This window comes from Solea solea, chromosome 20, assembly GCF_958295425.1.
Source record: "Solea solea chromosome 20, fSolSol10.1, whole genome shotgun sequence".
NCBI classification, from domain to species: Eukaryota; Metazoa; Chordata; class Actinopteri; order Pleuronectiformes; family Soleidae; genus Solea; species Solea solea.
Window position 1 is genome coordinate 8605934 of NC_081153.1, and position 144179 is coordinate 8750112.

Sequence of the window (144179 nt, forward strand, 5' to 3'; positions counted from 1 at the left end):
ATAACCAGTTATATAATGAAGGAATACACTGTAATATATTCCAGTTAAGTGTAGAATTATTTGTATAACTGCAGTTATAGAGACAATAAGAAATAAAACATTAGAATGGTTTAGTTTGTTCAGGTTCATTGAGAAGTCATTATTCTGTAAACTGTGAGTAAACATCAGACACAAACAAACAAAAATCCTTGATAAATCTTTACTCTTCTGCCGTTGAACAACAAACTGTTTGTGGACAAAATAAAGTTCAGTGTGTATGTAATTTAAAGTCTGAGTATGTCACATCTGTGACCTAAATTAAAATATTCCTCACACCTGCGGCCAAAACACGTGCGAATGATGGTGGTTTGTTTTCGCCTGAAATGCCACAGTTAGAACTGCACCAATCACAGGACTCGCTTGTCCTATCCGTCATATTCAACCACAAACAAAGATGACAGCAAAAAAAGAAACTATGACATATTTGTTTTCGCCAATTCCTTTAATCATCGATGTAAAAGCTGTGATTTGTAAATGAAGTGTGAGAGCAGCTTTTGGAGATGCAAATGTAAACATTTCCTCCGCAGCGCTACACCACTGTTTGTGTGTGTGTGTGTGTGTGTGTGTGTGTGTGTGTGTCTCAAAAGCAGATGAATGATTAATCATCACATCAGAACGAGGACAGTTTGCAGCGTCTCTGTCATAGGCATCAAACACTGGTCTCCCAAACAGAAACTGTGCTCTTTTACCTTTCTTAAATTATACATTTGTATCACAGACTGTTTATGAAAACAAAAATGTGTTCTTACTAAGTGAATTAGTAATAAATGTGTAGCTACTACTTCACACTTTATATTCCAGATTTTTTTTTTTTTTCACTAGTTTCAGCTCAACAAATTTACATTTTTAGAAAACAAATTTGAAAAACAAAACTGAAACTAATTTAAAGTGACACAGAAAATGTTTCCTGGGTGAATGTCACCAGCAGTGACATGATCAAACTTCTGCTTTTCAGGTCCATGCCACAAAAAGAACAACGTTCTACTTTATGGCAGACGTCCGAAGCTGTTACAGTTGGACTTGTAAGTGTGAACCGTTTGTCATCTACTGTATATCTAATGTGTTTGAGCCCCAATCAGATTTAGAATTATATACGATCAGAATCTGAACTTCCAGATCTAGTCTAGACTTCCATATAGATTGCTATAGTAACAGGCTACACCCCCGGGAAAAACAAGTCACGTAAACAAAATAAACAAAATGGACGACAGAGAAATCTGTGTCTGTTTCTGTCCCACATGTTTATGTGCAGCTGTTTTTGAAGTTTTAAACTAGTGTCCCCCATCGTTTAACTCGTAGTCTCCCTGGATCTACATCGTTGTTGTCGTTCGAGTCGCACTGCAGGTCACAACCACTAAAAATCAGATCAGAGTTGCATTCAAAACCACTTCCATAGGTGGTCTGATTCCACTTTGGAAAAAATGGGATCTCATGCATTCAGATGACATTTGTTAGTTTTTGGCTCCTCGTCAATTGCACGTGTTACGACGGTAACAAACAATACTGTTTACCAGCTGTTGGGGGAGCCAGAGAGCAAATACACCACATTATGTTAGTTTAACACTTGTGTTTAATTGTTTCCTTCTTCCTGCATCTTAAATCATGCTTCAATCTGTATCTGAACATCGTCATTTTTGCTTAGAGACATTAACTCACACCCATCTTTGTTCTGCAGAAATGATCCTGGCGAGTGGGTTGGACAACATCATCATCATCATCATCATCATCATTGTTCTCTCTACAGACAGAGGTGTGATTTTAATTTGAAGCTTCTCTGTCTACGTGTTTGTTTCCTCATCAGTCACAGAAGCTGCTGCTGCTGCCAGTTTTTCCTCCACATAAATTTCCCTCCTCTTCTCTGACAGCTCCTCTCAAACGTCATCATCAGTGTGAACAAAAACACACACACACGACTGAACGCAAGTACAAAATCCCTTTGATGACTTTTCTTTTGTTTTTATGTCTGTCTCAGATTGTTGTCGTTGTTTCTCGCTGCAGCTCTGAACAAACAGGACTCTGCGTCTTCTTAATCTAATTTATCACGACTGGCAATTGTTGATGCAATCACTTAAAATCGCCGAGCAATTCCATTAGAAAAAAAGAAAAGAAGCCTGGCACCTGGTCCGTCTCTCTTTAGAGATTAGCAGCCAGGCAGCGAGGATTTGGTAATGAGTTGGAGAGGATTTACCAGTGGGAATATAATATGTGTCCCAGAGCTGCTGTGTTTTTTCCCCATTTTAAATCCTCTCAGAGGCCGAGCGGCCACAGGTTTGGTGATCCTGCAGGTTCTCCAGCGTGGCTCCGTCATCACGGGCCGAGCAGAGGTCACATGCTGCAGATTACAGTAACATGAGGGGGCAGATTGGTTTTTGCTCTGAATCAACATGCCATCAGTCTGAACGTTGACTAATCAGGGGGTTTAATTTTCATCCACGTCACCATGTGAACCTAGCGTTCGCACACGTTAGGTCTGCAAAAAACTGTGACAGGAAAATACACTGAGACACTTCTGTGTCCTCTGAATATAAAGCTGCAGCCTGCAGACAGCTTAGATTAACGCAGCATAGCAAACACAGAGGGAAGCAGCTATAACAACTGAATTGGCTCCACAGGAAACCAAATTAAAAAAAAATTGTGTCACGATTTATGCCACATTTTGCAGAAAAGCAATTGATTTTCAGGTGTTTTGTCGCCAAATATATCACTTGTTTCTTTTTCAAATTTGTAACATTTGCCTGGAGGTTAATTTAATTCTCATTAGGATTAAAATGAACATTTTGAACTTTATACAAATGAATGTTTTCACATCACTGGTCATGAGCCGGCGAATTTCCACTGGGATTCCAGTAATGCCTTATGAAGTGATTTAACAGCTCATATCTTCTGTTTTTACGACATGAAAAACTCCGTCTGTGAGTAGCACAAGTTGTGGCGGAATGGCTAAATTTTTCCCCTTGATTCCAGTATTTATTCTTAGCTAATTCCTCCATAATCCAGCATCATGTTTAACATAAGGACACGAGAGTAGTGTCATCTTTCTCTTTTAAAAAAAAGTCTGAATTTCCAGGATGGCTGGCACTCGTATTAATAGTAAAGAAACACGTTCAAAGATTTTATTCTCTTGTTAAGAAGCTAAAATCTTGGGCTTTAATGTCACAGCTGGTCACGCAACAGTTAATTCTCCCCGCTTTTACACTCAAATATACACCAAAACCTGATATTTTATGTAATTTATCTCGGTTTTTTTTTTGGTCTTTAAAATGTTATTGAAGTTGAAACTCAAAAAACACGCGAAACAAAGACGACGTCGTCAGTGTTGCTACGACATTGTTGTTTTCCCAAAGTCGCAATTTGTTCATAAATATGAAAACACCAGAGATTTCTTCTACTCTGGCAAAAATAACCTCTTCCATGTGGAGAAATACCATGAAAATCTTTTGCAGAACTCACCCTAGTGTGGACAAACCCTTCGGTGATGTCCACACAAAAACCAGTCAAATCGTATTGGAGTTTCAGTCGTACAGAAACTGCCTTATTTTGGGACCTGGAACTGAAAAGCTAAAAAAATCTTAAAGCGACACCTTTGTGTTTTTGCGTAGACGACCGGAACACAACTTTGGGAAAACGATGACGTCATAATCACACGTCTCGTTTGCACTTGTTGTCGTCGTTGTCTTCTTGTGTTTGTGTCTTTTTCCTTTATGATAACTTTTATTTTCTTTATTCGGTTTCTGTGATTTTATACACTGTAATGTAAAAAAAGGCGGTTTTGGCGTAGCTACAGCACCACATACAGGTCTGGCATATGTACTACAGCGTTGAGGATTTTTTGAAATTATTTTTAATGAGTTTACGTAGAACGTTTTAAAGACGACAAAGAAAAATATGGTTTACCCTTCGTTCCCTAACTTTCCTTCTGTATTAGCTGGCACTAATTTGACCTCTCTGTTGTTATGAAAAGCTTTGATGGGACGTCTGGTTGCTCTTCTCTGACTCTAACGTCCCCGCAGTATTTGTGGAGTTCCCTCTGGCGTTGCCCTTCACCAACACTTCTTCTGGGTGCATGACTGAGTGAACCATCTGTTCACTCAGTCACGATTTGCCAGCGACTCTCTGCTCCCCAAACTCCACACAGATCTGTGGGAAATAAACTGATATTATTCTTTTTGAAGCTCAGCTGCAGTTTAAAGTCTTTATTTTTGTCACCAGGGTAAAAAAAAGAAAAAAGAGAGAATATTTTTATTCTGACAGCAGAAGCAGAGTTTATGTTTCACACACATGCAGATGTAGGTCACAAAGCCGGTCACTGTATTTTATGAAGTGACTGTTCACACAGATTCAGATTTAGTAGCTTTTCGTTGTCATTTTAAAGCAGCGTGTGTTTGTTTGTTTTTTTCAGCTCCTTGTTTTTCATCCAGAAATGCTGACGACATGAAAATAAATACTGGAGATATAGCAGTTTCTTCTCCACTTGATCTATTTAGGACTAAAGTAACGGCACTGCTCTCATTTTGCGGCAGAGAGATAGTTTTTTACAAAATGTGAGACACGTTTAAGGCTGTTATTTTGTTCCTGTTTAGCCGCTGTAGCTTCCAGCATAAGTTAAAGTAAGACTGGTCAAAATGTCAACAAACCTTACCACAGTAACTCAAATTAGTCAAGTTAGTCAGAAAGAAAATGACAAACACACATCTATATACTGTATTTTATTGTTTTATTGTCCCTATTGTGACATTATAAGGTAATTGGCTAAATATTTCCACACCAGTGATTTCAGAGATCGGGAGGGGGTTCGAGTTCGTTTGATGTGTTGCCTAAATCAGCAGTTGCCATGGTTACTATAAGTTGGTAGCAGGTTCAGGTTAGTGAGAGGAGGAGGTGACATTTACTGGCACATCTGCAGGACGTTGCACGGTTAAATCCTCGATTCCATGTTTGCTTTTGAGCGATATCGATATTCGATACACAATCAATTTAAGTTACTTTTAAACACGTTTGCTCTCCAGAAACTGCTTTGAAATCTGTGTTAAATAATGTTTAATATCTAAATAATCCCTGTTCATTATTTTAAAGCATTTTTGTTGACATACGCAGTAGTTTGTGATGATCGTGACCTACTAAATTGTTGAACTAATACACAGGATTGTGACAGAGTGTGTGTGTGTGGGGGGGGGGGGGGGTCGGGAGCGTGTTGATCCCAGAGGAACCACAAAAGCCAGTGAAGAGCAGCCGATGCTTTTAGGGCCAGTGGGAAAAACGCAGCGTTGCTATAGAAGTGTGACACTAGGAGGCAGAGAGCTGGGTGATTTGTGTCCTCAGAGAAGAGGAGGACGCTTCTGTGGCAGCCATCTGCACTGATTCTTCTCCATCTCACTTCTTCTGTCCTCTTCTTTTTAAAAATCTAAGTATCCTGGCCTCACCTCTGTCCTCTCTCTGTCCACTGACCTCGTCTCTGACCAGTAGCATATGCCCCCCCCCCCCACTGCACTCTGGATCCAACCCTGTGAACCGATTATAAATGGCATTTAAATAATCATTATCCAGTAACATTCGCAGAGACGCAGAGAGCAGACGAACGCAGTGAGACTCCACCAGTAAGCTGCTTTCACTGCAAAGCCATTTTTGAGTCTTAGTAGGTTTTTTTTATGGCCAAACATCTGTCCCAGGATGAAAGCTGAAGTCGAAACGTTGTGTTTCTGCTACATTTACTGTTGTTTTTCACACATTCAGTATCACTTTAAAGAAATTAGCTTCGCAAAAAAGGACAGAATATCAGTTAAGCACAAAATCTGAATCTATAAACCTGTCATGATATGCAACGTGTGAGTGTGTTTAAGTGTGGGCTCAATGATCTACGTCAGTGTTGAACAGTAAAAAGCACAATTGTTGGGGGCCCTGAGGGGACATTGGGCCTCAGACCATGACTGATTACATTTGTCCGGTTTTATGGGAGTTTCCTTAAATTCTGTGATCACTGATGTAGCTTCACTCAAAGCTGCTCTCCCAGAAAAACATCGCTATTATACTTTTCTACAAAGCGTGGACATCTGTACGTCTCTTCTGTCCATGTTGCTGACAGAATCAAGTGTGTGACACTTTGTGCAAATTGTATTTGAAGCGTAACTCTCACCTGGAGGTGGAGATGTTGGTAGTAGTGCTACTCAGTGTGAGAAGTTGGAAGATTTGTTGTGAGGAAAGTTTCTATAATCCTAACACAAGCTGCAACATATAAACATATGGCAAGAAAAATGGTCACAAAGCAAACTTTGCAGTTTTACCAGTGTCATAACTCCCATTGGATGGTGTCCACTCATATGTGCTGTACAGAGGTCTCAAACCTGTGACCCATGGGCCACGTGTGGCCCACCACTTGAATGTTTGTTTTTGAAATTTATAGATTCATTTTACATCATAAATGTATCAGAACAAACACTTTTATTTTTAAATGATGTGAATTATCATCGCGAGCATCGTTACTGCTATGTTTTAAAGATTTAAACTCATATTGGCCACTCCCATGGATTATATACCCGGAACGTTACTTACAAGTTCTGATGGAATATAATCCAGCTCCTTGACTTCTGGTCGTTAAGGGGAAACTTGGACATTAGTGACAGGGTTCCCGCGGATCCTTAAAAAGTCTTAAAAAGTCTTGAATTTAACTTGCGTTGAGCTATAGGAACCCTGTGTAATTACGTTGTCTTTTAGTAGTTCTTGGGCAATTCTTAACTTAGCCTCACCTTTCAAACCAGAAGACTTTTTCCATTTTTATACACAGTCTATGAATATTAACCATGAAATGCGCTTAAGCTCAGTCAGGATTAGTTTGACATGTAGAGGTGAAGGTAAAGTAATTATTATCAGAGCTGTTACCAGAGATTATGGTGACGTTTACCTCGGTTAAAAAGGTACGGAAAAATTTGCCCAGGTTCCGTCATATCCTGTTTACAAGTCGTTTTACGCGGAATTTCAAGCAAGGTGGGGCTTAGAGAAGCATTGGCCCCTCCCACTTTTACTGAGATTTCTTAACCCCTGCGAAATAGCTATGAATATTCCAGATGTCCTGTGGTAAAATGACATTACTCCACCGACCCATGTCAAACTAATCCTGTCTGAATCGTGCTTTAGTCAGTTATACAGTTCATTTCCTGACAGTTTTTGCACCTGTGGCGGCAGCAGAGAGCGCGCTGACGGACTGCACTCAGTGACAAACTCAGATGGGGAACAGCTCCTGCTGCCAGGAAGCCAAAAGGCCATCTGCAGCACAGGGCCATTGTGTCGCTGTGCATTAAGCCTTTTTTATGTGCAACATAAATTTACAGCCAGCCTTAAGTTAGCCGGCACTGTGGGCGGGAGAATATATCACATGTAATGTGAGGGAGAATAAAGGCGACGGTGGTTAAAGTGTGTGAGCAGCTCTGCAGAAAAAAGACAGAGAGGTTTGGATTTCAGCTCAATACTTTATTAAATAATCCACATAGTAAACATCGTCATCATGAAAAAGAAAGAAAAAAATGAAACAATCACATTTATTTTTCTTCAAGTTTTTTTCCCCCCAATCAACAGTAAATTGTACTTTTAGAGCGACGCACATTGAAGTGGCTTTACAAAAGTCACCCGAGGTCATGTGCCGTAACCACGGAAACTAGACTGTTTAATCTCAGTGTTAACGCCTGCCTTGTGATGTCACACAAGACAAGGAAAAAAAAAAAAGTGTGCTGACATCACTAGAATGTGAAGTCATTGGATTTTTTTGAAAATCTCTCTTCAGATGAAACTGCTACAGCGAGTGCGGACGCAGCCGGAGTCGGAGCAGCCTGCGACAAACGCCGCCGTGCACAATGGCCACCTTTGTGTTGCCAGCTGCCGCGCTCATGAAAACAGCTACTGATCCGGGTCTAACTCGATCATTTCTGTACATGAACTGTGTGAATCTGAGGGAGACATTTTCTTTACACATTTAGCTCCAAAAGACAACTGGACTGAAACATCAAAGCGGCCACGTGTAACTGAGCACAGTGAGTTTAACGCAAATGACGTGACGTCGTCATAACAAATGCACATGCTCTGCTACAGTGTCTCAGGAGCAAACCTGAGGAACATGAGAGTTGATAATTGTTCTACACATGGACAGAACCACCGTGATTAAATACTGTTGACAACGTCACCATGTTTTCCAACCGAGAAACACTCCAATGAGACCAGGTTTTAAGTTAGTTTTCATTTACAACGTCACATATAAAATTCAAAACACGACTCGGTGTAAAAAAAACCAAAACAACATACACAAACAAACAAAAACATACAAAAAAAGTATCTAAACTACACTGCTGGCAGGCATGCTACTGCACAGCAAGACTGTTTTTATTTATTTTTTTTAATTCTCAATGGCTCTTTTTTGTTGCACACTCACATATTTTCTGTACATCATCATCATCATCGTCATCGTTGTCAGGCTCAGGCTTCACACTGACCGACAGCAGCAGCAGCAGCAAAGTGAAATAACACAACTCACAGAGCTATGGTGAATTTAACGAGAAGCAGGAGGCGTCTTTATGTTTCTATTACCGTCAAACAAATCCCATAAAAAACAAAAAACATCTATCTATTATCAATAGCTATATGAGAAACTGTATTAAGCTTGGATTTTGGTTCATTATGATGCACGTTGGCAATATGTTTTGTTTATCATCGATTATTAATCCATTTCTAAATGAATCGTCACTCATTTTGATCTCTGACCTTTTTTCAGCTTCTTGAATGTGAATATTGTCTGGTTTCTTTGCTTGCTCCATATAACAAAGAAATCATTTCCAGTCACTGAGATCGTTCATGTTTGCATTTAAGGCTGCAATGATTATTTTATTAGTTGTTTGTTGCATAATATGTCGGAAAATGGTGAAAATTAGGTGTTCCCCAAACCTCAAAATCACTGTCTTTTAAAATATTTACATTTATGAGGCTGAAATCTTAGAATAAATTCACTTAAACCAGTGGTTTTCAAACGAGAAAATACTGAGCTCTTGAAGTAAGAGAGATAAGGTGATTTTCCTCCAAGTACCACCACAGGAAGCTTGAGTACCACTGGTACAGGCACCACAGTTTGAGAACCATGGGATTCTGAGTATAAAAGAGTGTAGTTCTGCTACAATGATTTGTTGACGGTAAGAAAAGCACAAAAAAACACCCGACCCTTAAATCCACATCACATTTTTCACACAAACTCAAAAACGTCTCTAAGACATAACCAGTCGAAGGCCCATCTGAAATCTCATCCACAGAATGATGAAGTCCAGTTTGCACTCAAAGTCACATTTCAATCTCCCAAGTCTCAAAAATGGCCACAGGCATCATCATCATCATGTGTCCGTCTGCCATCACTCACGTATAAGACCTCGGGGATGAAGCTGAGGGCTTTTGATTGGATGAACAGAATTAAAGCTCCAGCTGAGACGCAAGTTAATTGGCTTTGTTCTGTAAAACGATTGGAGGAGCAGCAGCTCAATGACAGATCAAACAGATGCTACAGGCAGAGGAGGACAGTTGCTGTTTTTTCATCAACGCATATTTGACAAATTGTGTAAAAGCTTGATTGGACTTAAATGACCGCAGCTCCTTGCTGTCTGCGTCACCGAATGAGAACCTGCAGCCGCACTGTAACGTCTGATTTGATTAGGGTGCTGGGCCGCGGTGGACGGACTGGTGGAAGCAGATGTTGCCCTTAACTTTGACCCACATTCACGACCAACAGCGATGCCAACAAACAGCCCCATTCTGCCCTTCCTCGTCCTGACAATGGCTGGCGGGTGTGGGGCGTCAAATCAAATGAAATAGTCAGGGAACAACAGCTGAGTGTGTGTGTGTGTGTGTGTGTGTGTGTAAGAGAGAGGGAGGGAGGGAGGGACGGGTAGAGTTGGAGTTGAGTCAAGAGACAAGTGTCCTTTTTAAAGCCCGTGTCAGGAGAGACAGCGAAAAAAAAGAGAGAGAGAGGTCCAGTCCCATTTCTGATTTTTACCCCAAGAAAATTAGTTTGTTTGCAAAGATGTCCGAAAATGTCCTCCAAGCCTGGGAAAACTGACTGACCAGCTTAATTACATTAGCTAATCAGTGTTAGCTTTAATTATGACAGTTACATTAGCTTAGCTATAAAACATGCTAAACAATGTCAGCCTCATGATGCTAGCTAATCAATATAAGCTAACCGGCTTCACGGCAGTAACATTAGCTTCCTTGGATTTGGTTAATCTGGGACTTATCGCATTGCCCTCTCTAGTTTAGAATGCTAATTAGCACCATTTCAACAAGAAGTGGGACATTTTACGTTGACATGTTAACACACAAAGATTGAGGAGTCGGGCTAAGTGGTAGCGGCAAGGGCTGGAATAGGACTGAGCCTGATATAGCGATTTCCCCTTATACAGTTCTAGCACGACTTGACTCGGCTCTACACATTGAGGAGGTACTATTAAGTAAAGAGAGCTGGAGCTTGAACTGTTTACCGTATAAGCCACAACAAGAAGAAGCACAAAATGGCTGCCAGTTGAAACTCAAGACACAGAGACAGCAGCAATGTTTCACTTCACTCTGAGCCTGAATCACTGCCTCTGCTTTTCGCTCATCGACTGGTGGAGATTCTCTGAGTGAGCACAAAGGCAGGTTTGACTCTAACAGGCCTGGATCGGCTCTAACAGGCCTCTGCTTTGTCAGAGCCGAGCCACAACTGTAACAAGAAGTGCGACACCGTTGAATCTCCTCAGCTTTTGAACCATTTTCTCATTCTGCGCTCCCTCTTTCTGTTTGATTGGGTGGTGGGATTAGGACTAGATTTCCCCAAGGAGAAAGTATTTATATGCATGTGTGCGTAAATGTCACTTCTTATAGGATTTTTGTTTAATATAAGCTATGACCTTGTGGGTAAATGTACTGAACACTGTTGTGACACAGAGCCGAGCGCCTGCCACGTGAAGGAGGGGAAAAAAAACCTCCAGATGCCAAAAGACAATGAGATTAAAGCTTTGCCACATGCTATTGTGGGCATCATCACATGGTGGTGGAAGTCAGCCACTGCATTCATAATCTGTGGTTCCCATCATGGGTGTTAGTGTCCTAGATTAAGTTGCAAGGAATTTTTTGTCAAATTCCCAAAGGAAGGCCAGCTCGTAGACATGTGCTACTTGTTTGAAATGTGTGGTTAAATCTGAAGTAACAAAGGTTCAGAATCAATGAGATTTCTGGGACTTTCTGGGAAGAAAATGCAAAAATCCACTAAAAATCTCAACTCAACCATGTAATCTGCAGCAATAAATATGTACTTGCTTTGTTTATTCATCCTTTTATGCACCAAGAGCCTCTGCTATGACCTGCTTTTAAAAGTACACTTTTCTTTTCTCAATGTAATATTGGGTTCGACCTCTGACATAAATAAAAAAACATAGGAAATGGAGATTAAATCTACCGAAGCAGGGACTAATTAAGCAAAATATGTAGATTTGAGGGAGGGGCAAACAACTTCCTGTCCCTGTAAGTGTCTTGATGTTCAAGACAAATGGTTGCCATCACTTGTTTAATCCATAGAAATACGTATTTAATGAAAATATTAGTCTCTGCTACAACTTCTCGGACAAACATCAAACAGTACTAGCCAATTATGGATCACGACTACTCATTGCGATCTTTCGCCAAATCTTTCCCCTTAAAGCACAAACACTTCCCACTTCCTCTGCTTCCCAACATCATCAAACTAGGTCTTTTTTTGATTGTGAGTGAGACCCCTTGAGGCAGAAATGACATACTGTGTATATAAATGTGTTTCAAGTGCACACGTGTGTTTGGGTCTCTGGATAAGAGTGCGGTGAAGCTGCTGAGTGGACGAGAGGAGGGGGGCAGAAGGTGAGAGCGGGGGCGGGGAGGGGAGGGTAATCTGTTAATCTCATTAATACCACGGCTGTGGGCGCTCTGTCAACAAAACGCAGGGATACAAAGGACGGGGTAAACAGCTGATGACCCCGGCTGCCGTCCACCACACTACACACAAACTCGTCAAGAATTCTGTAATTCTGTATCCCCCAAGAAACTCTCCTCAGATTAGATACGATGTAAACACAGAAAAGTTTGGCGGCAGGTTTGAACGAGTAAAGATAAAAACCAGCAACTGTCCCCTTGACCCCCAAAAGGCTCCACAAAACAAAAAGCCTGTTCTCTTTGCATTGCTGATTACACATTGCACAGCAGGACCAGTGGGACCAAGCGTGGACTTCTCAGCTGTTCCCGTCAGTCTGAGTCACTCTTCACCGCAGGGACGAAACTCGCAGTGGATGCCAACATGTGTCCATGTATCGTCCAGGAAAATAACTGCGGCATGTGAGGACCAGTCTGAATCCACGTGGATGTTTTAGAGAAAGATCCTTAATGGTGGTGATGACGGAGAAGATTCAGGTTCTGGGAGTGTGGATTCACAGAGGCAGCTGGGATCACTGGGAGCAGCCGCATGGGGTCAGATGGTGGGACAGGTGGACCAAATGGTTCCTCGTGTTGTGCAAACGCAAGTGGATATTCCAGGAGTAAAGCTTGTGTTTATGAGATGGTAATCAAATAATCTTCAGTGGGAAAGTTTCTATCTGGGGATGGAATGAATAAATAAGGTCTGCTGTCAAGATCCCTTTGCTTCTGCATCAGCAGAGAAAAGGAACGGAGATGTGTACTTGGACAAAAGTGTGTGCAAGTATTTCTGTGCGTGAGACACAAGAAGGCATGAGGTCAGCGGAGATGGCTCGTCTCACCGATCCAGAACCCGACTATAATCCTGAGGGCCACAGCCGCCTTCACTCTTCAGTTCGGCAAATACTTGCGTGAAAAAGTGTGGGTCGGCGTTGATTCGCAGCATCTTCGCGCTGGTGGCGTCGATGATGGCGAGGCATCGGTCCCAGAAGGCCTCCTTACCCGCCTCCACCAGGAAGGGCTTGAGCGGGTACGAGATCTCGTTGCCCATGTAGGAGTAGGACAGGTAGAGGCAGGTGAGCAGGATGGCCTGCAGCTCGTGCTCTGACGCCACCAGGTCGCCGTCCACGACGTCCCGACACAGCATGTAGACGAAGACCACATTGGCAGGCGTGACGAAGGCCTGGTCCTGCCAGCCCTGCAGCAGCAGCGAGCGGTCCACGGCCCGCAGCCACAGCACCGGGTCGGCCGGGGACAGATGTTTCAGGCGGTAGCAGCGACAGCACAGGAACTCTCCCAGGCAGCGCAGGAGCTCGCTGGTGGAAGCCTGGACAATGACACGCTTAGGAGACGACGTCAACACGTTCTGAGGAGCTTTTTTCACAGACGAGAGCTGCTGGGGTTTGCTGTAGGCGTATCCGTGCCCCTGACCCATCCCCAGCCCATACCCAAGCCCCAGACCTAGTCCTGCTGGGCCCTCGTAGCTGGAGAGGTTGGCACACGACAGCGACTTCTTCACATTCTCGCGGTTGAGGTGCAGCACAGAGTCCTTCTGGTAGATGTTGATGTTGTTGTTGTTGTTAAGTGGCTCCCCGAGGGCCGTCGGAACACCGCAGCCTTTCTTGGTGTTGCCTTTCTTCTTCGTCGAGGCCACCAGTCGCTTCCATGTCAGTGCTGGGAGGAAGATGGACTGGCCCCTCTTTAGCCCGCGGTCTTTCTGGCTGTTGAGAGAGCGGCTGCTGATGCTCGGGTAGTGGCTGAGCGAGCCAGGACGGTTGTCATAGTAGCCTGATTTGCGAGAGTCAGGTGACAGAGACAGTACAGTGCCCATGGTGAGTCACAACTCCAGATGTGAGACAGTCGTACTGAGTTGTGCAGAGAAATAACCCCTGGTTTTTTTTTCTCTCCTCTCTTTTATATCTGTGTTTGCAGGAGACGGGACGAGGCGAGTGGTGCAGACATGTCAGGATGAGGAGAATGTCAGCATCTACACCGCTTTAATTTCCTACAACAATCAAACACACAGAGAGAGGTTATTGTCACAAATATACAGTTTTCTACTCAATTCAATATCTATACTGAAGTATATTTAAATTATGTCACAGTTATATTTTGTAGTTACGTCAGTTACGTCACATTTCGCGGCACATATTTATATTTTACAAACCGCATATAAGCAAAAATGCATCACTTTAAATACGGTTATTGAGTAATTTAAAGGTTTAATTTAGAAATTTGTGAAGGAAGCATTTATGGTTATGGTTTTTCATTGCATTTTCACGTGCTGCTGTGGATCAGTGGGCAGCTACTAACTGGGAAGTCAGGGTCTGATCCCCGACTGTGCTGGTCTACATGCTTATGTGTTTGAATCACGCCTGGCTGCTGAGAGATGGCGTGAGTGTCGTGTTAACGTGCTTTGATTGATGACCAAGACTAGAAAAGTGCTACGTTAATACAAACCATTTACCATTTAATCTCAATGGAACTTTTGGGTTAAATAAAAAGATTAAGATCCTTAATTCTGAATTCTAAACTGTTCCATGTTTCTCCTGATACACAAATATTTTTAAACATTAAAGAGTATATATATGCAAAAATAAGCAGCGAGCGTTTAAAACAGATGCTCCCTCTCTCACACACATTCACTCACATCCATTGTGAGCTGAACTCATTTACCACAACATAAACATAAACATAAACAAACACCATGTGAAGGCTGTAATTTCAATTAGAAATTGTAAATAAACTGAACAATTATCAGTAGGACTGCAACAATTCAATAATAATTCAACACTTATTAGTAAAGTTTCTCTGATTTTTCAGCTTCTTTGATGTGAATATTTCCTGTTTTCTTTTTCAAGAAATTGATCAAACTTTATCATTTTCTGACATTTTACGGACCAAACAATTACTCAGTTAATCTAGAAAATATAACCTAATTATGAGAGATATTAGTATTTCAGTGTAACGTCCAGTTTCTTTCATCTCTGTTTACATTTAATTTGCAATTCAGTGAATTAATTACATACAGATGCTTTATTTTTTGAAATAAAAACTCACCTGTGTTGATGCTCTCGCCCCTTTTTTATTTTAACCGCAGTCCTTGATGCAAAATAAGCGCAACAAATGCGCCGTTTGTGCAGCTGCAGCGTGTGAGTGGACACGCGGAGCAGAGTGATGGTCAGTGATGGTCAGTGTGGAGACTCGGAGCGTGCAGGTGTCATCCTCCGCTGCTCCTCACACCCTCACCACAGCGGTGAAGAAGATGATGACGGTGAGAGGCTTCATTGTGTTTAATAGTCTCTCCATGTCTGAGGTCACAAACAACAAACGCAACTTTTTCACAGAGTATTTTCAGTCAAATCCATGATTTCACCGGAGCAGATGATCCGTGCGTAAAAGTCTCAGCGCGCACCGCGAACCTGCGCACAGCGAGAGCTGCTGAAGCTCATTGACCGACGATCAGCGTCTGCAGCCCGGACCCACTGAGCCTGTGCCCTCCCTCTCTCTCTCTCTCTCTCTCTCTCTCTCTCCCCCCACCCCTGCTGTTAAAATACTGAGAGAGAGAGAGAGAGAGACTCCTCACTTCACCTCCCACTGACAAAGACTCCTCCTAACACGCACACACTTGATTTTATACCGTAGTGAGGACACTTCATAGACATAATGTATTCCCTAGTCCCCTTACCCTTAACCTTAACCTAACCCTAAAACCAGGTCCTAACTCCTGAAAAAGCACTTTAAAGATGTGAGGACCAGACAAAATGTCCTTACAAAGATAGGTTTTTTATGGGGTTTTTTTGGACCTCACAAATATATAAACACAAGAACACACACATACAGTATTTATTGCTGCTGATGTCCTGAACCAGTTCGATTTAGATTCACAAGGTCCCGATTTGATTCAGTTTTAGATTTGATTTGACAAGATATTTACGCAAAAGTTTCCCTGGTCACGCAAGACTATCATTTAAGTAAATAAATCCTTAACCTAAATCCATTACTAACCCTAAAACCAAGTTTTAACCCTGGAAAAGCTTTTTAAAGTTGTGAAGACCAGACAAAATGTTCTCACTCTCTGTGGTTTATACTTAACAATAACCAGTTAACGCCTAACCCTAACCTAATCTTAGCCCTCAACCTAACCAGTTCCTCAGAAATTAGGTTCTTCCTCATTAGGACCAGGTTTTTGGTCTCCATGAGGACAACTGGTACTGACAAGGTCAATGTTTATAACATAAAATGGTCCTAAAGAGATAACAAACACACACAGAGAGAATTGAGCCTTACCATGAAATTATCTAAAGACTTAAAGGTCCAGTGTGCACACATTGGAAACATCTAGTGGTGAAAGTGCAGATTGCAGCGACACTAACTGTTTTAGTGGCAGAAATAACACAGTGTAGCTTTAAAAGACACCTGCGTCTCCAGTGAACGTCTCTGCTCTCACTCCACCTCTGAAAACAGAAACAAACGCAGCAGAAGAATATTGTGATAATAAAATAACGTGCTAATGTTGCAGAAAGTGCACAAGGACCAATAAAGACATAATGACTTGAAAGAATAAAAGTCCCTGAGAAGCCGAGTGCAGACAGGTGAAATTATACAGGAACATTAATGCACAAATGTTACATATTCATTTTCTCTCTGTCGTTTTTTACGAGACTCAGAACAGCTCATATATAAATATATATAAACACATTTATTCTTGACTTTTATTTATTAATCTGCCTATTTTCTCCGATTTTATTCCGTTTTATTCTAGATTATGTCTCTCAGTGTCCTACCTTTTTTCGAGAACAAGATTATAATATTATTTTTCATTTTTGTACATTTTGAACTGATATTTTGGAGCCATAATAAGCTTGTTTTCCCGTTTTTAGTGTATTTCTGTGTGTGGCACAGTTACAGCGCCGCACACAGGTCTGGCATGTGTACTACAGTATTTAAAGTCATTGCATTAATAGCTTGTATTCCAACAATAAAGGCATAGCAAATGATTTATTATACATTCAAACAATGCCTAATGATGAATGTATTACAATTATGAGAAAGTTGTGGATATTTTGTGATATTCATTTACACCACGTTGTTTCTTCCAGGTCAAAAGCTCCGGCGTCTTCCCTGGAATGTTGACGACGTCAAAGGAAAACCTTAAAGACGTCTCCAGGAAAAGAAGAAGATAATGTTGATTGTGGGGAATTCCCTAAAGAGAGTTAGAGGTAAACAAACAAAACCATGAGATAAGAAGGACTAGGATTACGTACGTCAGGAAACACATGACACCACGGAAACAACCGCTACTGCACCACATTTCTCTATAACTGTGTCCTAATTGTCTTTTTTTCCACAGATGGCAGAACCGAGCTTGCAGAGGAGGCTGTGCATGAAGTGTGTTTGCTGAGTTCAAACTCCAAACAAAAGAAGAAGAAGATGATAAGACAGGTTAGGCTGCTATGACATCATCATTGTACATCCACAGCGTTTTGTGGCATTTTTACATTTTCTTTGAAAAAATTATCCCCAGTCCTTTCTTATGTCAGTGAGATTACAGTTAATGTTTGGACCTAACGTCGTCCTCCGAGAATGTTCTGCAGACTCACCTGACGTCTGTGGCTGGTACAGACAACACAAGTTTACACACTGGAGCTTTAAATCCAGCCTCAAAATTAGAGCAGAAATGAGAGAAATGAGGGCAGTAACGGAGTGGTAGAAGAGGACAGAGAGAGAGATGGAGAGATGGAGAGATGAGAATGAGGTGAAAAAGGAGAAGAGGATTGGTGAGAGACGGTCGCTGCAGCTGCAGAACGAGGACAGAGAGCTGAGCTGTGGTTCACCTGACGACACATCTGTCTCTGTCTGACTCAACCAGACGCTCTAATCTTCCCTCTTTAAGAACACACGACACACCGGGGACACTGAGGGATTATGGGACATTTCGGGCCAGTTTAAGGCATTTATTAAACAGGGCACATTTAAAAGTTTTTAAGCTAAGGGTTTTCCTTAAAAAGATATATTTACGCTTGAATGGTCTCTGACAATCACATCACTGAACCTTCATGGTTTGTGTCTCATAATTATGACTTTGTGTCTCAGTGCCGTGGATGAATTTAACTGCATTTAAGGTTCTTCAATAAATAAATGATATATTTTTAATGATAATAAATGTATGTAATTATAATTCTGAGCCACAGTCTGAGGATTCACTGCATTTATATTCACTCACGTAGAAAAACCCAGACGACAAAGTATGAAAGTCTGTGTTTTTATGAATGACATCGTTCTGTTTTCAGGATTTGCTTTTTGAATGACAAAGGCCAAAAGACGGCAAACACTGCCCTCTAGTGGACAAATAGTTTTTTTTTTGTTTTTTTTTAAAGCTCTCTTAATTATTATGTGAAAGGATTTGGTCACTAATCATCACAAACTAAAACTAACCTCCTTTCTGAGGAACTGGTTAAGTTAAGAGCCACGATTTGACTTATGGTTATTGTTAAGGATGAACTGGTCATGATTAAGGTTAGTGAAAAGGCTCAGTTTAGTTTGTCAGTGTGTCTGTGGATTATGTTGTTTGGGAGTTGATTTTGTGCTGAAAATTAATCAATAAATATTATAATAATAATAATAATAATAACAATAACTAATACACTTTTAAGTTGGTATATTACTGTAACTGGTTCTTCCAAAATCTTAATATGTGACAAAAAGAGACTTCAGTGTTTATTGACCTTTACATTTTCTGGAACTCACTTTTTGGTGTTCATTCATTCATTCATTCATCGTCTACCGATTTATCCTCCACATGAGGGTGAATGGCATGGTCACATCCTGGACAGGTCACGTTCAATTTCATAATTATGACTTAGTATCTCATGATTTTTTTTGATTCTTTTTTCCCACAGACGGCAGAAACAAGCTTCTATAGGAGGATGTGCATGAAGTGTGTTTGCTGTGTTCAAACTCCAAACAAAAGAAGACGGTAAGAGAAAGTTATAAATTATAACCCATAAGAGAGGTTAGGCTATGACATTATCGTTTTCCGAAAATTGTGTATTAGTTGTACATCCAGTTAACTTAATCCCAATCTGAGTATTTTATATTTCCCCACACACACACAGTCGAAGTGGAATCCGAACCTGTGACCTTCTTGCTATGAGGCAACAAAGCTAGCCCCTGCTTCAACACATGACCCTGTCTTCCGATTAATTTTAGACAAATCACATCTTAAATTCTTGTTTGCTTGTCATGAAAAACTTTGTGAATGCAGATTTAAATTTGATTTTGTTTCTTATGCATTTTCATCCGTTTTTACTTTCACTCATTTTAATATTGTACTTTTAATCAACTTGCTTGTTTCATTTTTAACAGTTCTCTTACCTGATTATGACGATAACGCACTTTGTAACACTATTCAAAACGTTTCCATATAAATTGTTTATTATTACATCATTATTATTATTACTGTTGTTATTTAAAAAAGGAACATGTTTATTAGCACTTTCTTGTTGAAGCAGGGAGCAGTCACACAGGTCAGAGAGTTGATGCCGTGAACTCAAAGCAGTTTACACTTTGTCAGCTCTTCACACGCTGATTTATTTGTGAACATCACCACAATATCAACACTGATCAACACATAAGTCTCGTCTTTCTCTAATGGTTGAAACCTTACGGCAGTGCGTGAAATATTATGGTTCACTCAGCGCCTCTCGATTGAGTTTTATTTGTTGAAATAATGTTAAAATGTTCTCTGTCCAAACTGTGTCTCTGGCGCCGCCGTGACACACACTGATGACAAACACATCTGTACATTCAGAACCTTTAAAAACGCACAACACTGTGTGCAAAAGTCTCAGGCCACCGTTAGATTTGTTGTTTTTATCAAAAATAATAGAATGACCACACAGTGACATCACTTGAACACTTTAACAAACCGGGAACCTGAAATGTTTGCATTTGCAAGACGTGGTGATGTGTTAAGATGTCGCTGAGATTAACATCTGAACCTAAATGGGACTGAACCATGTCCAACCATAATCTGGATGAAACAGATGTAATTTCTTACATTGCTTTAGCCCATTATTACAGAGTAAATATGGGAAACATGAGTGCCGTTTTTATAATAAAGCATATTTAGTCTCACCCACTCTTACACTCCCAACAACAGCAGCACGACCCCGACTCTCTTAAACCTGGAGAGGAACCTAAATTCATAAGGATGCACCGATACCGACAGTGAGCTGAGCAGCAGTAAGCAGATGTGTCGCAATAACTCAGCAGTTTGTAAAGACTTAAGAGACTGTAAAGACACGAAAACACAGGAACATGACATCACAGGAAAGGATTTGCCACTAAATATTAAGCTTTATTCATTTAAATCAAATTCTTTTTGAAAGGGGACTGTAAATGTTTAAGCGGTAATGGTATTTTCCTAATTAATTGAGTATTGGTTTGGTCCAGAAAATGTTGAAAAATGGAAATGACGTTCTCAGATGTTTTTCAGTAATCATTTTTGACCCCACTAAAACAGAATAATCATTGATCGAAATAATTTAATTGATTAATTAAATAATCGTTGCAGCCCTGATTTTGTTCAGTCAAAATGAAGTAAATAAAATTAGTTTAACATTATTTTTTGCTGTAATTGTATTATTAAATACTAATTTAAGTAGTCGTACTTGTGGCATCAGTGCATCTCTACATGTTGACAAATATCTGCCGTGAATTACACCAGGTTTATTCATGACATACCCGTGTTGTGTGAGTTTAACTCTTTGACCAACGTTCAGTCACATTATTCCAACCCAAACGTCTATGATGACAGAATTTGTCAGACATAAAAACAACAAAGCTGCTAGTGACCTCAGACTTTAGGTCTGGTGACCTCAGACAACCTCAGACTTTCAACACAGTGCTGTAATTTTGTTCCTCCATGTGAATTAGCAAAGAGCGGTGGTGAAGTGGGTTCTGATCCAGGAAGCATTTTAATGCCACACTAACGTGGCGCTGTCCACCTGGGGTCAGATCTCTCAGGACAGACGTTCATTTAATACCAGATGGTTTAACTTCACACAAGTCTCATTTCACTTTGTTTTCCTCCTCTATCACTACTATCTGGATGCCAGACAACTGTCCGCTGGCGTCCAGCTCCAGCCCCTGAACCCCTTCAGTCTGCTCCTCCTGCATTTGGCACTGAGGCTCCTCCCCCTCGGGAGCCATTTTCACCTCCATGGCACTCTGAACGACCATGGAGGCTGCGTCTGTGCCCGAGTCTCCGCTCAGCTGCAGCTCCATCACTCCCACAGTCTGCTCCACCGGCGTCGGGTTGATCTCGATGACCGTGTGTTCCTGACCAGATTCCACCTCGCTCTGGACTAGCATGGTGCCGTCCATCACCTGACCCTCTATGGGAACCACCTCTGTGCTGCTGCCCTGCTGGCTCAGGTGCACCAGCTCTACAGGGCTCATCATTGTCCCCAGCTGGCTGGAGTCCTGCATGGCAGCGGTGGTGCCCACCAGTGTGAGCCCCGAGGACGGGTGTAAGGTGATGGTGTCTGACTTTCCGTCTCCGGCCACCATGTAGCGAGTGAAGAGCTGTGACCCGGCGGGAAGCAGCGTGACGGTGTTTGAGGACTGGGCGAGGGAGGCAATGGGCAAACCCGCCACAGTGAAGGGCTGACCGACGGAGGACAGTGAGATGGGGGACAGGACGGTGAACTGCTGCGGGTGCAGGGTGGTCTGCTGGTTGACGGGGGAGGTCAGGAGCGTGGTGGTGGAGGCGGGTCTGTGGAGGCGAGGCCGCTTGGTTTGACGTTTGGGGGTTTTGCTTTTGGCCGGTTGTGGGCAGGAGAGAAGAGCTCGAACATGCTGCTGCTTCCTCTGCTGTTCCAGCTGCACTTCCAGACCTGCACACAGAACACAGTCAACACCCAGTCAGTTCTGCCGGAGCTGTGAGTGCCCCCTGCTGACCCACTACATTAAAAACCAGCTCGTTAGCTCTGACTGAAAGCATGGCTGCCAGCGGAGATACAAGGAAAAATAGATTTGAGCCACTTAAAGGTACAGTGTGTAAAATGTAATGGTGAAGTTTCATGTTGCAGCTGAATATCCTTCACTTCACTCTTCTCTTCCAAGTGTGTTGGAGAAACAGTGTAGCCTTCAGTTAGCATCGAAGGTGGTGTTTAGTTTGTCCACTGTTGACAAGACTCGCCAAATAGAATATCTGGCAGCTTGAGTCTCCGGTTCTATGGTTGTTTTAACTGTCTTCTTGAAGAAAACAGTGAATATTTGGGGTTGAACAAGCTCCGTTCAGGCATAACGAGAGCAAGAAGAACCTCCCGGAAGGCCGTGTTTGCTGTGTACTCACTGCTGAGTGTGCTGAGGATCTGCTGCTGGCTGGGATCTGTCTGCTGCCTCCTCCTCTCCAGCACGTTCTTCACCAAGTCCAGCAGGCCGAAGACTTGAGCCAGGTTACTGAGCACCGCCACCTCTACCAGACAGGAATCTGGGATCAGTGCGGCAATCAATTAAAGGGTCATGTGATCAGTCAGAAAGGAAAGGAACAAATTCAGCCGTTGTACATTTTATTCAGTGACGACTCTGATAGAAACCAGCAGCGGCGGCGGACATTTTAAATTGTCCCGCTGTTGATTGTTTGTTTTTTTCATCCATCAGCTTAAAACCGGCTGTTGAATTTGTTCTTCCTCTCCCTTTATTCGTGCAAATGTACGACTCATTTTTATTTGCTTACCTCACAAGTTCACTGCTCATTTTCCTTGATTACACACGTGACAGAGCCAGCCCTAACACTGACAACACTTTCTAAATGGACTGCGTCTGTGATTGGCTGTTATGGCTGCGCACTGTAGCTACAGCACAGGGAAAACGGAGACCATGTTCTCTATGTTCCTTAAAACGAGGGATTGAGCTCGTTTGTCTGTCTGTTTTATTGTGTTTAGAGGATGTAGGACATATTTTTATACTTATGAGGTTAGAGTTGTGGGTTCTTGTTTACATTCTCATTCAAAAGGTTTGGTCTTTGTGAACAGAAACGATAACGTAACATCATTCCTTTGTCTGAAAACAGGCTATGTGAAGCAAAACTATCAGCCCTGACTGAGAGAGCGTTTGTGCGGTATACAGCAGCAGAGCAGGGGCGGGAGGAGACTAGAAATGTTTATCCTGTCAAACTGTTGAACGAGCAGTAGAATTCACTTCTGAATCTTTTCTGTGTCTTGCTTGCTTTTATAGCTCAATGTTATGTTGCCTCTGTCTGTCTTGACATGAAACAAATCACTTCCTGTGTGCAGGAATGTTGCCAGGCATCTCAATACTGCTTATACTGACATAAATGGAGAGAGAGTTATGTGGAGCTGATAGACTTAATCAGCACGGTGGGAACTTATGTAACAATGATTTCAATCCAACAGACATTTTTCTATATATATGCTGTAAGTCTACAAACTACAGCTTTAAAACTCACATGCTGTAAGCGAGAAAATGCACATAAAGTTAAGAATCATGCAGATCATTAGTGCTACAAAATCTACAATTGACCATAAATACACAAAGTGGACAATGGAAAGTGTTTACAATGTCTTTTCGTCGTTGTTTTAGTGGTTAACCCCGAGGGATTCAACATGGCCTAAATAGAAAAAGCATTTAAATGTAAGTGCCGTGAGGAGACAGAAATGGAACACTGCTAAATCCCTCTGAGCACAAACTCTATAATTCACTATGTGTGTTGTTAATTATTATTTAAAAAGAAGGAAAAGGTGTCAATGAAGATTTATTCACAACTTTTTTTTTTGCTGCTGTGATGTCATGGTGAGTCTCACACACACATGCTCTGTAATGATAATGATATTCCCAGCAGAACAGTGTGTGTGTGTGTGTGTGTGTGTGTGTGTTGGCATCATTGTGTACCTGTGTCCTGTAAAGCAGCCAGATTCCTGAGCTGCTGGACACCGTTCAGCAGCTCCAGCAGCTCTGTGCTGATGTTGGTCACCACTTCACCCAGCAAACCCACGTCAGCGATTCCCTTCCAGAAGTTCAATGTGTCCTCTGTGACAGACAGACGGACAGAAATGTGGCACATGTCAGTGTGTTTTTACATACGATCTTCCACAGCAGGTCTGTGCTGGCGTGCGTGTGTCTGACCTGAGATCTCGTTAGATTCCTTCTTGTCAACAGACTCCTGTGACACTGAGCTCCAGTCTGTTTTAACAGTCACAGCTTCTGCTCTGTCCTCACCCACTGTCACACCATCACCCAGAACCACCTGAGCTGCAGTTCATGAAGGAAAGAGAACATTTTCATACGTGATAACAACAAACTATAATTCAGTCTAAGTGTGAGCATTCTAACAGATATTGTTCTCCTTACAGGCTAACAAGTCGACCACCGACATGACAGTCATCATATCAGTCCTGTTGGTTGATGTAACTGGTGTGCTCTCACCTTGAGACGATGTGGGCGTGGTCAGTCCGCTGCCGTCTGGGGGAAACCGCGTGTTATTGATGAGCAAGTCAAACTTGGTGCTGCGGCACGTGTTGGTGCACAGAGTGCTGTGCTGGTAAAAGTCCAGCTGACCTGAATCCATCATTTTTCTGGAAAGGAGAAATCATACAGTCAGTGGTACATTTAAAACACACACACACACACACACACACACACAACGTGAGGCCTGGAATCATAATTATCATCTCATTTACAGCACAGATGTTACAGAGCAGCATGTTGTTAGTGCGTTGATATAAAGCTACACGGAATGTTTTGTCGTTTCAGATTTAACATTCACACTGTCTGTGTGTGATGGCCTACATGTAACCTGTGATGAAGATGACTAATAGGTGAGAAGACTGAAGTCCCCTGACCTGAGCATGACTCCGCCCATCCTGATGGCTCTCTTCCAGTCTTTCAGAGTGGCCTTTCCAGAGATGTGCACAAACTGCTTGGGGCTGATGAGCTGGTCTTCATACTGGAGCAGAGAGTGTGGGTTCAGTGACTGTGACTGAGGTCAGTAACATCAGTTTTTCCCCTTCTAAAGATGGCAAGTACAAATGTGTCCACAGTGTCTAATTTACATAATTTCCAGGACTACTACTTCCATTTTATGCATGTTTTTAAAACATATACACATAAATCTTAACTAAACGTTTGGAAAAAATTAATCTGGGGACCCAAAAAATGTCCCGTGACCCATTTGTGGGTACTGACCCAGTTTTTTGGGAAACACTGCTGTACATCAGCGTTAGATAGAGAACATGACCTCAAAGCTAAGGTCTTGAACTTCATAATGTCATAATACAATGAAGCTGATTAAGTGGTTAAGAAAAATAAAACAGGCATATAAAGCAAAAAGATAGATTAAGTGTTTTATTTTATCTTACTTCATTTTACTTGCTAGATAAAATAAGAATAGTTGTGCCGTTTTCTTTTTCCTCTAACTCATTTTGTTTGAGGTGCATTGATCAACTATTTTGAGTCTTTTTTTTCATAATTAGGACATGTTTTCTGATTTTTCAGCTTCTAATATGTGTGAATATTTTCAGTTTTTTTTGCTCCATATAACAAAGAAATCATTAAAACTGAATCATGTTGTTTTTTGGACAAAACAAGACACTTGAGAACATCATCATTTCATGGTTTGGGAAACACCGGCCAAAATTTTCAGACATTTTATGGACCAAACAACTCATCAATTATTGGAGATCAAAAAACCACTGGTGATAGGAGTGGTGTTGCACTAATTTAGTTCCTTTTTGTTTTTTAGCTTCAGCGTCTTCTTTAAAAACAATAATTAATCAACCTACCTTCACACATTTTACGTTGATTCCTGGACACACAAATTTCTTCACAAGCAGCACAGCTTTACAGTCGCCACACGTTATGGGACAACCGAGTTCTACTTCGTCTCCGTCTGCTTTGTCTGGAGAAAAAAAAGGAAAGTAAAGATACACAAATTAAACATGAAGAGACTGTACTGTAGCAATAAAAATGCTGTCCCAACAACAACAAACAACCTCTTACCTGCATGAGCTTCGACTGCTATGACAGCTGCATCTGTTTCAGCAGATTCATCTCTGAGAAAAGACAAAAAAAATAAAGGGATAGTTCAGGTGTTCAAACACAGCAAGATCCCCAGATATAACTGATAACTAAAATATTTTCATAATCAATTAATCCGACGATTCTTTTCTCGATTAATTGCGTACTTTCATAAAATTTCATAAAATGTTGAAAAAGGGTTACCAAACCTGGAAATGATGATCAAATGTCTTGTTTTGTCCAAAAACCAAAATCATTCAGTTTTAATGATTTCTTTGTCATATGGAGCAAAGAAAACAGAAAATATTCACGTTTAAGAAGCTGAAAAATCATAAAGCTTAACCACTCAAACTGATCAATCGATTATCAGAATAGTTGATAATAATCACTGCAGCCCTAGACTAAAACAGTAGGCAGAATAATCTGCTACCTCCTTGGCTTCTATGCGCCTTCTCCAACTATTATTTTTTTATGTTTACTTATTTCGCACAATAAAGAAAACGTATTTCTAAAGCTGCTGCGACACACACATTAAAAATATTGTGATAACAATAGAAGAGATTTAATGAAAAACATCGCTTATTGGCCCAAACACTCCCGATACATCTGGCAAAAGGTCCACTATTGTGCATCCCTCGTCTTTACTGCTTTATTAGGTTACCCCTCACTTAGTTTTCAAACTGGGCCCTATGTTTAAAATGTGAGCGCAGTCTCGCGTGATCTCACGTAGTCTCACGAAGAAGAACAGACTTTGAGTGACACTACTGACTCTTACGATAACAATCCGAGCCATTTATGATATAACTATTCATATTAATAGACATAGGACCCAGATCGAAAAATACCAGAATTCCCATTTGACGACATACCCAGTCGTGATTGGCTGGAGTTGGAGGATGACCTGAGTCTTATTGGGGTCATTCTCCCCGTCAGCTTTCACCATCACCACCTCCCCCATGGACACCGTGACCTCGTCTGTGGTCGCCATCATGCTAAGAGTAGTCTCGACAGAGAGGCTGCTTTCACGGGACAGCTGTCCAGGAGTGTGTTCATCTGAAAAAAAAGAGGGCAAATAATGAAAGGTGAACGTCTAAGATAAAAACCTGCCAGCGGACAACCTTTTCTTAGAATACGGAGACATTTGTCAACCACTCACTCTCCGCCCTCAGAGTCCATAGAGATAATTGATGTTTTTAGCTCGTGAAAACACAGGAGGTGCTGGTCTACTGTTCTAAATAAGCATCTAATCAGACACTACTTTTTTTATATTAAATACACCCCTAGTCAGTAATTCATGCAAATTCATTTCAAATAACCAGGATGATCCCTTTGACTAAAACTACAACTACAAACTTACAATTAATGAGTTTAGTGCCATTACACTACGTCAATGTAGTGTAATGGCAAACTATCGTGATCCATATCAGGATATAAATTGTGACAAGAACAAATTTGTGCAACATGTAAAGATTAATTTACAGCCTGTAACACCCAATTTCATTTTTTTATTTGGTTAATGAATCATTTCCAAGAGATGTTTGGTAAATGTATTATTATTAATTAAACGATTAATTAACTATAAGTAGATGTAAGTAATAGAAGTTGAGACAAATGCAAAATAGACATGTAAACATATTATTTTAAATATAAAATATGATTATTATATTAATCAACTGTTTTATGAATTGTGCATTGTTCAAGTAATTTTGTTCTTTAAAAAAAACACGATAAATTCAGTATTGATATTTCATACTTTTCTGTTTCTACATGTTTATTTTGCATTTATCTCATATCTTCTATTATTTATATCTACTATAGGGCCGAAACTATAGTATAAATTTATATTTAGAACTATTTTGATAATCGATTAATCTGTTTGCTTTTTGCATCATTAAAACGAGATTTCTCTGACCTTTCAGTTTCTTAAATGTGAATAATTTTTATGTTTCTAAATATAAAATATGAGATAAATGCAAAATAAACATGTAGCCTAAACAGAAAAATTTAAATATATTAAATGATATATATTTTTAACTCTTAAAAGAGACTTGTTTATTTCAAATAATTTGAAATTAAGGCTCCTGTGATGAGCTCTTTTATCACCAGACCACACTCGTCTTATCTCGTTTAAATTAATCCACCCGCTTTTTTTCTTTTCTTTTTTTTTTAAGGGTCAACTTTAGCGCAAAAGTGACAACGTAAGTGCGACAATTTCAAGAAATGAGAGCCGCAATTACGTGGTTTATCGAGCCACCGCTGAGTGACGCGGGATAAAAACAGCCCGCTCACATTCACGTTTAAACGCTATAGTTGAATTCACAATGAATGCGTGTATTTTAGTAAAGTTGAGCGGGGTTTTCTCAAGGCGTCCGTGGGCAGCGGAGCTCACTCGGCTCATCAGCGGCGATACAAGCAGCCATTGTGGCTCACGCACAAGGGCGTAACTCGAGAGTAGCGTGAATATGGGTGACAACGTGAACTATAGTGGCCCACGCAGGTTTGGCTCGGCACTTAGAATGTGGCGGTTACGTGCCGCTCGACTATGAACCGTACGTCCTTTCGTAACTGTGCATTTTAACTCTCCGCTCCCCCTCAAAATGACGTCTCCCTGTGCGGCGGCACGTACAGCAAACAACGGCACGGCGGCGGCGCCGCTGCTGCTCCTCCATTCCGCGCGAGCCTGTCTCGCGCTGCCCCGACTCCGCTTTTTCACCCGATACCCGCGGATTAAACAACCGCCCGCCGCGTACGACCGGCTAAAATTAACCGTGAACCACATTTGAATCGGTACATGGAGGAAATGAGCGTATCCTTACCGTTTTAAGAGGTGAAACGCATCCCTTAGATTGTGGGGAGCTGCGGCGCATGCGCACTTCCGCTCATGAAGCTTGACTTCCTGCTGATCTGTGCCCGCTCTTGTGAACCAGAACCACTTTTTTTTCCAAATTCAACTGCATTTCACTTCATTTTAAATGACTCTGGTTTTCACTGTGTGCGAAACAAGAGTGTGTTTAATATTATACACATATTTTAATACAATACACAGCGTTTTAACGAGTTTCATGAGATAATATTGGTGTTTAATTTGTGAAACAATAGTAGTACACTGGATATGAAGCACTGAGATGTACTGGCGCTTTTTCCTTATTCAAATATTGAGACTTTACACATTGCCTTTGCTAAATGTAGGAGATTAATGCACATTTCCAGGATGTTGACTGCTCTAGTTCTGATCTATATCTAGTGTGATGTGTTTTGTGTCAGTACATGACTCTTCCAGTGGTCATGAAGACAATGCCATGTTTACAGAAAACAAGGATAAAGATCCTATATAGGGTATGATCTGTTTGCAGATAGATAAGCCCCGATGTTATTAGTGTTTCAGAAGGTATTTCATGGTTCATGAATTAATTCACGTTTCATGAGATGGTTAAGTATCATGAATGCTTAAAGGTGCTTTTTTATTATACAGTTGTAGCACTACTCTGCTCGACTCCACTCTACTCGGTTTGTTATCAGACAAGTCATATTGGTCAGAGCAGGTACCAGGAACTATCACTAATGGAAAAGAAAAAAACCCAGAGTAGAGTTCTGCCAGAACAATATACCCAATAAGGTCCTTATCTTTTTTGTTTTCAAAAAGTTTTCCATAAAAACACAGCACTGTTTCAAAAAAGTGTCTCATCAGTAGAAAATCTTGGTGGAGTATGTATGTCCAGCCTGTATATGGTGCTGTAACACTGCCACAGAAATACAACACAAATAGAAAAGAAGGAGAAATGACATTTTGTGAGATTGCACTGGAAATTCAAGTTGGAAATTCCAACTACAAATAAAATGCAGTATTACACAAGTGCTGGCATTATGCACTAACTGTCATGTTTCTTTTGCAGCATGAACAGACAAGCCAGCATTTTGTGCTTTGAGTTGGAGCTTTACTGCATAATGAAGACGAACAACAACCTTTCTGGCCTGTGAAGGCCGCCGTAGCTTCCCTAAGGAGGAGGAAACTATTGAGAGGTCAAATGATGAGAGGTAAGTGAACTCTAGGATGGTATTTATTCAGAACAACCTCCAAGCTATATTCTGGGATACTACTTGTGCATAAAAAGCAGCTAACTAGCATCACCATTGAACAGATTATCGTCACAACGACAACAACGAATGGCCACACAGCACATCAGTCTACAGAAACCATTAGATATAACAACATTTTACATACTGTACCTTTAAAATGACCTAAAACATGTAATTAGTGGAACTGAAATACAATACTTGACCAATGTATTTCAAGTAAATCTACTTTACCAAGTCATCTACAATTTCTGCATTATTTCCATAATGATATTTCACTGACTACGAATTTTTTTATTGAACACTTTGTGGGGGCGCCAGGACAGTAGATCACTGGCAGCCCGGTTTGGCAAAAATTATGCTTCCGAAATCTTTTGATGGCGATTCCGCTGGATATGCAGCTTACGCCGCAACTCCAGTGCCAATCATAGCAGAAGCCCTTTTTAACCTGAGTCCTTGAATGCGTCATTATATATGGAAGCACAACATGTTGCTCAGTCAGAGGTTGAAAAACCAACAACATCAACCACAACATTATTCACGGTATTTTTGTATTCACGATGTACATGAAGACGTTTTTGCACAGAAATATATATGTATCAGTGATTTAATCCTGGTCTGAGAGCGGCTTTCTGTGTAGATTTAATATCCGAAAGGCATTATGGGCAAAGGGGCGGGGCTTCTAACTACACGGTGCTGCGTTCATGTAATGCAGGGACTTTTTAGTATCTCCAACTCCAAAAAAACATCATATATCAATGAATACAATAAAATAAAACAAAGCAACATCAAAACATTTACTATATTATATAATTGGAAGACTTCCTCTAATTGTATGAATTTAATTTTTTTTTTATTGACAGCCATAAATAAATAGATAAATAAAAAACTCCAAACTAGGTCATGATGATCCTCCTTCAACATGTCAGAAGAGGGCGCCAAACCTTGTTAAAAATGACACAGCCAGGACAAACATTATTCACTGGGCATCTATTTATTCAATTTTTTTTTAACCAATCAGTAAAATCACATCAGATAAAGGACTCCCTTATACATAATATAGAAAATAAATAACATTTATTTTAATAAAGCTGTGAAATGTGAGTGTGTGTGTGTGGGGCTGGAAGGTTCCAGGATGACCACAGTTCGACAGTGGGTTGATCTGATCTTTCCAGTGGGATGACGTAAAGCCTTCAAAATCACAGTTCGACATTTTACGGAACATGCTCATTTGCTGTCTTTCTGAGAGTGAGCAGAGCAAATAAGAATGTATATATATATATATATATATATATATATATATATATATATATATATATATATATATATGTATATATACATATATGTATATAAATGAGCTGCTCCTTTTTCGAGGTTTTACTAACAAAGAAGATTGGCTCTTCTAACTCTAAGATTACAAGTGGAGTCTAAATTTTGGATATAGAAATAAGCATAATATCGAGTCCTTCAAAAAGCGGATTTGTCCTTTAGGCTGTCAGTCAATTGTCTTGCCTGTGCAGCGTTCAGGAGATGGACAATCGTATTTATGGGCGTACAGTTTGCTATAAACAGCGTCTCGAGTACAAATTACAGTGACAGATATCATGCAGTGTAACCCTGTTTACATGAGACACGCAAGACGTGTTAAACACAGTCAGACCAGCAGGTGGCGACAAACACCGAATGTTAACATCTGATTGTCAAACTATCCAAAACAATTAAGACAAAAAAAAACAACATATTGTAAAAATTGCAGTGGTTCTCAAAGTCAGGACCATGGGTTTACTGTCATGGTAGTTGAGAACGGTCTTGGTCTACGTTCGTCTTACTCCGTTTTTGTTTAATAATGGGTGTCAAAGCGCTCGCCATCCACACTACCTCGGCATTTAAGAGCTCCAAAATGGCAACGTTTAAAACATGCCAATGGCTCTGTTTCATTTTCATTTGAAAGTTCCCCCGCATTCACTTCCTGTTTGGTTCTTGTCTGCCATGATTTGACTATCAGCTGTTCAATCCTTTGTTATTTCTCGTCAGTAAAACTCTCTGTAACTATGGAAACACCCACAGAAGAGAATTAGCTTCCTGTTCACGCCCTTAATGACACCATGATATACATTTTAAGCGCATAAGTTTGGTTAAAGCACTAATTTGGATGCAGTACTTTCTCTTTTTTTAACCTAAAAACTCAATTTTAAATGAAAACCCAGTAGAGTGGATGTAGCCTTGCTCTCCAGACCGGTCTTGAGAACCATTTGTTATACCTCTGTTATACAGTAAACTATATATAAATCTGACTATATAACATGAGGTGGAAGAATATTGTAGCAGGAAGTAAAATATACAGATAAAGGGTTGTTGCAAGTGTTTTACAATACATTCCTTGCCAAATATAAGCTGCGAGTGAGAACCGTACAGTCACCATACATACAGCATTTATTAAAGGTACAGTGTGTAAGATGTATTGGCAGAGTTGTGTGTGTGGTTCCTCCTAAATAAGAAATCATTGCAGCTGAATTTTACACACTGGACCTTTAACTCAAAGGGGAGAGAGAGAAAAAAGAAAGTGAGCTTCATCACATAAAAGAGAATCTCTTGCTGGTTGCAGTGAGTGTGTGAGAGGTCAAAGCTCAGGATCAGTGGATTAACAGCCAAAAGAGCCAAAAGAAAGACTGGAGATTTGAAAACAAACACGGTTGGTTCTCTGCGTTGAAGGTAGTTAAACAGCTGTTGTCAGACCATCACGTCACAAAACGAGGCTCAACCTACAGTTACGGAAACACGTCAATTCTTCATTTTCAGGCGATAATAAACATAATTTTTAGTATTGCATTTGATTATTATTTTTTTTTTTAATTCTACACATGGCACCTTTGAATAAAACGCGTGTCCTTCTATGATCATGAGTTTATAATGAGTCGCTGCACGTTTGTTAGCTAAAGCACGATTGAGCTTTTGAGTCAAAAAAAATCACAAAATGAAAGTGAAACTACCTTTTCTTGCACATTTTTACTAATACTGATGAGATTATTAAAACTGACAGATTAACCTCTGACATATCTGATGTCTTATTTCTGTTAATGCTATATATTACAGATACCTAAATATTCTCATTACAACTGGATAATTCAGGGTGTTTGGTGTGAGGTGCTGAAACAGTCGGCGCTGACGTCGCCATGTTCGACTCACAAAATTCTTATAGTCATAGAATCATTGTTTGGGTGATTCTGGGGCATCTTCAGAATGTGTCAGACACTTTTGCTTGACGTTAAACAGCCCTTTCCTGACAGAAAATGGAAGTTTGTGTCATTTTGTAAACCACTCACTCCCCCACACCAAATTCCATTGTGAAATTGCACAAGTTTACATCACAGCACACAGGTGTTGTCGATCCACTGCTGCCCTTATCAGTAATCTCACATGTGTTATTTTGTCAATTCGGTGTTTGAATAATTTGCCACAGATTTACCTCTGAGACACAAACTCACCAAACATGGCAGCAATAGACCAGCAGCTCCTGTGTCCCTGTGAGCTAAAATGACTGATTTTCTCTATGGGGTTTGGTGCAGGAGGCCGAGTGTCTTTCAAACTTCAATTGCCAGCCAGAAAAGGCGATGTAGCAGCGAGATAAAGCTGCAAACACATTCTTGAGATACTGCAGACCTAAGCAGGTGTAGATCTTATTAGGTGGATAAAATCTGTTTTTCCAGCAAAGTCAGCCCTGAGTGTGTGTCAGGACCTCATCAAACCTGAACTATCACTTTAACTAGAAATAATCTCTATTATAATTTTTTTTATACATAATCTTACTCATGTATTAACAGAGGTTAGAGTCAGTTTTGGCGTAAGTGCATGTACAGATTACAGTAGCAGGGGGAGCACATTGATTTCATACGGTGACGCTTATTACAGAGTGCACTGTGTCTGTTCACACTATTATATGATGGATTTGCATTGAGTGACCTTCTATGCTTTTGTCTCTACAGTGTTCACTATTATTTACAGTAGTACAGTCATTATGGGGTGGCAGGCAAAGCAAACGTGGACAGGAAGAAACCACACGGACTGGAGCGAGGCCAGACCACAGTGTCCTCAAGAGTTCTGACCACAAGCACGCTCAGCCTCCACGTGGTTTCTGTGTCCACGAGTCCAGAAACGACCGCATTCATGTGGACACAACTTGGTTTCAACGATACACGCCACGACGTTCACGAACCCCTACGTTTAACAGAATCTCAGAGGACACGAAGCACAAAGGTGAGGAAGTGACGGATGATGACATCACTGTGTGCCGACTTTGTTTTGATGGACGACGACGACGGCGAGATGAAGGTCGGCCGTCGGCGTGATGGCACAGAGAGAGTTCTCAGTCAGCAGTGGCAGCCCTTTTCGGCCGACGCAGTCGCCAGCTCCTCCTCTTCGTCAGCCGGGTAGAGGACCTTGGCGGTGAGGCCACTCTTCACGCCGTCCCACCCGTCGCGCGTGACAATCTCCCCCATCTTCATCAGCTCGTAGATGTCTCTGGTCAGCAGCTCAAAAGCGCGGTCCACGTTGCTGTTGCACTTGGCCGAGGTCTCCACGTAGCGGATGCCCAGCTCGGCCGCCAGCTGCTCCGCCTCGTCCCGCGTCACCTTGCGGTCCTTGTTCAGGTCGCTCTTGTGGCCGATGAGGATGTAGACCATGTGGTGGGGCAGGATGTGCTCGCTCACCTCCTTGTGCCACTCCCTCACGTGCTCAAAGGTTTTGTGGTTGGTGAGGTCAAAGACGAGCAGCCCGCCAACAGAGTTACGGTAGTACGAGGTCGTGATGGACCTTGAAGGAAGAGAGACAACATTAATGAAGATAATCTACCAATGCTGGATACGTAAATAAATACCTTAACACTGACTAACTGTAATGTGCCTTAAAACAAGAAAAAACAGAGCCAAAAACTAGGCACAACTGGCCAAAATTTAAGAAATATTTTCTAAAAATGGGTCTTAAAGAATTTATACCTTTAGATTTCCTTATATTTGAACACAGACCAAACCATGAAGTGAACTTTAAGTCTGTATTAAAGTTCAAAGTAAGCTGTAATGCAAAAACCTTTCTTTTCACGGAAAAGAACAAGAACATTTTCCCAGAAACAATCAGTTTTTGCAGTGTAAGAGTTGTTTTTTTTTAGATTTTGGCACAAGTCTCAACTCATCTGGACCAAGTTAATCCTCAAACCTGTCTCAAGTTAGTCCAAAATCAAGTCCTAAATCATTTAAGACAGGTCAAAGTCAAACCTCATGTATAAAACCAATCCAAGTCAAATGTGTTTTGACATGTGATTGTATGAGACACTGAGACATAGTCACATGTCTCAGCGTCTCAACATGACTACAGGTGATTTTAGCCACACATGTTTTTAAGATAATAAAAATATCTTAAGAATATGTCCCTCACTAAACAGCCTTTTCCAGAAGGAAACTGAAGAGTCCTCTCTCCCTGCACCAAGGTCCATAGAGAAAATGGGCGTTTTGAGCTCATAGAGACACATAAGTTCCTGGTCTACTGCAGCCTCATTTTGAACTTTTATGCCAGTTAATTAATACAGAACAAAGGACTTAAAATGCAGAAATAACTGAATAACCTATATAAATGTAATGATGGAGGCAGCAGTGGATCATCAACACTCCTGTCTGCTGTGGTGTAAAAACGCTGTTTTTCTCTATGGACTTTGGTGCAGGGAGTGATTGCTTTACGATATATATAATATATATATATCATATATAATATATAATTACAATCACGGTATTTGGAACAATATTTTTTACAACAATTTCACAATAAAAGTGTTGGATTTGATATGAAACAATATAGTCGGAATCGGGGATGCAAGATGAATCTATAAATAATAAAAAAACATTAGAAATACAGAAATACCTGATTATAGCTTGATATTAAGTGGGAGGCCACAGGTTTGACACCTCTGCTTTAAAGTTAAGAGCAGTTTCATTTGGTTTGACCCAGAGACCACATCATGGATACCATGACAGAGTCTGATTTGACCAAAAAGAATTTGATATCTAGCTCAAAAATTAAGATATCCTTTAATTTTTGCCTCAATGAAAGTAATTAAATCAGTGGAATTAGTTAAATTGCCCCAGACCAGGATCTTCAGGTCCCATCAGAAGAGTCCTGGACTACTTTTAGAACAGTAGACTTTTTAACACACACACGCTGGCTCTATGTGTCTGTAATGATGACAGCAAGAACAAAATGACTGCTTTATTCCACAAACACAAGGTGAACGAGTGAAGTGAAGGAAAACCCCATCAGACGCTGGAGGAGATCTGAGAGACGATCCATGAAAGAGAAGAAGCAACAGATGAAAGAAGAAGAGAAACACACATCTCTGTCTGTCTGTGTGGGTTCTTGTATTTGTTACCTCTTTAGGGGCTTTTCTGGACCAGTAGTCCTCATGGAGACCAAAACTTGGTTCTAATGAGGCAGAACCTCATTTCTGAGGAACTACATTTATGGTTAAGGTTAAGTTTAGGGATAAGGCTTTGTTTATACTGTTCAGGGGAATATAACAGGAAATGAGGACAGTTTAGATGGTCCCCCTGATTCTTTTGAGGCTCGGTTTTAGGGTTTGAAATTAGGTTTTGGTTAAATATTATGCATTTAGTTTGCTGTTCAAGTGTGTGTGTGTGTGTGTGTGTGTGTGTGTGTGTGTGTGTACGTGTGTATGTTTTGTTGCAGGTATTACTCATTTTGTCACAGTTTTCACATAATAGGGACTTGTCTTCCTTATGGGGACAAAAATCATGTCCCCATAATGTAAATGATTACATTTTAAGGTAGAAACATGTTATAGTAGTAGTTATGGTTAAAGTCTCCAGGAAATGAATGTAAATCATGGAGACCAGATTGTGTGTGTGTGTGTTGCCCTGGAGACAGTGACGAGCTGCTGTACCAGGGACTCAACCATCCATGTGTCCCAGATATGAATCTTCCCATCATCCGTGAACGGATGAAACGAGTCACCCCGTCTTCACTCACACCAACCATGTGAGTTAAATCATATTAAATGTTTTTGTTTTTCATCTCCACCTCACATTGACCTTTTTATATTTATATTATCTATATCAGGAGGCGGCCATTTTGGACCACCATTTTTTTTTTTTTTTTTTTACAGTAGCCCACAATGGACAAAGTCAACATGTTCTGATGCTGACTGAAGGCTACAAAAGTGAAGAGGTGAGGAATATTCAGCTGCAGCATGAAATTGTACACACTGTGCCTTTAAAACTATGTTAAATCTGTCCACACTCGCACTGCCTCCATCAGTAACTTAAAAATTTGTTATTTTGTGATTTTTTTTTGCTTGAAATCTTTCTTAAACGTAAAAAAGAAGCAGCTCATGAGATAAAAACACTGGACTTTGGTGCAGGAGAGTGAGCATTGTAATTAACAATCTCTGCTGCTGCCTGTATAAATGACATTGTAGTTCTATAAACATGTCATCACTGATAACTTGATACAGCTGTTACACCTCCCTCTTGTCCTTTCTCTCCCCCAAATTTCCTTTCACCCCAACCCGTCGAGGCAGATGGCTGCAAATCTTTGTGTGTGGTTCTGTCAGAGAATTCTTCCACTGATGCCTTGTGTTTGCTCATTGTGTGAACTGTTGTGTTTCTCTTCTCTCTATAATATTGAACAGGTTTCTGCCTCACTATATACAGTGTCTTGAGATAATGTAAGTTGTGATTTGGCGTTATACAAATATAATAGAAATGAATTGTGCAAAATGTTACTTTCCAGCAGGAAATGGCTCTAACAAAAAGATATTTTTTAAAAACCCAGATTTAGATATAGACACCACATCTCTCTGTATGTGTTGCCGTGGAGACTGTGGACTGTAGGCTGCTGTGTGACGGAATAAAAAAAGGGGCCTAAATATGAGGAGGCTGCTCATCATCTGTGAATGGATGCAGTGATTCACAGTCACTCAGACCAGAATCTGTGTTTAACCATTTTATTCTCAATGTTTCCACTCCGTTACACCACAATGGACACAAAAGAATCACTCCGCGCTTCGTTATTATTTCATTAAACATCTCTCTCTGATCGTTCAGATTTTTTTAAAGGTTCTTACCTGAAGCGCTCCTGGCCTGCCGTGTCCCAGAGCTGCAGCTTTATCTTCACCCCGGGTTCGATGTCGAGGGAGCGGGCGTAGAAATCCACGCCGACCGTGGGATCCGCCACATCACTGTAGATCCCGTCCGTGAAGCGCTTCAGCAGCGACGACTTCCCCACCGTGGAGTCCCCGAGCAGGATGATCCTGAACTGGTATTGCCACAAAATATCCATGGCATGACGAGAGGACAGGGTGTCAAAGAACTGTCTCCGTCTCTGTCTCCCTCTGTGTGTGTGTGTGTGTGTGTGTGTGAGAAACAAAGCCCTGTGTGGAGCTGTGTTTACATGGAGCTCAGTCTTCTTCTTCTACTGCTGCTCACGGAGCGGCCGCAGCACTGGTCATGTGACTCCCTCACCTTTAGCTCCACTCCTATAAAACCCGCTGAATGAGTCGATTGTGTGTTAAGAAATGTTTGCAGGATAATCTGGATTTAAAGTCACACGGAAACACAGCTGAGGTTTTATTGTTACTGTTCTAATTGCTGTTGATGTTGTGCACAGTCAGTCTTTTGTCTCTGTCGCGAGGCTCAGTCTGATTTGGTCATTTTTAATATAAGCACTGACGTGAAACTGCGATATTTAACAACTGTTTGCTAAAGCAGACGCACGCACGCACGCACGCACACACACACACATACACAGAGGAGGAGACAGGCTGCTGTCCGTGGTTCTGAAGTGGGACAACAGACACCCCACTTCCGGCTTTGCTCTCGCTCCATAATGTCATTATTGTGTCACTATAAACATATAATTATGTATTTTCTGTCAATATGTACTTCTATTTAAAAAGTGTTGCATTAAAAAGTAAAAAAAAAGCCCGAAATACAACGGATTCGTAAAAAAATAAAGTTAGAACACTACATCTCCCATCATGCAAGTGGTGCGCGCGTGACCTACCCGGGCCAATCAGAGAGCAGCTGCTCGGAACTAGCCTGTATAAAATGGGATGGGAACCGCCTTCCGTTCTCTTCTTCTTCATGTTCTCCGTGAGGTGGAACCCAACCTGACATTTGACAATGGTAAGACTTTAGAGAAACATCTGTTTGATTTACACACTAATATTTACTCTGCACACGTTTTTAATGCCTCATGAAACTCCATGGAATTTATGCTTTATGTTTGCTAGCTATGTGAATACTAAGTGTGCTGACATGACTAGCAAAAGCGGCCTGGTGTGGTCAGAAGGGCCCGGTCACTGCTCACCTTAGCATTTTAACAACGTTATATTACACGTATTAAATAACGTGAAACTATTTTACGTGTACATATGCGTCAGCTGAAGGCAGCGAACACCGGTCCTGGTTATTAGAAACTGGTTAGCAGTAGCTAACTTTTATATTGCTAGACGTGGGTTGACCACGTGGTAGTTTTTTTTTTTTTTTTTTTTTTTTCCTTGCACAAACTACATTGAAACATTTTTCGTACACCTGTTAGATTGAATGCCTATTTTTTGCAAACTACCTTGTAAGTGCGAAAGACCAATAAACGACCAGATTTTTATTTTTTAATGACATTATCTGGAAAGTATGCAATAAGAATTTATAGCATCACCAAGGACTCGAGTTTTGTGGAAACGTCTTGCATTGAGTTTTGATTTAGTAGTTCCAGGATTCTTTTTCCTGTTTATCCAATAGTTTCAACTTTTAACATTTTAGGTAATTCCAAGTATGGACTGTGTATATGACCTAGATTATTGGATTATTAATGTTATGGTGTCATGTTTTTCACTTTATTATAGTGAATACTGGAATGTAACATTTGTTTCTAATGAGTACTTGCTGTATTCTCTCCAGGTTAAACCAGTCATGGCTCAATCAAACCACTCCCAGTGTGGAAGACTGCATCCAAAACCGGTAAGATGACTCGATTATGGTTAATGCTGTGTAGCAACAGGCTCCGATCGAAGCCGCTCATGCTCTCATGTAGCACTGAATGGTCAATACGAAGCCGAGATGAAGACTTTCACCGACGGTCGCTGTTCAGTTTCAAAGTAACTGTTTCAGCAACATTTTGGGAAAGGACATCTGCTCTAATGTATGGTCAAAATTTGTGTTTTCGTCTACTAAATCTGCAGTAGATGCAGTGGACTAAAATCGAATGAATTTTTTTTTTTTTAAGTCGAATCATTTAACCTTTTATAAATACAATGACTGTCTCTCTGCAGGTTTTTGTTTTTGGATGACACAGAGCCCAAAGTAGAGGAACAACGTCACTTAAATGTAAGTTCTTGAGTCCTATTTTAATTGTATAATTCTGGCTGTGATGACAAACTTGCCCTCACTGAAATAGGTCTGATTGAGACACTTAATGGAACTGAGCCACAACAAAAACATGTTAATTTGAGTAGCAATGGGGTTTTAAACTGTAAAATAACCAGCTGCAGTAGATGCAGTGGACTAAAATCTAATGAGTTTTTTTCTTTTTTAAGTTGAATCATTTAACCTTTTCTAAATAAAACTGTCTCTCTGTAGGCTTTCATTTTTGGATGACACGGAACCCAAAGTAGAGGAACAACATCACTTAAATGTAAGTTCTTGAGTCCTATTTTAATTGTATAATTCTGGCTGTGATGACAAACTTGCCCTCACTGAAATAGGTCTGATTGAGACACTTAATGGAACTGAGCCACAACAAAAACATTTTAATTTGAGTAGCAATGGGGTTTTAAACTGTAAAATAACCAGCTGGTGCTCTCTTTAGGTGACCATGACTGAAAAACAAGTGGCCAGATGAGGATGACTGGTGTGAAGGTAAGATTAAACTTGACTTGGATCGTATTAACTGGAGTTATAAGTTCCAGCATGCTATCCTAAGGACCTGGGCTTGTTCCGTAGTTCAAGGTTCTCCATGTGCATGCAAGAAAACAGAGGATGGTCTTTGGCTGTTGTGGCTCTTTGTGTCATCTATAGTCACTCAACTGTCCTACATGCACATCCTGTCAAGGTTATGATTCTAATGTGTTTTACTTATTTCCAGACATTACTCAGGCTCATGAGTTGAAGTTCTTCAGGCTGTTTTGGCTCTATGGTCGTCTTCCTAGTTTAAAGGTATGTGAAAAGTTTAACGTTTGTTTATCAAATGGCTGTAAACTGCTCTGATCTATGATGATCACTAAATAATATTATGTGGACTGTTGGATGAAGCTTGCGGATATGGGACTGAGATCAGGCAAAGATTCTCCAGAATGTTGCAGGAGATTTAACTGCATAGTAATTTTTTTTTTTTTGGTTTTCACTTCAGGTGAGGATGTGTTGGACCACAGGAAGTCTGGACCTGCTGCAGGCCCTGGAAGAAACATGTAGACTGTCATGTAAATGAGTGCAGAGATGGAACTGTTTAAAGAGAAATAAAAGTTTGAAACATGAATACATTTCTTTAATCTTTACATTGGAGCTTTGAAAGGTTGTCTATCATGTAGCAGAACCAAAACATAAGGCCACAGGAGCAAATGACTCAATCTGACATGCAATTTTCATAAGTTAGTGAACATCAGTGACATAACATTTGCAGTCAAAAATTAATGCAATAGTACAGTAATCTTAATGAAGACATTTTAGCCTTCAGTGTGCAAGCTAAAGAACTTTAACGTGAGTAATTCAATTTTTATTCTGTACAAGTTAAACAAAACACATTTGAGAACATTTCATGGTTTGGAAACATCTTTACTATAGAGAAAATGTTACTGTTGCATCATGGGCTTTGGTGCAGGAGGGTGTATGGTTAACCTTAGGCTTTCAGTTGGAAAATAGTGACTCGCACAGATTTCTAAGCAGAATTACTTTAGTGGCTAAGATCCATTTGTCGCAGCTAGGAGTCTCAGTGAGTGTCCATGTCAAGAGTCAGTTCTTTCCAGCGCCTCGTACAACCGCACAGAAAGGAGTGAGTTGAGATCATTCGTTGGAGATGGAGGGTAACTTCAGTTCTGAAATCTCAGAGTCTGGGGTGCTGCTGCCACTCCGATCACTGTACGTGTCCCTGTGGGAGACGAGAGTTTTTTGTTTGTTGTTTTTAATGTTGATATGGTTTTAAAGTGAGGGGATGGTGTTGAGGTTACCGTGGAGACAGACGACAACCCTTCTGTAAGTAGCCCTGAAGCTTCCCGGCGGCAGCCAGCAGCAAACCGAGGTACGGTGGTGATGGTTTGATGGGGCGGGAGGTGAACTCGGGATGATACTGCACTCCTATGAAATATGGATGATCTGAAAAAGACAGGATGACGTTTAAAGTAACAAAACAAACCGTATCAATGATAGAAGTGAAATTCTGCGAGTTAAGACAAAAAAAATGTCAATACCATCTAATTCTATGACCTCCATTCGTTCTCCTTCCACATCTTGACCTACAAAGTGGAAGCCCTTGCCTTCAAAGTGAGACCTCAGCTCAGGATTGACCTGCACAAGGACACTCCGTTTCAAAAATGCAGACAAATAGACATCTTTCTATGACTGATTTTTGGAAATCAGGGCACCTGATGGTTGATTACTAAAACGATTAATCAATTAAATTAATTTTTGACTGTTCTGATATTCAATTCTTTAGTTTGAGTGTTATTGTTAATGATTAAAACAAGTTCTTAGATTATTCAGCTTCTAAAGTGTGAACATTTTCTGGTTTCTTTGCTCCAAATCATAAAACTGAATAATTGAAAGTTTGATGACAATGAGAACGTTAACTTTTTTTTGTTGAACAGTTTTGAAAAAAAACACCAATCAACATTTTATGGACCAAACGATTAACCGAAAACAAATAATAAAATAGCTCGACTTCAGTAACCAGTTAAGAAGAACATACCTCAAAGCGATGCCTGTGTCTTTCATCCACATATTCTACATCTCCATAAAGTTTGCCTGCAACAAAGAACAAATATGAGATTAATTGCCATGTATTCAGTTTGAGTATATTTGTTTATTAATGCTTAAAACAAATTCTCTTTCATCTTCTTAAATATGAAAATGTTCTACTTTCTTTGTTCCACAGAATATAAAAATAATTACCTAAGACCATTTCTTGTCTTATATCACGTTAAATAAATATAATATTGATATATTGCCCAGGTCTAAGCCAGGCACATGAATTATTTGTAGAGAGTAAATTTGAAGTGTCTTACGCAGTGTACTGGTGTTCTTGAACATGGTTCGCCTCTTGCCGAGTCTCATTGTGCCGCCCATTTGACCGGGGTTGTGTTCTGGCATATCGATCACCTGCAGGAGGTCGAGTCTGGACTTGAGTTCTCTCCTCAGGTGAAATGACACTGAAATTGATTGCGTATTTCTTTTTAAAAACTCACCACAGGATGCGTTGATTCTGGGTCAAACTCTGTTGAGTTGGCGTCTAAATGCAAAAAAAGCAAGGATGTCATTAGCTGCATTGTAAACAGAGACATTAACATAACATGTTTGATTTATTGGTTTGTAGTTCAATTAATTAAATGTAAATGAAAAGCACATAAAATTAATCTTAATTAATTAATGTACCTATCAACTTCCAATAATCTCAAAACATGTTTGTTTTTTTAACTTAACAGGGATGTGAAAAACACAGGACTGCACCCCTGCGTTGTAAAACAGGAGTTTTACCTTCCCAGCCGAGCTCATTTCTGGCAAATTCACATACGGCCAACTGCATCCCGAGACACACGCCTGCAGAAACAGTGTTTAAGGTTTTTGACACAGCAAATACGCACACACTGTATCACAGGAGTTACTGTGGCAGCTACCTAGAAAAGGTTTCTTCTGTTTTCTCGCCCAGTTGATGGCGTGAATCTTTCCTTCAGTTCCTCTGACGCCAAATCCTCCAGGAACCAGGATTCCACTGAGGAGAGAAGAAAAAAAAAACACAAACAGTGGATGAAACTACAACTGTCATGGTCAAGCTGGGTTTGTTAACTGTATCGATGAAGGCTCAGGACTCACTCAGCACTGCAGAGCTTCTGCCAGGCCTCGTGGTATTTCACCGGTTCATCCTGAAGAGTACTGGGCTCCAAATACGCCGAGTCTATATACTGAGGAGAGGAGACATCACAGCTTTAACCAGGCCACGTTTTTAAGATTTAAATTGGTAAGTGCTCAACCATTAATACAACGCAACAATGTGTGCGTACCTTAACCTCCAATTTGTAACTGATGCCCAAGGCAGAGTGTTCCAGTGCTTTGATAACCGATGCGTAAGAGTCTGAGAACTTGGTGTACTTCCCCACCAGAGCTATGGAGCACTGCTCCAGCAGCCGGTCTGACCTATGAGGACGACACAGACGGCACATTATTACACACCTGCCTCCCTGATGTAAAACTGTGGGAAAACAGCAGCACAGCAGATGTTTTCAGCCACATTTAGTTCAGTTTGTTCCACTTTGAGGCTTGAACTCAACTTTATCATAGTGGTATTTGTGTGCCACAGCAGCATGTTTAAGACATACACCCTTTGTTTTGTACGTGAGGATGAGACTGAGGAGGTGAGAGGATGAGAAGTGGATAAGACTCAAGAGAAAATAAAGACTGGATAGTGCAGGAGTTTTCTAATTTCAGAAGATGGCAGTAATGCAACATCATGGATGCATTAAATCCCTTTAGATGAAGAAGAAAAACAAACGTGCCAAAGTTCCAGCCAATCACTGACTGGCTGACGGCATATTATCAAATCAGAAGACATGGAACGGGCCGTACTCAAGTTGCTGGACTGGATAACAACTGTGTGCTGTTGGCAGAAGCTTTTCCTGCCAACATGGCAGAGTAAACACCTGGAGTCAAAACTGCACTTGAGAAAAGCCTCTTTAATCATTGCCGACATGTACTGCTGGCCCACCTGTCGGACATCTCCTTCCATTTGGTCAGCATCTTCCTTGGCCTGGACTCTATGGGCATGTTCAGCCTCCTGCTCAGATAAGTCACCACCCCCTGCTCCTCCAGCAGTAACGGCACTCTGTAGATGGATGACACGTCCTGCACACAGATCACCTGCGACACGACAGGACAGTGAGTGAGAGAGTCGGTGTGTGTGTATATATACTATACATATACTATATATATATGTAGTATTAGAGTATAAATGTATATACCTGTTGTGGTTCTACGTGGCAGAACATTGAGATCTTTTCTTTGACGGAGTTCTCCAGAGCGGTGGAACAGCGACACATGATCTGTTGGCAGAGAAGAAAAGAGTCATGTACGATGTTGTGGGATCTGCGGCGTGTTGATCTTAGAAAAGCAGCTTCAAATAATGCCACCTTGTGATGGGCAATTTAGCCCTTAGTAGAAAACATGTCTCAGGGTAGCAAGAAGGTTACTTTGATATTCACGATGTACAAAACGTAGCTAACAGCCACCGACTCACCAGATCAGGTGACAAGCCCAGTCCTCTCAGCTCTCTGACGCTGTTCTGGGTCGGTTTGGTCTTTTGCTCTCCTGTCGCGCTCGGCTGGACACAACAACAGACCATTAATGTACACGTTAAACTGGCTGAAAACAACCTACAGACTATAGACACACAATATTAAAAGAGTTACTCAAAAACAAGTGTAACTCACATATGATTTTTAGGCAACGTCAAACAGAGTAGTATGGACGTAGCGTCAGCCTGTGAGGTTGTGAGTGCATTTACCCTCAGATTAAAACCAGTGAGGTGTGAAATTGTCACTCTCTTACCTGTGGTACCAGACTGACGTGAATGTTACAGAAGTTCTCCCTCTTCACTTTGAACTGGAACTGCCTGAAGGCCTCGATGAAAGGCATACTCTCTATGTCTCCCACTGTGCCTCCCAACTGCAAACACACACAGACACACACATCATCAGTGACACTGTTGGCAGCCTCAGTTTCGTCTTTTTATCATCTTTTCACGCAGGACAGAAAATCTGATATATCGGCTGGACATTATTACCTCTATTACACAAACTTGTGGCTCCAAACCGTCGTCGTCCACTGGTACCGTGGCCTGTTTCACCACCCACTCCTGGATGGCATCTGTGATGTGTGGCACCACTGGAATAGCAAACACAAAAAAAACAAAACACCATATTATTCTGTTGTCCACTTCAGTGATTCCTTCTTTCAGGCATGAGCAGCAGGTGTTTACCTTGCACTGTTTTGCCCAGGTAGTCTCCTCGTCTCTCTTTGTTGATAACAGACTGATAGATCTTGCCGGTGGTCAGGTTGTTGTCTTTTGTCAGCCGGATGTCGAGGAAGCGTTCGTAGTTCCCCAGATCCAAGTCGACCTCACCCCCATCGTCCAGCACAAACACTTCACCTAGACAGGTGTGCATCACATACATGTGTACATTTAAGTGAAAGTTGAGGTTTTAAATGTGGTTTCATGGGTCATCAACAGCGTGAAAAACAAAAACTGCTTTTAGCTTCACCTGAAAGTTGAACTATCTACCTGTTCACTCTGTGAGCCTTTTCTGAGATACAGCATTTAACACATTTTTAACATTTTTAAGAAACCTGTTTTCCTTGTGTCCCCACTTGCAGCTGACAATGTGTCAGCACACTTCAGACACCCTCGACTGTCACTTTAACATATATTATAAATGTATTTGATAATTACCGTCCTTTCTGATGACATACCATGCTCGTACGGTGAAAATGTCCCCGCGTCTATGTTGATATAAGGGTCGATCTTGATAGCGGTCACGTGTAAGCCACATGACTTGAGGATTGTGCCCACGCTGCTTGCGATGATTCCTTTACCGATGCCTGAGATGACGCCTCCAGTTACAAGGATGTACTTCATCATTGTACTCTGGTATCTGGAAGATTAATGTCTTTAATCAAACAGAGGACACTAAGTAAGAGGAAAGTTAAGGGGAGAAAAACAACCAAACAGACAACATCATCACGCTCTGATAACTTTGCCCTCAAGCTGTGTTTACGTTTAAATAAAAACAGCATAATACACAGATAGTCATAGAAATCAAGTTTAAAAACTGAAAAACCAATAGGTAAGAAGGAGAAAGATTATCCTAAATAATTGCTATTGACAATATTGTCGTAATATATAAAAGACCTCACTTTAAACTACTGTTTGTTATAAGACAATATGTTAAGTAAACATTTTAAAGTTAAAACAAGTTAGACAAGATAATTATAAGCCCTTTGTGGCACATTTAAGAATTGTATATTTTGTAATTGGGTGACATTTTACTATTGTGCATTATTATTGTGTAATTATTCGTATACCGTCACCTCATCTTATGTTAAAGTTGGGGAAAAATTACAGTAAATTTCACATTTTTGCTGTAATTTCCCGAAAAACAATGGCTCCACTTACATGTCTCAGTCCTAAAATATGGACGTTAACACGTGTTGCCAAGGTAACACAGTCAAACAAACAACTTGTTTATTGCTGAAGACGGTGGCCTAGTAAACAACATTGAACGTTGTTAAATCGAATACGTATTCAAAGATGAAAGCCCAACACATTCAATTTCTGACTACAACACAGAGCACGGCACATTCACGGTGTTCGATAAATACGACGTTGCGTCCCGCAGGCCAGATTTCGCTCATGAATCTGCCAGAAAGACAAAGCCATGTTTTATATAAGAGTGTTAATCAAACATAAATAAAGAGCGGGGAATAAAAGCGTAATTCGCCATCCACCGCTAATCTTTTGGGGAGACGAAGAAGAACGCACCGCCCACCGGTGTTACCACCGTCAGCAAAGTGAACGACACCGAGAGGTAAAAACCGCGAGCGCATGTAGCATTCAGCTAACTACTAGCCGTGTCATCGTTTTCGGCCACTACTAGCCATTGTTGCCCTTTGAGTCTTTAAATATAGCCGGATAAACGTAACATACACACTATGAACGACCATGTGGCGCTTTGACGCCCCACTTTGACTCAAGCTTGTGTTGACCAGCATGTGTCTACTTTGTTTTCAAAATAAAACACAAGCGTAGCTAGCGACTAGGTTTATTGTGAAAAATCACTGCACTGTATTTTAGAAGCCGATGTGTTAACTGCAAAACATAGTCGGAATTATAACAAACAATTATTACATTGTAGTAGCGCGTGGTGTGTTCAGGTTCGATTCATAACCGGAAGTTTAATTTACTCGCAGCATTTTAGATCGTAACTTCAGTGTTCGCTAACTAGCTAAAGTATCACATTTCAAACTCACCAACAAAAATAGTATTCGAACAGAGCTGTCGCTTCAGAACAAACCACGCACGACGGAAACGACCCGCAAGGTTGTTCTTGTTTTTTTTAAACAGCTACGCTGGTCTACTGTGTTTCCCCTTAAAACACATGGATCCACGCGTTAGCTCCACACGTGTAAGAACCACGATATCGTCCATCCACTCAACACTGTGCTGCCTTCATTGACGCCTCGGACACTTGGCTTTTGTTATCGCTAATCACGTTTGGTCTATGCTTGTGAGAAGAACAATGATACACTATCTCATTCAGAGTTTTAGTTATCTCTATCACTCTACCACTCTATCATATTTGTGGTTTAATGTTATAATTTTAAATTGATACTTTAAGGTGAAACCAATTCACCGACTTGTTAAAAATCACATTACATCAACATATGTATAAACTGTATATACAGTATATGTAGTATATATGATGCACAATTACAGCATTAAATGTCACACTTTAACACTCACAACCATACTATAGAAGCCACTTCAAATACATTTATCAGTAATTTATAATTATGACTTACTAATATATTGAAATATATCATATTACTTTTAACATCTCATAATTATAATTATGAGACACTAAGTCGTAACTATGAGACACTAAGTCGTAATTTTGAGACACATACGTAATTATGAGATACTAGGTTGCAATTGCTATGTCATAATTATGAGATACTATAAGACATCATTTCAAAATAGTATCTTATTACTATGACATAGCATCTCATAATTATGGGATATTCTCTTAAAATTAGGACTTTTTCATGTGACAATTTAGTTATAACGCTGTAGAAATTTTGATGAAACACAATAGATTATTAACGGGGATTATTATTACAAATAAGAGTATAAATAATAATCATCTATCTTATATTATTTTTTTATCCTTCACATGCGCCGTTGTTTTCCTTGGTAGTAGTAGTTTATTATAAAGAGCTCCTGAAGGCAACACAGTTTACACACAAACACACACACACACACACACACATATGAAACAGCAGGGGACGCTCGTGTTTTACGTTTGAAAGCTCACGGAGACAGAAAAAAAGGCACATCTTTTCCTTATGAAGACAAACCTTTAGGCAGCTGATAAAGGACAAACCCATGTTAGTTTAGTTTTGCAGTTTGTTCAAGGTTTTGTTTTTTTCAGCAGCAGGTTATTTTTATTTAACCCCGAGTTTGTTGTTCATCTCTGACTGTCAATTCGCAGAGAATTAAAATGCACAATTTATCTGTGAGGAAAATAATACACAATAAAAACAAACCCAGAATACACTAAAAGGATAATTCTTGTTTTTGTGAATTAATTAAATTAGTTCACATTCAGTGCTGATTCTGCTGTTGTGACGGCATTATTAATCCTTTATTCAGAATTACCACAGTGACAGGAATATACTAACAGAAGCAACAATATATGTTCCTGAGAACCAAAGAAAATGTTTCTATGGGCTTTGGTGCAGGGAAATGAGCATTTAATAAACTTCAGTCTCCAGCCAGAAAAAGATAAAAACAAAGTGGTATTGCTAACAGTAGTGAACAGGGGCTGGTCTGAGATGTTTGAGTTTCCGACTTCTGTCAATGGAATGTTGTAGTCGTAAATTAGCACGTTAAGGGGGCAGTATTTCAACCAAAACACCCCCTCAAACTCGCAAAGTCAAGCCCCGGCATAAGTTTCCATAATGGCTGCCACTCGCGTCAGTTGTTAGAACACTCGGCTACTTTTGCTGTTAATTGCACTTCTGTCGTATTTGTTTCCCAATAAATCAGTGGTACACATTGTACTGTTCAGTTTTTATCTGTAGGCGTGTTGCTACACAAAATGTGTTATCAAAATACCATGTAGCGTGGTGTTATCTTCTGGTATTGCTGACAGTGGCTAGTCCAAGAGGCTTTTGAGTTTCCTAATTCTGTAATTGGAATGTTGTCGTCGGAATTTCCGTGTTATGGGGTGTGTTCCTTTAATTAAAGGAATTTCAATTTGGAAAGTCATACCAGCCTCATAAACCCAGACGTAGGATTCCAATATGGCTGCCACTCGAGTCAATGGTAAAAACACATTCTGCTACTTACTGTTAATTACACTTATGTCATATTTGTTTCACATTAAATCAATAGTACACATAGTACTGTTTGCTTTAACCGCAGACATGTTGCTACACCTTTTGTATTGGTTTGGCTTGAAATGGCTAGTCTGAGATACATTTGAGTTTCCGACTTCTGTCAATGGAATGAAATGCCACTATTGTTGCGTCCAGCACCTTCACACAAGTTCCTCTTTCTGTCTCTGGCACAACACATTCTGCCGCTCTGCTCCATATATAATAAATGGCCACAGTCCAAAGTGGTTAGTTACAGTGTACTGTGGAAAGGTCAATGGTTCCTGTGATGTGGACTGCGGTGTATAATCCTCCTTGTGCTCAGTGAGATATGGAGTGGAGGCAGGGAGGCGCTGTGGCTCGGTCAGCGTAAACGGCACAGTTTTCCACACGGCCTGCTGTTATGTGGACCATCTTCAACTGGTTTCACCGAGTTCACTGTGTGGGTGAGCACAAGCAAGCGCTGCAAATGAAAATTAAAAAAGAAAAAAAGAAAAATGAGGGAATTAGAGGCCGATGGCTGACTCACAGACAGATAACTGCAGAGCTGATTGGTGCGTCTATGTAACACCCAAATCTCTTCATGTGAGCCTGCAGCAGCCGACTTGGTTTCTGGAACACATGGGCGGGGGGGGAGGAGGGGTTTAATGAGAGTTTTAATTCATTTTTGACCGGAGCTGTGATTGAATTAAACTCCCACAGAAGAGCTGGATCCTGTCCTTACCACAAGCCATTTCCTCCTATTAGAGTTGTAACAGAAGCAGCAGACAGGGAGGCAGGTGACCCTCAGCCTTATCCACGGTTAGCATACATCTGTACGTTAGGATATATAAGGATAATAATGCACAGACTATTTGGGTCTGGAAAGTAATGCACATAGTCCAGGACTCTTCTGATGGACTTTAAAGATCCTGGTTTGTGGTGATTTGACTAATTTCACTCATTGAGTTACTAATGTCTCATATTTTTGAGCATTGACATAAAGGCTATGGCATATACATCATATCTGCATCTTAATCTGTAGGATCACTTGAGCTTCACAATGTGAAGTAAAAGTCCAGATTTTTCAAATTGTGGTTCTATAATAGTCTGACACATAGTCCAGCCTGGGACACAGTCTGTGATATCTTAAAAACATGTTTACTGCTTAATCTGGCCTTTTAAAAGGTTTTTTTTTTAACTGGGAAATTGGGACGTTTGTAAACCCTCAGTCCCTGCACCAAAGTCTATAGAGAAAATCAGTATTTTTACATCACGGCACACAGGAGTGTTGTTAATCCACTGTCGCCTCCATCAGTAAGTTCAAATGTGTTCTTTTGTTCCGTCGGCATCGTTAAATCCGTAATTCTAAATGATCTAAGCGACACAAACTTTCCAAATGAGGCAGCAGTGGACCAGTCACTCCTGTGTATCTGTGAGCTAAAAACACCAATTTTCTCTATGGACTTTGGTGTGGGAGAGTGCAGTTTCCATTAAAGTGTGGGGCATATCCTTAAGATATTTATATTCGAGCTTTTTGTGGCTAAAATCACCTGCAGTCATGTCATACCTCAACAAAAAAAACTAAAACTAACCCTTAATGGCTTGACTGGGTGTTTTTGCAACTGACTTGAGTCTTGTGTTGATTGGTCTCATGTGTGTATTGATTTTAGACTTAACCCTGATTGGTGTTATTTAAATTAAGGTTGCTTTTGTACTTGAATTGTAAGTGAGGCAGCCATAGACTAATATTTTATTAGGTGATCCTTGTGTTAAGAGGCTAAAAAGCAGTGTTTTACTCATGCTTCATGTTGTCAGTGAGTGTATGTGTCTCAGGCTGGTTCTTGGCACATGCAGACAGCACAGTCAGCTCTGACTATGTGTCACTTTCTCACACTTCAAAAAAAACCCTGACTGTCACTTTAAATCAAAACGCCTCCTGCTGCCGTCGAGTGAGACATAAAAAAAGAGAAGTAAAAGCCAAACCTTCCGCTTGTCCTCGTTTTTCACACTGCAAGGACATTTCTTCCCTCGATGTCCCCCCTTTTTCCTACAAATCTTATCATCAGACGAGAGTGTGTTTGGTTTTTCTTCTGTGTGACAGATGTTTTTTCCCCCTCATTTGATCTGTCCTGACCGTGGCCATCTGAGCTGGTCATAGCCTCATAATGCAGCTGCTGAGGGACAGTCTCCAAATACACTAATTAAGCCTGGAAGAAAATGTGGAGCTGTTATAAATAGTGTTGAAAGTACCTCCTCTTCCCCCAAATATGAGAAAAAACAAATGACCTTGGCTTATTTTTACAGCTGCAGAAAATTAACTAGATGCTCTTTTTTTTTTTTTTTTTTATCTGTTTCACAAGTGGCTGGTACATGTGAGGCAGGTGCTCCATGTTAACAGCTGGTCCGCTGACCTTCTCTGATATTGTGTCTTGCATATGACTGGAATGCAGTGAACCACAGATGTTTAATCTTGATCCCAACCTGTGGACTGGTAAACATCTGGGCGTTCGGCCTCAGGCTGTGTTACCGCGCTTGATTTTTAGCTTCAGCAAACGGCGACAAAAGTGGACTAAATCAGCCCCTCGTCAACCCCCTGAGTTAGTCTAGTTTCTAACGTTCACAGCAGTGGTGGTTGTTGTAGCTTTAGAGGGTGAGGGGCTCGAGGAGGTCACATGATCACAGGAATGTAAGGCTTTGTTGTGGGTGAACAGTGGGAAGCTTGTGGCCAACAGCAAGGAAAAGAGGAGGGGAGCTTAGGCTACGACCACACGAGTGCTGTTTCATTTAAACAGAAACTGTGTTCAGGTGAGAAACAGAATTTTCCCCTCTGTGATCCACGGGTTCCCACAGGTCCATCTTTGAAAATCACCCTAAACGGACACGGGTCATTGAAAGTGATTGAATTTTGTGCAAGAAAGAAGTTAAGTTGATATTAAGGTAAATGTCTCCCTTGTTTGTTACGACGCCACCTACTGTTTCCACCGTGGACGTGAGTGATGTCTGGGAAATGAAAATTCCAAGATCTCTGCTTCACCAAAGAAAATGACAAAGACTGACTTGGACCAAGATCCCAAGGGCAATCACTTGAATCCAAAAGTGGACGCCATGGTTGCCCTCCCATCTTATTAAGCTGTGTCAGCACATTCAGTCCTTGAATTTGAGGGAACTGGTCATGGAAAGTCCCTTGAAAAATCCTTTAATCTGATATCAACCAAGGTGTGGGAACCCCCGATCTTCTAATGTTTCATTCTTATAATTGACTCACTCCAGGAAATGTGACCTTTAAAGCTGCTGTATATATGCCAGGCCTGTAGGTGGAGCTGTAATGCACAAGAAGAATTGCACTACGACGACAATGAACGGCTTTTTGGTCAGTTGCCGCTAAACAGAAACTTGGATTATTTTTTTTTTTTTAAACTTTATTTATCATTTTTCCATATCAAAAATATTCACTCCAAACCGATCTACAATGACGATTATGCTCGTAACACCAACAATTCAGGCTTCTGGTACAAGAATAAAAAAAATTAAAATTGTCCAACATTAGAATCTGGGCATCAAGAAGACCAGGGCCACTACCTAAGCAAAAAAAGTAAAATAAATGAATAAAAAAAGAAACTTGGACTTTTTAAGGTAACGGCAGTGATTCAAAATCTGACACAGATCAAGAACTTTAACATTTCTCTTCAATGACTCTGACGCTGTTAAATTAAACTCAAAAATCCTGCATAGTTCTGCTTTAAGTCACCACAGGAAGAAAATCCTAATTGTCAGTTTTCCCGTTATTCCTAATCACCCGTCCATGAGGACACTTAACTCTATTCCAGCTCTGTATTAAAATGACATGCACATCTCCTCCTGATCACCACTACAGTGTTCACCACTGCAGCTACTGCAGCGGGTGCCCTTGTGAGACTAGTCTTTGAGAAGCACAGTGAACTGGTTGTATAATTGTGCGTTACGTAACCGAGAGAATTAGGCAGGAGATATGTTTAGAATGAGGGCACAGATTGGCGGCAGAGAAGAGGACGCGTGTTTAAGCTTTTTTGCCTTCGCAAAATGAGGGATGTTCTGACATAAACGCAGAGACCTGAACCTGGTTCTAGTGAAGCAGAACCCCATTTCTGAAGTTTAGGGCTAAAGTTTGAATTGTGGTTAGGTTGTGGTGAGGGGTTAGGCTTTGTTAAGCTGTCCAAATGGAAGTCACATGTGTGCCTGTGTTTCAATGATTAAAAAGGACATACTTGTTTGTAATCCACTCACTACCTGCACCAAACTCCATAGAGAAAATAAGTGATTTTATCTCCCGGGAACACAGGAGCTGCTGTTCTACTGCTGCCTTGCAGAGTAAGTTTGTGTCCCTGAGGTCAATCTGAATAAAGGGTTTATATCACTGAAGTCATGATAACAACACACTTAAGCCTACTGACAGAAGCAACAACTCCTGTGAGCTGGGATGTAAAATCTCCGATTTTCTCTCTAGACTTTGGAGGGAGAGAGTTTGAAGATAATTAAGCAACACACACACACACACAAAAAAGTTTCCAGTCGAAAAAGGCCGTAAAACGGGGAGATGAAGCAGGGAGTGTGTTCTTGTTGACTTAAGCTGTTGAGCTTTTTGTTTAGTGGCTTTTTTTCTCATGTCTTTGTTACGAATGAAGTCAATGAGTTTCTTCTCAGCTGTGGTGAGAGACGGGGAGAGACAATGGCAGTGAAGGTAGACAAAGAAGAGCAGAAACAGATGAGACTGACGAGCAGCTGAGGGATGGATGCATAGGCATGGTGTAACAGGCATGAGTCATCTCATCTGAGTTGACTGGCATGTGGCCTGAATTCTAAGAGGCCCTGCTGAAGGAAGAAAAAGAACTCCTCTTCAACTCTTCAAACTAGCAAAAAAGAAAAAAGGTTTCATACAGTTTCCATCCTTTGTTAGGGGCAGTGGACTTTTCTGCTTGTATCAGTTTGTCTTTGTGTAATCACTGGATTCTCCTGCGTCAACGTCCTCTGTGTGTGGTGACTGTCAGCGATCAATAGATCCTGAATAACCCTTCAGCTTAACGTAAATCAAGTCATCTGAGAGACCGTTTGCAGCCTGAGAGAAACCTGGCGTGTCACTCTGACCAATCACAGGGCAGTTCACAGAGAGAGGGCGCCTCCTACTGGCCGTTCCTACTGTTACTTAACTGGCATCGGCAACAACTGCAGAGCAACCGAAGCAATCATATCTCACATTTTACTTGGTTTTTTTAACAAAGGACACTACACTGTTTTAAAAGTGCAAAACAAATCCAACTATAGGTACAAATAAAAGTGAAAAAAACACAATAAAAACATTCAGAGAGCAGTAGTACAGAGTCGAGACTTAAAGCAGAACTTTGCAAGTCTGGTTGTTTTTTGTGGTAAAAATCCGTTTCTTTATGGCTTGTGCCGGTGAACACAAGCCATGGAGAAACGGGCAACCACCAAGCCGAGAACAAACCAGCAACAGACAACAACAACAGCAAACATGGAGGAAGTGCAAATACACATAAATACATAGAGAGCAGAGAGTTTGTCCCAAAGATATTTGTACAAGTACAAGAGCAAAAACGGCAGTTTAGCATCCGTTTTGCATGATTCTGCAGTTCTTACCATTCACAATAAGCCGCTCCGGTGTTTACTCGCCTCAGACCGTCGTTTCCTCTTCCTCTGTTCCTCCAACAATTTCTTTTCTTCAAACATCTAAAATAACACTATCGCTATAGCCGGTACCTGGTTGGAGGTGTGTGTGTGTGTGTGTGTGTGTGTGTAGTGCCATGAATTAGTGTTTCCCGCGAGTCAGCCATGATCTTTCAAGCCTGGTTTTCCGTTAACAGACAGTAGGGGGCGGCGGAGACAGCCCCCCTCATTCTCCACGGACTCTGAAGCTGTTAAATTAGGGTCAAAATCCTGCCTCGTTCTGCTTTAACAATCAACAGCTTTCAAGAGTGTTTTTTTTTTACAATCCAATAATTGTTAATTAAACACATGAAAACGTAAGTTCTTGAAACTCTAGTGCGTGACTTTTAATTATAAACAAAGGTCACTAAAATTCAAACCATTGACAAACGAATTCACACAATCCTGATGAAGTCTCTCCACTCGACTTGACTGTGTTTCCGTGTTTCATGTTTTCTGTCCCATCCAGAAATCCAACGAGAACCCCTTACAGGCCTAATATGAGTCCAGGAAGCGCTCCTAACCTTTGGCTATTCTGTGTTTTTACAGTTGAGGACTACAATGACGTCTGATGAAAGCCCTTTGGATGACATTTTGTGCTTTCGGAGGCTGAGCGCTCTCTCTGCGGCGGTGCTTAGGGTTCATGCATCTAACTGGAGGAGCTGCTGGAGATGAGTTTCCTGAATGGTAAGTAATCTGTAATTACCGGTGCAGCAGCCGCCGAGCAAGGAGCGCGACCTCTGATGTCACCGGTGACGTTACAGTTTAAAAATAAACGCAAGGGATATTTGTAGATTTTTCCTCAAGATGTGCTCATCAAAGAGGAAAAACAAAAAAAAAGGCCCACCTCATTCAATCTTCATCAGCTTGAGTCGATGTTGTCATAAGAACGTGTCATCTTCTTCGTCAGACGGCCGTTTCTGACTGAAAATGCTTTGGTGCGCAGTGTGAATGTGTCACTGTCCCACACCAAAGACCACGTAACAACACAGAAGAGGATGTTGATCCACGGCTGCCTCCTTCAAAATGATGACGTTCACAAAAACCTTTTAATCATTAATTATCAAAACAGTTGATGATTCATTTAGTTATTATTGCGACCCTAGTGCACAATGTTGGATTTTTAAACCCTAGAACGCCATTTAGGCTGTTTTTTCCCACTATTTTAATATGTAAAACTTATTTACAGAGGCTATATTGATGTGCAATATGTATAATTATATTCCTTTTTTCCCAGCACAACCTCTGCAATCTAATGAAATGATTACTTTTTATAAAAAAAATGTGCCACACAATTGACAATTTTTTAAAATTGGATTGAATTTGTTACATTTGGAAATACGTCATAGTTACAGCTCAAAGTTCGCTTGTCTCGTTCTTGTGAGCAAAAATAAAAGATTGTTTTGTGACCTATAAACACACATGCCCAGGATGTCCATATAAGGAGTTAAAGGAGTACTTCACCGATTAGCGTTTAGCTTTATATAACTAGAATAGGGGTAGTATTTTTGAAGAATTGTTTCCGATAAATATCTTCATTCTTTTTTTTGTTACGTGGTCCGAGGATTGAAACTGCAACACTAATTCCGCACGCATTAGACCCACTCGTAGGGGGACAGGACCTCATTCCCAGAATATAGACAGTGTCTATGTTATGCTAACAGGACCAAGTGTCATAGGTGGGCACATAACAAAGAAAAGAATGAAGACATTTCTCAACTGAGTTTGGGAAGCGCAATTGTTCAAAAATACTGCCCCTATTCTAGTTATACAAAGCTAAAAGCAAATCGGTGACATATTCCTTTAAGGGTTAAAGCAAAGCCATAGCTATGACCATTCCTCGGTGGGTCTCGCACCACCAGCCTCTCTGGACAGTGCTTTGACACGGCGACAGTTTCACAAACCAGCACACGAGTGATGTGAGGACGTGGGCGTTTTCAGTGGGAGAACTGCCGCTGTTTCATTCTGATCCTGCACTGATTGCAGGCCATAGGGGAAAATCAGTTAAGTGGTCTCCACAGTGTAATCAGAATCACCCGTGGGTTTCTATCAAACAATTCGGCTCAGTCGAGAGGCGCAGACTAATGAATGAAGGCAACGTGTCGACCGACTGAAATCTCTTGATTGCTTCAAACACATCTCGATGCGCAGTTAAAGGCTGGCGTGGAAGCGCTAATGCAGCTCAGCTCTGTCCGATATGTGGACTCATTGTTCTACTTGAGGGAGTACTGATGACGATGATGATGAAGCTGCTGCTGCTATGAGAGGCTGTGAATGAGCACAGGGGAGAAGGCTGTGACCTCATGAAAGTAGAGAGTGATTCATCTCCACGGCAGCACTGACGGAGACAGAGACGGAGACAAACTGCTGCTTGAGGAAGAGAAGGTGTGAGGGAACTGTTAAAGCAGCACAATTCAACCTTCAAATAATGCCTCGCAAGATTCACTGTGGAACAAGAAAAACTTCAAAGTTCTCCTGTGCGGTGTTTCTCACAGTCGTCTCGTCCGTCCTTCTTCATAAATCGAGTGACGTTATCCAAGTTGGATTTTCCAACTGGAGAAGTCGCAGCACACTCCAGAATCCAGAATTCTGTCGCTCAATCTGCTGATTTGTCTTCGGTCTAGCTCCACCCTGACCGTACCATTTTTACTCTGGTACCCCAAGGGAAGGGTGCCAAAGAATGGAATGGTTGGGGCTGGTTATAAAAGAAAAACACCGTATAGTACTGTAACAAACCGTTCAAAACCAGTATGTGCAGTGATGTTTGTAATAGAAATGCAAGGGAATCAGTATCGGTGCTGTTTTACTCGTATGTAGTTATAATATGTGTCCTGTTTTCTGGCAGTAGCACAGAGCCAAGGACAGGCGCGGCGGAGTCCTCATGTCGAGCAGGAGACGGGCGGGCTACAGCGTTTTATTTACTTTCATACATTTTGCATGTACAGACCTGTGAAGTAAGCACACGGCGCTCTGAGGCAAGCGAGCGGGGAGACATCTGAGAGAGGCAGTGTTTCTGTTTTACATAAGCATACAGTATATAGTCCAGTGAGCACAGAGCTGGGAACAAGCCTCGACAACGGCGCCGTTCGACAAACTGTCAGAGAAAAACCCCCCCTCAGATAATCCAAAATTCTGCAGCTCCAAAATAGCATAACAATCACTGGCTCTAGGGGTAAAATGTGGGATTTTATTTTTTTTAAAAACAACACCCATCTGCTGCAGGCGTATTGACGGCAAGACTCTTTAATCCTCTTCATGCACTGGATCCGTCCGGTTTGTGTATGAGAAGTGTGAGAAGTTGTTTTTCCCCGGCACGACACTGGGGAACACGGTGTCTTGCACTAACTGGGAGTGCACACACACACACACACACACACACACACACAGTTTGCTGATAAGGCTGAGGTTCTGTGTGTAAAAAAAAACACTCATTACTGCGATCTATTACTGCTGCAGCGCCAACACACACATTATACTGCAAATATAGTGTGTCATCAGAACACCACAACAAATGGAAAGTACACAGTGTGAACCCTGCGGTGCAAAAACACATGCACGTGCTTCTGCATGCGGACACCGTCATATTTGAGTCTTTTATCATGTTTTTATGTGTTTGCTTTATGGATAAATATTAACACATGCACACACACACACACACACACACACACACACCCTGGTTTCCATGACTGCAGAGGACATGACATTGACTTGCATTCTTTCCCTGGAGACTTACTCTCACCAGAACGAGTACTGGCCAAACCTTAACCTTAACCTAACCATTCATGTCTCCATCTTAAAATGTAGTGGGGGACTTCATTTTTGTCCCAGTAAGGAACACAAGTCTTCCTTATGTTAGCTTGTTTTTCTATCTTAGTGAGGACACGTCATAGACATAATTTATTCCCTAGCCCCTTACCCTAACCTTAACCATCACAATTAAGTGCCTAACCTTAACCCTTACCCTTATCCTAACCCTAACCTAAACCCAATTGTAACACTAACCTTAAAGCCAGGTCTTAACCCTGAAAAACACATTTTAATGTTGTGGGGACCTGTCAAAATGTCTTTTTATTTATTTTTTGGTCTCTCCATGAGGACTACTGGTCCTAAGGTTAGTGTTTATGACAGAATAACGTCCTAAAGAGGCAACAAATACAAGTACACATGCACAGAAGTGACATAAATTTCCTCAAAATTAGCTTTTAAAATTTGAAAATACTGTACATCATTTGTTTGAAATGAAAATTTGATAAAAATAACATTATAATATGCTTTAATAATTACCATAACATTAGTATTAGACACAATAAGGAGTAATAAGACAAAATACCATAATATGATTGTTATTAAATCATGTTTGTACGAGCTGAACTGATAATAATCTAATTGTCACTTTTGGTTTTCAGTCGGGTCCATGGAAGAACTGATCTCACACGCCGGGCTGAAGAGTGTGAGGTCCAAAGCTCTCTGATGGATTTCCTTAAAGGTTATTTCAACTATTATTATTATTTTTTAATGTATATATTACTTAAAGTGATGAGTGTAACTACGGCTGGTCACCTGATCAGGATAACCTCTGCCTGTCACTCACTGTAGGATGAATTCCGTGTAGATGAGGGATGGATGGATGGATGGATGGATGATGTTGGTTGTTCGGCAGTGGTGTTTGTCTCTCTTGTTTTAATCCAAACTTTATAAATTCATTCTTCCTCTGCAGTTGAGATAAAGTCTCAAACGCCATTATGTCGATATGTTTCCTGTAAGGTGTGACGACATTAAAAACCTCCACCAGGGAGGTTATGTTTTCCCTCTGTTAGCAACTTCCTGTCCACAATTTTTGGTGGATCAATCTGAATCTGAATCTACTCACACGATGACATCACATTTTCAAGAAATCCCCATCTCTGTCAAAACTCAATGGATTTGAACAGAATTTGGTTTGTATTTGCAGGATCAGACACTACCATCAGACTAGATCTGATCCAGATTATGGATTTGGTGGCAATTTAAAATTCAGATGTGTATATATCAGCGACGTCTTGACGGTAAAAGCGAGAAGGTCTTCTGGAGCCAGTGGATAAAAATGTAAAAAAAATCAGGTGCCGGTTTTGAAAAGCACAGGTGACAAAGTCTTAATCCAGTTGGACGTCTGCACTCTCTGAGTGTTCTTGTTTTCTCATGTGGTCTGACCTATTTTCTGTAAATAAAAAGAGAAGAAAATAAAGACGTTATGACATACCTGTGGGAAAAAAAGAGTGGGGAGTCAATAAATGCCACTAAGGCAATATAATAACTGGCTAGAGGTCATGGTTTACGCACCTTTAATTAAATGCTACATCGCCGCTTACTGCCCTAATCTAACATAATCCTGTAACATGCTCTTGTCTCCCCTCTGCAGTCACTGTCTCTGCCTCCGTCCTCTCTGTCTCCATTTGTGTTGGTGATCACACATGATTGTTTTGATCCACAGAAGGTCAGCGGCTTGAATCTGCTGCGTGGCGAGCAGCCAGATTATTTAGAATGTTGACATGGATTAAGGTGTGGTTGAGTCCAGAGCGCTGCTGTGTCGTGACATGATTAATACATACATTCATACACACACACACACACACGCTGTGGGCACTGTTTGCCTGCATCTCACTCTCTTTCCTAGAGTGTGTGTGTTTTTAGTCATAATCTGGTTCAGGAGGCGTTTACTGTGGTCATAAAAATATCGGTCAACAAAGCTGTGGGGCTACTGTCTGAGGCAGCATTAGTCATGTCTCCATGACTTCAGAGAGTCACTCAAACCTAACCCAATTATTATTTTTTACTTTATATTGTCTGTTTTTTTTTCTTAAGAAAATTGAAGTTTGTGGACCACTTACTCTCCTGCACCAAAGCCCATTGAGAAAATTAACGTTTTAATCTTGTGGAGACAGAGGAGCTGCTGGTCTACTGATGCCCTATTTAATACGTTTGTGTCACTTGGGTAAATGTGAGCAAAGAATTTGAGATGCCAAAGTCCTAATATAACACATTTGAACAACATCAACAACCTCTGTGTGCTGTGAAGTAAAAATCACAGATTTTCTCCATGGGGTTTGGTGTGGGAGAGCACACGCAGTTTTTCCAGTCAGTAAACACTGTCTAACGCTGAGATAAAGTGGCAAACATGTTCTTAAGATATCGCAGACATCAGTAAGTGTACTTTTTTATAAGGTCAGTCTTTCTTTGTGTCCCCCGAGGCAGCTTTTTGGTGATACTCGGCGTCCATCGCTGATTGGTTCCCTGGGTGCAGGTGGAGCAACAAACTGTATCTGATTTGACGTGGAATGACCTTTGCATCCGTTTCAGTGACATTTGGCACTTGAAACCTCTCCGGTGCTGTTTGGCATTTTGATAATGCTGATGTCATTAGTTGTCTTTTTAAACTCTCCTGGACGGATGCCTACAGTCTGCACTGAAAAATGTATAATGCAATAAATACATTTAAAAAGACCCAGTCGAAGGAACACATGACTACAAAATAAAACACATAATCCATAATAAACACGGGCCGAGGATAGTGCCCTGAGGCCTCCCTCTCCCGATTGCTCATCTCCCCCAGATGACCTAATTTCTCCCAGTAGCAACAGCAACATCATTAAAAGTAGTATATTGGGAAAAGAAATGAGACACCCAAAGGCAGATGAGAGGGTAGATGGAGAAATCAATTCTATCACGTTCCTCCTCTCCAGTTTTTTGCAGAAACAACCTTGGAATCGTGTTACAGCAAACGCAAATTATACTGAACATCACAGCTCATTTTTATGCCAATACATTACAATGTTTTGACGGAGACCACCGACAATAAAGAGTAATACTCTGTCAGTCTTCACTGCACAAGTACCAGCTCACACGCACACACACACACACACACTGAGAACAATGCGTACAGTAGCCTTAGGCACAGATGGTTCTGCGTCTCCACCAATGACATTGTTATATAAGTCGATTGAGCCCAGGAGCAGAGGTCTGCATGCCTGCTTTATCAAGCTTTCACGCTGCTTTCTGTGGTAAAAGGGAAAAAGAGGCGGGGGGAGGATGTATCTGGTGCTTGAACCTTGAGAGACAGACGCATACAGCTTTAAATAGCTCTAATCCCACCCCCAACCATGCACAGACATTCGGCCACTTTCCTGCCACTGGGTATCTGTCAAAGCACGGTGAGGTATCAGGCGTCCACAGCCCCTCTCCACTCCACTCGGCTCTGCTGTGGTGTGGTGGGAGTGTGGGTGGGTAGCTGTATCTTGGATGCATGCCTGTATATGGACATGCACATCGGTGGTTAGAAGGTGTATTTGTGATGTGAATGTTGATGCGATCCGAGCCGAGAGGCCCGGGATTTAAAAAGTGAGAGGCAGTTTGCGGGGTTTGGTCAGCGCGAGGACACGCTAATGACCTTGTGCTGCAACGAACGCGAGAAACCACGTAGATCCTGGCACTGATCGTGTCCCTGGCTTTGTACAAACGCTGTTTATGCAAAACTGACATTCCAAGATAAAAAAAAAAAAAAAAAAAACACACACAAGGTTACTGCTGCTTTCATGCAAGTCACCTAAAGCATATTCTGCTCTGGTGCTGCACACTAATAGTCCCTGTGCCACCACCTACACTATAAACACGAGCATGGGTCCAGTACTTAAAGGCCAGACAGATCTGCATTTGCTAATCTCTCACTCTGTGAGTCCATGTAAATACACAACTGGACACGTGAGTGTTTTTGATCATACCAGGCCACGCAAACCGTGTGAAATCTTGATCCGAGTCATACTTCCTCTGTCCACATGTGTCCTCTGTTGTCCGCGTGACATACATTTGGTCATCCGCCCATTTACTCTGTGGTTCACATGGACCCTGAGAACACACGGCAACAGTTAGAGTCTGCGTGGAACAAGCAGTGCAGGCCGTAGGCAGACATCGAACATGGAAAGCACTTCCAACATGATCCTAGATGTTTTGTCAGAAATTGAAAACTGTGAAGAAAAGGGTTGGTTAGCACTTAGCATTAGCACTAGGTGAGCAGTTGAGGTTTATGTTTACTCTTGGTACTTGCACGCATAAACCAATTTAGGGCCAAGTTAATTTGGAATTTGCGTACGTCAGCTTTTAATCCACATTGGATGAGCAGTTTAGGAGGCCTAAAACACACATTTTTGGATATAAAACCAATTGGCAACTTCGGGAAAACAATGACGCTCGCTGTATGTACATGTGCCACATCATCTTCTCTGTTTTTGGTGTATTTCTGTGGCGTTGTTACAGCTCCAACATACAGGCCTGGCATACATACTACGGCATTTAGAGTTGTTTTGTGTGTTTAAAGAACAATGCCGTGTTTACGGGAAAACTTTTTCAAGACCAAAAATAGAAAAAGGTCGCATAGGGAGGTTCTGTTTCCATGTGGATGTGACTTAATCCGGCGACCACCGTTGTGTGAGTAATGAAACACACTTGGCTTCCAGTGTGAACGCACCATTACTCCTCCCATTTTCTTTCATTCATGTCTGTCTCTGAGGACGCCGTCTCCTCCACTTGTTGCCTCACTGTCTTTTGTTGCCCTCCTCAACAAAAGGGGACACTTTGGAGTGTTTGTGTGCGCCTGCGACAATGATGCTTCATTTCCTCCAGACTGGCTGTAATAGCCGCTGTGTGTGTGTGTGTGTGTGTGTGTGAGAGTGTGTATTCGGGGTTAATGCACTGGCTCTATAAGTCATGGGTGTGAAAGCTTGCAGCAATACTCGATCCTTCGCCCCCCTACCATTACTGCAACACTGCTGTTTGCTGCCACACACACACACACACACACACACACACAGAGCATTAGCTTATGAATAATGACGCATTGTTGCACACACAAACGGCCCACCCACAAAGGTTCCTTTCAGTCATTATTGCTCTTTTGAAAATTGTTTGGCAGTTTCAAAGCTGTTGTGATGTGGTTACGTCTTCGAAATATTTAAATAATGACAAGAAAACGTCTTCAAAACCTGCCTGACAGCACTAAATATAAACAACGGATGTGAGGACGAAATGAAATAGATTTGAAAATAATCAAAATAGTTATGTAAAAATTATCGTAATTCATACGTAAAAATATTCAAATCGCCCCCTGGTGGCAAGTTAACAAAGATAAAATAGTTAAAATATTCTGCAGATGTACATTTGGCCAACTTTCCATTTACATCGGAACTGCAATTCACAGTGTGAACTTACGGAAACGTATTTTGGACTCATAATTGTTAGCAATACCTGTCAATAACAACACTGTACGTGGTATTTTTTGCACACAAACAACATGTCTACGGCACGACAGACAGTAGTTTGTGTGCCGCTGATTTACTGTGAAACAAATACGACAGAAGTGCGATTAACGGCACCAACCCCGTTAATTGGTTGGAAATCCGAGTTCTGGGGGCGTTTCTGTGCAAACAACACCCCGTGACCTCGGAAACTCAGAGTTCCGACTACAAATGGAACGCCATTATGGTTGATCTAAGTGCAGAGGAGCAACAGCATGTGAAAAAATGCTTAAAAGAACCCTTAACTATTACTGTAAGTGTTATTATAAATCCAATTGAATAGGGAGAGAAATGATTGACTTGTTCCTGGTGAGTTGACAGGTGTTTAAACATGAGCCAGAGGTGACTGATGGGGTGCGACTCCTGCTTTTTCGTGAAAAGTCATTAAGACATTTTTACTGCTCCACATTATGTGGCTAATAAGCTTTAGGGGGAATAAATGCGGCCACAAAGAGGAACGTGATCCCCGTCACTGGCTTCTATTATGCTCTTTTCGCTGTGAGACTGCAGAGATGTTCTGACCTCGTAATCTCACCCTTTCACCTTGCAATTACAGGTTTTGTGTTGGTGCGTCTGTGAATCCTCGGCCCTGGGTGTATTGAATATCACCGTCGCTGACTAAATCCGACAGTGACTGACAGCAGCTGAGACGCGATGTACTGTACTGTGAGTACACTGTTATTTCTGGGTAAAAACTCAAGTCTCAATGATGCAGTCGTGCAGCAGCTCTGGTTACTCCCTGCACCAAATTCCATAGAGAAAATCAACAATTTGACATTGTTTTACACGGGAATTGTTGCCACCAATGCTGCTTCCATCAGTACATTCATGTGTAATATTTTGTAACTTTACTGTGTGAAATCCTGAATTTGGATTTACCTGCGTGACACACACTTACCGAGCGACGCAGCAGTAAACCGGCAGCGTCTGTATCTTCCTGGGCTAAAAACACTGATTTTCTCTATGGGCTTTGGTTCAGGAGAGTTAGTGGTTTAACAAACTTCTCTTTTCAGTTGGAAAATATTGTTTAACATGAAGATAAAGTGGGAAACATTATGACTGTGACATGACAGACTTAGGCTGGTGTGGATTTTATTCTGTGAGCTATTTGTAAACGGCTAAAAATCTGTTTTCCTTGTGTCTCTTCTGTATGTGGACTCCAATCTCAATTGTGTTTTTTTCAATCGGTAAAAGAAAACCTACTTTCTTTTACCTACTACTACCTAAAACTACTACTATCTGGTTATTGACAGTAATGGGAATAAATCAAATCTGCATTCCAGATCAGGTCAAATGGTGTGGGATTTTATTGCCTGTGGCTCGTTATCAAGGTGTCGTAAACACGACAATTTCAGTAAATGGATAATAAATCCATCAGTTTTCAACCGAGAGTCTGTTTTAAAGTCTGCACCTTTTCCTGTGGAACTTTGTGATGAATAGCAATTGAATTCAAAAGAGTTTACCAGTGTCACAAGAGGGGACTTAGGAAGCAAATGGCAAAATGTGAATGTAGTAGCTGGTGTTTTACCAAAAAAAACACAGATTTTTGTCTAATTTCAATACTAAACTGTGAAGATTTGAACCTGAATCAACAAATACACTGCTACATCTGTTAAAAAAAAGTGGTTTAGGGGTTTTATTACACTTTAAACAGGTTTAGATCTTTATCAGCTGAGCCTGTTGATAAGTGGTTAAGACCATTTCCTTGTGTTTCAAGCACAAATCAGAGGTCACATCAGTTTAAAACAAGACACGTTTCAATGGTCAACATGTCTCTTGCTTTGCTTGATTTTCTGCTGATGTTAGTGTGGAAAATGTGAGTGAGCAGTGACTGGACCTTGGATGAGAACGTGCCATCAGAACGGCCACTGCCAAGGCTGAAAATGCTTAAAGGGAAACTCCACCGATTTTAATTTGAAGCTTTTACTCGTCGTGAAGCCAAGTGTAAGAGAATAAAACAAGCAAAAAAAAAGAAAAAAAGTCAGGAAACACACATCACTTCCTCTGAAGGACCGCAGTAACAGTGACAGTTAAGAGTTGCATCATTACAGAAATCCACAGTCTATTTTATGCAAATATTTGGTATTGTATAAATGGTGGACGAGAATGTTGCAGAGCAAATGTGCACTGAGCCGTGACTGGGCTTCCCCTTTCTGTGTTGTAAGCAGAATTCTCTTTCTTTTCTTTCTTTCTGATGCCTATTTTAAATCCAATATTTAAATACATACTGAATGCATCACTCTTGGTGTTAAATTAAGAGACTTGAGATTTAACGATGGAGCTGGAGCAGTGCAATCCCCTGAATACTGAATACACTGCAAATGTTGATTTTCAAAACAGTCAAATCTGCCTAATGTCTGGGAAATTGCTCCATTTTTTTATTTTATACACAAAAAGTCACATTTGTAGAAGAAATACCAAAGTTTGTCTTCATAATATTCACTTCAAGTTTAGTAGTTGTAGTATTTGCTTGCGATTGGTACAACCTTCTTAGATTTTGACCAGTTTTGTCTACTTTTAAACTACATTACAATCAGAAAGTGGCTAGAGAAATTTAGACCAATGTAAGAATATTTTGGCTTATTTCTAGTCAGGCTGTCTTTACAGTTCGCATGTTTCCCGTAGTTTCTGGACGGGTTCCAATAAAGCGATTGCGAAACAATTACCCCATCTGGCTGTTATAGAACTGCTAAAACTGCTAAAACAACAGATTTAATCGTGGCTTAAGAGGAGACGTTTGCACAGCACTGTACTTCACAGCGTGTCCACATCTGAGTGCAGGTTTTAAAAGCAGCTGCAGTCTCACATGTAGTGACTTCTACCATAAAACATCCGTATCATGTTCCACAAACAGCCTGGCCTTTCCACCATAACTGATTCCTGGGCTTCTCGGTTCTTCCTGTTCTAAGCACCACTCCCCTCACTTGTGCTATCTTCTCATCATGCTGCAGGCAACTAAACACATCCTTTGTTTTGGGTCTTAGAGATGCCGTAAAAAAAAAGCAGACTTTGTTCAGAGCTCTCTCTCTCTCTCTCTCTCTCTCTCTCGCTCTGTGTCTCTCCTCCCTCCCTCCCTCATTCATTCCACCCAGCCAGCAGATGGTTAATGATTCATGGACGGGGTGAACACGTGCTATTGTAGCTCGACTCTGTGGACTTGCAGCGAGAGCAGGGTGACACGCTGTGTTTTGTTTAGAGCTCCAGCGATAAGAGTCTGTGTGAAAGACTGACAGCAGAAGATAGTTTGTTTCAACTCTCTCTTGCTCCTTAAAGCGTTTATGTCAACTTTTCCCTTAATAAAAGAATCCCAATGAAACAGCAGCGGATTTCAACATAGCCTTAAAAATAAGTCATGTACTCTTAAGTAAGGGGTCACAAACTCAGATGACCTATGAGCCACTGAATGTCTAGTTTTAGTCAGCATGGAGCCGGTCAAGTGAAACAACGTCTAAATTCTAATATTTATAATCATATTTACCCTTAAATTCAAAATATCGTTCCATATATTGTTTTGATATGGAACAATTTAAACATATTTATGATGCAAAATGAATGTATTAATTTAAAAAACTCATTATAATGAACAGTTAGGCTTTAACTGTTCATAGTTAAAGGTTGAGTTGGAAATCTTTTTTTTTTTCGAGTGGGCTACATTTTGAATTCAAAAGTCCAAGCCCCCTTTCTTCGCTCCAAAGCTCCGCCTCCAGAGGACAGGAACGTGCAACGAGCACAGATTCACGAGCGCTGTGCAGCATCGGTGACCTTTGGTACTTTTTTTACACGTGATGCCGAAAAAACAACAAATACTCTCAAAACATCACATTCATTCATTCACTCATTCATTTTTGTGACAAAGCATTAATTAATAGGTTATAATCGGGTTGTGAAGAGGATACTAAGCAATACAATAAAACATGCTCCAGAAAATGATCTCCCACCCTACCTTTAAGGTTAGGGATAAGGCTTTTTTTTAGACTGTCCAAATAAATGGTCGTCAATGCAGAGTCCTAAGAAGACCATCTGTCTGTCTCTGTGTGTGTGTGTGTGTGTGTGGGGGTGTGTGTGTGTATGTGTGTGTGCACGCGTAGGAGAGAGAACAAGGGACGTGTTTATCTTTGTCTTTAAAAGTCAAAGCAGTAATCATTGACTTCAGCCTCAGCTTTTGTCGCGCAGCTCTTTATTTTCTGTCTTGTTTCTCGTCGTCATTAAAACACAATCAGATAATACAACAACCCTCCCCCCCCTCCAACCCCCACCACCCACCACCCTCACCCTTCCTCTGCTGCTCTATCTCAGCCCGCATCTCACCCTCTCTCCCTTCATGCTCCGCCTCCCTAAACTTAACACCCCAGGGATGCACCTCTTCTCAGGTTACACTCGTCCATCCCTCCATCTACCACCACAACCACAGCCATTCATTCGGGGGGGGGGGGGGGGTTAGAGAAAAGAGAAGAGGGGAAAAAAGGGAAAAGAGAGTGGAGCAGCTGCCTATTATAACACACTGAAAGCACTTCTGCTCAACAGAAACCCACAAGGTGACAGTTTGTTGAATGGAGACGCAATCGTTCTCCATCCACTCCTTCCTGCAGCCGACAGACAATGAAGGGAGGTGATTAAACATGGGTTTGCAGCAGGACACACACGCACACACGTTTGTGCAGCTATTCTTCTGAGGACACTTTGTTGATTTCCATTCATTTGGACAACCTAAACAAAGTGTCCTCCCTAACCATTACCTCTAACTCTAAGCCCTAAACTTAACCATCCTGAGGGTCATGGGGGACTGGGGGACCCACCAATCCCAGCTCACATAGGCTAACCCTTGACAGGTTGTTAGACCATCACAGGGCCAACAGGCAGAGATAATCAACCATTTATCCATTTATTCTGTAAGTGTTTGGACTGTGAGAGGAAACTGAAGAACTGAAGAACATGCAAACTCCACACAGACAGGTCCTCGGTCAGACCGGGTTCCCTTCTTGCTGTGAGACAACAGTGCTCGCCACTATCCCGCTGTGTGGTCCCTAAACTTCCTTCAGTTCCTCAGAAAAAAGGTCCAGGACCAGGTTTTGGTCTCAATGAGGACTACTGGTCCTGTCTCTCTCTCTCTCCCTCTCACACACAGACATGCGTTTGCACTGCTATTCTTCTAAGGACACCGACTTCCATTCATTTGACGACCAAAACACAGCGTTTATCCCTACCCTTAACCAATTCAAATCTTCCTCGGAAATGAGGTTCTGCCTCATTAGGACCAGGTTTTGGTTTCCAAGCATGAGTGTCTATAACCAAAAAAAAGGTAACAAATACAAACACACACTTTTCTCTGCTGTCTCAATCTAAAAACAGCGTAACATAAAGTGGAGTCTCTCATGTGCATTAAAAAACAACAGTAAAGCCAAGAAAAGAGGTCACATTCGAGTCTCTCAACACTTTCACTCATCCCTGAGAGCAAACGAGCCACACACACACTCTCACACACACACTCTCCTCATCCATGGGCGGCTGACATTACTCCCATTCCACGCATTTGTGAGCAGACGACTCAGTGGGAAGGAAATTCAAAGAATTCACTCTCAACCTGAACGAAATAGTGTTTTTTTGTGTGTGTATAAGAGGTGAACGACCGTCATCTCACACTAACCAGTTCATGTCAGATCAGTTCTTTTTTCATATATATATGTATATATATATATATATGTATATAAATAAAAACATGCATATGTGTGTATATATATATATACAGTATATATATACATACATATATATGTATGTATGTATATGTATATATATATATATATATATATATATATATATATATATATATATATATGTATATGTATAAATGCTTGTTTTTAAACAACTAGTCTTTGTAAAAAACAAAAAATGTAGTGGAGTAAAGGCATCACGAGCAGAGACTAGAGTCACACTTCCTGTGTGTGTGTGTGTGTGTGGCGTCGCCTGTCTTTGTTTTCGCAGCGTGACAAACACGTGTTCATGTTAGTGCACATCACTCTCCCTGTGACACCGTTGACCCCTCGCACATTCTCACAGCGAGATGAGACGATGCATGCTAAATGGAGTCGTGACGCAAAATACGATAAGATAACATTTTATGATCACAGCACTTCTCTTCTAATTTGTCGTCTCCAAAGGTGCACTTTGTGCCACATTCATGGCAACAGAAACAAAGCATGCACACAAACAACACAAGGGAAAAATAGCCTGCATGCACACACACTTATCGCATTACACATAGTATAACTGTTATTGCTGTAAACGTGACACCGGGACCATGAAAAAATACAAAAACAAGATAAGGTTTCCTCAGGTCTTATCCACACAGAAACTTTTTCTTTTGTCTTTTTTAAAAAAAACAACAACAAAAAAACAGTTTTACATTTCAAGAAATGTTTTCAAACCTCCAAAATAACCCTAAACACTGTAGTACATATGCCAGGCCTGTGTGTGGCGCTGTGAGGCTGATACAGAAATACACAAAAGATGGAGAAGAAGATGATGAGCATATACATATATATATATATATATATATATATATATATATATATATATATATGTGTATATATATATATATATATATATATATATATATATGAACATGTTAATTCATGTTTTAACACCTTCAAAGTTTTAATTCCTTTAAATACAGTATTCAAGGGTTTCTAAAGCTACTGGTAACGTCTTAAGACTGAAGTACCTAACCTTTCTTCACCTTAATTAATGCTCCTTGTTACTTGATAATAAACATTTGTGGAATATTACTCATAATAAAGAGTAATATTGGTTAATCAAAGGAAGTGTGAGTTTCAAGTTTTGTGCCAAGTTTCATAAGATTTTGCAAAGTCATGAAACACAACATGGCCGACTTCCTGTTGCGTGAGCTGGGGGCTCACAATCGGCTCATATACTCACACTTAAAAACACCTGAACTATCATGTTAAGCACAGCTGGGTGGATAGTGACGTACACTGTATATGCTGTGGGTGCAGGTTGTAGGAGGATATTATTAAACATAAAAGTGAGGTGTACAGCTGCTGAACCACTGCTGCCAGGTGCACTTGACTGTGAGTAATAGACGTTTCATTTCGTAATTGTTTGTACGCCACTCTGTTGTGTTTTTGCACAGAGCTGCACATATTGTCAATGACGTGCTGTAATGAGTCAGTGAGCTGCAGAGAAGCAAGTGCTGAAGAAACATTCCTGAAAACGTGACGAACAGGAAAAACACAACAAGCTCCTCCTGTTCGGCCACTGTGTGAGGAGCACCTGCCTTCTTTACTCTCGGGTCAGGTTTAAACGCAGGCATGTCTGCAGTAAATCCACTATAAAACACATCCGAGTCCCAAGTCTTCATTTTATTGTGTTTTCACCCAGGTCTGACCCAGGTTAACTGTCAACAGTGGAAGGGAACAGGAGCAAATCCTGTACCAGGTCATGTCAGACGTTGTGTTGTTGTGTTTGGAGCAGGGAGCAGCTCTGGAACAGGATTCAAATTACAATGAGAAAACATCTGTGGTTTATGGCAGTCTGGGATGGTGCAGTGTTTGCCACACCCTGGCTTTAGTTTCGTACAAAGCTGCGAGGTAGAACAAAAATAAAGTTCCCTCAAGTATTCTTTGTCTTTTCACACCAGCCTGTTCCATCGCAGGATTTTTCACCAGACCCTTTGGGCAACAGTTGTGCACAATTATTGTATTCTAATGTCTGACGGGGGTAAATGTGACCTGGAACAGTGAACAAGACGATCACAACAAACTCAAAGGTTAAAATCTAGTCCTGTATGAAATGAGACTAGATTTGATATGATTTGAGATGAGATAGATAGATAGATAGATAGATAGATAGATAGATAACTCAACTTTTAGCTAATGTTTTGCTAACCTGAAACTGTCCTTTAGCTCTAGATAGATAGATGGATATGTTAATCTCATCTTTTAGCTAATGTTTTGCTAACCTGAAACTGTCCTTTAGCTCTAGATAGATAGATGGATATGTTAATCTCATCTTTTAGCTAATGTTTGGCTAATTTAAAGCTATCTTTTAGCTTTATTCTAGATAGATAGATAGATAGATAGATAGATAGATAGATAGATAACTCAACTTTTAGCTAATGTTTTGCTAACCTGAAACTGTCCTTTAGCTCTAGATAGATAGATGGATATGTTAATCTCATCTTTTAGCTAATGTTTGGCTAACTTAAAGCTATCTTTTAGCTTTATTCCAGATAGATAGATAGATAGATAGATAGATAGATAACTCAACTTTAGCTAATGTTTTGCTAACTTAAAACTGTCCTTTAGCTCTAGATAGATAGATGGATATGTTAATCTCATCTTTTAGCTAATGTTAAGCTAATTTAAAGCTATCTTTTAGCTTTATTCTAGATAGATAGATAGATAGATAGATAGATAGATAGATGTTAAACTAGTCTTTTAACTAACTAACTTAAAGCTATCCTTTAGCTAGATTGTAGATACATATATGTTAATCTAATTTTAAATACATTTTAGCTGACATTTGGGTAAGTTTAAACTATATTTTAGCTGTATGTTAATCTCATCTTTTTTTTTTGCTGTAATCTAGATAGGTAGACATTCCATTAAGTACCATTTTCCAACATGTTTATGTGTATTTTAAAGGTCAGGTTTTAGTCAACTAACATTATATAAATACACTGAGACTTACAGCATACTGAGATGACACTGCCGTATAATATAACCTTTGAGTCATCATTATAAAAAAAATACTGGAGGGATTTTTTTTCCTTCTCCATCTTTGAAACAGTTGATTGCTGTTATGCCATCATCATAAGTGTATTTTACATAACAGATTCTGCGTGAACCTCTTGAGCAGTAGTTGTTTGTTTTCTTCTCTTTCACAGAATGACTCAAAGGGAGTTTTGTTTTTGCTTTAATGTGTAATTGAACTGCAGGAAATAAAAGAAAAAAAAAACCCAGTGGCTGTGTATAAGTAACATCAACAGAAGAAAGAGAACATTCTACTTTCTACTGTCACATTTGATCAGCCGCCTTTGACGTGCATTATCCACACAGGTACAGGCTCTCCTCAGTCAGACAGATTCAGGGTTTGAACCCATCAGAGGTGGAGAAGAACAGACCGACCACCTGCTGCCTCTTTGAGCTGACCTGACGTCTGCCACCGACAGATGATGAGGCAGAGGCTTCGTGGCTCGAGGGCTCTCAGAAAGCACAGAATGGCTCCAGAAGAAAGAAAGGAGGGACTGTCTGAGACCGCTGGTCTTGACAGGGCTTTCATTGAGCAGCATCTGCTCTGTCACTGCTGTCTGTGTCCAGTTTGACTCAATGGGCCGTCATACTCAAGAGACCCTCACAGGAAAACAGGCCTTTGCTTTATGATTTTGCTAATAAACGGTTTCAAAGGGTGGCGACTCTGTGTGAGTACATTCACTTAATAGACTATGACATGATTACAAGATTGAGCTACTGAGGAATTAATGGGGAGTCACAATGGGCCCGAGCGTGCACGGCCATAAAAAGCAGACCCGTGACCAAAAAAGTCATCCGCTGGAGCGAGCGAATGAGATGTGGAGGATGTGTGTCCATACGACTGAGCCTGAGGACGACGTCCACAGCGACAGTGTTTTCACTGTGCAGTAAAATGCTCATTATGCTTCAAACTTGAGTGCTTGTCGGATCATCAAGCAGTATCTGATACCACCTTCCTAATGGTGGAGTCTGGATATGCTACATCTGACACAACCGTCTAATAACACTTCAATTAGGCCGAGTACACGGTGTGATGGGCTTATGTAACATTTCACTTTTCAAGATCTATATTATTGTTGGAGCTGCTACAATCCATTGTACCCTTTCTGAGGCAATTACTGTCTTTGCTGGCAGCTGTGTCAGGTGTAATAAGGCCATGAACCTCGAGCAGGAAAGAGAATGTTCGAACAAGTAGGCAAGAATCCCTCCACATTGATTTCTTTCACACACACACACACACACAAACTTGTTTTTACATCTTAGTGAGGACACCTCATAGATATAATGCCTTCCCTAGCCCCTTACCCTAACCATAACCATCACAACTAAGTGCCTAACCCTAACCTAAACCAGGTGTTAATCCTGAACATGCCCTTTAAAGTTGTGGAGCCCAGACAAAATGTCCCCACAAGGTCATAATGTCCTCACAAAGACAGGTTTTCTGGACCTCACAAAGATACAAATACAAATACACACACTTTTTTATTATACAGGGGCAGTGGGAAACTGCTTGACCGCAGTCCCTAGCCTGTGTGACCACATCCCATTTACCCACTCCCACTCCCTGTTCACCCCCCTCTCTACACATATGGTGCATTCCAGTTGTAGTAGGAGTGCCCCCTCAATTCGGATTACATAGATAAATATATCGTTCCATTCTGTGAAATATTGTCACAACTATTATTATTGCGATATTATGATGGAATCACCCACCCTGACTACTTTTTTCCCAAAAAAGTTGGACATTTTTTCCACATGACCAGCCCCTTCCTGATCAGATTAGACGTTTAGCGCCCCCCGGTCACCTGAGTTTGAGACCCTGGCTTTACCTAATGGCCTGTGATGATCCTGTTGAAGGAATGTCCCCTCAACTCAGATTCCCAACTTAGAACCCTGACATGGGATTCTAAGATGGAGATACTTCCACTTCTGTCTTCTTTGTTTGACAGTAAATCACTCATAGTATTGTTCGATTTTTATCCGTGCACATGTCGCTACACTGTCTGTGTTAGCAAATTCCTGCATCGAGCGCTATTATCGACTGGTGATGCTAACAATGTTTCCGTGGTTTCTTCCGACTTGTCAAGGAACACAGTTAGCTCAGAGGTGCCACTCCCTGACCTCCGATATAAGTCGAATGCACCGTGAACACAACACAGCTCCAAGACTGAGAACTTAATCAGTAAATTATGGGCCTGGAGACAAATCTTAATAAAAGTATTTATATAGGATTTAGTGAGTTTGCTCTGACTTTCTGAGTTGGAAATCAGAATTCCAACTGCAACTGGAACATACCATGAGTTGAAGTTACTTTTCGCAGAGTGTCTTCACTTGCTAATGTGGTAGCGTTTGATCTTATTATTCTTATTTAACTCTACATGCATGAGAGTGAACACAAACTGGGCAGCACTCATCTGAAAGGCTCTGTGGCACTCGAGCCCTTAACCTGTCCCAGGATTTGAACCCTCTGATAATGAGCCTTATATTCCCTTCCACATGTCCACGGGCTGTCCACGATGCGCGTGTGTCTTCCCATTTCTCAATTTATCACGATCTTCACACCTCATCATATGTACCCAGCGATTTTGTAATCATTCAAATTGAGCTGAAAACACTTTTTATGGTGTGGCGAAATCAGAGCACATTTTTAAATGCTCCGTGGGGACTGTAATTAACCACATAACCTGATTCTGCTGCATTTTGGCTGGTGATGTAAGTTTATTATGATCCCATTTTTCCATCCAAAGATCATGATATATGGTTGTTTCCCTTGTGAGTTTGTGTGTGTGTGTGCATGTCCTTGAACGTCTCTACCGAGCTCAGTTTTTTAACCTCAGCATTTATGAAACCTTGTTAATGGCCATGCCCCCTTGTAGTGGGAGTGAGCGCACAGGGACAGAGGGATTTTTGGGTAGAACATGTGAGTCTAGTCTGCCTGACAACGTTAGGAGATAAACACACGCACGCGCGTGTGTGTGTGTTTATGGTGTGGAAACAGGACTGCACGCTCATTGGTTTTGTTACTTTGCTGCTAAGAAAGGTCACATCCAGTCACGTCTCTTTACTTGTACCAGTAGATAGATTTGTTCTGCAGTTTTACGACAGAAATATCCTCTACCAACATTAAACACACTGCACATGTGACAAGTGCATGATGTGGAGCTGAGTTTATGTTCTGTTCTGTGGATTGTTCTGTGCTCTCTGGTTTGCTGGTGATGCCTTGAAGATCCAGAGCTTTGTATGTTGTGTCAGTTGATTATTCTGCCGTCATTAAGTCATACCTTGGGTATCCAGTAGGGGGAACTTGCATAAATAGAACTCCTCATTTCTACTACTCTAAATTACTTATACTGTACACTGCTGTGTTGCAGAGAGTGCTAGCAGCTGACTAGGACGATGCTAAAGCTAATCGCCTACCCGCTAACTTGGGACAGCGCTAATGCTAATGACCTAGTTCTAGTGTGTGACTGTCGTTTTCTATGAAACTTTGTTGAAGAGACATTCATGTTGGTTTAGTTTAGATTAGATGAGTCTTTATTGATCCCACACTGGGGAAATTCACATGTTGCAGCAGTTAAAGGACAGAGAATACAATAGAACACAATAGAATAGAAATAGAAGACAATAGAATACATTAGAACAAAAGTGCAACAACAAAATATATTGTCATAAATAACTTCACTCTAACAGAAAATAAATAAAAAATATATAACACATTACAGGACTAAAACATCATTTTGAGCTGTAATAAATAAGTGCAATGGTTTAAAAAAAACAAAAACATTAATAATCTGTTGTAATTCATGTGTTTGTGATCATTCATTTTAAAATACTACGTGAATAATTTACAAAAGGTTAAAAAGGGACACATGAAACTGGGCTGAATGTTTCTATACCTGGTTAAATAACATTAATTCCATTACTACATTACTACATGTTTAAGGTCACAAGTGACATAAATACACGCTAAAAAGGTAAAAAGAGTGAGATAAGAGTAGCTACAGGCTCCACTAAACAAGACTTAAAATACATGATGGTGGCCAACCATTTCCTTCTCCACTGATCCACAGGAGAATTGATAAAACTGTCATCTGCAAATGTGATGATTTTGCATTTTTATTCATTCAGTGGTTTCCTGTTTTATTTTGGTATTCATTCTGTTTTCTTGTTCCTCGTGTGTTTTCTTGTGGATTTTCGAAATGTCCTGATTCAGATTTTTTTTGTACTTTCGCTCTCATTCTACAGATGAATTTTCTGTGTACCGACCTTTGTTTTGGTCCAGTAAAGAGACTTGTGTTGTGCATCTATCTTGTCAATCTATAACTGTGCGAAAATAAAAGTAGAGAATAGATCATAATTAGCACTGAAATATGTAAAATAAAGCAGCTGTTCCCAGCCGCACCTGACAGACAGCACACGACATCTGCTGAGGTGCAGTTCATTTCCCAAAAGCTCTGTGTTTAGACACGCAGAGATGTTTATCACCTTGCTTCTCTCATAATGAGTAACACGGCAACCTCCACCTTTGCTGTCCCTCCCCTCACCATTCCTCTGTGTCTCCCTTTGTCCTCTACTCCTCTTCCCCCACCTTCTCCCTTTCTTACTTTTATTCCAGGCTATATTTTTATTACACATGGCCACGGTGAAGGTGACCACACTCAAGGACTGTGCACATCAGCAAAACGTTTCAGAGCTGGTATTAACATCCACGCTGAATAATCCAGTCACGAGAAAATCACGCTAAGTTCCTAAATGTGTCCTCAGAGGCACCAAAAACACACACAATTTGAGGACACGTGGTAACTCTTCTGTGCTTGCTTGAACGCAATCCATACTACGGACGCATTAGAGACTGCGTCCTCAGTTGATGTCCTCTGATCCGCTTTTTTTAATATACACCAATCAGCGCCCAGACATTGATTTATTTGTAGCCACTGCCACTGTTTATTCACCATGTATCACCATACACTTTCTTTTTTGTAATGGTTAGCAAGGACACTCATACTCACATATTTTTTCTTGCTGCAACGTTTCAGTCCAATGTTTGAAGGTCTAGGATGAAAGTTTGACTGAGAGCAAGAGAGAAATAAAGTAGAGCGAACCATTAGATATAACAGAACAAAAACTTCACAAAACAGGTGCGTTAAGACAAAAACTGAAAGCAAAGAAGACGCTCACAAACTGTCAGAACGTGCAGGAATACTTGCATTGCTGCAACATTTGCCAGATGAAGGTCTAGCACCAAATGTCACAGCAAGAAAAGTATTCTTGCAAGTTTGGGCAGTGTGTGAGAGTCTTCTCGCTCTGATTAAAATGTTATTTCATGATGTACACCGTGATGGAAACACAGCATTGGACTCAATTGATTTGCCTTGAAATAAAACACGACTATAAGCTCACGCTCCAAAGCTGCGTAGATGTGGTAGATTTACGGGAACATTTTCATGCTTAAGTTTTCAAATCTTCAAGTCAGATCAGAGCAGGGCCTTCATCACCGTGACCTCCACTGTGACCCTACAGTATTGAGCATTAGGAGTGAGCACAGGGAGACGAGAGGAACCAGAGAAAGCGACGGGAGGAGAACAGGAACTGAAAACCAATGAGCTCTGCGATACGCCAGCCTGAGATCGCCTTATTGAATTTGATGTCAAGCCCTTTAAGAGTGGAGACCCTGTAAGACAACCAGAGGATTAGATTGGCACCATGGCCTTAACTCATATGTCTGTCTTACCTCTTCGCCTCCTGTCTCTACCCATTTTCCATTCTGTTTGTTTTCCCGTATGTGTGTGTAGCTGCCAAATGGAGCCCGGTTCATGTATCCAGAGGCAATAAAGTGGAAGAAGGAAACAGTCGGTGCAAACGAAACAATGAGGCTGGCTGGCTTCATGCTTCCATGCAGCTGCCTGGGGAGGCTGAAATTGACAGGGCAGACAAATCGCAGTAGAAATAAGGGGAGAAATCAAAGGGAAATAACAGCAGCCGTATCTGTCTCCATCATGTTTGTGGAGCCAGAATTAAGTCCCCTAAGCCTGTTTTAGTGGTTGGTGCCCAGAGACGGTGGTTTATGTTTGTCTGCACGTGGAGTGTTGGGATGTCTCTTTATTGTTGTCCTCATTTGGGAATGATGAGCTGTGCTCCATTCACAAGCCTCACCAAATATTAAACAAATTAACATGTGCACAAAGAAAGAAGTGGATGATCCTGAATCACTCTTCTGTGCATCAGCACAACTTAATAATGGACTCAAATCACCATCCAGCATCTTGATTAAAAAAGGACAACACTGTCGGCAGCCACATTGATCGTCTGCACACCAAATAGCCAGTTGTTGATGTTTAGTGATCATTATGTGCAGTTAAGTGTTGATTAGGTGGTTTGGGTTTTAAATCCGCGCTGGAGCATCTGTTGAATGGAAAGGATTCAATGTGCTCAGACTAATCTGTGCAAACAAAACCGTTTTGTTTGCAGTGACAGTTAAATTAATGCCAACACTCTTGTACATGAGATTATAGACAGTTGTTTTTCAACAACATCCATCCATCGTCAACCGTTTATCCGAGATTGCGTCGTGGGGGTAGAAGCTCTAGCAGACAGTTCTCAGACTTCCCTTTTCAGGGCCACGTTGTCCAGCTGTGACTGGGGGATCCCAGATCCCATGTGCCAGGGAACACCTCCATAAAGGCCCTGGCATACTTACGAAGTACGTCGAGGCCAGGTCGAGGCTCGGATGACTATCCTTGGCGACTACTTCTTCTGTTGTCGAAATGTTTTTCCTGCTTGGTGAGGCTTATACTCCACCTACCAAGCGACTTTCGGTTCGCGTATGTGCTGTCCATGCACACCCAACACGCTCTGTATGTGCAGTTCCAAAATCTGGACTGCATGCACAGCCTACGCGGTACACGTTGATGGCGCAATTTGCGTAGCCAATGGACACCATGCGCGGACGTATACAAGGGCCTTAAGGAGGCGCCCTGGTGACATCCTTACCAGATACCCGAACCACCTCAACTGGCTCCATTCCACACAAAGGAGCTACTCTGAGTCTTTTCCCGGATGACTGAGCTTCTCATCCTATTTCTGGGTTTTCTCAGAAGGGTGGCTGGGGTCTCCCTTCTGAGAGAACCCATTTGTACCCACAGTCTTGTTCTTTTGGTCATGACCCATCACTCATTACCAAAGGTGAGGGTAGGAATGAAGAGCCTTTGCCTTTTGCCTTTTGGCTCAGCTGCCTTTTCATCACAACAGTGCAGCAGAGCGAACGCAACACCGCTCCATTGTTCCCTCAGTCGTGAACAACACCCCGAGATACTTAAACTCCTTCACTTGAGGCAAAGACCCATTCCCCACCTGGAGTAAGCAATCGGTTTCCTACTGAGAACCATGGATTTAGACGTGCTGATCCTCATCATCGGTGCCTCACACTCAGCCGTGTGTGTTGATGCCTTCATGACCGCATCGTCTGCAGTGATGCAATCCTCAACAAAACACACATGATTAAAGCTGAAAAAAGACGGCTTTCTAGCTCATACTTGCCGTTTTGATTGACAGAAAAATGACATGTTCCACTGCGGTAGGAAATTGCATTTTGGAATAAGTTCCAAGTGAATTTTGTCGAATGTTGAGAAATGCCTTCTGTCAGGATACTGCCAGGCTTCTCCAAATCTAATTTTAGACGTTTTAAGTCCTTTTTAATATCATCAATATCACTTTAAAGAATAGAATGGAGGATCATTTCCCCGCACTGCTGGTAAAAGTCCCTTTTCTACTGCTTTTTAAATGGCTTCATGTTCTGTGAACAGATTAGCCATAGTTATCAGATTGCTGACAAACAAAGCTGTGCATGCACGTTGGAGGAAGTTGTTGGATTCTATGTGTGTGCTACGGATGCCCAGCTGGCCATTTTTGACTCAGGCTTTGCAAATTGTTAACTGTATTTTATATGGGCATGTGAATTTCACCACCAAGACCCAGCTAATTTTCAATCCTGCCTTGTTTTCACTGTTAGTTTAATAATCACTGCTGTTTTAGAAACACAGTTGTGTTCCCTTTCAATTCAGCCAATTTTGACTTAACCAAAATCCTTTAAGGCTTTTGCATGTCACATAAATAGCACAAAATAATGATAATAATTTGGTGGTGATGTGTTTAATAAAGTGCCAAAGAACACTGCTGCACAATAACATTTCATGTATCACACAGTTAGAATGTGGTTTATTAATTAATTTGGTTATTTATTTACTTCTTTCATGTTGCTAAAACACACTGTGTGTATCTCACCAATTGGAAGTGAACTGAAAAAAAACAACAATAAAAAGGTGAAATATTGCTGAGCAAAACTCTGTTGCTGATGTAAATCATTAATGTGCAAGTGAAGAAAAAACAAACAGAGTGTGTCTGGAGAGCAAAAGCCTTTACTGTGACACAGTATTCCAGAGCGGATTAGTGCCTCATCCTGTTTGTCCTTGTTCCTTAAGTAGATCGAGGAGCAAGAGTCTCCAGGCAACTCAGAGGGAGGAAGCCAGTGACAGCGGCCTCCAGTCACAAGATCCACAGCTGATAAATGGCTGATCAGTCACTGAGACAGGGGCAAAGTCTGTGGGTCAACAGTGGCTGAGTGGAATACAAAGAGCAAAGAGAAGACACTCACTGTTTTTAAACCAACTATTCACCAAAGAACACTCTATCTGCTCTGGACACACACACACACACACACCAGCTACTACATTACACTATACTATAATACTATACCATACTATACTATACTATACTTGGTGTCCCACAATAAAATCGGTATGTCCTGATTGTGTCTCTGTGGACAACTGTGTCCTACACTAAGTCAAAGTGCAGTATGCTACTGTAGAGTCAAGACTGCACTATAATGTCCAACAAGACGCTACACTGTGGAATGCGACATAAAGGCTCCACCTAATATGACACATACAGACATGATAGTAATATGATATATTACATGAATAAGAGTCTACACTATAGTGTATCGTTGCTTGCAACAGCAGTATGGCAATCAACAACACAACATGTACTGTGCTGTGCTACTTTAAGGTATACAATGGCATAAGGCAGTGTGGTATAAATAAACATGGACACCTGTGCTACCTGCTGTTTGGTCTCGGTACATAATTTCCACTGGGCATGAGCTCAAAATTATAACTTCCTGGATGCTGGATACAAGATCTTAAGCCTCTTCTCTGTTGCTGTTGTTGTGCCGATTTAGTTAAAGTTAGTACCGGCTGCCTTTTTCAACACCTGGCGAGAATACATTTACTTAGCCTACACTGTGTTTCAGTGCAGCACATATTATTTGTGCTCTCATGCTTGCAAATTTTAACTTAATGCAATTAATGCAGTGTAAGTAGCATCTGCGGGTGCATAATGACAAAACTGCTATGACCAGAAGAGTTCAGAATAGGCATTTTCATTTTCATGGCGTCACAATTCACACATGAGTGAAAAAGAAACCATCGCTGGCAATGGAAGTGATGCTTATCACCTCCTTTTTTAAGTGTGTATTTCTGCTAATTTTAGTGTGAACGAGGTTTTACAAGGTTATTGGCAGAGAGAAGGTGTGTGTCATGGACCACAACACGGGATAATGTGATAATGTCAAAATTACAAAACAGTGAACAATGTTCAACTTAAATAGATTTCTATTCCCAATAAAAGAGAACTTCCCCCAAAAGAACTGCTTTACACAGAAATGACACAAACTCAATTAACTGACCTAACAAATGAGACAAACATATAAACTGGCTGATCAGACCATTTTTAAATGAGAGGGGTAACTAAGCACACAATAACTACAACCCAATTCAAAGACAACACAAATCCCCCCTTTGGTTCGGTCCAATGACTGGGCCTCTGTATTTAGCTAGGCTCCGCCCATAGCCAAATCTTTTGGCCAAACCAGGAAGAAGGACTAAACTTCAGGAGTAAACATTAAGCAAATAGACGTATAAAGTGTGAAAATAAGTGATAATAAGTAGAAAGTGATGAGAGTTTGAACATGAAGTAGAGTTCACTATTTACAACAGGACAGTGAACGCAACACACAGGCTAATGAAGCCGAATAAACCACCATGTTTGGATTATGTTACCAGTGGTTACAGTTCAACAAGAGTTAACTAAGAAGAACTGATGGTCGTTAACGGTGAGTCTGACATTTTATCGTACTCCGAAGTGCTTGTGATAACTCGTAAGGCGTGTGACTTGTGTGTATTTGTGTGTGTTCATGGAGCTAGTAGCTGCTAGCACCCGGCTGGATGCAATTATGCTAACTTTTGTCGTTTGTCATCTTAACACATGTCTGGTTCGTGTCAGGGTTTGGTCCATGTTCTCTTAGGCTTGTTTGGGAGCTGGACTCTACTTTTTATATGCTGTTTTAAAGTGCAGAGGTGTCAGTCTTGTGACACACAGGCCACATGTGCCCCCCATACTGTTTTTGTTTTTTAAGTACAGATTAGTTTTGCATCACAAACTATACATCAAGCCATTTTAAAACAAACCTACCTGTTGCTTTTTCCCCAAAAAATTTGACTTTGTGTTTTTAAATTAGAAACTCCTGACATAGCTTTTCTAGTCTTAACAAACACTCAAAGCTGCTTTACACTGCAGTTTTTTCATTCACCCATTCACACAGCACGACAATGTGCCACATTTTGTCTACCACATACATTATGGATAAAATTACACCAGCAGGGAATGTAATGACATTCTCAAATACATATACAGTACTTTAATATAGAGTTGGTCCCTTTTGCAGCTATAACAGCTTCTTGGAAGATTTTTCTATCTGAATTTGTGTCCATTCATTCTGTAAAGCATTGATGACGTCAGACACTGAAGTTGGACGGGAAATTCTTCCACACCAAACACAAACTGTTGCCACAAAGTTGGAAGCATAGCATTGTCCAAAATGTCTTGAAGTGTTAAGATGGTCCTTTGTTGGAGATAAGAGCCCAAAGCCTGATAGAAACACCTGAATTCAAACACTTTTGTCCATATAGTGTATCTTTCATACCAATTTACATAATGTGGGGTTAAGTGTGTTGCCTACATCAGCATGTCGGCTAGCGTAGCTGGGAATCGAACCCTCAACCTTCCAGTTGAAAGACGATCCACCTTTGTAGATCTTCCGACCACATCACACACGCCCGTCACGTATCATCAGACCGGTTCTCCTCTGCCGTGTTTTCCTTGTCTTGTTTTCCGTCTCTATAAATATTCAATGCGGAGCGATGGAAAATGAATTGTGCTCAGATGCCATCAGTCATCCCATGAATGTTTGTTTGGTTTATAAATATTACCCGTGTTCCTCAACCTGAACGTGCCGGAGTCAGAGCTGCTCTCATTGAACCAAATGGCTCTTTGAAAGGCCATTTCAAATCCTATTCTACCAATACTGGCACACACAGACATGATTGACTGTCACCTCACTTCCAAATATATATTCTGACTGCAAGCAGCACAACACACGCACACACACACACACAATAAGAGCGGTGGCGGGGCGCCACTCAGCCTTGCATCCCGTTGTGTCACTGCACGCTTCTAAATTATTCAGTGTCACTCAAATATTGATATGGAAATCACAGCTGACTGAAGTGACAGAGACCAGAGAGAAAGGCAGCAAAGAGCCACCGTCCTTTTATTTCCCCCTCTGCTCCATTTGACTGATACCTTTTGATGCAGCCGCAGCTGCTCGTCCTCACTTTGTGTCCATTTCACACAGGAAACTGTGACTTTAAAAAATGATTGCTGGTCGCAGAGGAGGACGGGGCAGAAAGAAAACCAACACCTTTGGGTTTGAGCACTTGATTATGAAGCGTGGCCTCAGCAAAAGATCTTGGAGTTAGCAGAGCAGCTTTCTGCTGCCGCACGTGTCTCCACACATAATATTGATCCTTCAGTCTGTGACTGTGATAACAGAATCAGCTGTTCCTTTTCACACCTCGTGGTTAAATTAATACAGACGCTGCAATTCTAACTGGTCAGAACATTCTCTCGTCATGAACCGTGGGTCACTCCTGGAGCTTTTCGTTCATTTGACATTTATTCAGTTTGGACTTTGTTGTTTTATGGTTTTTTTTTGTTGATCTTTCTAGTGTGTGTACGTGGTTTCAGTTTTACTAAATTTCCTGTTACCCTTCTTCAATTGTATCAATCAGTCGACCAAATAATCGTTATAATAATAAAATAATAGTAATTGGCTATTATTAACTACATATTATGTCTTTGCTTGGCGTTCACATATATAGTATGCAGCAGGAGATTGTCTGGGTCAGATGTCTTGACAACATGTGGAACATTTAGGGCAGGGGTCGGCAAGTAAATGTGGCTTGGGGCCAATTTTATTTTCTAAGCAAATGAGAAGTGAACAAAACATCACATCTTTTAACATATTTTCTTCTAATCTAAACTATTCAATCTTGTACAAAACTGGCATTTAAGAGATGTGTGGTTTAAAAAAAAAAAAGTAACTTGAATTTGCCACAGGCTGTTACTCGTGTCTTAAAACTGCTCTTTGACTCTGTTCACCTTTTGTCAGAATATATGTCAGTAAAGATGAGCAATGAATAATAAAAAAATAAAAAATAATAAAGTTAGATTTTTGAATTCATCGACTGGGCCGGACATTAATGCCGGCAGTCCAGTTTTGGTCCATGGGCCGCCAGTTACTTGCTGGACATTATCCAAAAAGATGAACTAGCTGGCAACTGCCTGAAATGAAATTCTTTTTCTAGCCTTGTTGACTTTTAGTTGCACAAATGTGGTTGATAGCGAAGATTTTAATATTGAACCATAACAACTGAACAACATGCCAATCTTCTGCTTAGGTACCGCTGCTTTTTGGTGGCAAGAGAGTGAATGAATGCCTAAGAATTGGTGGGACTATGATGAGGGGTGGCGTTTTTTTATTATCTGGGACAGAAACAGGGCTCCCAAACTTGGATAAAAAAGCAGATGATCCTGAACTTGCTCTCTTGTGTGTGTGACTCTTCCAGTAATGACCAATCAGTGGCTGGCAGTCTGTTGATGTCACATTTTAGTATCAGCTCAGCTTGTTTGGAACCTCATCATCATAGGTACCAAAAAAAGCACCAGGTACCAGGTTCCCTAATGGAAAAGCCAAAAAAAGCAAGTAGAGTTGAGCCGAGTCGTGCTAGGACTGTATAATGAAAAAGCGCCATATGTCTCTCCTTGAGTATTTACATGTTTGCCAGTTGTCATGGTTCGTATCTACTTGTAAGGCGTCATTCAACATTCCTAGTGTGACCGACCGGCTCTGATGCTTCTCTGAAGGTGGGTGGACAGTATTTTCCCTGAGTGGGAACCTGCCACTCATTCTCTACCTACTCCCTGGCTTTCATCCCAGTTCGATCATCTCCACAAGTACAGGACACTCAGGCGTTCATGAAGAACAGCAGCGGGCGGTTTTCTCAATAAAGCTCAGTCAGTAACACCCACGTGGATCATTTGTATTTCCAAACCGTCACATCTGTGGCTGAGGTGTCTGTCACTTTGCAGCAGCGCTCGGTGTGTGTGAAGGTATTGTGACGACACACTGTGTGGCTTTTAGTTACATAAAGCTCTTTCAAATATCGAGGTTTTCTTTGTACTGCTCTCAGCTATATACTATGCAAACAAACAGGCACACAGAGGACTGTGCAATCCAGACAGGCTTCGATTGGATAACAGCTTACATAATCAGACTGCCTGGGAAGAGCACAGCAGAGGGCATGAGGCAAAGACAGCCTGTGTCATACCAATGAGCTGCTTAGGGAACTAGTATTTCAGGAAAGATTCAGCCCGCTACATGGTGACAGCTCATGTTACATCTTGTGTACCAAACACTGCTGTTGCAGGTTATTGTTTCTCTTAAGAACCTGCCTCCCATTGTGACAATTTCACAATGCTCTCTTTGATAAGAGACACCTCCCAACAAACATATGGATTAGACAATGATACAGAGCGTCGACAGCCAGGTTAAAATGTGCTGTCAACAGGAAAGCAACAACAGGAGTGTTGCATTTATTCAAGCTGCGACCAGTTCCTTGTTTTTAAAATCATGACCTGCATATTTGCTCCGAGCCTGTTTCCTGCTCCTGCAGCCACTTAAAAAACAATGCAAAGTGAAACCATACACAGACATAAGTCCCAGCATGCAAACTCTGATGCAAATTGTAATCCCAGACTGAAGTTTATCCAGGAGCTCAGTAAAGATAAGTAAACTGCCTCTATATATTCCAGCAACTCATAGCTTCACCTCAAATTACTAAAAGCGTTGACAATGTATTATAATTGGGTATTTTAATTATTTTTATTATTGTCAAACAATGCAGGGTCGCTGGAGCCAATCCCATCTCACATAGTGTGAAAGGCAGGGTACATCTTGGACGGGTCAACAGTCCATCGCAGGGCCAACACACAGAGACAACAACAACTATTCATTCTCATCTCCACTGTCAGTTTAGAGTTTCCCATTTACCTCTGTATGTTTATGGACTATGGGAGGTAACCGGAGAACATGCAAACCCCATGCAGAAAGGCCCCACGGTCAGACCAGGTCACGAACCCAGGTCTTTTTGCTGCAAGGCAACAGTGCTTACCACTACTTCACCATGTGGCCTTTTGTCAGGCAGCAGCATTAGTGAGTGACTGTTGGATTCCATACATTCTCTAGTCCTAGTGCCGTTTCCTGAAAACATCTCTAATAATAATCCATCTGTTCATCTTCATCCACTTTATTCTCTACATGAGGGTTGTGGGATTAATCGAGTCATCGTTTGGTCCATGAAATGTCAGAAAATGGTGAAAAACGTTGATCAGTGTTTGGCAAATAATGAAGTTCTCAAACGTCTTGTTTTGTCCATAAAACCAAAAAGATTCAAGTTTTACTGATTTATTTGTTATATGAAGCAAAGAAACCAGGAAATATTCACACTTAAGTAGCTGAAAAATATGAAAACCTTTTTTTTTAGTTCTTTTAAAAAACACTCAAACCTATTATCAAAATAGTTGACAATTAATTTAATAATCGATTTATGCAACTGTCAGTAGCGGTAACAGGAAGTAGTAGATTCTTATTAAAAAAAACATGTTTTTATACAATCTGTCATTGTATTACTTAATTCTATGAAATCAAATTTGTGTTTGATGTCATTCTACATCTACGTGATACATAAGCGGCGACAGGAAGTAGTGTGTGCAGGACACATCGGGTAATGACACTTGGATTTTGTTCCAGTTAAAAACTTGCGTATAGCATTAATCTGATAAAATACAAGTTTGTCAGACTGACTCCTGGTAAAACCATGTGGTCAAAGAGACGACACAGGAACCAGTTTTATCTCTTCACTCCAGAATATTCCGTGTGTCAAAGGTCACTGTGAGCTCCTGACAGCAGCCAACAATCATCCCTGACAGTGTTTGTATGGACTTTTGTTAGTGTGACATGTTTACAAAGGGTTTTATTACACCGGTGGAGACCGGTCTTGTGCCACTTTGCTGCTGTCAAACTACAGACCTACAGGTCCATATTCTCAAATCATAGTCAGAATCTTGTGGAAGAGGTCATCTTGAGAACAAGCAGGAGAGGAAGTGTGTCATATTAGCTCCTCTTCAACATCATCCTTCGGTCAATCAAAGCTTTGCCTGTGTCAGCAGAGAAAAGCCCTGCTGAGACATCTGTGGAGCCACTAAACCCATGCTAATGACTGAAACAATCATCTGCAGTCCCGTGGTGTTGTCTTTGTCCCCTCTGTTACACTTCTGCCTCTGTCCTCCTCCTCTCAGCCGCACCCATCATCTCAATCCCTCTTTGTGTTCTGTAAAGACTTGAAGTGTGAACTGTGTGTGTTGAAGAGACCCTCTGTCTCTGTTTGTGTGTGTGCGTGCGTGTGCGCGTGCTAATGGCGTGTTCCATTTGTAGTCGGAACTCGGAATTTCCAAGGAGTTATATATTATTATTATAGGACATGTTGCTACACTGTTTGTGTTTGAGGTTGTTAGCGACTGGTTTTGCTTACAGTGGCTAGCAAGGGACACGTTTGTGTCCATGGTTTTTTCCGACTTCTTAAACTCGGACGTGACGACACTCCAAATCTCTGACTTCCGGGTTTCGCTGCAAATGGAACGTGACATAAAAAGCTGAAATTGTACTAAATCTAATTTCTCAAAATCAGAAATAACGCACCCAGATATTGTGATTCAGAGACAAATTACTTTAGCATATATACATTTAACTGGACCCAATTTGGCTAAGACTAAGACTATCTCCAGGCTTTTACCTGGAAGTGTTTTGAAATAAATGCTAAAGAATAAACATGCAAAATACATCATTCCAGGTTTTTAGCAGTGAATGCTTAACTTAAAGCTAACAAAAGCTCCAGTAATTCCATAATAATCATGATGTACACCAATTGATGAGAGAGAAGGAGACTTCTCTTCTCCTTCATGGAAAAATAACCAATCACATGGCTGTTGAAAGAGTGAGGGTGTTTCTATTGGCTGCTTTACGAATCACCTGCCTGTAGCAAAATGTGTTTAAGAGATGACATCTTGAGTCATCTCTTAAATCACTACACAGATTCCACTTGTGTAGTGATCAACACGCTTAGTATCTTGCATATTTTATTGCAATATCTTTGCATTCTCCAGAGTACCTTGATGGCAAGTTTACCCGATACTACAGATAATGTCCACGCCGGCTGTTTCTATACTCGTCGAAATCACCCTGAGGTTATTACAAGGCTTGGATATTCAGTCTTTCAGTTTCTGCTCAATGTCTTCTTTGTCCCCATGAGATAAAAATGCTGATTTTCTCTATGGAGTTTGGTTCGGGGGAGTGAGCGGTTTACAAATTACAGTTTCCTAATAGTGTCTTGGTGTCTTCATAGACACATTGAAGGGGCATGACACCATTTCCCTTCTCTGCTCACACTTGCTGTGTGACTGGGATGGACCAGCTGGTACAGGTACCATGTTTTGAATGGCTTATATTTTCCTTGTGAAATCTGAGTTGGATTCTTCCTCGTGAATCCACAATATACAGAAATCCCCGTGCTCTCCCTCATCCTTTTGGACACTCATGCATCCTGTTATCTGTGAAACTGCCTCAGACATGTCCAGTCTTGCCGGTCATGGGAAGACAGCTTGACTCCTGTCTACACAACGGCCGGCTTTGTACAAAAAAACATTGACCACTTATGAGGAACCTTTTCCGCTGTGAATCGACTCCTGTGTCCACTACATAAGGGATTGATTCAGTGTGGCTATTCTTTCAACAAAGCCTTTGACAGTGTGGAAGACCCCTGGCTGTGGTGTGGTGGCGGCGGAACACAGCCGTACAGATCAGGGAGAGGGGAATACCGCTCGGTTTGAACGGCACAAACCAGCAGGTCTAAATATATCAGTTTGATTCAGAGCGACAAGACAGAACTGGCTCCAATGTGACAAACCTTCTGTCTTTACGCTGAATAAATAAAAAAAGAGCTTTATCTTTGAAGCGAGTTAATAAATTAAAACTACAAGCAGCAGCTGCACGGCCTGAAAACATGAAGATGATCTATAGCAGGGATTCCCAAAGACTGGGTCAGTTTGGGGTCCACGAACAAATTCGCAACCAAATTTTAGTTAAGATGTATATTTATTGTGTTAAAATAACATGGAAAACAAAGATTTATTATCAGTAGTGATATTTAGTGTATTAAGTGATGTGAAGTTAAATTACATTATGGATAAATTTGCTCTTCATTTTTATTGTGATTTGTGTCACTATAGTTTAAAAAAGACTTTTTTATATGTTTTTATTTTTGTTACGGCCAGTCGTAACAATTTTATAGAATAATCATAAGATTGGGTGTAAATACTTTTAAATCCAGTCCAATCCAACTTCATTTACATGGTTTTTTATTTACACGTGGTTCCATCCTTCTTTGTGTCATGTTATCCTGATAACATCAACATTTACACACATTTTTCATCCTTTGTACATCTATTCTAATATTACAACAGCACTCTGTAGAACCTAAGCAGACACACTAGGAATTCAAATCAGTGTGTCGACCGCCTGACGAGCCATGTCACGTGTGATGAATGTACGTACGACAGACTCATACATCTAACTGACATGCGGCAACATTAGCATTCTGCCAGAGTAGCACGTTTCACCATGTTTGTTTTGACCAAGTTTTTTGAAATTTAGTTTCACTTTAATGTGGAACCTTTCAGAAGGCTGTACAGTAACATTTATAACCATCATATATAGCCAAAAACTATTAAAAAAAAAGAAGCAACAACAGTAAAACAATACATCGTATAACATCCCACACCGTTTTACAAAGAGGTGTGTTTTAAGATGCTAATTGTAGCTCTCAGACTATATTCAGGATTATTCAGAGGTTGGAACGTCGTAATTACGATAACCTAAAGAATAAAGCACGAAATAGTTTAGTCAGAAAAAGTCTTCAGTCTTCAGAAAGTGATCAAACGAAAATGCATAATAACTACTACAAAGTAAATCAGGTCATTTAAAGCTGCAACAAATTCATTCATCAAATCAGTTTGAGAGAAAAGGATTGAAAGTTTAATCGATAAATTGAGAAAAAAAAGAACAGTTGCTCATGATATTTAGTTGCAGTCCTAACTTAGGCCTCATCCACATGAAAACAGTTCGTTTTCAATCAATCATGAAAGTTGCAATTAGTTGCAGGCATAATTTCATGTATGATAAATATTTATTGTGTGTCATAAACTGAAAATTCGCTATTTACTAGTGGTGGGTCAAAATATCAATTTGGTGATATATCGTTGTCCTTCCTCGCGTCTCTACATCATGTCTCCTCACGGGGGCGTTGCTGAAATGAATGGGGGAAAACTTGGGTGGAAGTTTCCTGACCTGTAGAAGAGGGAGTTTACAACGGGATAATGGTGGAGAAAGCTACGTTAAGAGATGCTCCATCCATGTTCAATACATAGGCTTTGTGCACTTTGTTCTCTATGTTGCGAATAAAGAGAGAAATCCTGCACTTTGAGCTTTTCACGTTAACATTTTGTTTTCTTCGGTTATACAGATATCGCGATGTATCACTAAACGATTGTCTCACAATATACCGATTATCACAGAATCGTCGTATCGTGATATTATTGGTATCGTGGACCATGTATCTCGTATCGTGCGGTACCCTGTGATTCACGCCGCCTACTACTTTCAGTGTTATCACAGTTGCAGCGTCCCAGTAAACAAACTACACTTCTCGAAGCATAAAATAGTATTCAGCCACAGCTGTTTATGGTAATTCTACAAATGCTTTAAAATTAACATGGTGATAATATTGTCAGTGTTAAGATGCTACAGACACACTGTCCCACCTGCAGTGTGTGTGTGTGGGTTGAGCACGACTGAGGGTGACAACATATGTCAGACACAATCTGCACACACACACACGCGCCGCACTTGATTAGCTCCTGTACAGTCACACGCAGGCAGATGTTTACATGTATAGTTTAATTTATTTTTTAAATTTTATCTTCCCTCCCACCACCTTTCGTTCGTCTGAATATTCACGGTGACAGATCTGGCAGAAATGGTAATATGGCTCCTCTCATGCATCTGTGGTAATGAGATGAGCTGGGATTTGCTACAGTCTGTAGCTTCTGCTGCTTCTGCTGCTGCTGCTGCTGCTGCCATGATCATTTGTGTCACCAGCTAATCCTCCCATTGATTAAGGCCTTGAACAAACCCAGCAGAGCTGCCTCACTTACTCTGACACTCTGGCATATGTCAATCCTAGTGTGACCACGTATCATAGTGTTTATGTTATTTCTCACCAGGGCACAACAACAGTAATGTCGACGAAGATCAAACGTTATCTTTCAACTGTCGAGCCATTTCGACTTCATTGCCAAAATAACACCCGAATGCTCGGAACCCTCCTTCAAAAAAAACAAGACATCTTGATTTCAGATAAACTGCCTAATTAAGGGTGGTGGTGGTGGGGTGAATAAAACATGAGCTCCAGTGAATGAATGAATGAGTTAAAACTATTCAGTGTTTGTGTGTAATCCCCGTGAATCCAACTGTTCTGTTCAACGGCTCTTCACAGCACACATTCCTCAGCTACTTCCAATTTAAAACACAAAGGCTTGACCCCTCTTCCACACACACACACACCCGCACACACACACACACACACACACACACACACACACACTGGTTGTACCTGCTTTTCTGACTGGAAACTTAAGTTTGCAAACCGTTCACACCCCTGCACCAAAGTCCATAGAGAAAAACAGCATTTTTAGCTTGTGGGGGACACAGTAGCTGCTGCTCTACTGCTGCACCTTTTGGTCATTTTCTGTCACTCTTGTTAATCCAAATAGAAGTTTTCAAACACCGAATTGAAAACAACTGATGGAGGCAACAGTGGACCAACACCTCCTATGTGCTATGATGTAAAATGACTCATTTTCTCTGTGGAATTTGGTGTGGGGAGTGAGCGTCAGTTTCCAGTTGCAAAAAGGCTGTCTAATCTGTAAATAAAGACATAAATATGTTCTTAAGATATTGTAGACTTAAGCTGATGTAGATTTTTTTGTTAGCTAAGACTTTTGTTAAGTAGCTAAAAACAGGTTTTCATTGTTTATATTGTTAATCCGTTAATTTACTTTTGTGTCTCAGGCTGGTGTCACAAAGTCACTACACTAAAAAAAAAAAACAGAACCGTCCCTTTAAGGCACAGACAGTCACTCTATCATGGTACTGAAAATAGACTTATATAAAAAATAAATAAAAATAAAGGCAACAACAACAAAAGCTCTTCGACTAAACCGTTAATCAAACTGAATAATGTTCTTTTTTTTCATTCCGGCTCGCGATCTTTCTCACCTCCACACCGACAAACACCGTTCTGCTACTTCCACACCAACTGATCTCCATCTGTTTCAGTCCCCGCAGGCTCAGTACCTGCTGGAACAAATGATCCTGCTTTGATAGAGCAGTGCCCGACTACATAATGTAACCGCGTGTCATTGTTTGGCTGGCTGAGTGGTTTGGAGCAGCAGATCTGTTGCCCTACATTCCCTAAGTGCTTTGAAATTGTAGGTAGAAGTGGGTCATAACACAAACGGTGAGCAGAGACTTTGCCTGTGGATAATGAAGACAGCCCGACGCTGCGCTAATCAATTATAACAGCAAGCTTCTCATTCTTAATAATCTGCTGTTTAACCCTGGCGGAGGTTTGTTCCACTTAAGTGCGTGATGAAAGACTGTCCAAGATCATTTGTTACCTTTGTACATTTCTGCAAAAGCAAAAGTACGCGTGAGCTCATATTTCTGAACCAAAACAACATATTGTAATGTGATAGTGTTCTAGCTTTTGTCATAGAAGTATCATTGTGTATCTAAAAGGGTCCAAATGCTTGTTTACACACAATTTATTTGTGAAATTTCTTCTTTTTTTATTACCATGGTTCTCAAACTATGCTACATGTATTTCATTTTCTACGCACTCTGGTCAAAATTCCTCAGCTCCACTTCGATCACATACCCTGGTATAAAGAGTAGAGTATTTTTGATTGTCTTCCAGGTACCACCAAAAGAAGCTTGCGTAGCACTGGTGGTACATGTACCACAGTTTGAGAATCTCCAAGCACAATATGTGAGGGACCTCCCTTGTATCTTGTAATAACCTTTAACTTAATAATCATCTGGATAAAGCTAGAACAAGGCTGGTACATGGCAAAAAAACAACAACCCTCGATCCATCCTTTTAAATGGTGTAAATGAACTGACCTGAGGCGTCATTTATAAAAATGTAGCCAATAATCCTTCATAAAACGTTTATAAAAATAGTACACATCTTTCGGTTTGCTCAGCAAGGCCAATTAGAAAGTAAGACTATCCTAATATGGCCTACAGGGGGCCTTTACTGGTTGTAAAAAATAACTTTGAATGGAAGTCAATGGTACAATGTACTTCTACTTTTCACTTGATTTATAAGTAAGAAAATGTTATTTGTATAGCACCTGCTTCACAGGTAAAACAAGTAAAATACATAAAAATACTGAAAACACGTAAACAGGAAAAGCACAATAAAAAATAAAACAATAAGGACTCTAGTCTAAATTTTAAAACTGAAGAGTTATTGGTCTCAATCACTAGTTTCAGTTTTGTTATCTATCTTATAAAAGATAATCATGTTATAAAAGAGAATTTTAATCTCAAAGAGGCTTTCCTGGTTAGATAAAGGTTAACGTAAACAAAACAAAAAACCCATATAAAAATAGAAGAAACTGTGTTAGTACACGCGAGAACACGTTTAAACACATTCCTTTCAATTCTCTAACATCATGATTTCCCCCCCCCCGAATACCTGCTTCCCTCAGACTAGATCTAACACAGTCAGATTGTCTTTAAGTGTAAGCGTGGACGTGTGCCTTTGACGCACACTGTCTGGACACAATGATGTGTTCAGAGTAACATGTAGTCTCCGTAAGTGCAGCGGCTGATTCACAGTCTCGAGTGACTCAGCTCCATTGTGAGAAACACTCGGCCACAGTTTGGCGGTGAAGCGGCTGACGACCGGACTCCTCCTCTGCCTCGGCTTGTTTGTTTGTCCTCCCACAATGCAACGGGAAATAGAAAAGGGGGTGGGGGGGGTTGTTTGGGAGAACAGCATGGATCCTTCAGCCAAATGGACATGTGTTTACTTTGGGATGTTTCCTTATCAGTCACAGTAACGAGGACAACATGAAACATATAAATAGCTTTTCTTCAGTGGCTTCTGTGGAGCCAACGAATGAAACCCTGCCAGGATAATTTAACAAATGATTCTAAACTCTTAATGTGTGTGGGGGGGACAACAGATGTTTACCAAGGATGAAGTACAAATCATTCATGGTTTAAATGATGTTTTAAACAACACTCTACATAAGGTTACAAACATTTATCCTCAACAGTGAGTGAGCAACGTCAAAGCAATCGTGGGCAGCTTGAGTTGAAAATACAAAAAAACACAAAAAAAATCTAACAGCTCTGTCAAGTTCCGTTTCAACAGTGTGAGACTGAGTACCCCCCCCCCCCCCCCCACCCCCCAAAGGAAATGTGTGTATTAATAACTCCTGTTCCTCATGATTATCACCACAGCGAAAACAAGAGCAGCAACAGCGTCATAAAAATAAGTCCTTCAGGATGATTCACTCGCACACTAATTGGGGAACAAAGCCAGTGAACAAAGAGAACAAGGGGAATTTTCTCAGCACTGTTGTCGTGTTTAAGGCAAGGTGCGAGAACACACGTGTACAGAGCGAGCCATGTTCTCTGACACGCACGCATATACAGTATATACACTATATGGACAGAAGCAGTGGGACGCCTGACCATAATGACATATTCAAATTCATATACAGTACTTTAATATGGAGTCGGTCCCTTTTGCAGCTATAACTGCTTCTTGGAAGACTTTCCTCAAGACTTTTGAAGTGTTTCTATGTGACACACGGCAAGAATCCGAGCCACTGCGATTAATAATCTGACATGATGACCGCTGGGAAAGATCCCGACATAATAAGGAACAAGAATGAGGAAGTAACCTATGCTAACTGCTGTACAATCAAAGCTACATTATTGTGATGCATCAAAGGAAACGAAATGATGATGGAGGCAAAACATCACATTTGCATGCTAGGTTACCTCGATGACAATAGTATACTGTAACACCCTAGTTTAAAGGAGCTATTCATTAATAACATTATGACGGATAATAAAACAGAAAGCGCAAGTTCCTCAAAGGTCAATGAGGTGAATTTAGCTAAATTTTTGGCCCTGACCGAATATGAACAGCTAGCACACTTGCACAACGGGCTTTCCGGTGTCTTGCAAAATATAGAAGTGCAAAACGATTCTTATAAAGTTAAATCGTTCGATGCCGACGAGGAAGAAATCATTTATCTCAGGAAAGAACTGCTTGAGCTGAGGAGAATGCGACAGAAAACGCACGACACCGCTAACGGCTGGAAACAAACGCAGGATTTCCTCAACCAGTTTGAGGAGCAGCTGCGGCAGTTGTATATAAAGCAAGACCCGCTGACGAAGAATATGCCAAACTATAATCATAAATACTCCGAGTTGAGACGGAAGAGTGAGGACCTTGAGACAAATCTGAGGTGGCTGATTAAATTCATGTACGATAAAACCCTTTTCATCGAGGACAGGATAGAGAAATTTCAGAAGAGACAAATGGCGAAAAAAGAGAAAAAGAAACAGAAAGACAACTTGGCGATGATGAAGACGGTGGAGTTGAGGAACACAACGGACAAGCAGTTGACCTGCACTGCCAGGCAACTGGAGAAGAAGGATCCCATAATACGCGACAAGGAGAAGCAGTGCAAGGAGATGAAGCAGCGTTTGTCGCAGAACTCTGAGATCATGTGGACCGTCAGAGAGCAAGGACAAGAAATGAAGTCTTTGAAAGCGTTTATTGTCATGTACCAAGAAACCGCTGAGAAGTACAAGCAGCACAACGAGAAACTGGCTGACCAAATAAGAGACACCAACGCGTTGTACTTGGAAGAGAAACTGAGGAACATGGATTTGACGAAGGTCTTGCAGGAGAACAGTAAGAAGTAGAAGACTGGAGGCAAAGACCTGGGCAAAAATAATCTCAAACACCTACCACCCATCTAGATTTGTTCGAAGCATCTTATAAACTCTGGACCTCCACTGTTTTGTCTTCAACAGCTTCTTCAGCACAGTCCGCCTTTACTTCTTCTTCATCATGCAGGAATCTCCAGCAAGCCCTGAACCAAAGCTTGAAGTTCTTTAACACAGTTCCTCTCATCCTTTCATCTCCTCAGTCCCATCCTCTTATCCGCCTTCATCGTTACTCAAAGCTCCCTCGCACAGTTCAAAACTGTCCATCAACTAAAAGGTTGTTAAAGTCTCATTCTCCCACATGTCTCCAGTATTTCTCAGGTGCAAAACTGGGCCAGATTTTTGTTGAGGTTTCTCAGTCTAGATGATGGTATTTACAGAAACAGTCTACTGGACTTGCAGTAGCTGTTTTTTTGAGTAATGATTAATGAGGTCATCATGCTCTTAATTGCTTCAGTTCATTGTTCTCCAATTCCCTCTGTTCTATAAAGTTCCTTTTATTGAATATTTGGGGAAATACAAGCATATTCTATGAATAACAGATACATTAAAACAGATGATCCCTCCCATGATCCAAAGACTGGATCATGTTTTGGGTTCCCAAACAAGTTTGCAGAGCTTTTCCAACCTTTTATAGTTAAAATGTGTATGTGTATGTGTATATGTTGTAATAATTTATTTACCAAACATCTCTTGGAAAGGATTCATTGGCTAATTAAAAATTATATTAGGTTTTCACAGATATGGGTGGAAATGACTTTTTTGACAACTCGCAATTGTCTGCCATCTTTAAAAAGTGGTTCCCCAGATGGAACGTTTGGTAAACACCGTAGGGTACAAATCAGCTAAACACGTACACACTTCCTGCCAATAAGCCCTCCTAAATGTTACGCAACAAACTGTCCTAAATGTAGTTTATTGCCAAGATGTGAATATTCTAATCCAGATGACATTGCATTTCCAGCAGTTGGCATCCGTAATGTTGCTTTTCCTCTTTTGCCCTTTTCTCATGGCCAGAGTTTCTAACCATGTTTTAACTGTTCAACCTTCACTGAAACGAAAAATGTTTTGGGAGTGTGCAGAGGAACTCTTTGAAACAACATTCTTAAGAACTACTGGTTCTTTCCTTTTGTAGTCGGAAATTGGAATTTCATGGTCATGGGGTGTTCCTGTGTTAGGATTTCCAACTTAGAAACTTGGCGCAACCTCACCAACTCCAGCAATGGATTCCAAGTTGGCTGCCACCATACAAACACTGCTACATTTGCAGTTAATAGCATGTGTTTCACAGTCATACACGTAGTACCCACCCCAGAGATTAGGAGTGAGTCAAAATATTGATTCAGTGACATATCGTCATACCTTCCTCGTGCAATACAATAATCGATACACCAATGTAGATATTATAATGAACAAATTAAGACGCTCTCAAGTCAGTTTCACCTACTGGGCGTCACTACTTCATGTCTCCTCCCTTTTAACTTTTCACAGGCGTTTTTTGTTTTCTTCAGTGAGACAGATATCGTGTGCTATATGATTGTCACTGTCATTGTCATTGTATTGTGCTATTATTGGTATTGTGGACCATGTATCGCATATCGTATCGTGAGGAACCCTGTGATTCACACCCCTACCTGAGATATGTTTGCGTTTACAAATTTGCCACTGGAACACGGGGAACTCATACCCAAGATGTCATCGCTGGTATGCATGATCATTTTCCCAGAGTTGTGTATTGGTTAAATACGCAAAAACGGAACGGTGGCGTTTTTCCAAAAATAATGCTTAAGGGCTCCCAAAAGGCTGTTTTTGTGGACTGATTCTCATGTGTACGTGCCCCAAATGTCCCGTTGTTGCCTCCTGTTTGAGGTGCTTGTTTTTCCCTTGAACAGCCTCCCTCCCTCCCTCCACCCAGGCTTCTCTTCACTCCCTCCTCCCTTGTCCACGTGCTCTCGCTCATCTGGATGGATACGAGCAGGGCCACTTCAAACACGTGCTCTCTGCCACCCTGCCCCCCTCCCTCCACCGTCTCTCTCTCTCTTTTTTATCCCTCTCTCTCTCTCTGTCTCTCCCTCCCTCTCTCCCACTATCAGCCTGTTTCCCCTTTGTCCTGACCATCTTGCTCTGAGCTGTGTGATTTACTCAGGCCTGAGAGACATGTGATCACTCTGCTGGATACCAAGAACTCTAGGCAGCCAATGTTTTTGAAGGAGGAGGACGAGAAGGAACAAGGAAAACAGTCTGACACAACCAGCCGACTATCAGGACATTCTGTTCGACCTGACGACTTGTAGATTCCTACTAAAACACAGTGATAACGTTTTAAAAAGTGAATAAAGTAACTAACCCTAGCCCTAACCCAGTTTAGTTTGCATTTAAATCTAGAACTTATTACATAGATATAGATCACACAACTAGCTGCCAGCTAAACCAGAGAGTTCCTAATACTAACAAGCTGAATGGGGGGTAGACGGAGTTAGACACACCTCATTCAGTAAATCAATTCCCCACTGGGGCTGGAAACACAGGGACAAGCACAGTGCAGTTGAACGGTGTATTCTGGAGTGGAATGGTTCAGTTCAGGTAACAGTACAGTATGTATTTTGTTTTTGCATTTCTATTAGGAATAGTACTAAAATAAACAGCCCTAACCATTCCGTTCTTTAGCACCCTTCCCTTGGTCTACCAGAGTTAATGGTATGGTACAACGTCACTTGCGACCAGTGTTTCTTCGTCACATACAAAGCTTGATGTCTTGTTGAAACAAACCGAGCAGGAAAAAAAGTGCTGCTGGATGTCCTCCATTGTTGTCTGTTGTGTCGTTGTCCGCCTACCGTGTAAAGGTAGTGTTCTCAGTCGAAATGCAAGCCTGATCCAGGGCTTTACCATTCCAAACCACACCGTATTGTACCAAACCGAACCGTACCATGATTGAAACTCCTGAAATGGCGGCACGCTTCCTAAAGAAGGCATTTCTGGAGCGAAAATATTTGTTAGAAAAAAATTTAATTGAGTTTTATTCTGAGAACTAACTATTTAAACACTTCACCTGTTCACAAATTCTAATTAAAAGTGACAACTACAAGAAGAGCACGTTATTATTTTTCTCACAACCTTCATCTATCCAGGGAAAATGAACTCTAATTCAGCTGCGAATATTCACTCCTAACAGCTTCCTGACATAAAACACTCTTCTACTGAATAACTCTGAGGTTAAAAGTGTTTTGCTTCGGGCCACGTCAAGTGTGTTACTCATTCTCTTTCCCACACACCTTTTTCTCCAAACTCTATATTTGAACACGTAACGACCTGCTCGCACATACTGTTTCTCCTAATTTCTGAGCATCACAGCAGCTTTTTAACTGCACCTGCGTTTTTACCTTTTGTAATCATTTGTGGACCTTTCAAACAGGACTTATTTGTGTGTCAATGTTTGAATAATGTCACAATCCAATGTACAGTCTTCACAGTGTCCAGGGATTTCCTTTAAAAGTCAGCACCAGGCTGCTTGTTATTCACCCTATCATGACTCTTCCTCCGCACAGCAGTTCCACAGCACGTCACAGGCCTCGGGGGTTGGTTGTTATCCCGACTAAGGGCAGCCAGGCCAAACACAAGTTTCCTAACACGACTGAAAGTGAAGAGAGCGCAAACAAAATAACAGGGCGGAGAAACAGCATTCCAAGAGTGCTAAGAATAGCAAAGTGGACCCTGTGCTCCCTGCACTAAGTTCATCACTAGTCTTAGGCAACGGGCAGCGTGGACTGGCAAAACTTTGCCAGGTTGATATGAGAGTTCATTTAAAAAGACAAATAACGCCTGGAGCCAGATTTGAATAGTGGCTTCACAGTAAAACGCATTACTGATCAGAGCCGTTTCCATTCATCCACACATAACAAGGTTTTTGTAGCAGTAGTGGTGCTGTCATTTTGAAAATGAATTGTTAAAATAACTATTTATTTAGTTTGCATGTTCCCCCCCGTGATGAGTGAGTGAGCAGGATGGACAGGATTAGAAATGAGCACGTCTGAGGAGATACAGTGGAGTTATTACATTGGAAAAAGGAGGTTGAAGATGTAGCAGGAGGAAAAGAGGAAGACCACAGAGAAGGATTCATGGATGTGGTGAAGAAGGGCATGAGGACAGTTCGTGCAACAGAAGAGGACACAAGGACACGAGGGAGGCAGGTCATCTGACAAAGAAGAAGAACCTCTAAATGAATAAAAATGGTACGATGGACTCGCACCTGTGATGTGGTCGCTTCCGCTTGGAGAGTTAAACAAGCATCAGCTGATGCACCAGACACTGTGGGTGTTATTATGTGGCTTTGCAGTAACATAATGACTCTACACTTGTGGCTGTGAACGCCGACAACAGGCGTTGAACCTGTGACAGCAGCAGCCATATTAGCAGGTCATGAGCCGCACCAGTGTTTGTGAGACGTGCGTCACACGTTGTGCCCGTCTCGCGTTACAAAAAACATCATACAAGTGTGCGCTTCGTCCTCATTATTTGTGCGTCTCTCATGGACACAAGTATGTCCACAAAGGGGAACATGCAGCGATGACTCACAGGGTATGAGCACAACCTTGTAGGCACAGACAGTCTTGATAGTTATGTACAAACAGGCTCATTATGTAGCCATTACTCATTACACTCAGCCATGATGTATTTCCATAAAAACATCTCAAGTCAAGGCTGGTTATTCCAGCATTAAATAAAGCCACATTTCTATTCTTACCAAAGGAACGGCTGCAATTACTGGACTTGCTTAAAGGTGCAACGTAAAACTGTCCAATTTCTTGTGAAGACTTTTCAAACTAGTCCCCTTTATTGACAAATCTGTGCCTTCGGTAGGCTAACACACTTGTCTAGCCTAGCTCCAATTAACGGGCCAGACCCCTTTTCCATTATACAGTTATAGCACTACTTGACTCGACTCAACTCAACTGTTTTCTGCTTTTCCATTAGTCATAGTCCTTGGTACCTGGTCACCAGTGGTAACCAGCGTTATATGCCGTCAGGGTCCCATCAAAATATAAGGATTAATAATGAAGTAATTAATATTGGGACAGTAGTGCAGAGGCTTGGACTTCAGGACCCCTGAGCCCTTGGGCCTGGTAGGCCTGGTAGGCCCATTCAGTAACCCATCCTTGACCTTCCCTTTCTGTGACACACTCAAGCAACTTCTCAGCTCAGAGCAACACCTCAGTGTGGAATCTGTCAGGACCAGAGGCTTGTGTGTGTGTTATGTTGCCTCAATCAGCAGTGATTGGTGAAAAAATTCTTCAGTCACTTTCCTTGCTTTGCACTACACATCGCAGAGGAGACGCAAAATGTCCGTTTTTTTTCCACTTAAGTGTCCTCCGAGTCCCTGGTGCCAGACCTAACCTTTTTATCCCACGTCTGCAGCAAATCTGTCCCCCCACAAACTTCAGTTTAACCTTGGGTTTAAATGGGTTTTCATTAGTGGGAATGTGTTGAATTGGCATTCACTCCCTGGTCCAATAACTTTCCAAAGTCTACCAATTTGTATTGGCTTCAGCTTTGATCAGGATCAGTGGAAACATACTGTAAAAAGAAAATGGCTGACAAACCATTTGAACGTGATTCATTTTAAAAGGTTTTGTTTCCAGCTTCTTCCTCTGCTTTACTTTTGCCAGCTATGTAAGCATCACTGTAAGCATTAATGTTTGTGGTGATCCTTAATTGTGAAAACTACATTTGTTAATCTGCCCTGAGGCTGTGCAAAAACAGTTCGCACCTTGTTTGCGTAAGAGCATGTAAATGTAAGTGTCCCAGTTTATCTTGATAATCCACTTGCTTTGGAAGGTTTCCCACAAACGTCAGTAGATGTACACATGTATCAAAATTAGGATTCAACCAGTAAATTCTATTATAAATAATATATTATATATTCTAATCTAAATAATATGAAAGTGATGATTTTCTGTCGCCAAATCAGCCGACTGTTATGGGCTGCTCTGATATGGTCTAGCTCCACCCTGACCATATCATACCATTTTACTCTTGTACTCCAAGGGAATGGTGCCAAAGAATGGAATGGCTGGGGGTGGTTATTTTGGTACTGTTCCTTATGGAAACGCACAAAAATACGTACCGATTTTTCTGTCGTACGAACAAAACCGTTCCACTCGGTGAAAACGCGGCTAAAAGGAGCTTGTTTTCGCAAAGAGATGGTTCAAATAATTGTTGTGACTGGCAACTCACCTGAAATCTCCTGAGACTTGAGAGTTCTTGCATGTCTAATGGACCAGCTCTTAACATGTCTGTTTGTGCTATTCTCGTACACACCCACGTTTATGAACATTTCAACAGAGAATGAAGAAATGTTGTCCTCAGAATCTGATGAAATAACTGAAAATGCGTATTTGCCACTGCTGTGTGACTTGCTGTGAAAAGGGAAGTCATTTGAAGGCGTACACGCCGTTACACCAGTTTCCTGTTGCAGATCAGTTGTGTTTCAGCCATTACGAGCATGAGCAACAAACTCTGTGTTTATCTGCAGCCTCAGCATTGAGAGGAAAATAAGCGAAAGCTCGGATCGGATCTTAGCAGGCGGGACTTGTAAATGTTGCCTAATGGGGGTTGGAGTGATGTTAGTGGCCAAATGGAACCACTGGAGCACAACACAGCTCACACCAAGAGACCCGGGAATTCGAGACCCCCCACCGCCAGCCCCACATGCAAACACCGACATATTAGTGAAGAAACAGAAAGTCAGGCACGCATGCATCAACGGACGCGCACTCACATGAACACAGACTCATAAAACAACATATGCTCCTGTTTCTACAACCTGGAGCAGCAGGTGGGACGCTCCCTCCTTACTGGGCTGAACAGGAGGAGGGAGAACGAAGAAGAGAGCGAGCACACCTCTGCCTTTGTTGGACACACAGGGGAGTGTAAACCGTCATTAGACACACACAACGGACTCATGTTTTCATTTTAGTCCACTATTTTTACGAGATGTGTAGTGCAACCACAGCATCTATCCATCCATCCGAATCTATCTTGTCAGACGTTGCATTTTAGCTAACTTTTAGCTATCTATTATGGAAATTCTATCCTGGAAAAACACTAAAATGATTCAGTACCACAAAAAACATGTAAAGTTTCCCATTACAACAAGACTTTTTGACTTTATTGTGACATACAACATGTAATGGGACAAATGATGTCATTGTAACTATCCAACTAGCTAAGCTAGCTACATACTTAGCTAACTAAAAAGTGGAGTTGGGAACAGGATATATGAAGATAACTTGTTAAAGTCTTTTATTTATTTATTTTTTAATAGGTTTGTCAACCAAACTTATATTGTTTTAATTGTTAGAATGTGGAAGTTAACATGGTATTTTGAAATACTGATTATTTATAGTATTTTTATGGCGTAATTGGATGGATGTCGTCAGTGATCTCTCATAGATACTGTTGATTGACAAACATTACATTGCAACTGAGCCAACCCAAAAATCATCATGGAAATGTATGCGAGTTATATGACTTGCTGATTTGGATGCAATGGCTATTATTTTGTGTGTGTGTGAGAGAGAGAGACAGAGAGCAGATGGGAGAGACACACACCTATAGTTACTGATTACAAACTGATTATTATAAAGGCCAAAGGAGACAAGAGCTCCACCATTTCCTGATTTGTTTTGCCCATCTGGTTCAAGTGCAGTGCACACGGTGCACACAGGTGGGAGGGGAGGGACAAGCAGGTGAGGGGTGGTGTGTGTGTGTGTGTGTTTGTGTGGACTGCAGTGATATAAACAACAAGAAAGAACAATATTCTCTCAGACAATGCACAGAAGTATGAATTAATACAAATATTGAACTCTATAACATGTTATATGTATTACTATGTATAAACTAGAGCTATCAAATGATTATTGTTTCATTAATTGTGACTAATCGCAGATGTTTCAAAGTTAGTGTCAAAATAACCTCTTATATGTTGTCAAGTTCTCCCTTCGAGTCAACACTGTCGTGCATAAAACAGAATATGTGTCAAACTGGTTTCAACTGAAGTAAACTAGTGGCAGCAGAACTATGTAAGTGGGTGTTCAACCATGAAGGCTGTACATACAGTGCCTGACCATGAAATTTAAGGACACACACACACACACGCGCACACACACTTCCTTGTGCAAAGAAGCTTTCTCTCTAACCACCTGGCCGATCTGCCAAGGTGCAAGCTCATCTGACTTTCAGAGAAATGGAAATTGCATTCTTATGTTAAACACAAATGATTAATTAAGAGACAAAGTATGTTCCCTTTTTTTAACCCATGCACCTGTGATCTTTGTTTTTTATTTTATTTTACAGGAGTGGGTTTGGACTTTGGCTCGTATTGTCATGCACCAGTTTGTTGTATTAGAGCCTGAGTGGTCGTCAATGTGACTATTTTATATGATGAACAATCTTGTCTGTGGTTTTTAAGAGTCAGTCACAATGTCATAGCCCCACCTCGTTGTTGTCATCCTCTTCCTCTAATGTTTTGAGTTCGTAAACAGCGTCACGCACACGCTCTACGTCTTCTTTTACATTTTTGGTGTATTTCTGTAGCGGTGTTGCAGCGTCACATACAGGCATGGCATGTAATACTGCAGCGTTAACAGTTTTTTGGGGGGGGCATTTCATGTCTAAGAAGACAATTCTGTGTTTATGGGAAAACTTAAAAACCAATGAGAAGAAAAAGATGGTATCGAGGAAGTTCTGTTTTCACAAACCACTGCTGATTGATGACAGATTCCACACTTCTATGTTGCACTGAGCCTGAGCTGAGAAGTTGTTTTAGTTACGTTCCATTTATAGTCACAACTCAGACTTTCTGTGGTCTGAACTCAGAATTTCCAAATCAGAGCAACCTCACCAACCCCTACATGGGATTCCAAGATCGCTTCCACCATTCAATCACTGCTACTTTGACCTTAATTAGCCTTTCTGTCGTGTGTTATAGTACGACAGTGTTGTTAGAAACTGGTATTGCTAACAATGGCTAGTTTCAGTCCTCTCAACTGGTACGCAGTGACGTCACTATCAGCTCCAGCTTTCAATTTCCGATATAAACGCAGCATTTAAAGGCCACAAGGAGATAAGAAGCCCAACACCAAAGCTATGGCGTTTGTGTATGTCTTCCACTGTGTGTCGCCTATGAAATAAAATATTTCTTCACTGTTTTTACTCTTGAAACCAAGAGGGGAAATACACCCATAATCCTCCACAGCGTGGAGACACAGAAACACACTTAGCTGTACCCAAGAGACAATTTATTCCAATGACCTTTTCCCAAATCTATTTCGCAGTGTTCTGTGGTTGTGTGAGGGCAAGTGGCAGAGCAATCGTCTGTTGTGATTACCTCATGTGTGGTTTCTGCTCTTCTGCTGGCAATAATTACCTTGCTGCATAAACTGCATTCATCATGTTGTGACAATACATAAAAGCCTTTATTGGAAATAAGCACAGAAACGAGAGAGAGAGAGAGAGAGAGAGCGAGAGAGGGTTTGTGTGAATGGACAAGGGTGGGGGAAGGGGAAAAGAAGGGTTTGCTGCTGCGGGGGTGGGAGCAACAGGAACAAGAAGCAGTGAGTAATACGAAACCTGTATGTATACAGTGCTTGGTAAAGACACAAACAAACAGAAGAGAAAAGGAGAACGAGAGCTATGGGTGTGTTTGTCATCGCTGCAGCTCGTAAGCTAATTACATCCAATCTGTCCTCCCACGTTTGCATATAAGGCTGCGGTTATTACACAGTCTGAGGCGCAATAACATGCACTTGCACTTGCACATGCGCTCACAATTTTCACTAAAGCCCAAGGAAGATTAATAAGTTGTACCACTGACTCGTTGGTATAAGCAACATGGCAGAGCAGCCGACGCGAGAGCGCTGATCGATAACCAAGAGCAACAGCTTCATTGGTTAAATGTCACATCACATTTTCTGTCTCACTCTCACCGGGAAGTAAATCTCCGACTGCCAGATGATGTCAAACGGACAGCGGAGTGTGACGGGCTGTCGCTGTGCAACTAACACGCAGCCGGTGTTTTCAACAAAGTGGGGCAGCAGTGAATGATGTGTCGTCCAATGACGTCGAGGAAAAGGCATCAAATCCTTGGATAAACGCTCGATGACACAATAAAACAATGTGCAAAGGTCAATTAGTTTAGCACTAAGCGTCAAAACAGTTTAGAAGTGTAACTTTCTTCCTTTAATGCTCTGGGTTTAAGACCAATCTTCTTTCTTGAGGCGAGAATAGACTCAACCGTGTGGTGCAGACAAATAAAAACCACTTTAATTTCCTGCAAAGAGATTTAGATAATGAGCCACATTGTATCCATCCAAGTTAGACTAAGGCTTTATCCACACGGAAACAGAACTTTCCTGATACGATCTTTTTCCTTTTCGTTCTTAAAATGTTTTTCCGTAAACTTGGCATTGTTTTCAAGAAATGTCTTCAAAGGTTTAAAGTTTTAATCTTTTTTAATTTATATTTTGTTAAGTTAAACTGTTGGTTCTTCTTTTCTTCTTCTTTTTATTGCTGGGCCGACCGGGTTCTGGAGAGACTGATTTTCGTTCTGACCTCATGTCTTAATGTGTGTTGGTACGACAACAAGAAATCTTGAATCTTGAATTGAATCTCATACACATACAACGCCCTAAAACGACTCTAAACATTGTAGTATGTATATCAGGCCTGTATTATTATTATTATTTTTTTAAATATAGTGTTGTTCTATGTGGATAAAAAGCTGGCTAACTTGATTTGCGTCAAAAGAAAACATAATTTCTGAAGAGAAAGTTGTGTTCCTGTGTGGATGAGGGCACTGTCGTTGCCGTCTTGTACCGCTGATCCGGGTCTGGGTCGCGGGGGCAGCAGTAATCTCTGCAGTGTGTCCTGAGTCTACCCCGGAGCCTCCTTCCGGTTGGGCATTGCCTGAAACCCCTCCCCAGGAAGGCGTCCAGCAGACATCCTGACTAGATGCCTGAACCACCTCAACTGGCTCCTCTAGACCCCTCTATTTATCTATCATTACCCACGGTGAGGGTTGGAACCGGTAAATTGAGAGCTTTGCCTGTCGACTAAGCTCCCGATCCACCTGTCAATCTCTTGCTCCACTCTCCACTCACTCGTGAACAAGACCCCGAGATACTCAAACTCTTCCAAAGGAAAAAAATCCAAACAAAGGATTTCAACGGACAAAATAACCGATTTGAAGTCGCTAATGGAGGCAGCAGCGGATCGACAACTCCTGTGTGCTGTGGTGCCAAATGAATGATTGAGCAGTTATTTTAGAACACTGAGCGACATTATAAAACCTTTATCATGACATTAGAATCGTAGAATCTGCGCTAAATAACCATTCTTCATTTACTTATCTCTCTTGTTTTGGAAGGCTGACGTTCCCTTTCACCGCTGAAACCCTAAATCCAGTAAAAATCACCAGGTTCTCAAGTGTGACTGTTGTTCATTTGGCAGAAAAAAGCAGCGTCACTCAAAACAACAGCTGAGAAAAACACAAGTGACAGAGAGAGGGAGAGAGAGAGAGAGAGAAAACAACAACAACAACAATGGTCAAGTGAAACAAGCATAAGACAGAGGCTGGAAGTGTGGCTGACTTTAGGGGCCCAAAAATAGGACACATTCCTCTGCAGTAGAGGGTGTGTGTATGTCAACAGGAATACATACCAAGCTCCTGCTGAGGGGCCTGACTCTGTCCACACAGAGAGGCAGGGACGGAGGGAGGGAGGGGGGGACGAAACAAAAGGACGGGCTGGTGTGTGTGTGTGTGCTCACTCTGGATCTGGATGGAGGTGGTTAGATTTCCATTTGTGCTGCAAGGAAAAAAAGTATCATGACTTTGACAAACCCCTCCAGTGGAGTGAATCATACCAACTGAAGACAAGTCGGCATATTTGACCAATGCAAATGAGGTTAAAAGGAAAATAAATAGATGTATTAGTTATATTACAGGTGTAAACACTGAACTGACACTGCTGATGTCAACTCAAGACAAACAGTCAGGGAAGTAAAGCCTGGGATTTCTGAACTAAGGTGAACCCACTAAAAAAAAAGGGGGCAATTATCACCGTATCCATTGCCAGTGGTTGGTCTGACCCGTAACATGAAACATTTACAGCTGGATACGTTATACTTTCTTGTTATAACGTGAAACACTTGACGTCAAAATGAGATCATTTATCGTTATAACATTTGTTATTTTCAGTTATTTGATGGTACTGGTTTATTTTTTTTCATTTTTCCAGGAGAGCATTTCTCTGGATAGATAGACTCTAGCGTCTTCCGGTTAACTTTAAACCATCTGCTGAATGACTGATTGATCCTCTCAGTTGTAAAGAGTGGGGATCATTAGTCATAACAGTGTAAGGCTAATGAAGGCACTGAAATCTCACGTATGCGCGCGCACGTCCCAGCTGAGCAGCTCGAGCCGCGGCTCCGCTGGATCAGTGGAGGTAGTTAGTTTCTTTACACGGTGATTAAGAAGGAAGGACCAATGGCAACAAAGGAGACGGAGAGGACGGTAGCTCCTCCCCCTCTTCTCTCTCTCTCCTCCTCCTCTCTCTCTCTCTCTCTCTCTCTCCCTCCCTCCCTCACTCTCTCACTCGGTGTGTGCTTTATAGATGTATATAATCCCTCATTTGACCCAGAAAAGAAACTCCTCTCACTGGCCGAGGCGCAGCAGAGTTACAATCCGCGGCAGAGCTGCATGTAGTCGGAGCATCAGCTGGAGGGAACAAGCAGCCCCAGCACCGATCCAACTTCTCACCGTATCCGGATTCTGCATCAAAGCATCGGGTACGTGTCTCCTCCTGCTCCGCTGCCGACACACACATACACGCGCACAGCCGGGGCACCACATTTGTTTTTTATTATTATTATCATCGATGATCATATTTAGTTTTATTCTATAGTCTTTAACACACACACACACACACATACACATGTACATGTACATAATTATACACAGTATGGCATGCTATAATGCCAGCACTAATTATACTATGTCCTAAAATCTGTGAACACAGCAGTGGCATTTTGGCTGAATGATAATTCTGGTGTACATGTGAAGAACACACACACACACACACACACACACACACAGCATAATGTTTAGGTCATTTAAATAAGGGGTGAAAATGAAAGTGTTTTTCTGTTTAATGAGGACACTTTTGCTCTGAAAGCAGCCAGGTGGTGTCAATAGTCTGCAATAACTGTATCAGACGAATTAGCTGAATCTCTCTGTCCTTTTTTTAAAAATGATGATTATTATTATTTTTTTTAATAATATTCAGCCTTTGTTTAAAACCTTGTCATCAGTTTTTAACAGGCCAGTAACCATTGCAGCACATTACAGCATCAGCGTGGCCACAATCTGTCTCAGATAAAAAGTGCAGCATTCGTCTATGAATGTCCAATACATACATACATACATGTAAATGGCATATTTAGAATGTCATAATAAGATTCTTTAGTAATGACTGTGTGAAGACAGTGGTGGGTTGATGAGTGTGTGTGTGTGTGTGTGTGTGTGTGTGTGGTCTTAGGAGACATTCCTCTGTGTCCTTTTGGCTGCAAGGGTATTGCTGCCCTCCCTTGTTAGCGTGTTATTCTGTGGTAATTCACTGATGGTGTCTGTTTGGAGGTTTCTTTTTTTTTTTTTTTTTTTTGGTTTCCTGTCGCTGCTGGAAGTCCGAGCTTTTATTTTGTTGTTTTAAAGCGAGCAAACGTTGTAAATCCCTTACATAAAAGGGGAAAGACTCACCAGAAACAGATTAAAGAAAGAGCAGTGCAAATCAGAGCATGACATAACATGACATTTATACTCAAAAAAAAAAATCCCCACCAGATCCTACATGTCCTGTAATGCAGTTGTTAAATGTTTAAGGTCTAAAAGAATCCTGATAACAGCTCTTTGTAGGAACAATGTCAAGTTATTGATTTTATTTTTTTTCAAATTGTCGAAAGAATAGAAATTGAAACATAGTTTCTGCATCCTTGAGTATTCTAGGGTCTGTTTGACATATGTTTCACTATCAGCTGCTCTGTATGATGTGTCTTTGTGATGTGAATGTATGAAACAAGATGTGAACTTATGATTCTGGGGTTTGTTTGGATTGAAAGTCTAAGGTTCAGTTTCATTTCACCCTTTTCGCCTTCACACCTCAGCCCCGACCTCTCTGTTTTGTGTTTTTCACAATCAGGTTTCCTTGCCAAGTAAAGATTTCATAGGGCAAGGAATTTGTTTTGGTCGTTGGGGCAAAAATAGGGGAAAATATAGAAAATGTGTAGTTGAGGTAGTTCATGGAGATTTTCCAGGAGCATACTTAACATTTTGGACATTTTTCTCCAGATTATCCAAATCCAACGAAAACAAATACAACCGTCACTAACCTAACATTGGTTTGCATGTTGCGTAGCTTAGCTAACCACAAAAGAAAACTGTCTTGCAGTTTTTTGTTCATATACCATAAGTTGTTCCACCAGTGTTAAGGACATTTTCTTACATTTTAAGGTAGATACATCCCCGATTGCCATACTCCACATGGCCACAAGGGCATCAACTGTGTGTGTGTGTGCTTCCAGACGTGTATTAGGAACAACTGTGTGTCTGTTGTGTTGTAACAGTCGGTGTGAACAGTGAAGGGATCTTGATGTTGTCACGAGTATGACCACAAACCTCGACGTGACAGACCTGATACACTGATCTGCCCATGTTTGTGATCGGCCATGATTTTATAATAATAATAATAATAATTGGACTGCTGGCTGTGCAGCTGACTATACAGCTGTCTGCAAATATCGGGTTAATCCTGTGTCAAGCAAAACGCAGACAATGTTAGACAAAGTCATTTGTGCTAATGAGTCATGATTTGTTTCTAAAGGTCAGATTTTAGCCGCGCTTAACAAAAGACTCACCTGCTTTGTCATAAGAATATTTTTGTAGATAAATCTCACCATGAGACAGTGTTTTCCCACTGGAAACCACTCACCAAATCTCATAGAAAAAACATTTTTTTAGTGTCACTGTACACAGAAGTTGTTGATCCACGGCTGCTTTCATTGGTAAGTATAAATGTGTTATTTTGTGACGTTGGTCTTTTTAAATCCATTGTTTGGATTTAATTAAGTGACACACACTTATCAAATGAAGCAGCAGTAGACCAGAAGCTCCTGTGTCCCTGTGAGCTAAAAAAGCTGCTTTTCTCTTTTTTATCTGAAAACCTGAGGCTTCTAGCAGTTGTCCAGTCCATGTGTTCTGAGAACGTGGCTTTGACCAGAGGACGGTCAAGAGTAGCTTGGATATTTAGGTTGTTCCTTCAAAGTGTAGCCTGCTATTGCCAGCTTTCAGAGACTTGATTGATATATCAAGCAGACAGTCCGACATTCATTTGTATTAATGCATTTGTTACCCAAGTGTAACTGGATGTATTAAAAATCATCTGTTATTCATACAAATGTCTTCTTTGTAGTGACAGAAGAGACATGGCTGAACACATGATGATGCCCATGAGCCACAGCTTCAGGATGGGTATGAATGGACCTCCACAGCACAACGGGCAGCCCGGCCTGCGCACCCTGCCCAACGGCCAGGTCATGCACTATGGCAGGAACCCTCAAAACAACATGGAGGCTGCCATGAGACAGAGGTCGGGCATGGCGGGTCCCGGAGGGATGGGTGTTCCCATGAACGGCTCTCCCATGGCCAACCACCACCACCACCAGATGATGTCGGGGAACATGATGTACAACGGGCAAGCTCCTCAGCACCAGCAGCAGCAGCAGCAGCACCACCACCACATGCACCCTCAGCAGCAGCAGCAACAGCAGCAGCAGCAGCAGCAGCAACAGCAACAGCAACAGCAGCAGCAGCAGCAGCAGCAGCAGGGTGGCCACCCGCAGCAGTATCACCCTGGTAACCTCACCTCTCAGCAGCTCATGGCCAGCATGCACCTGCAGAAACTCAACACTCAGTATCACGGACACCCACTGAGCATGGCCAACGGACATCACCTGCCCAACGGTGCTCAGTACCGCATGGGCCCGGCCCAGCTGTCAGGCATGCAGCACCTCGGCGGCCCGTTGGGCCAGAACAGCATGGACATGGATCTGATCGATGAGGAGGTTCTGACTTCTCTGGTGTTGGAGCTGGGCTTAGATCGTATTCAGGAGCTTCCCGAGCTCTTCCTGGGACAGAACGAGTTTGACTTCATATCGGACTTTGTGTGCAAACAGCAGCCGAGCACGGTGAGCTGCTGAGCGAAGTTTGCGCGGTTTGTTTGCGGTTTGCAGACCCAAAGAATGACTGAGCGGGAGCAGTAGCACAGCGAGAGGTGACAATCTCTCGGTTCTGTTTGGGTGAATCCGTGTCTGTCTTCACACTGACCTGCCTGCGAGTTAATGTAGAGTCGCAATGAGAGAAAACACAGAGAAAAAGCACGAGGTTCCTCCTCTTTGAGCTGGTGCCAGTAAGATCTGTTGTGTTTGGCCCGTGTTGTCGCATCCTGATGCAGCGGGCTCTTTCTGGACCCATCTGGCCCTCAGCACTCGGGCCTGCTGTGCCAAGGCTTTGGGATAATTGAAAGCTTAACTATCACCAGGGGGCGAAGACAACCTGGGAAGACTGTCCATCTGGGTCTGCTAGGTTCTGTGGCATCACTAAATGCATTTTATTTCTCATGACATCTTCAACTAGTAGCAGATGTTTTACAAAAATTTATAAGAGTTTGTCCTCTGAGTTTGTCCTCTGTACAAGGATGACAGGATTTCGAGTGTAGAATGTTGTTTTTCTGTCTGTTGTTTTTTTTTTTTTGCATATTGGAGGCTGGCTCTTCAAAACTGACTTCTTACACATTTCCTTGAAGAGCAGAAGAGTGAGTTTGTGCAGCAACATGATGGGGTTTAGTTTGTAAACCACTCATTTCCCTACACCAAATCCTATAGAAAAAAATTGCGATTTTAGGGTCACTGCACACAGGAGTTGTTGATCCACTGTTGCTTCCAAAAGTATGTTCAAATGTGTTAGTTTGTTACCCTTTTTTGGGGATTTATTTAAATGACACAAACTTAGCAAATGAGGCGACAGTAGAGCAGCAGTTCCTGTGTCCCTTTGTGCTAAAAATGCTGATTTTCTCCATGGACTTTGGTGCAGGAGAGCAACCTCGGATTAGTTGGGTTGAAAAGTGCCACTTGGATTATTTTCTGCTCTCTGTTTCTTTTACCTGACTTAGATATAAATATATATATATATATATAAAACAAATTATAATGCTGTCATTAAATGTATCGCATCTGTTCCCTGTTATTTAACTGTGATTGAATCATTGGCAAAGTAGCCTGTTGCTTAAATGTGTTGGCAGTAGACAGCTCTGACATTTAAGGTGCTCACTTGCGAGAAAGTCTTGGGTTAGTAATTAGTAGAAGAGCTGGGAATGTAGGCAGTTATCATCAGCAACATTCCAGTGGTTTGTCGTAAGCAATCGTGAAAAAAAATCTAAACAAAAACAACACAGTAGCTGTGAGAGGCTGCTGGTCACAGGTCTGAGGAGGCTTTTATTTTTAAGATGGAGACAAAAAAGAAAAACAAAGTGGTGTGTGATTGCAGATTATGCATTTGTGTCGTTTTTGTGCGCCTCCTTGTGCGGCATTAAAAGTCCACCGTATGGCGTCTGCGGAAAAATCGGAAATCTTGTTTTAATAATGGAAAAAAACAAAACATTCAAACCAATCGATTCTAAACTTAGTTGACAAATAATTTTGTAATCGATTAATGGTTGCAGCCCTGGCGTCCTCCTCCCTACACTGGCCTGTACCACTGGCTGTTGTTTGGTGTGTGTGTGTGTGTGTGTGTGTGTGGACACAGCGCTCCCCGGCAGCACTTAGTTTAATCATTATTTAAAGCTGTCGCTACCTGTGGCATTGATTACATTAGCCAGGAGCACAGTGTGTGCAAAGTTGTTGTTGTTTTTTTTTTTGTCATAGATTAGCTTACTCTGCTGCTTTTCTACTGATTAGATTGAAATTACGTGTTCTCACATGCTTGTCTTAATTAAGGTCAACTTGCACGTTCACCAACAAGTCAATGATTACAAAAGTGGACACATTTTTTCCCCCCTGTTTCTTTGAGCACAATCGGTACAGACTTTTTAATTTTTTTTTTATATAAGTCAAGGTTGCTGCTTGTGTCACTGCAGACCGGCTGAGGGAGAACTTTGTGCACTCTGAGTGCTATTTGTGGCGTAGTCCTGACGGGTCAGAGCTGCCTGTGCTGGTGCACGGGTGTTAATCTGTCCCGCTGCAGTCCCGCGTCTCTCTGGACACGTGCCATTCTCCAGCTCTCGAGTCAAACATCTGTGACTGAAAAGCTGCGACGGAGGCAGATAAGTGCCGGCGAGTTTGCGTTCCATTTTGCTCTTTGCCGGGCGAACTGCAGCGGCCACACTGTGGGGGGGGGGGGGGGGAAGAGAAGAAAGAAATGGAAACACTTTTGGCCTTAGCGAGACAGCGGCCTCTGATTTCTGCTAGAACATGAAGCGCAGCCTTCTCGTGTGTTGTATCTTTGTACTGTAGACTAGAGGTGAAGTTGATCTAGATACTTTTAAAGGTACTTTCAAATAAATAAATAAATAAAAAAAGAAACACTCAGTACGTTAACATGCTATGACTATAGTTGATGTGAAGGGGAAACTTGGACTTTTTGAGGTACAGTTAGCGATTAATAGATAGAAAACGTTTACATCGTCTTTTAGTAGTTGTTTTTATCATTAGCCCTGAATGATTCAACATCGCTCGACTGTAAAACAGCTCTGCACTGCTGGCTGACAATTTACCAGAAATAGTCGGGCTGGATTATTGACTGTGTCAATTGTACTATTTTGGACCAACACACCCAGATAATCCCTGAGAGTAGCATGTATGTTCACCTGGACCAAACTAGCTTAGACGTGGAACACACTGACAACGAAAATGGTCGACAAACTTAAACATATGGCTTCAGCTGTTAAAACCTAAATGATTCAAGTTCATTTAAACTAAAGTTAGCAAGTTGTCTTCATATGACTTAGTTTATTTTAGTGTCATTTAAGTAATATTTTCAAGATTTGTCAACCATTTTCAACTGTCAAATATGGTAGAACAACATGCTAGCTGCTAGCTAAAGTTTTGAGCTAGGAAACAGAAAAACAAATGACTTACTAGCTGAAAAGGGGAACATTGTCACCCAGTGTAGTGGAGTCAGATACCATTTAATTAAACAAGTCCATGCTTCACTGGTTACAACTAAACTGTTAAAATGGTAACGTACTGAGTGTCAGATATACATGTAAATCAGTGGCTGGTTTTTGATGTATTGACAAGAGATTATAATCCTAATCACTTATCACTAACAAGTGTGTAGATCCAGTGATCCAGTGTGTTGCAGTGGGTGCAGGAGCCTGAAGCTCAAAGACCAAGTTAGACTTCATGTTAACGCAAGTGTGAGGGATGATGATGATGATGATGATGATGATGATGATGCCACACCACTTTCCCACAGAGCAGCTGAGAATGTACAGTACAAACACTCTGTGGGAACTTGTCTTAAAATGGTAGATACACTTGTGAGATTGTAATCCCTGTTCCAAAATGACACGTTGTTTATTTGGGTAAACCCCGCCCCACCCCCACCACCACCACCACCATTTTTCCCATTTTCCCCCAAAGCTTTTGTAATGTTATTGATTCTATTTTAAGAAAATGTATTTATTTTCAAATAAAATATTTATTTAAAGAAATCACATTTTGTATGTATGTATTTTTTTTGTATGCCTTATCTCTCACTCCATCTTTAACTAATTTCACTATACCAGTGTGTGAAGTACATGTGAGGAAGATGATGAGAGAGCAACTTATCTGCCTCCTGTGAAAAGTTCATAGTTATTAAGCCCCAGACATGACTAATTCTTATTACTTTCATTACTGGGTACGAAATACCAATTTGTGGTTACAAATGACTAATTTGTGGGTATGAAATTCTAATTTGTGTGGGCAAAATACTAATTTGTGGTTATGAAATGCAAATTCATGGGTACGAAATACTAAATTGGGGTTATGAGTTACTAATTTGTGGGTACAAAATAGTAATTCTTTGGTACAAAATACTTATTTGTGGTCCAAGTATCATACCCATCAACACCTTGGACAGCTGGGTAAGCAAATGGACATTAAATGGACACCTGTATGTGACAACTGTGGAAACTGTGACACTAAAGTAAAGTTAGTAAAGATGTTCACATAATTCAAAATTTGGCGATTTATAACATTGAAATGAAACATTTAATGATACTCATGTGCGACATATTTTGAATCATAGTGATGACAACAACAATTATGACACTGCACTGTATTGTAGGGAAGTTATTGTCAATTTTTAATAATAAATATTCACAAAACTAGCATCATGTGCACTGCCACTGTATTATAGTGAAGTAATGGAAAATGTTTTGTTTAAATGTTATTGATCGCGGAAGTCTGAATCTGTGAATATCTTTTCCTCACTTTACTACAACGTCAGTAACAATGATTCCTTGCAATGCCAGGCTGTTCATATGAAGGAATGATATTAATAATATAATTAGTCTTTTGTGGCCATGAATTAGAGTTTTTCCCCTATATTGTGACTTTGCTCGGCCTATTAACGCAACCGTTTTTTAACGTTGGCAATCATGGTGTTACTTGGAGAGCTCAGTATTTCCTCCGGGGGTTCATGGTCTCAAAAGTTTGAGAACCACGGTGCAGTTTCTTTTTGATTTGTCTTATTTGCCCGAGGTGTTTTTTTCTCCTGCTGGTTTTCTCCACAAAAAGTGATCAGCAAACACGGGAGCAAAGTACAAACAGCATATCCTAGTAGTCAAAGTGGTGAGTCAGCACTGTGTCAACACAAAGGTTTCTTTTTTATGGTTCACTCTGGATTATACCACATAATAAGAACGTTTCAAAGTTGATTAAACAGAGTAACAAGAGTGTAATAAAAAACAAACCAAAAAAAAAACCAGTGAGCCATTTTGAAGCAAAAGTAAAATAAATCTAATTAAAATTCTAATTAGCTGTGCAGTAAAGCCATTTCAGGAGAGCTGAGTTCCACGTGCTGCTCCACGTGTTGTCAACTCATCAAGTCAACGTTTTTGTCCTCGAGTTGTTTGCACTGGATCTTTGAAAATGAAAAGATGCAGCAGAGCAACGGAGCAGACAGCAGTGAGTCACTCAGAGGGAGAAGTTAACCCTGCACTGTCCCCAGTAATCTCATTCATTATTATTTAATACTTCATTTATTTAAAAAAAAATTCACTTCACAGATCAATATTGCTATCTTTTTTTTTTTTAATAAAGTAACACTAAAAGAGTACATTTCATGGCAACTCCCATTATGACCAAAATAGTAAAGTGTTTAATCTTACTTTTTTTAATGTAAATGTAACATTAAAAGAGTTAAATACACTTAAAAATAGTGTACATTTGTCTCTTTTAGTGCAACTTTTTACATTAAAGGGGTAAATACACTTAAAAAGAGTGTAAATGTGACCCTTTAAGTGTAACTTTAACATTAAAAGGGTAAAATACAATCGAAAATAATGTAAATTTGAAACTTTCAGTGTAACCTTACTATTAAAAGGGTAAAATACACTCACAAATATTGTACTTTTTACTATTTTAGTGCAACTTTAACATTAAAGGGTTAAGTACACTCAGAAATGATGTGTATCATGTTAAATGGGTTAAAAAATTTGACTTGATTTATTTATGGTTAGTGTGAATGTGAGTAAAATGCTAAATAAATATAAATGATAAGAAAATGAAGAAAGAGGAAAATAAATGCTAAATGACATCTAAAAGAAAGCATAATGAAGTCATCTTGATCAAACTAAATGATACAGTGGTGTGCTTATACTGTTTGTCTCAATGTGATTGCCACACCAGCTGCTATTTGTTGTTTACTGTATATCTACATGGAGTCTACTTCAGCAGTCTGGTTGTCACCTGTTTCCTGTTCTGAGCGATATGTGTTTATTTCCTGAATCAACATGTGCACATTCAGTGCACTTTGCACTGATGTAGTTTACGAGGACAGACATGAAGGAGGTGGAGGAGAGGGAAACCCACAGCAGCAAGTCACGTAGGAGCTCATGTGCTCCTAAAAACAGTCTTCTCTCCCTGAAAATAGGAAGTTTGAGACCGGGGAAGACCTGATTGAGGACTTAAGTTCACGTTGGGTGGGAGTCAGAGAAAAAAAAAATGGTTAGTTGGCTGAAACAGAAGTAAAAATTGATGATGTTGTGAAATCCTCGTAGCCTGGGATTCCCACCCTTACTCATATAGAGTGGGAAACACTAGCTACAAAAGCACATGAGTAATCTGCTCAAATAAAGTTCGGATAAAGTTATATTAAGTTAAATAAAGAGGTGAGTGTGTATATGAGACATTTACGTCCGTCTTGTGGGACGTTGTTATCGCGTTGATCGGCTCCAGCTCTCACCTCCGTGACCTTGTTGTGACAACAGTGAAAACGTCCAACATTCCTGCAACACAAAGCACACGGTGATTATTGTGCCGGTGTTGAGCTCTGCTGTGGATTCAAAACTCTTTCCACTGTTGTCGTCACGTTCAGCCCAGAAAGATGTTCAGAGACGTGTTTATCTGGAGGATAGTGGGGACATTTTTCTTTCATTTCCCTCCCTGGCGGGAAGGCAATTTATTTGTTTTCAGACGCTATAGTGTTACGAGCTTAATGCTCGCTCAGACCAAAGTCAGTAGTGTGTGAAAAATAGTGCATTCTCATTTATTTTAGTGACACCATCGTGTCAGAGGAAGGTTGCCAAAATGGTTCAGTAAATCAAGTATCAGCAGCTTCACATTCCTTTAAAATGACTTTCCACTGTTTCCACTGAGGGTGAAATGTGTGTACAGTTGCTTAACAGCAACAAAATACTGTGGTTTAAGTCTATTTAAGTCACCTTTAATCAGATTAACAGCAATATTTGCAAACCTAGACCACGCACTCACCCACGCCAAAGTCCATATAGAGAAAGTCAGTGTTTTTTAGTGTCAGGGACACAGGAGCTGCTGGTCTACTGCTGCCAAGTTGTGTTTGTTTGTGTCACTGAGGTAAAATCAATAAAAGGATTTCAAACACTGAAGTCACACAATAACACGTTTGGACTTACTGATGGAGGCAGCAGTGGATCAACAACTCCTGTGTTTTTCTCAACGCACTTTGGTGTAACGGCAGCAATTCCACGAATCGTCACAGCATTTTGAACAATTTGAGCTTAAAACACTGAAGCGCTTCTGTATTTGTACTGTGTGTTTAATTATTGTAATATCTCTTAGGGATAGAGCAATAATCCTGTACAAAATCACTTTATCTGATATTGGAATTAGAAAATAGTCCAAATCCAACGTAATAAAAGAAGTCAATGTGACGTAAATGCTTCACTAAACGCAAAATGAAAATAAAAATGAGTCATGTTCTGACTCTGTGGGCGGAGGAGGAGGATATTTGTGACACAGTTGGAGGTTGATGCTTTTGCAGTGGAGACAGACAGACAGTAATACCAGGTGTGAGCAGATGATACACTGCGTACGCCACAATGTGAAACAGCAATTTAACTACGCGCTGTGTACAGTACACACGCATGTATATCGCAGTGTTTTTGTAATATTATAAGTCCCTTCATCTACCCACCAAACTGGTTGACTTCAAACAAGTGTCAGACTGCGTCTCTGCCAGCCTGTGCTTGGCTGCGACCTGCTCCTCAGGACACGCAGGAGCAGGTTTGGCACCGGTGGGAACAGCAGGGCGGGCGCTGAGGGCCACGTGTGTTTTCAGACATGCTTTCAAGCACCGCTGACACCAGCGCTTTCAGGCCGCTGTAAACGCCAGGAGGAACGGCAACAAGTCTGTTTTTATACTTTCACACATGAGCGTCACCCTGAGGAGCTGCATGTGTGAACGCTGACAGCGGAATCTGCTGTCACTATGGCTACATCTACACTACTATGAAAGAAAACTGTATTTTTCTGTCTATTTATTATGAATTCTCAGATTTATTATGTTGGTACGATCTCAGGTCATGGGGATGTGTGTGTAAGATCAGATAAGATAAATAATAAACATGCATTTTCACATTTATGAATGCACATTTTATAAACAATATTGACTGTTTAGATGATAAATAATATACAAGTGTAAACACTGTCAAGGATTGCCCCTGATATAGCAATAAAAACCTTACCAGAAGTACATATAAAAGGCTAAAAAACACCAGATTTTCTGATTTAAAGCAATTATACATTTATACATATGAGTATTTAATTTCTACATTTAAAATGTAAATATGGTCATGTGGCTTCACGCTGCTCGCTGGTTGTTGTCTTGACTTTACAGCAGGTTTAAATATGAAACCAGTGTAAGTGTGATGATTCATATGCACAGGTGAAAGTCAGACAATGTCACATAAATAATTTCTGCGTCTGAGTTCGACTGCAGTGAGTGTTGGTACAAGCTCAGGCAGGTCCAGCACTACCTGCCTCTTATTTATTCAAGAGCTGAAACAACAAACATACAACTCGAGCAGGGAAAGTATGAAGTATGAAGTATATATAAGCAGGGCTCGTCTTGAAGGCGCTAATTCTGCTTGAGGATGAAATGTTTTTCTGGACCAAACTAACAGCACAACAATGCCCACTTTCCTGTTATTTATGGAATCATCCTGAGGGAATTATCTGTGTTTGGAACTGCTGAACGCTCCACTGTGTTTCTCTCTGACTGCGTCTGCTCGAGTTTGCTGCTGCTGCTGCTGCTACTGCTGCTCGTTTCATAAGATGTTTTCAGAAAACAAATGCAGTTGAGAGCAGTGAGTGTACTGAAGTATACAGTGTATTATAGCGCTTTTCCATTATACAGTTCTTATACAGTACACTACTGTGCTTGTTTGTTTTTTTTGCTTTTCCATTAGTGATAGTACCTGGTACCTGGCGTTCTTCTTAGTACCTGCTCTGGTGAGGTTCCAAGCGAGCTGAGCTGATACTAACATGTGACATGAGCAGACTGCTGGCCCCTGATTGGTCATAGAGTGTGAACATTTGTACCACATTTGAAAGGATTCTCCAAACATGTTGTTAAGATACTTGTGTTCACAAGAAAGACCAAACTAAATCATGGTGTGGAGACAAAACAATTCAATCCTAATAAACAAAACATGAAACATTAAAACAAATTTCTCTTTTAAAACAAGATATGACCTTTTTTTTTTGCCCCAGTGCAGTGACTTTTTCAAAACCAGCTGTCAAATACCCAGTCGAGCTCTTAAACACAGCTCTGCCGAGCGACTGTTCACTGTAACCTTGTAATGTTTTGTTCCCACGTGACACTAGACTGTAAAAACCGACAACAAAAAAAAGAAAAAAAGGAAACACGTTAAGAGTCAAATCCCAGAATTCGATGTTTATAAATGACAGTGTGATTCAAGGCTGCCAGAAATGGAACCGCACCCTTTCCCATGCTTGGATGTCAGCAGCTGCATGTTTGGCTGTAAATAGTTTTGGGAAGGTAAATGTCATTCACTCTCATGCCCTGAGGCAACACTGGGTTGTCCAAGAGTTCACTCTGTGCTTTCCGGTTTGCTCATGTCTGCATTTCACTGCAGTCTGACGACTGACTGCTTTTACTGTCTGAGAAACTCAGTCTCATCCACATTCTCATACCCTCTTTCTATATGACATGACTCACCAAAACAATACAAGAAAAGTCAGGATGATCACAAGTATTCCAGATATGTGTCTTTCTATCTATCTGTCTGTCTGTCTGTCTGTCTGTCTATCTATCTATCTATCTATCTATACAGCTAAAATATAGCTTAAAGTTAGCCAAAGGTTAGCAAAAAGACCATCTATCTATCTAGCCAAAATATAGCTTAAAGTTAGCCAAAGGTTAGCAAAAAGACCATCTATCTATCTATCTATCTATCTATCTATTTATCTATCTATCTATCTATCTATCTATCTATCTGTAGCCTAAGGTTTGCTAGAAGACGTGAATTGATCGGAATTTAAACGTTTACTTTGTGTCAACGTTCATCATTTCCACATATTAATCACAGAGGAATTCTATACTATAGTCTTTTTGTTCCCCCTCACCCTGGGGGGGAACACTTTTACAGCTGGACCATTGACCTGGAAGTCAAAAAGGGTCAATGTAGCCTGCAAACATTTCAAGGCCACACAAAAACACTGGATTAGCTGGGAATATATATGATCTAGTGATACAATGGCAAAGGTAGGACATGATTTGTGTACGTTATTGTTGAAAGTATGATGTCGTTGCTCTTGTTTGGCTGCCGCTTCAGTTAAATCACTCACACAAACAGAAGAAATACAGCCTTGTTGAACTCTGAACTTCCATGTGCTGTCATTAGCTTCTGTTGTTGAAGGAAATAATAGTGACTGTTTGTTGTTTGTCTTTTTGCGAAGTGCTTGTTGTTGTTGTTTGGTGTTGCAGATTAATTGTTCTTTATTGGCATTTCATTTTGGAGTTTATTTTGTCCACATTGACTGGGTTTTTTGGATGTGTAGTTCTGTCACCGTCTGAAAGAGTGTAAAAAGGGACGTCTGTTGTGGACAATGCCAGAATACTCATTGTGACTGATAGACGTGCTTGTGTCTGGCTGGTGTTAGTCAGCAGGGAAGATGACGAGAGCTTGTCTTTCTGCTTCCTTTTCCACGAGACTTTTGGAATTTTGTTTCTTATCAGTCAGTCGCTGCTTACTCAGGTGCAGCCATGACGCAGACACAAATACAGTGTAATTGTAGGTTTGTGTCTGTCCTGGAATGCACAGTGAGTTCTTTAAATGTCTCAGCGGATACTCCCCATTTACCTGGAAAGTGTTTACCAGGTAAATCTTTAGCATAACAACACCACTGCAGGTCCATCAGGGACCACATTTAAATTCACTTGTGTCACAGTACGGTCCATAACCACCGGATCGCTTCATGTCAAACTTCTGCATAATTTGTGCAAACTGGGACGTAACCATGGCGATATCAATACAACAAGATCAGTGTTTTCAGATTTTTGTTTTTGAAAGTTGCGTGACGAGAATCAGTGTGTATCCTCCTACTAAGTGTTGAGTAATCACATGGTGTTTGTGGCATAACCCGTTAACACTGAAGCACTGTCCTGAGGTCTGTGCTCGTGGAACTGAGAGCATAGAAGGAAGACGATGGTGACGATTATGTGCAAATCAGTTTACTACAATAACACGACGCGGTTTCGCAACACAGTTTCATAAGAGCTGAACTGACATATCCGCCGAGAATCAACACACTGTCAGCTGTCAAGGTTATCTCCATGAAACCCTGTATGATGTATGGTAGCTGAAATGTGTGGAAGACGTATTGTAAATCATTTTCACTCTCACTGCGTTTTACAAACTCAACACAGAGACACTCCAGAGTGATTTAATTATCCTTATCATGGGTTTAATAGTAGTAAAAACGAGCCAATTTTCTTTTTAGACGCTGTCACGAAATGCAACTGAAACTAAATCTGTGATTTGTTAAATCACTTTGAATTCAATAGAGAAAAGAACAACAATACATTTTTCAGCGTTTTCACACACACACCTAACTTAATTTTGCATGTATATAAAAGAAAATCTAATTGCAGGTTAAGTGGTTACAGGTGAAGGTATGAAAGGATTGTCTTTGAAAGTCTTTGCAAGCAAGGCTCGTTTGTGGTTCACATTTGTGCGCCAAACCTCATGAGAAAATTCAACGACGGCGTTCCTCAGAGCAAGATTGCAAACAATGAAGGTCGGAATTCAAACAATTTAGGTCTGTCACCATTTTCAGTACATAATAACGTGAAAGGATTCCAAGAGTTGGAGGAACTCTTGGTGCACAAAGGCCAAAGTTGTGTGTGAACAAAAAGCCCTGAGGAACCTTGTAGTCATTGTTAATTAACACAAAATGTTCTCTAGAGCTGCAACTAAGGATTATTTTCATAATCGATTAATCTGTCGATTATTTTCTCGATTTATCGATTCATCGTTTGGTCCATAGAATATCAGAAAACCCTTAAAAAATGTTGATCATTGTTCGTCAAACCTGGAAATAGTGATGTTCTCAAATGTCTTGTTTTGTCCACAAACCAAAATGATTGACGTTTAACGATTTCTTTGTTATCCAGAGCAAAGAAATTAAGAAAATATACACATTCAAGAAGCTTAAACAATCGTAAATCTTGTTTTTAATCATGAAAAAAGCTTCAAACCAATTCATCGATGATCAAAATCGTTGTTGATTGATTTAATAATCGATTCATCGATTAATCGTTACAGCTCTAATGTTCTCTGGGTTGTTTGGGCCCTGGACTCATCAGATATGGACGGAAAGACGGTTGAAATGTGTGAATTCTGTGGTCAGATGAGTCCATGTTTCAGCTCCAAAGGTGAAAAAGCATGTTTTACTTCATTTTTAGAGAGTAGTGTCCCAACATTTCTCGAAATGGACTTCATACAATTTCTATAATATGTGTCATAAGATAGATTCCTTCTACTCAGTCTGCACTCCCACATTATGATTTTCTTCAAAGCATTCTGTGCGGAAAGATTGTGACATTTCGGGAAATAGTTTCACGCGTATTATATCAACGTTTCTTCAGTGCTCATGTGGGCGAGCTCGGGGGGAAACTGTGTGATTCATGAGGTATCATTATTATTTATTGTTATTTTGAGAGGTCCAGGAAACTGTGACCATTATGAAACAGTAGTGAGACAAATTAGGCAATGGTGGACTGACACGTGGTCACGAATAACATCGTTTTTAGGAGCAGCGCAGTGAAACTGCACAGCTCTGCAGACAGGGCCGGCACCAGGGGGGGGTTGGTAAGGATGCTCAGCCCCCCTCAGTTGTAATTCTGTTTCAGCTTTATGGATCTATTAAAAACATAATGGGGGTAAAACAGAATCATTAGCTGAAATACAAATGACTAAATGCTTATGTGTTTAATTTATGTGGACATTAAATGTCCTGTGTAATTAGGTGTGACGTTTGTCTGGTTACTAGTCTTGTTGGTCATGAAAGCCCCGCCCCCTGACCCCAGTGTGAGTGTTTCTTCTTATACTTCTAGACCAGCAAAGAATTGATGACCTACTTTACTGCAACACATGGTTAGGTTACTGCTGTGGGGGTCAGAAAGGAAACTTTGCCCCGGTCAACGTAAAGGCTAGAGCCGTCACTGCTTAAGTAGCATTGATCCTTTCCTGACACATTTTCAGAAAGCAGCAGATATTTGTTTACATTTGAAAATAAATGCACTGCAGTTTGAAGTGACGTACGTTTTGCTCCAGAGTATTTGTGGTTTGCAGGGACGCATTAGTGCAACATGCACCGTCATGATTCACAAGACTGGCTCGGTTTGCCTCTGATATTTGTTTGTTGGGGAGTGCATAAACTTCAGTCAAATGAGATAAGGACGGGTAATGATTTTTGTTAATTTTTGGGATTGTTTACGGCTTATTTCTTCTTGTCAGCAGCCAGTAGCAGTGAAGAAGCCCGACTCTAGAGACCTGATGTTCTCATGCATAACTAAACAAGTCAATATTTGACTTGGTGTGGTGTCTGCAGCCTTGGCGCCAAGGTCTGAGATACTGGCTCTGAGCACATAACTGGATGTCTTAAATATGATACAGTTTATTAATTATTATCACAGACACTGGGGACACTCAGGGCAAAAAGGCCTTTTAATCATAATGGATATTGTCTGCATGTGTGACACTCTAATATAATCTCTTAAAGGTTTATCATAATCAATGAAATTAAGTGATCTGAGGGAGGGTAACACTTTAGCACCTCCTCTGACAACACATGTATGTCCCTGCTCATCATGGGAAAATGATTTTAATAGCCTGTGGATGAACATTAAAGGGTAACTTGAGAGCCGAGCCTTTTCAGCCGTGCAGCGGTGAGAGAAAAACGTCAAAAGAGACAGCTAGGGCTTTTATAAAAGGGGGCGGAGTCTGGGACAACGAGCCCGAAGAGTGCACCGGTGAGGAAGAGTTAGTACTGCGTGCAGGAGCAGTGGGCAGCACTTATCTGTGCAGGGGGAGTCATGGGGGTTGCGTAGCTCTTGACCTATGCCGGGATTTGAACCGTGACCCTCCAGTTACAAGCCCAATTTTTTTCCACTTGTCAATGTTCTGCTCCTGGATAAACATATAGCATTACTAGATACACATATACACTGCTTTATGCCTGGAAAAAAGTGGCTTTGTGGTTTAGTTTCCACTTTACAACTCTCCCACACCAGCGTCCACAGAGGTTTTAGCTGGAGGCGACACAGGAGCTGCTGGAATGGGTGCTGAGTCATTTGGTACGTACAGTATGTGTCACTCGTGCTGCGTTACCCATTAGTGATACAGTGCAGTTCAGCTCACCACAGTACAGTTTGGAGCGGTACATCCTGATCCTGTTTCTGCGTGGTTCTCGTCCCAGCAAAACAGAGCCACACAGCCAGTGCTGACACTGGCTGTGTGGCTCTGTGTGTCAGTATCTCGTCCAAAAGCCAGAACGATCCCTTTAATATTAGTGTGTGTGTGTGTGTGTGTGAGTGTGACACGCGTTGTTCAGTGAACAGTATTTAAATATTTCAGTGAAGCAGTGAATGAGTCACAGCACTGAGAGTCACCTGTACTAATGAAGGTCACCACTTCACGTTAGACTGAGACACAACAACCAGTGGTGGGCTGTCAGGGCCAGCAGGGCCTTCTCTGCTGGCCCTGACAATATCAAAAAAGTTTTTTATTATTATTATTATTATTATTATTATTATTATTATTATTGTTATTATTATTTTAATAATCAAATTAATGTGTGTCTGAATTCAATTACTTTTTCAGTACGTTATGATTATATTTCCAGAAAGAATATGGTTATTTTTTGTGAAGCTGAGCTGGATTTTCCTGGATGTCATTAAACGCATCATAGCTCCGTGGACCTGCTCTAGTAGTATTGCTGGCCTTTTGTTGAAGCTGCCATTTCCTATTTGGTTATAACTTTGACTGACGTGTGTCGTCAGCCAATCAAAATTTGATGCATAGTGACAGAACGCCCCCAGGCCCAGTGATGTGTCTGGCGCTAGCCCCCGCTGTTGTCATCAACCACGTTTGAACCTTTGGTGGGTTTTGAAGTAAGCATTAACACCACCGATCGATCATGTTTCTGATCTCCTTCGTGTGCACTTTTCACGGCGGTCGTTTGGAGAAAAGAAGGAAATGATTTCAAGAGGAAGACCTACACTGAAGAGGTACATCATTTATGGTAGTTGGAGTGTTAATGATAAATTGATAAAAAATTTTAGAAGTCTGGAGGACAAAACTGTTCATAAATAGTGCCGTGGACGTGTTCCCCCTCGTAGCTGACACCTATGCTTATGTGGAAGCTTGTTTTTGTGTCATATAGTGGCTTGTGAAATTGCGGTTGCTGAGTGACATAACGGGAAGATGTGGTGGTAATGATGCAGTAGCCTATAGATGCGCAGTGGTGTGCGCTATGGTTGTTGCAGATCAACTGTCTCGTGAATACAGTGCATAAAAGTGTGTTTTGTATGTGGTTGTGTTTGACTGAAAACCCACGGAACGCTACTGACAACAACTGAACGTGCTAACTGGATTTATGGTCTGTGCCACTGTGGAGCAGAGTGACACTGTATCCATGGTAACTGTACACAAAGAGGGCAACAGGTGCAGCTTCAGCATCCATTAACGGTGTCAACTATCGGCTTAAACATCTTCAGTGTTTGACTGAAACTGACAAAAATCAAATTGAAAAGAAATGAAATGAAACCAGATAAATGGATGGTCATTTGCTGAGTATGACACACTTCCTGTCTCGCAATCCTGTGCTTCATAACAGCATATATATATATATATATATATATATATATACATATATATATATATATATATATATATATATGTATATATATATATATGTATATATATATATATATATACACATGTATATGTACTGTATACATATAATATAATATAATATAATATGATATTTTAAACTAAACCTTAACTCTCTGAACCAAACTCCATGGTTAAAATCAGGGATCTTACATTGTGGCACATAGTTGTTGTTGAGACACGTGCTGCCTACATCAGTCAGCTCAAATGTGTTATTTTGTGACTCTGATGTTTTGCTGTTATTTCCTTTAGATTCATCCATGTGACACAAACCAAATAAGTCAGCAGTAGAACCACAGCTGCCACGTCTCTGTGAGCTAAACACGCAGATTTTCTCTACGGGCTTTGGTGCAGGAGAGTGTGCGTTTTTACAAACATCAGTTTCCAGACAGAGAAGTTTGTCTCACAGTGAGATAAAGAAACCTATTATTAACGTGTTGTTAGATTAAAGCAGGCATATGTTTTATATGAAGTCTGTCTGTCTTTGTGTTCCAGCGACGTTAGTGCTCTTTAAAGAATTTGAACTCTCACTTCATACAGGAGGAACATGCTCGGACATGTGACTGTAGATGAAGTGAACGATCACAAGCCTCGGCTGCTTTGAAAGCTCCAGTGTTTGATTCACAGCCTCACGTCTTTCCCTCACTGACTCGACAGCTGTTGCGTCTGGCAGCGAAGTGTCTTACGTCACTATGACAACCTGTTGGCGCGTGACGTCATCAGCCGTGACATAACAGCACAGCGTGGCCCACGGTGCCTCTGATACGACTTATCTCCTCTGCCTCGCTGCTACGTTATATCACTGTATCATATGTGTCACCCGGAGCCACAGCAGCCAAACGTGGGAACCACTTATGCAGACAGACGCTGATTAAGACTGAGACTTATCTGTGCCGTGGTGTGTCGGGACAAAACACTGGGGGAACTTGTTCTGCGCGGACAAGCAGCACCTTTATCTCCACACAGCTGATTTCCCTGTTCAAACAGTCATCTTTGTTCACTTTGTGACTGTGAAGTATGAGTGTGTATCAGTTCTGCATCAGGTGAGTCCCGATCAGCTCCCTCCATGGTCTGTTTCATTCAGTACTTTTACACGACATTGGAAAACAAACAAGTGATTGTGTTTGGCCTCATCCACACGGAAACAGAGCTTTCCGTACATGATATTTTTCCTTTTTTTGTACTTGGCTTTCCATAAACACGGCACTGTTTCCAGAAATCCACCAGGATGACTCTGAACTCAAAGTTGCCGCCTGTAAAATATTATTTTGTCACAAATATTATACTTGCGACATCATGATGGAATATTGTGATATAATTGAACAGCTTCCCAAAAAGTTTGACTTTTTTTTTCACTTCACCAACGCCCTCCTGACCAGACTCGACGTTCAGTGGCCCCCAGGTCCTTCGAGGTTACAGCCCCGCCTTTAAGCGCTGTAATATATATGCCAGGCCAGTATGTGGTGCTGAAACAGCCACAGATTTAAACCAAACAAGGAAAATGATGTGTACGTGACATCTAGCAGGGTTCAGAGAGGAATTGGTCAACAAAAACTCGAGGGTCGTGTCTCAAAAATATTGTTTTTTGTGGATTCTCCTAAACTGGACGGGCCGCGATACACGTAAACGTAAAAGTCCGACTGTACTGATGCTTAATGCAATTAGGAGTCAAAATTCTTACTCCATGTCTATATTAAGTCATACTTGAGTCGAACCCCTTGACCCAGAGATAATCGAGAAGAACCTGGTACACAAAAGGAATTGTGTGAGACTGACTTTTATGCTCTGTCAGCTTTAACAGTTTCATATGTTTAAGTGATCCTGGATCCAAGATCTCCTGGTAATACTTTCTGTTTTTGGGGGGACAAGAGCAGTAGTGTAATTGAACATATGTACCATAGCTTGACGCTTGTATCCTAGGACAAGGACATTTGAATAAATCTATGGTCGTAGCTCGACTTAACTATGGCGGTAAATGTACTGACATTTTTGTATTTGTGTTTCTTATTTTTTTTTAAATATCTTGGGAAAAGCTAAGTGTGGTCCAGTTATCTGTGCGTCCACAAGTCCCCCGTCGAGACTCGGCTGTCAAGTGGACGTCTCTGTCTCTGTGAACGCTGCCAAACAGACAGAGGAAGAAAATGCAAACTTGCCGTCTGAGCCTCGTTGGTGCGTCGTTTCATCTTCTGCCAGGGATCGCTGTGGTTCACCGGGCAGACTCTGGACCGAGGCCATTTCCTTGGTTTCCTAGATTTGCATGGCCGTCCAGACGTCAGCAACCCCCACCCTCCCAGCCCTTCACCAGCTCCTAAATGCGTCAGCAGTCCTCCCTCCCATCCCCTCGCCTTCTCCTCTTATCCACGCTGCCTCCCTGCAACACCTCACGCAGGCTCCCGCAGCACATTGTGTCCTTGAGGACTCACTAACTACAGACAAACCCTTCCCCCACTCGTGCTCTCTCTCTCTCTCTTCCCTCACCATCCGCTGGGATTAAAACCACACTGATAAATCAGCTGATAGTCTCATTATTGCCAAAAATCATCACAGGTTAGGTTTGTTTAAAAGCAGAAGAAATTAGATAAACGGTGCTTTTATTTTTACCTGTTACATGTTTTTCACTCTGATTGAATATTTCAGGCACAGTTTCACAGCGTTTGCGTGTGCGGATGAATTCAAAATGCAAAAAGTTGTGCGACTGTGTTGTTGTTGTTTTTAGGCGTCCACAAGATGTTCAGCGTTCAAAGACTTTGAATTGTAAACCAGCAGAGTATCAGCTCAGCGTTGAGGATGTCATTTCTGGGAAGTGGTGAGAGAGTGGATCAACCGCACATACATGTACGTAAAATTTAAACCGTCCCTCCCATTGTGTTTACACTTGAACTTAGAGCATCCTCTTTTTGTGATTTAGGGCCTGTATACAATGAGTTTAGGACAATTATCATATCAGCTTTTTATCCACATGGAACGATGAGGGAAATGCAAATTACCGACATCTCTGAGACTGACTTTGACCAGATGCAGCGCGTCCTGCAGATCAATAAAAGAGGATGCTCTTACAAAGTTGCCCTCCCATCTCAAGCTGTGTATTGGTTGTCTCCAAAAAAAAACACTAGGATGGCATTTTAAGATTGTGATCTTCATTTTTCGTGTTGTTTTCAACTGTTTATATTTATCTTACGGCGTTTTAGGGGACCTGAAATGGTGACATTTTTTGAAAATGCCTCCCAGAGTGGAGAAATCTCCAAACGCTGGCCTTGCGTGTCCGTGTTGAGAGCGAATGCACTACTTTAGGAAAACGATGATGTCATATTCCCAGCTCTCTCTCGCGCTGTCATGTGAATAGCGTCATCAACGCACAACCATGCAGGCTGCGTGCACAACCCAGATTTTGGATCCGCCCATTAATCCCGGCACGTCTAGGTACTAAAGCAGGTACTAAAAAAAGGTACCCTGGTACCAGGTGCTATGCTAGTGGAAAAGCAACTTAACCAAGCTGTGCCGAGGCGAGGCGAGTAGAGCCGGTGGATGCGCGTTGGGTGCGCGTGGACACCCGTAGCATTGTTCTCTTCTTCTTTGGTAGTAATGCGTCCTATTCCCTGCGTCCAGACTTGTACAGCCACCCGATGGTGAAGTGGGATACTACAGGACCCTGACACGCGAGTCTACCAGGGTCCGCACAATGCGACGCGCTCTTTGGCGTCAGGCTCTCACAGAAGTGACATGTACCATCAAGATAATCCCGGATACATAATGTGAAGGTTGAGATCCTTGTTCATCTACGTTCATTTTCCCTCTCTCAGTCGGAGCATTAACTTAACAGCATGGAAACCTGATGTGAGCTGCTGAGTCAGACTCTCCCTGCACCCAGTCTGCAAAGAGAGGCCTTTTATTGACACAGCTTTGAAAAAAAAAGAAAAAAAAAGATACTTGTCAAAAAGCAAGTGATGTGAAGCAGTGAGTCCCACAGCTGAGGCCTGATTGTCTCATGAGCTCTGTTCCGTAAACAGACGTCCCTATAGAATCGTGCAGCCAGGCAACCGTGCAGCAGTGGAGCTAAACTAAAATAAGATAATGAGAAAAAAAGAAGAAGAAGAAGAAGAAGAAGCAGCAGAAGACGAGAGGTAAAAAAAAAAAGAGCATCCCTGCGAGAACGGCTGACTAAAAATATACCGTCTCTGTGCCTCGTCAAGGTCACTCTGTCATTTTGATTTGATTGGAGCACAGCAGTCACAGCCGTCTTCCTCCTGAGCCTCACTAACAAGCGTAGAATTAGTGGGCGAGCCATCGCTCAGACATCCTCCGTATCTGAAGCACTTATTATCCTCTTACATTAACGTTTCCTGCTCACCTGAGCCTGTATATACTGTACTGTACATCTGTTTTTACAATTACATGCAAACAGCTGACTGCTACGGACCTTTTTTTTTTTTTTTTTCCTTCAGTTTCCCAAAGGACTTGAAGGGAAACGACTGATGCTTCTGTGTAAATATCCTCCATGTTTGTGTACACTGTTGGCTGTTTGCCTTCTGATCATCATCATCAGCTGCAGGCCATCGTCTACCCAGCCTTTCATTGAACACAACACCTTGTAGCGTCATGACAAACCATTCATGTTTGCCTGGTTGAGTCACTGTTGCCACAAGAGGACGTCTCTCATTTAAAAAAAATAAAAAAATAAACGCTGCGACACCTCTGTGTAAATATTAGTTGAGAAAAAGGGCACACACACACACAGACACACAAACACAGCAGTGGGCTGACACAAACATGTTGATAGTCACGTCTGAACATATGTATTCATTAGAATCAGAAGTAGAATGAGTTTTATTTGCGCACACACCAACTAGTGATAGTGAATTTCACCTCTGCATTTAACCCAGCCAGCCCAAGCACACGCAGGAGGAGTTATTTAGGGTTGGGTACTTTGCTCAAGGGCACCTCAGCTCTTGACCTGTCCCGGGATTTGAACCAACCACCCTTCAGTTACCGATTCCCTTCCATTTGGCCATAATAATAATAATAATAATGATAATATTATATTTTTTTACTTTTAATTTCCAGGATATGTTAGTTAAATGAATTGCAACTTGCAATTGCAAAGTATACCAGAGCCTTAAAGCTGTTTACGTGATTAGCTTCACCGTTCACAGGGGTTGTTTCATGCCAAGAGACACATCGCCATGTAGGCTAGCGGAGCCAGGAATCAAACCCTCGACCTTCCAGCTAAAAAACAACTCCCTCGACCACTGCCCCACCGTCGCTCCATCAGAATAATTTTAATAAAGACTGGGTTGGCAAGAAACAGGCTTCAGAATTGAATCTTTGTCTTAAGGTGATGATATTGGTGGTAACCACGTGACCGTGAGGTGGTGGCACGCGGGTGTCATGTGGCGCACCCTGAGTCACAGGAATTGGCTCATGTGGAAGACAGGGAGTTCTCGGATCCATTTCCCATAGGTGTGATACACATGTTGACTCAGGCGTGTAAATGAGGGAACAGTCTTCTAAAGGTTTAAGGAACAAAAAAGCCGCTAATGTAAGCGTCACCTCCAAGACGAGTGGGATTATCCACACGTGAAAAGTGGGCGAGGCGTGGGAGCGCACGCGTTCAGCATACGCCGAGATATTTTTATATGACACTAACACGAGCGCATGGCGCAGAGGCACCGCTCTCACACATTCACTGTTTCATTGAATATTAACAAAGGCTGCATTTACAGGCGGCGAGGTGAAGTGATGGTTAATCTATTTTAGTGCCCTTCAGCAAGATCCCATGTGCAGTATGTAATCCTGAGATAAAGACGGCGGCTGGGAAAATCATCTACATTTGCCACAGTTAATGAGAGACAAAAGCGAGAGGCAGTTCTTTCCCGCTTTGTTCGGTCAGTTCCTGCTGAAGCTCCACTCACACAGCACAGTGACTTTAGGAGAATATGACATTATGGGATATCTAAAATGCTTTATTTGGAAAACGGTTCCCAGTGTGACTGTCCAGGGTGTACCCCGCCTATCCCCTATGTCATCTCAGATTGGCACAGCACCCCTGTGACCCTCCTGTGGAGGATAAAGCTGTAGAAAATGGATGGATGTGATTGCGACCCAAATCAAAATCTAAATCAGCAGCAGTAAGTTGGATACAAGCAGCTGCTCACACTGCTTCAATCTACCAGCATATTCTTAACGCAATGCATTATGGGGAGTCAGTCTGCACCTCGGTCAAACAGGAATCCAAACCGGTGATCTTCTCGCTGTGAGGCAATGATGCTAGCCGCTGCACCACCATAAGCAAACAATGACGCAATTTGAATATTATGGTCTTTTTTATATATATATATATATATATGAATAAATATATATATATATATATATATATATGTATATATATATATATATATTCATGATTTAGAGGCCACGCCCCCAGAGTTTACAACACGTAGATGCAGAATATGATGTTGGAAGTTTAAAAGAACGAGGTAGGAAAGCAAAAGAATGGAGAGAAATCACCAAAGATGTTCCTTCAGCTTTTCATTTTCAGCACTGAATTTCCTTCTTAATGTATTTCTTTTTTTTCTGTCTCGTCTCCTGTTTGTCCCTCATATCTGCCCAACCCGCCCCGACCCACTGGGCACTGGGCGCATGTGACAACACCCAGCCTCAAAAACAACACACCACAATGTGACGCTCCATGTGTGGGCAGGCCGGGAGGACGGAGGCGAAGTTTATGCACAGTAAGAAGACTTAGTCAGCCGCCCCCGTGGAGATTAGCCCGGCTGATCGACAGTTAACTTAGCAGCTGCTGTTGCTGCATGTGCCAAGTCAACCACACGTATACAACATGCAAGATAAGAACGAGACGCAGAGAGAGAAAAAACCCAAACAAACTCTGCACAGATGTTTACTGCAGGAGTGTAAAAGAAGAACAGAAACGGATATGTAACGTGAACCTCTGAGCAGAAAGGGGAAGCAGGCCGTGAAATGTGTCGGAAAGACTTAACAAAGTGAAACCAGGTTTCAAAGTTTGCAAAACAAATCCTGTGCTTGTGTCTTTTTTTTTTTTCTTAGAACAAAGACCAAAGAGCAAGCAGGTGTCGACACGTAAACTGCACGTCCCAACGTCTAAAATAAACAACATAAAACCATCAAAACTTTCTGTCACACGCCTGTTTAATTCTTTTCACTCAGTCCTTCTCATGATATACTGTATGTTTACATGCAAAAAGGCTTTAATTGTAGTCAATACATTTTCATTTTGAAATCTAATAGCGGGTAAATGTAAAGTAGAACCATTTCAAAACAAGCTTTTGTTCACCCAAATCCCTCTGGGATTAATAGAGTCTTCTGCTTCAAACACAAACTTTTTATTTATTTTTTTTATAATAAATATTGAACCTATTTGATGATTTCTTACATATAAACAACAGGCTGCAATTGAAAGTGAGAGTGGAGAGGAAACAACCAGGCGTCAAGAAGAACAATACTAAGAAAGGTTTTCTAATTCTTCACAGCAGACCATTGTTTTTGCTTCTTCTCAGGTTGAGACATTTTTGAGCGAGGTAGTGAGGACTTTTATGTTCAAGTTACTGCTATGAGCGTCTTATTTGGTGGGTGGAGCAACAGCGTCCGACCATAACAACAAAACAAAAACATAAATTGAGTCTGTGTACCGTAAATCAAACATTGAATTGTGCACAAACTGGCTGCACTATTGATTGAAGCCAGTATTTCAATTTAACTTGTAACTATTTTGACTTCTATATATGACTTGTATATTTCTGATATAGAGCCCCTTTAAAGGTCCAGTGTGTTAGAATTAGTGACCTCTAATGGTGAGACTACAGATTGTAGCAAATAGCAGACTACTCCGTTGACTGCTATGTTGCCGATTGTTTTAATTGTTTTCTCATACTGTGCTGCTGAGTTGCTGATTGTCACAAATCTGTGCCGCAGGTGCACCCTTGGTAAATTGCTGTGGGACTCGTACACAACTCCCTATATGGACATCCTGGGTGTGTGTGTTTATAGGTTGTTGAGTCGAGGTCAGGATTCTTTTTATATCACATATATTTAAAAAAAAAAAAAAAAAAGGGTATTTGCCATTTTATTTTATTTTATTTTTTTGTTCATAACAAAGAGCCGAGCAAACTTTTGAGTACTTTTTGCTTTCCATCCTTGCTCAGGTAGGTTTATATAGATTAAAAATAATAATAATAATTTCAGCACATTGTCTATAGGTTGTGCTCACATACCCTCTGTTTATACATAGTGGCCTAAATGCTCTGTGTTCTAAGGTTAATATCATACTAATATTCATGTTATTTTGGAGGATTTGGAAGCTCGTCGCTGCGTTGTTAGGAGACTCTCACTCACTCACTCACTCATTCATGTTGTGAATGGATGTGTGCTGCAGTTAAATGGACAGGCAGGGCCACTGGCAGAAGAGCAGCAAACAGGCCGTTTCATGGCCAGACAGTGGAAATCTGTCAGCCTCCTGGCAACGTGAGAGGACACCTGGAGGTAATGTAAGCAGCCCCCACCTCCTCCTCCCCCCTCCTCCCCAGCTCCTCCCCCACCCCACTCTCTCTTTCTCTTCCCTCTCTTTATCTCTCTGTCTCATCCCTCTCCCGCCCCTTCCCCATGACTCATCACCAGAAAGTTAATCACCAGTGAGTGGGCACTGCCTCCTCCTCTCACCAAGCAGCAGAGCTGCACTGCTGATACTCTGGTGCCCCCTGCTGGCCAATGTGTCACATTGAAAACATGGAGTCAGCAACCTTTTAGTGTGAAAAGAGCCATTTTTGTTCCCTCTTCACTCAAATAAAATAAACCTGGAGCCACAAATACAGAAATGTAAGATAATGTCATTTTTAAAAGGCTAATTATGTTTGTACACAGTCATACTGTATACAAAATAATGATAGTTTGTTACATGAATTAAATGTAAGAACTACAAAAAGAAAACTGTTCACATTTCATTGCTGTTTATAGCCAACCGTGTATAAAGTGGAGAGAACTTTGAAATAAAACATTATTATTTGTACAATAGACCTAGTCCTTCTATTGTCTGTGGAAATTGAAGAAATGAAAAGTAACCCACTTTTGATTTTATGAAGTTCAAGCCTGAGAAAACATGCCTGGCATTAACAGTAAATATGTGGATCCAAATGGACAGGAACGTTTTTTGTTGCGTTTGGGTCTGTTTTCAATATCACACTTGACATAGACATTGGATGGGATGCACAAACTATTACAAACACTTTTATTTATCACTTTGATCTCTAAATAAGAGAGAAAGAAGAATACAAATACACTTTCATTTAGTCAATGCTACAAGGAGCCACTGCAGAAGGCCTGAAGAGCCACATGTGGCTCTGGAGCCGCAGGTTGCAGACCCCTGGTCTAGACATTCTGTGCTGTCTTAATCAGCTGCAATCAGGTTCCTGGGATTCCACAAATGTTGCATGTCAGTGTCTCTGTCACTGTGTCTCCTGTGGATCTACAGGTCAGTTTGACTCCCATAGTTAAGACTGAAAGGCCTCACACAGGATACACACACACACACACACACATGACTTCAGAGGACATTGCACTGACTTGTATTAATATCCTGGAGACTTACTCTAATCTTAACCATCGTTACTTCTGACCTAATCCTAATCCTAATCCTGACCTCAACCTAATTTTAAATCACGTCTTCACCTTACAATTTAGTAATTTACGTTATGGCGACTTGATTTTTGTCCCCAACCATAACCAGTTAAAATCTAACCTTAACCATAACCCAACCACAGTTCAAAACGTTCTTCCTCATTAGGACCAGGTTTTGGTCTCCATCTGACTAGTCCAGTTTAGGTTGTTTTATGTTTTGTTCCTTGTTGTACGTTTTTAATTTGGATTTACCTCGGCTTAAATGACCATAAGCAGCAGTATTTATTCAGCAGCAGAGCAGCAGCTCCTGAGTTCCCATGAGCTATAAAGGCCCATGTTTTCTGTGGACTTTGGTGCAGGAGAGTGGGCAGTTTTCCAGACAATGTTGCCCAACAGCAAAACACAACAATGCATTTTACATAACCGTGAGTTGCATTGCTGGTTAACGTGAATGATCCGGCATAAGATACACACTGTTAGATGGTAATAAAGGGCCGTCGGTGCACTTAATAGATGAATGAACACCCGGGGGGGAGCCTGATCAATCATAAAGTCACGGCTGATCAAAACAATGATCAATCAAAGCCAAGAGACAACGGAGAAGTGCCGTGACTATATGCTGATGATGACAAAGCTCAAGAGTGTGCAAACACACAGCGGACCATCTTACATTTTGTGCCGCACTGCTCTGGGGACAGTGGATTCACCTCAAGTGTAGATTAACACTCACAAAAGAAACAATTCCCAAACTGAACCTTGCGTTTCTCATTAGGAGTGCATTTAAAGCAGCGCTATGCGACTTTACCTGTACCCTTAACCTGAAGGCGATACTTCAGCTTTTTGGAAGAGAGTTTTTAATGAGTTACTGACACATAAAATCTGAGATTATGATCCTTTTGCAGTTAGTCGGGGCTTTTTACCGAGAAACTCTCCTGCACCAAATTCCATAGCGTAAACCAGTGTTTTTACTATAGCTGCTGGTCTACTGTTGCCTCGTGTGGTGAGTCTGTGTCACTGAGTTTAAATGTCAACAAAAGATTTCGTACACTGGCGTCAGCCAAAAAAAAACCACATTTAAGCGTACGCATGGAAGCGGCAGTGGATCAGCAACTCCAGTGTGCCTTGATGTAAAATTGCTGAATTTCTCAATGGGGTTTGGTGTGAGGACGTACAAAGCAGCGCTAACTTTAGTTTCCTGTCAGAGAAAATGTGTCAAACGTGTACCTATGATATCTCAGACTTAAGAAAGGCATAGATTTTATAAGGTGAGAAGATTCTATCTCATACATTCTTAACTACCCTTTTGAAGGGGCACATTTCCTGACTGGTTCTTGTTAGGTTACTATTTTAAAAACAGCAGTAGATGCTTGTAAGGACACAAGTGCTTTTCTTGTTTTGTTTTCGATGTTTTGTTTTTTTTCGCACTAAGGACCCCCGCTGGGAAACACACACCAGATACGAGATGAATGCTATTCTCTTTATTGTTTTTGGATATGGAATCCCTGATCTAGTGTCCAGTTAGGAGTGGCTTTGATCTGAATCTTTATTTATATGTTCTGTAAAGTGAGTCTACTCTGGCACAAGGAAAGAAAATAACAGAATGTGCAACAGTTTAATTATCTGGTGAGAACACGGCGAGATAAAGCTGCAAACATATTCTCAAGATTTCATTAAGATCACGTAGATTTTATTTGGTGAATCTTCTATTGCCGATCTGTCCAGGGTGTACCCCAGTGTACCCCAGGGTGTACCCCAGGGTGTACCCCAGGGATACCCCAGGGTGTACTCCACCTTTCGCCATATGTCAGCTGGGATTGGCACATGCCTCTGTGACCCTCATGTGGAGGATAAAGCAGTAGACGATGGATGGATTGAATCTTCCACTGAGTGTCTATAATCACTAGTTTTTACTGAGAGCTGACAATAGCTGTGTCCCAGTCCACAGGCTGGATGTTCCGAGGGATGCAGCCTAAGGAGTCACCACATCCGTTGACCACATCGTTCGCAGGAGACGGACGTGATGTGCTCTGACATGAGACTGTCCAGCCCACAGAGATCTTACCAGTTATGTCGTGCAAAGGATTCTGAGTTATGGCCAGCCGCGAAGGATCCGCCTGACGTATCCTTCGTATCCGACATTCAGCTGAAGAGCTCGTAGACAGAAAAGCGACGCTCTGTTGCGATCCGGTGTTTCTTTAACGTTCGAGCTGCTGGACGTCCTCCATTGTTGCCCGCTGTGTCGTGTTCCATGTCGTTGTTCGTGGTCGGCGCACCGCTACAACGTCACGCCACATACAGTATCTCACTGACACGGCCATTGGGCACAGCGCACACCCCGCACACACCGAGTGAAGATACTGCTCTCAGTCGTTCCAAAGCAAACTGTACCATGATGGAAACACGCCATTTGACGTGTCCACACTCCCATGGATTGGGACACACAGTGGCTAATGTTTCAGTGCAAAAGTGGATCCTTTTTTTATCTGTTGTAGATGGAGCAAAACACATTGTACTTAATTAAATCGATGAAACATTTCAGTTGCTCTACTTTATATTGGGCTAAAGGAAAAACACGAGTACAAGTTCTTACTGTCCACACTGTACTTTTTCTGCCCCTGTTGGATGAAACCATTCTTGCGGGTAATTATTTACAGAAGCATCGAGCGAGCGTATAGGCTCATTAATTCAAGTTAATCTTATTTTTTCCATACCATTTACTGACTAAAAGGTGGAATGCACACAAGCATGTTTCCACTGAGCGAGGTGGCGCAGACTGTGCAGCACTAACACGCTCCTTATTGCTCATTCAGCAATAAAACGGCTTCATAACAGCAGTGCAAGCATGTTGTCTGTGCATGGTAGTGATTACAGAGTTTCATGAGAACAATATGTTGGCGTGTGGTGGGGCACATCCCTGGTCTGCTCCGTTACACCTCCTCAAACGGCCACTTGAGGTCAGTGTTGCTCCAAGTTCCAGAGCCGCGTCGCCCTCCCGCCTGCGTCCATGTCCCGAATCTGAGGTCAACACATTCAAAGCCATGCTGTGACCTCAGCGCGGAGAGGTCACGTGCTGCTCCAGCCTCCGGGGAGCCACGGCTGAGATGTTAATGTGATCATCTCGGTGTGAGCGGCGAGTGACACACTGCCTGAAACAAAGGCTCACTGGAGCGCTGAGCCACCGTTTGAGTGCAGCTGGAGCGCGGCGAGGGAAGAGTGCTTACAGTAAAAGCAGCAGCAGCAGCAGGAGGTTACACAAACCATTTTTATTTATGTCACATATTCACATGAACGGAAACGGGATTTCAAGCCCGAGCGTTTCAGACCACTTGCATCACTTCAGGAAGACCACGACACGTGCGACTCCCCGTCTTCACGGGAACCAATTTGTTTAATAACAGCTGAAGGAAATATGGCTTCCAATCGTGTTCTCGCACTGGAGCAAGAACGCCGTTGAAGTTTGGAGCAGCTTTAAATGATTCAGTGCAGACGGCTGTACAAGCATGGCAGAGGAGGACATCAGGCTCATGCACAGAATTACA

General features: G+C 41.2%; 5 protein-coding genes, 3 long non-coding RNA genes and 3 other non-coding genes across 14 annotated transcripts; 6 read left to right on the plus strand and 5 right to left on the minus strand.

The window, feature by feature from the left end:
• Nucleotides 1-7485: 7485 nt before the first annotated feature.
• si:dkeyp-92c9.2 (uncharacterized protein LOC571482 homolog) lies at nt 7486-15484 on the minus strand. Its single transcript, XM_058619104.1, has 2 exons — nt 15037-15484; nt 7486-13981 (listed from the first exon to the last, which is right to left on the minus strand). The coding sequence occupies exon 2, from the start codon at nt 13805-13807 to the stop codon at nt 12815-12817; it is 993 nt and encodes a 330-aa protein (XP_058475087.1). The 5' UTR covers nt 13808-13981; nt 15037-15484; the 3' UTR covers nt 7486-12814.
• A 3911-nt stretch (nt 15485-19395) lies between these two features.
• gmeb1 (glucocorticoid modulatory element binding protein 1) lies at nt 19396-28933 on the minus strand. 3 transcript variants are annotated; one of them, XM_058619101.1, is made up of 10 exons: nt 28839-28933; nt 26892-27075; nt 26005-26057; nt 25788-25903; nt 24849-24952; nt 24433-24581; nt 24133-24258; nt 23899-24036; nt 22340-22477; nt 19396-21878 (listed from the first exon to the last, which is right to left on the minus strand). In XM_058619101.1, exons 2-10 carry the CDS (start codon nt 27011-27013, stop codon nt 21052-21054), a joined length of 1773 nt encoding a protein of 590 aa, XP_058475084.1. In that variant the 5' UTR covers nt 27014-27075; nt 28839-28933; the 3' UTR covers nt 19396-21051. The 3 variants fall into 3 exon arrangements, with proteins under 3 accessions (XP_058475084.1, XP_058475083.1, XP_058475082.1); XM_058619100.1 differs by lacking the exon at nt 28839-28933 and adding an exon at nt 28649-28756 and having other exon boundaries at nt 22340-22462; XM_058619099.1 differs by lacking the exon at nt 28839-28933 and adding an exon at nt 28649-28756.
• On the plus strand, nt 28725-34980 carry LOC131447364 (uncharacterized). Its single transcript, XR_009234028.1, has 3 exons — nt 28725-28849; nt 29916-30057; nt 34080-34980. It is a non-coding gene; the product is annotated as an uncharacterized LOC131447364 (long non-coding RNA).
• Nucleotides 30407-30541, minus strand: LOC131448020 (U11 spliceosomal RNA). Its single transcript, XR_009234149.1, has one exon. It is a non-coding gene; the product is annotated as a U11 spliceosomal RNA (small nuclear RNA).
• Nucleotides 34464-38436, minus strand: rab42a (RAB42, member RAS oncogene family a). Its single transcript, XM_058619105.1, has 2 exons — nt 38222-38436; nt 34464-34905 (listed from the first exon to the last, which is right to left on the minus strand). Exons 1-2 carry the CDS (start codon nt 38434-38436, stop codon nt 34464-34466), a joined length of 657 nt encoding a protein of 218 aa, XP_058475088.1.
• On the plus strand, nt 37120-41628 carry LOC131447363 (uncharacterized). The gene is made up of 9 exons (XR_009234027.1): nt 37120-37134; nt 37262-37323; nt 38202-39281; nt 40056-40115; nt 40427-40481; nt 40734-40788; nt 40963-41012; nt 41239-41309; nt 41503-41628. It is a non-coding gene; the product is annotated as an uncharacterized LOC131447363 (long non-coding RNA).
• LOC131448005 (small nucleolar RNA SNORA16B/SNORA16A family) lies at nt 40152-40288 on the plus strand. The gene has a single exon (XR_009234135.1). It is a non-coding gene; the product is annotated as a small nucleolar RNA SNORA16B/SNORA16A family (small nucleolar RNA).
• Nucleotides 41356-41432, plus strand: LOC131448022 (small nucleolar RNA SNORD99). The gene has a single exon (XR_009234151.1). It is a non-coding gene; the product is annotated as a small nucleolar RNA SNORD99 (small nucleolar RNA).
• A 215-nt stretch (nt 41629-41843) lies between the features above and the next one.
• Nucleotides 41844-48560, minus strand: ctps1a (CTP synthase 1a). Of its 2 annotated transcripts, none has more exons than XM_058619103.1 (18): nt 48381-48560; nt 46824-47005; nt 46333-46503; nt 46138-46238; nt 45903-46019; nt 45592-45675; nt 45317-45397; nt 45064-45215; nt 44363-44495; nt 44175-44263; nt 43979-44073; nt 43839-43901; nt 43550-43593; nt 43370-43463; nt 43054-43109; nt 42557-42653; nt 42317-42461; nt 41844-42237 (listed from the first exon to the last, which is right to left on the minus strand). In XM_058619103.1, the coding sequence occupies exons 2-18, from the start codon at nt 46990-46992 to the stop codon at nt 42153-42155; spliced, it is 1776 nt and encodes a 591-aa protein (XP_058475086.1). In that variant the 5' UTR covers nt 46993-47005; nt 48381-48560; the 3' UTR covers nt 41844-42152. The 2 variants fall into 2 exon arrangements, with proteins under 2 accessions (XP_058475086.1, XP_058475085.1); XM_058619102.1 differs by having other exon boundaries at nt 46824-47020.
• On the plus strand, nt 47737-74874 carry LOC131447365 (uncharacterized). Its single transcript, XR_009234029.1, has 4 exons — nt 47737-47938; nt 56736-56873; nt 66066-66175; nt 74584-74874. It is a non-coding gene; the product is annotated as an uncharacterized LOC131447365 (long non-coding RNA).
• A 36701-nt stretch (nt 74875-111575) lies between these two features.
• cited4a (Cbp/p300-interacting transactivator, with Glu/Asp-rich carboxy-terminal domain, 4a) lies at nt 111576-117444 on the plus strand. Its single transcript, XM_058619310.1, has 2 exons — nt 111576-111790; nt 114466-117444. The coding sequence occupies exon 2, from the start codon at nt 114479-114481 to the stop codon at nt 115250-115252; it is 774 nt and encodes a 257-aa protein (XP_058475293.1). The 5' UTR covers nt 111576-111790; nt 114466-114478; the 3' UTR covers nt 115253-117444.
• Nucleotides 117445-144179: the final 26735 nt, after the last annotated feature.

Coding starts and splice junctions, on each gene's coding strand:
- ctps1a (XM_058619103.1), bottom strand. CDS start 46,992: ATGATGAAGTACATCCTTGTAACTGGAGGCGTCATCTCAGGCATCGGT. Junction 46,504..46,823: donor ATTTTCACCGTACGAGCATG/GTATGTCATCAG, acceptor ACACCTGTCTAG/GTGAAGTGTTTGTGCTGGAC. Junction 46,239..46,332: donor CCTGGGCAAAACAGTGCAAG/GTAAACACCTGC, acceptor TTGCTATTCCAG/TGGTGCCACACATCACAGAT.
- rab42a (XM_058619105.1), bottom strand. CDS start 38,436: ATGGATATTTTGTGGCAATACCAGTTCAGGATCATCCTGCTCGGGGAC. Junction 34,906..38,221: donor GCAGGCCAGGAGCGCTTCAG/GTAAGAACCTTT, acceptor TCTTCCTTCAAG/GTCCATCACGACCTCGTACT.
- cited4a (XM_058619310.1), top strand. CDS start 114,479: ATGGCTGAACACATGATGATGCCCATGAGCCACAGCTTCAGGATGGGT.
- gmeb1 (XM_058619099.1), bottom strand. CDS start 28,691: ATGGAGGAGCAGCAGCGGCGCCGCCGCCGTGCCGTTGTTTGCT. Junction 27,076..28,648: donor CCGCCGTGCCGTTGTTTGCT/GTACGTGCCGCC, acceptor CTTTTTTTTCAG/ATGAACACACTCCTGGACAG. Junction 25,904..26,004: donor AGCAGTCGAAGCTCATGCAG/GTAAGAGGTTGT, acceptor TTTTTTCTCCAG/ACAAAGCAGACGGAGACGAA.
- si:dkeyp-92c9.2 (XM_058619104.1), bottom strand. CDS start 13,807: ATGGGCACTGTACTGTCTCTGTCACCTGACTCTCGCAAATCAGGCTAC.